General features: G+C 46.9%; 2 protein-coding genes across 3 annotated transcripts; one reads left to right on the top strand and one right to left on the bottom strand.

The window, feature by feature from the left end:
* Positions 1 to 17,619: 17,619 nt before the first annotated feature.
* Positions 17,620 to 55,129, top strand: AZIN2 (antizyme inhibitor 2). The gene is made up of 10 exons (XM_061147864.1): positions 17,620 to 17,742; positions 18,360 to 18,537; positions 20,222 to 20,395; positions 31,969 to 32,141; positions 33,128 to 33,262; positions 34,055 to 34,220; positions 36,459 to 36,621; positions 38,066 to 38,178; positions 51,470 to 51,684; positions 54,747 to 55,129. The coding sequence occupies exons 2-10, from the start codon at positions 18,433 to 18,435 to the stop codon at positions 54,883 to 54,885; spliced, it is 1,383 nt and encodes a 460-aa protein (XP_061003847.1). The 5' UTR covers positions 17,620 to 17,742; positions 18,360 to 18,432; the 3' UTR covers positions 54,886 to 55,129.
* A 20,737-nt stretch (positions 55,130 to 75,866) lies between these two features.
* Positions 75,867 to 112,267, bottom strand: TRIM62 (tripartite motif containing 62). Of its 2 annotated transcripts, XM_061148496.1 has the most exons (6): positions 112,182 to 112,267; positions 111,227 to 111,751; positions 96,642 to 96,737; positions 91,371 to 91,627; positions 90,157 to 90,272; positions 75,867 to 78,371 (listed from the first exon to the last, which is right to left on the bottom strand). In XM_061148496.1, exons 2-6 carry the CDS (start codon positions 111,632 to 111,634, stop codon positions 77,821 to 77,823), a joined length of 1,428 nt encoding a protein of 475 aa, XP_061004479.1. In that variant the 5' UTR covers positions 111,635 to 111,751; positions 112,182 to 112,267; the 3' UTR covers positions 75,867 to 77,820. The 2 variants fall into 2 exon arrangements, with proteins under 2 accessions (XP_061004479.1, XP_061004481.1); XM_061148498.1 differs by lacking the exons at positions 111,227 to 111,751; positions 112,182 to 112,267 and adding an exon at positions 106,162 to 107,934.
* Between the last annotated feature and the right edge of the window lie 31,483 nt (positions 112,268 to 143,750).

Consider the following 143,750-nt stretch of genomic DNA (forward strand, 5'->3'; position numbering starts at 1 on the left):
GTCCGAACTTAACCCGGAGGGACAACACATGGCCGGGTCACGTGGCCTGGCTTCTCCCAGAAAAGTAGCTGGGTTCTTGGAGAGGGACTGTCTCAAGAGGGATTGTCTACAGAGTGAGCTTTCCAAGAGACTAAGGAAGAAGTTGCAAGGTTCCTTTTGGCCTTGTCTCAAAAGTCACCTGGGACACCTGTTGTATTCTGTCTCCAAGGTCAGCCCAGATTCAAGGGGAGGGGATGTGACTTGTCCTCTTGATGCAGGAGTGATCAGGTCACATTGCAGAAGACCCAATGGGATGAGACGTACTATGGGGGGAATAGTTGGACATAGCTATCCAGACACAGGGAGCAGAACCAACCCATTGCTCCCTGCTCTGCCCAGGGAGAGAGGGACACACCTCTACCCTGTGAATAGTACCCTGGATCTACTTAAAAGGTGTCTCCTGCCAGGCCCTGTGGGGAGCCAGCAGTCCTTCAAGCTTTGAAGGTGGAATACTTTTTGCTTTTTGATCTCAATTCTTTCTTCTGGTGTTAATCCTACCTTTTTGGATAAACAGAGAAGGTCCTGCCTGGTATCTTTTCCCACCAAGTCACATTACCCTTTCTCTGCCAGCTGCTGCACTTAGCAGTTTATCTTAATTGATCCTACACTCACCCTACTAGCTATCACCCATTTTACTGACAAGGGAGTCTTCTAGCCAAAGTCACATAGCTGGAAGGTGATAGAGGAGGGACTCAGTACCCTGACCCCTAAGTCCATGCTCCAGGGGCCCTGAGATTCCAAAAAGCCTACTGGATGTTGGAAGCTTAGCTCTGGTCTTCCTCAAGGCTCTGCCAAGGGTGAGGCAAGTGTGCAGTGTGAGAGGGAGGGGCTGAACGGAGGTCCTCAGAGAGGCCTGGCTTCCAACCTTTGCCTGAGTGTTGGGGCTAGTTGGCAGGTGCACTGTTTGGGTGAAAAGGGAGGAAACAAGAGGAGGAGAATCGGGATTGACCATCTTATTGAGTCTGTCCTCAACCAGCGAGATTTTCAGTGACCCGAGGGGACAGCCCTGGACTCAGGCCCTTCTGTGTTTGTTGGCCTGGAAGTCCCCTCTCTATCCTAGAACCTCTGGCTGGAGAGCTCTTTGAGCTCCCGAGGCCTGGGGATTCTGAGTCTTGGAGTGATTTCTGGCACCAGTGGACAGGTCTCCCACCAGTGTCCAGCCTGCCTGCCCCACCGCTTGGTTCCCTGTTGACCCCTACATCCCATCACACCCCACTTCCAAGTTCCCAGCACTTACTGCCTGGTCAGGCACTGAGCTCATCTCATTCGTGTCCGACTCTATGTGACCCTGTGGGCTATAGCTGGCCAGGTCCTCTGTCCATGGGGATTCTCCAGGCAAGAATACTGGAGTGGGCTGCCATGCCCTCCTCCACGGGATCTTCCCGACTCAGGGATTGAACACACATCTCCTGTGGCTCCTGCCTAGGTGGCAGATTCTTTGCCACGGGGCCACCAGAGAAGCCCTGAGCTCATAGTGGGGACCGTTAAATAAATGAGATACAGGGACTTCCCTGGTGGTCCAGTGGTTAAGATTCTGCTTCCACTGCAAGGGGTGAGGGTTCAATCCCTGGTCAGAGAACTGAGATCTTGTATGCCACATGCTGCTGCTAAAAAAAGAGAGAGAGAAAGAGAGAGATAGCCTCTGTCCTCAAGCAGGTCACAGTTCAATAGGAGGAGAAACATGCAGAATTAACTGCCAGTTGTCAGGTGTCAACTGAAAAAAGCACAACCTAAAAGTTGAGAATTATGATTTATTCAGTGGACATCCTGAGGACTAAGGCCTCTCAGATAGCTCTGAGGGATTGTTCTAAAAAGCTAAGGGAGGAGACAGGATATATCGGGTTGCAAAAAAAATCCCCCAGGTAGTCAGAATATAAAATAATTAATGTTAATTAAAGAAAAAACTAATAAATTTAGCACTTTCTTCTGCATGGGAAGATGCAAGAGTCTGGGCTCCTTGAAATCATTCTTTTGATATGCGTCTTAACTATCTAGGGCCAGGATCCTCCTGTTTATCTCCATCCTGAATGCCCTCAGGGTACACAGTTGGGGCGGCTGCAGTGGCCAATGGCACGATGGCCTCAACATCCTTTGTTTACTGAAATGGCAGGTGACATTCTTTGTCCTCACGCTTCACAGGGCACACTGAAGAAGGGTGAGACTCACACTGAGGTGAGAGTGCCTCACTCAACAGTAAAAAGGAATGAACCACTGATACACACAACCATGGGGATGGATCACAATCATAATTCAGAATGCAAGAAGCCAGACACAAAGGAGTACAGGCGGTCCAAATCCATGATTATGACGTTCTAGATCAGGCACAACTGTGGATCAGGTATAGATAGAAATAAGATCAGCGGTTGCTTGGGGGAGGGAGGATCGACCCTGACGAGGCGTGAGGTGATGGCTGTTCTGAGGAACGTTCTGAGGATGCAGGGCATTGTGAGGGGGTGGACACATTCTAAACCTTGACAGGAGTGTGAGCTTCAGGAGAACATTTGATTGTTAAAACTCATCGAACTAGGCTTGGGCTCCCTTGGTGGTCCAGTGGTTAAGAATCTACCTGCCAATACAGGGGACACGGGTTCGATCCCTGGTCCGGGAAGATCGCACATGCTGCGGGGCAACTAAGCCCATTCACCACAGCTACTGGGCCTGAGCTCTAGAGCTGCCGCAAGAGAAGCCCACACACCACAATGAAGAGTAGCTCCCCTTCCCTGCAACAAGAGTAAGCCCAGTGAAGACCCAGCACAGCCAAAAATAAATCACACTGAGGGTAAAATATGTATTAAAAATCTGATCAAACTGTATAGCTAAGATCTATGAATTTCATTATATGGAAATTATACCTGTGATGGGCAGCTTTCAAAATAGCCCCCAGGGAGCCCTGCCTCCTCATGTAATCCCTGCCTGCACATTGTATCAGGTTAGTCTATGTGGTGACCTAGAATATGGCAGAAATGATGGCATGTCACTTTTGAGATTAGGTTATAAAAGATGCTAAGATTCTGTCCTGTACTTTCTCTCTTTTATTTTGCTTATTCTGCCCAGTGTTAGACATCCCTAGGGAGAAATGCACAAGGCGAAGAACCCAAGCTTCCTGGCTGTGTGACTGAGCTTCCAGTAAGAGGATCCTTCCTCCTTGGTTAAAGCTCTCATTTGTCTGCAGCCTTGCCTGACCGCAAACTCATGAAAGACCCTGAGCCAGGCCACCCAGCTAAGCTGCCTCCTGATTGCTGAGCCTCAGAAACGGTGTGAAAGCATATATGTTTGCTGTTTGAAGCCATTATGTTTTAAGAGTTATTTTGTTTTGCAGATGTAAATGACAAATACAATAGTTCAACAAACTAAACATGTGGGGAAAACATCTTCTAAGGGCTCCTGGTCCAGAGAGCTTTCCCAGGGACCTTCAAGTGTTTTCTGTGGCTCAGACTTCTGGGCTCCACCTCCACGGTGGGGAAATGAGGGGCCTGAGCTCGGTCTAGACATCAGGAACTGGTGTCTCCAGAATAGCCACAGCCTCCACCCATGTCCACCACAGGAGCCGACTGCACACAGCACCCAGGCCCACACCTGCAGAGCAGAGAGGAATCCAGAAATGCGCCCCACCGAACCTCACCTATGTGCACCTGCAGGGATCCACTTGGGGCTCAGAAGCTAACAGCAGCTACTATTTTTAGAACACTTTCTATGTGTCAGGTGATGTGCAGAGCTGTGTGCATCTTTTAATTTACTCTTCTCAACAACCTTCTGCAGGAGATATTACTAAACCTGTTTCACAGCGGAGAGAATTGAGGTTCAGAACACTCAAGCAAATTGCCGGGGTCAGAGAGCTACTTCAGTGTGGCAGCTTTAGATTTAAATTCTGCCATGTTTAGGTCCCAAACTGGGGGACTAGAAAACAGAAGTTCCTGACCTGAAAATACTTTTATCATCCATTCCCTGTAAGAAGAAGAGACACAGGCTTCCATCAGAGAAAAGGGCACCATCTCAACCTAGATTTCCCAGGGCAGTGATGTAAAGAGATTGCAGAGGATATCTAAGTCACCAAGAGACTCATAGATGGAGTCACGAAGGAGGGAATGTGGACCCAGAGAGGAAAGTGACTTTTCCAAGGGTTCCTGCCTAGTGCTCTTTGCACAGAACTGCCCTGTCCCTGACACACAAGAGGGGAATGGTTGCCATGTGGGGGAATAATACTGGGATACAGGGTAGCTTTGGGGTGGATGAAGGAGAGAAAAAGGGGAGCCGAGGTAATAGCAAAATGGAGATCTCAGTTTTGTCTTGGGTCATCCCCACCTTGGCTAGGGGATACATAAATCAGCATCACAGTTTGTCCCATGGAGAGCTTGGGGACCTCAGAGGACATCACAGAAAAGCTCCAAGAACAGAGCCAGCCCCGTGGCGCCACCTGATGAAAAGCACTGTGCCATCATTGCTGTGACTCCGAGCTGCCTTGTTCATTCATTCGATAAATATTTATTGACTATCTGCTTTGTGCTAAGTACTGTTTTAGGAGCTTAGGATATTTCAGTGAACACAAGAGACTTGCCTTTATGAAGCTTAAAGTATATAGACTTAATATATAAATTCTAAGATTCTGGAAAGTGAAAGGTGCCGTAAAAGAGGAAGAAGTATGAAGGGGGAAGAGGACCAAGAATGACAACAGTGTGTGTAGAGGGTGGGTTGAAATCTTTAAAAGGGTCGTTGAGTCTCCCTTAAAAAGGCTTCATTTGAACTTTCAAAGACTTAAAGGAGGTGAGGGTGTATTACATCCGGAGTGAGACATTTGTGTATCTCGAGGGAACACTCTCCAGGTGAAATACAACCTGATGTATTTGGGGTGAAGGGGAATTATGTCTACAACTTACTCTCAGACAATTTAGAGAAAATAAGTTATATGGACATACAATAGAAATAGACATACAATATATATGTGTGAATTCACATAAATAAATATACTTGTATAGAGAGAAAAAGAATGACAAAACTGTTACAATGTTAATATTTGGGGAATCTGGATGAAGGGGGGCACCCTTTTCATTTTCAGGAGTTTTCTGTAAGAAATTCCAAAGTAAATATTTTTTAATAGATTTATATTATTAAAAGAAAAGCATTCCAGGCAGAGGGAGCAGCTTGTGTAAATACCCTAAGATGAGAGCATGCCTGGACTTGTGAAGGAGACACTCAGGGTGCCAGCAAAGAAAATACAGATGGTCTCTTACTTATGATGGTTCAACTTACAATGTTTCAGCTTCACAATGGTGTGAAAGCGATACACATTCAGTAGAAACCATACTTGGAATTTTGAATTTTGATCTTTCCCCAGGCTGGTGATATGCAGTACAATACTGTTTTGTGATGCTGGGCAGTGGCAACCGCAGCTCCGGGTCAGCCATGTGGTCACAAGGGTAAATCACACGTACACTTACAACCATTCTGCACCCACACAGCCATTCTGATTTTCACTTTCAGTGCAGTACTCAATAAATTACGTGACGTATTAAGCACTTGATTATAAAATAGGCTTTGCGTTGGATGATTTTGCCCAACTGCAGACTAATGTCAGTGCTCTGAGCACGTTTAAGTTAGTCTGGGCTGAGTCACGATGTTTGGTAGGCTGGATGTATTAAATGCATTTTCAGCTCATGATATATTCAACTTACAATGAGTTTATTGGAATGTAACCCCATCCTAAGTTGAGGACGATATGTAAAGGGAATTCATCAGTGTTTATTACCTGCCTAGCATGCATCCCCCTTCTTCAGGTAACAACACTCCTTTGGGGAGCTACCCCTGCCCCACTTTCCTTCCACATTCATCCCATCTCCCAGCTCGGGGGAGGGAGGTGGCTAGAAATGAAGGTCCAGCCAATCAGATACATGCACATAAAGCAACAGGCCCTAGGAGACACGGTCCTGGGGTCCAGGGCTGGCAGATGGCGTAATAGCCTGCCCGAGGAGAAAGCCAGCCTCACCAAAGGCCCAGCTGAGACTTCAAGCAAAGTTTGGGTCTCAACTTTTATTCCTTGGTGGCTTAGATACAGGAGGCAACAAATTCTCTTTTTGCTTGGGCCACTTTGAGTCGGAATTTTTCTTACAGAAAAATGTGTTGAGTGCTCCAAAGTGTTAGTGTCAGCCTCTCTTAGGAAGGGGCACTGAGGCAGAGACCTGAAGGATGAGCAGCAGGTGGATGGATGAAGAGTCAGGGAAACTGGTCCAGGAAGAGGGACTGGCAAATATGAAGGCCTCAGGAAAGGGAAGGGCGGAGCAGGAGATGCAGGAAGGCCTGGATGGTGGTGGCAGGGAGAGCGAGGAACCTGGAACTGGGTCCCTGATGCAGGACTTCACAGGCTTTGCTAAGGATCTGGGACTTTCTCCCAAGAGCCATGGGAAGTCACTGCAGCGTTTAAAATGGGGATTGACAATTTACATTTGTTTGTATTTTGATAAGAACATTCAAGCGGCAGGGTGGGACTAGATTGGCAGAGGTAAGAGTAACGTAGCGGAATCTCTTCGAAAATTACTGCGGACCTGCAGGCTAGATATGATGACAGCTTAGAGGAAGATTGTGGCTATATAGGGGCTTCCCAAGTGGTGCAAGTGGTAAAGAACCCACTTGCCAATGCAGGAGACCCGGGTTCAATCCCTGTGTTGGGAATATCCCCTGGAGAAGGGCATGGCAGCCCATACCAGTATTCTTGCCTGTAGAATCCTATGGACAGAGGAGCCTGGCGGGCTATAGTTCATGGGATTGCCAAGAATCAGACACGACTGGAGTGACTTAGCACACACGCATGCAGGTGGCTATATAGAGATCGGATTGATTTTGTACCGCTAGTCCTCAAAGATGGTCCCCATGAACCGTGCCTCCCAATAGTCATGTTTTGTGCAGTCTCATCCCACGTTGAATCTGGGACAGCTCTGTGGCCCACTTTAACTAATAAATGCAGAGGAAGTGATGCCATGCCTCTCAAAGGCGGGAGGTCTGGTGTCTATGCTATGGAGGACTCAGCCACAAGGCATCTGTGAAGGGGTTTACCCAAAGGACGCAAGCCCTCCTGCAGATGTCAGGCAGGGCTGGAAGCCTCAGTGGTGGTTTAGTCACTAAGTTGTGTCCAACTCTTGCGGCCCCATGGACAGAGGAGCCTGGCAGGCTACAGTCCATGGGATTCCATGGGATTCTCCAGGCAAGAATACTGGAGTGGGTTGCCATTTCCTTCTCCAGGGGATCTTCCCAACCCAGGAATCGAACCTGGGTTTCCTGAATTGTAGGCGGATTCTTTACCAACTGAGCTACAAGGGAAGCCTCAGAGACAGAGGCAAATCCTTACTCTCTGGCTCCCTCTGGAGAGGATTTCACTGACCCTGGCTTTGACTTATTACTTAACCACAGTCTCTGTGTCTCTGATTGGTCAGTTAACTGGAGGTATATGGATGCTCTGTGATTTTATTGGCCGTGGGGCAGGGGAGCAGGAACGCTGAGGTACAGACATGGCTACCTGTCTATTCTGGGGGTGAGGGAGCAGTTTTCAAGGGGAGACCATGTCACTACAGCAATTTAGGAAGAGGCCCAACTTGGGTCAGGCTTCCAAGACTCAGTACTCAGCACATCGGCGCTGCCCCTATGCAATCCCATGGGGTTGGAATGAAATGCCATCACCCATCCACACACCCCCTCACACTGCACTGACTCTCTTCCTGAACCTCTGACCCCTGCTGGGTGTTCCTTGGTTTAGGTCCCAAAAGTTCCTGTGGAGCTGCTTCTCCCACCCCGTCCCAGCAGTGTCGCTCTGACACAGTTCTAGCTTTTCTCCTCTAGTCCCCTGGACCCCCCAGCTCAGGGTAATAATACTGACAGCTACTACTTACAGTGCATATACTAACGTACATGTCAGGCACTAGGCGAGAACTTTATTACAAATAATTGTATTTATTTAGGTTGCACTGGGTCTTCATTGCTACAAGAGAACTTTCTCGAGTTTTGGTGAGCAGGGGCCACTCTTGTTTGTGGTGTGCAGGATTCTCATTGCAGTGGCTTCTCTCGTCATGGAGCACAGGCCCTAGGCTCACGGGCTTCAGTAGTTGCACTTGGGCTCAGTAGTTGCGACTCACGGGCTTAGTTGCTCCTTGGCATGTGGAAACTTCCCAGACTAGGGATTGAACCTGTGTACCTGCATTGGTAGGCAGATTCTTATCCACTGTGCCACCAGGGAAGCCCTAGGCAAGAGTTTTTTGTAAGTTCATGAATTTCTGACATGAAATCTAGGAAGTAGTTATTCTTATGCCCATTTTACAGATGGATAAATTAGGCTGGGGCAAAAACCTACCTGGGCCAGCTGAACAGCTAGACAGTTTCTAAGTAATAAGAGAGCAAAATTCGCGGGTATATAAGTTTTGCTCCATTTCCTGGGTGTACACTCACTGGCTGTGTGACCTTGGCTGGTGTCTCAGATGGTAAAGAATCTGCCTGCAAGGCAGGAGACCTGGGTTCAACCTCAGGAAGATCCCCTGGAGAAGGGAATGGCAATCCACTCCAGTATTCTTGCCTGGAGAATTCCATGGACAGAGGATCCTGGCAGGCTACAGAGTTGTACATGACTGAGCGACTAACACTTTAACTTTCAAAGTGAGGCTCACACACAATAAATAACTTTGCCAAGGTCACACAGCCAGTGAGTGTGGCCCCAGGAAACAGAGCGAAGCTTATATACACACAAAGTTTACTCTCTTGTTACTTAGAAACTGTACAGCTGTTTGGCTAGCCCATGTAGGTTTTTGGCACACTCTACTCCCCTACCAGAGAAGGGATAGAGGTAAGAGTCTGATGAGATTTTTCAAGGGTACATAGTTTTGACCCCTCTGCCTGCTGTTATTTCAAGTTCATTTAGGGCAGGGGTTCTCAAAGTCTGGTTCTTAGGCTGGGAGCCTCTGCATCACCTGGGAAATTGTCAGAATGCATATTCTCAGGCCCACATCAGGCTAACTGAATCAGAAACTCTAGGGTGGGCCCCAGAAATCTGTCATTTAGCAAGACTTCCAGGTGCTTCTGATACACACTCATTTGCAAACCATTGAAGAATCAACATCCTTTCCATTCTTCTCCCAGGGGGCTCTGGCGACAGCAGCTGACCAAAGCGAAAATTTTCATCTGAGTATTTTTTATTTTTAATTCGGTTGTTGTTGTTGCTTTCTCATCACATTTGTTAGAAATGACTCAGGGCTGGCTTGAGAGAGAGTGTGTGAATTCCTTAATTATTGCACACTATTATTATTATTATTCACATTTGTGTTCAGCCAAAAAGAAAGGGAAAATAAACGTAAAGAAATCCAAAGGACCAAATTCAGCATCTTAGCATCCTGTCTGTGTAGGGAAGGGCTGTGACTATAATCCCACATTCAGTCCACACACTCAAGCTTTGCCTCCTTGGTGCCCAGTCCCAGGCTGGGCTCTGAGACACACATTGGGTCTCTGTCCTGCCTGACTCTGTGTTAGGGGCACAGACAACTCACTAGCTAGAATTTGGGGGTTCCAAGACAGGGTTCAGAGTCTGCTCCAACACAACTCTGGGCTGCACCATTTCAAGTTCCTTACCAGCACATAGCCCTGAGTTTTGGTCAGGTTCTGCCACTTACCAATTGTGTGATCTTGGGCAAATCACCTGGCCTCTCTGGGCTTCAGGTTCCTCCACCGAGAAATGAGAGTAATAATTTCCACCTTGCTGGCTTGTTGTGAGGATGGAGGAAATGTATGCAGCATAGTGGGGCCATTCATGAGCTGTGTGGCCAGGAGCAGGTTTGTTAGCCTCTCAAGCTTGTTTTCTGCCCTGCTATACCCATAGCATGAATTTACAACAAAGCTGCAGGATAGTAGTTACTAGTAGTAAATTGTTAGTAGAATGTTAGCTCAGTTCAGTTCAGTTCATTCAGTCATGTCCGACTCTTTGCGACCCCATGGACTGCAGCACACCAGGCCTCCCTGTCCATCACCAACTCCCGGAGCTTACTCAAACTCATGTCCATCGAGTCGGTGATACCATCCAACCATCTCATCCTCTGTCATCCCCTTCTCCTCTCACCTTCAATCTTTCCCAGCATCAGGGTCTTATCCAATGAGTTGGTACTTTGCATCAGATAGCCAAAGTACTGGAGTTTCAGCTTCAGCATCAGTCCTTTCAATGAATATTCAGCACTGATTTCCTCTAGGACTGACCGGTTGGATCTCCTTGCTGTCCAAGTGACTCTCAAGAGTCTTCTCCAACACCACAGTTCAAAAGCATCAATTCTTCAGCACTTAGCTTTCTTTATAGTCCAACTCTCATATCCATATATGACTACTGGAAAAACCATAGCCTTGACTAGACGGACCTTTGTTGGCAAAATAATATCTCTGTTTTTAATATGCTATCTAGGTTGATCATAGCTTTTCTTCCAAGGAGCAAGTGTCTTTTAATTTCATGGCTGTAGTCATCATCTGCAGTGATTTTGGAGCCCCCAAAATTAAACTCTCTCTGTTTCCATTGTTTCCCCATCTATTTGCCATGAAGTGATGGAACTAGGTGCCATGATCTTTGTTTTCTGAATGTTGAGCTTTAAGCCAACTTTTTCACTCTCATCAAGAGGCGTTTTAGTTCTTCTTCACTTTCTGCCATAAGTGTGGTGTCATCTGCATATCTGAGGTTATTGATACTTCTCCTGGCAATCTTGATTCCAGCTTGTGCTTCATCCAGCCTGGCATTTCATGTGATGTACTCTGCATTTAAGTTAAATAAGCAGGGTGACAATATACAGCCTTGACATACTCCTTTCCTGATTTGGAACCAGTCTGTTGTTCCATGTCCAGTTTTAACTGTTGCTTCTTGACCTGCATACAGATTTCTCAGGAGGCAGGTCAAGTGGTCTGGTATTCCCATCTCTTGAAGAATTTTCCACAGTTTGTTGTGATCCACACAGTCAAAGGCTTTGGCATAGTCAATAAAGCAGAAGTAGATGTTTTTCTGGAACTCTTTTGCTTTTCCGATGATCCAACGGATGTTGGCAATTTGATCTCTGGTTCTTCTGCCTTTTCTAACTACAGCTTGAACATCTGGAAGTTCACAGTTCATGTACTGTTGAAGCCTGGCTTGGAGAATTTTGAGCATTACTTTGCTAGTGTATGAGATGAGTGCAATTGTGCAGTGGTTTGAGCATTCTTTGCCATTGCCTTTCTTTGGGATTGGAATGAAAACTGACCTTTTCCAGTCCTGTGGCCACTGCTGAGATTTCCAAATTTGCTGGCATATTGAGTGTAGCACATTCACAGCATCATCTTTTAGGATTTGAAATAGCTCAACTAGAATTCCATCACCTCCACTAGCTTTGTTCATAGTGATGCTTCCTAAGGCCCACTTGACTTCTCATTCCAGGATGTCTGGCTCTAGGTGAGTGATCACACCATCGTGGTTATCTGGGTCATGAAGATCTTTTTTGTATAGTTCTTCTGTGTATTCTTGCCACCTCTTCTTAACATCTTCTGCTTCTGTTAGGTCCACACCATTTCTGTCCTTTATTGTGCCCATCTTTGCATGAAATATTCCCTTGGTATCTCTAATTTTCTTGAAGAGATCTCTAGTCTTTCCCATTCTGTTGTTTTCCTCTATTTCTTTGCATTGATCCCTGAGGAAGGCTTTCTTATCTTTCCTTGCTATTCTTGGGAACTCTGCATTCAAATGGGTATATCTTTCCTTTTCTCCTTTGCCTTTTGCTTCTCTTCTTTCCTCAGCTATCTGTAAGGCCTTGTCAGACAACCATTTTGCCTTTTTGCATTTCTTTTTCTTGGGGATGGTCTTGGTCAGAGCCTTTTGTACAATGTCATGAACCTCCGTCCATAGTTCTTCAGGCACTCTGTCTATCAGATCTAATCCCTTGAATCTATTTGTCACTTCCACATTATAATCGTAAGGGATTCGATTTAGGTCATATCTGAATGATTTAGTGATATTCCCTACTTTCTTCAATTTAAGTCTGAATTAGGCAATAAGGAGTTCATGATCTGAGCCACAGTCAACCCCTGGTCTTGTTTTTGCTGACGGTATAGAGCTTCTCCACCTCTGGCTGCAAAGAATATAATCAATCTGATTTCAGTGTTGGCCATCTGGTGATGTCCATGTGTAGAGTCTTCTCTTGTGTTGTTGGAAGAGGATGTTTGCTATGACCAGTGTGTTCTCTTGGCAAAACTCTGTTAGCCTTTGACCTGCTTTATTTTGTACTCCAAGGCCAAATTTGCCTGTTACTCTAGGTAGCTCTTCACTTCCTACTTTTGCATTTCAGTTCCCTATAATGGAGCTACTATTATTATTATTGGAGCACAGTAGATGGTCAATAAATGGTGGTTACTGTTAGTTTCTGTCTTTTTAAAATAGTATTTTCTTTATTTATTTACTTGGCAGTGTCAGGTCTTAGCTGTAGTACAAGGGCTTGGTTGCCTCATGGCTTTAGGGTCTTAGTTCCTCAAACCTATATCCCCTACATTTGGAAGGTGGATTCTTAATTACTGGACTACCAGGGAAGTCCTGTTACTTTCCATCTTAATGTGAAGACATCTTTGACCTAACAATGCCTGTGGCTGCTTTCAGCTTTTGGCTTCTGGTTACTTAAGGGTCTCCATCTCACTAATGCCTTTGGGGAGTTTGCAGTGCTAACCTGGGGTTGGTGCCTTTTCTGCCAATTCATCTTGTGTCTGATTCTGAGTTCCAGCCTCTCTGAGGTCTCCTGTTGTTTGCCCTTGGCTTGGTCTCAGAATCCTTTGTTTTCAGCATTCATGCCCCATTCCTGGGGTCCATCTCACAGACATCATATCAGTCAGGCCAGAATTAAGTCTCAGCTCTGTACTCACCAGATAACAGATTTAATCACAATTTTCTCATCTGTAATATGGGACTAATAATGTCCATCTTTCAGGGTTGTCTAAAGATTAAATGTGACCATGTATTCAGCAAGGAGTCTGTCATACAATTGGTGCTCAATATATGTTTATTTACTTCCCTGTCAGTTTTCCCTGTAAATCCCATAGTTATTCTGAGCTGGTGTATCTGTAAAAGGAGGAAATAACCTTTCCTACTTGTGGCAGAGATTGCCAGTCTCCACCCAATATCCAGTCTCCCTTTCTTCTTTACTATTTTGCCTTTAATGGGGGTGGGAGGAAGCAACAATGTACCCAACTAAAAACTATACCTTCCTGCCTCCTTTGCAGCTAGGTGGCACCCTGTATCTATATTTTGCCAACAATATTAAAAGAAATATTGGGAGTGCTGGTATGGTTTGAATTGTGTCCCCACAAAAGATAAGTTAAAGTTCTAATCCTCAGGATCACAGAATATGACTCCATTTTCAAATAAGGTCTTTACACAGGTAATCCAGTTTTAATGAGGTCATTTGGGTGGGCCCTAATCTAATATGACTGGAGTCCTTACTAAAAGGGATAATTTGGTCACAGAGATTGACATGTACACAGGGAAGATGATATGAAGACACAGGGAGATGAAAACCATGTGACCTGAGTGATGTACCTACAAGCCAAGGAATGCTAACGATTGATAGTGGACACCAGAAGCTATTAATAGAAGGGGCAAGGAAGGATTCTTCCTTAGAATTAGCAGAGAGAGCATGGTGCTGCCAACAGTTTGATTTTGGAATTCTAGCCTCCAGAACTGTGACACAATAAATATCTGTTGTTTTAAGCCACCCAGAGTTTGGTACTTTGTTATGGCAACCCTTGGAAAATTAGCATATGTAGAATTTGGGGATGGCTGCTTCCTCCTGCCTGGAATGTGCAGGGTTGGTGTTTAAAATATTTAACAATCAATATAAAGATGGGCACTGATCGACCAGAAAGGACACTGGCCATGAACAATTTGGTTACACTCATGTGTACTGGTTAAATAGGAGTCATACAAATGTGGCTGGAGCTCTTGCAGCCATTTTGAACCATGAGGTTAGAAGCCAGGCAGAACTGAAGGAAAGGAGGCACTTTCATTCCTGATGACCTTGTGGAGCTTCCATACCAGATTTGGACTGCCTACCTCTAGTATTATATTAGATGCATAGTAGAGTAAACCTGTTTGTTTATGGTTCTGCATTGTTTACTGCATTTGACATTTCTGTTTTCCTCAGCCAAACCTAAATTTATCTGATATCAAATCCCATAAAGTACTGGGAAGCCCAAATAAAGTGATGGACAGTAAAGTATTTTACAAACTCTTCAGTTCTATGCACACATAAGGCATTTTTTATTATTGAGTGTTTGTGAATACAATAATGATTGATTTAAGAACAGGTTGAAATTGACTTATACAATGATCAAAGTCTCTTTGTCCTGCTTCAGCCATATGTTTTTGAGGGCTCTGCATAGTATGCATTAATAACTAGTCTCCCACTAGGAGACTAGTGGGAGAAGAACCACCAGATTTAAGCCTGGATGCCAGCAGGATGACAGGCTGACATTTCTTGAGCTGGGGCTCGAATGTTCAGCCACTGGTTGGCAGTTAAGCATGAAGGTTAAGGGTCAGGTCAGATGGGTTTAAGCCTAGGCTCCACCCTGACTTGCTGTGTGGCCCCGAGTAAGTTACTGACTTCTCTGAATCTCAGATTCTTTATCTGTAAAATGGCGACAATTACAGCCCTATGACATAGGGTTGTCATGGGGATTCAGTGACATCATACACCCAGTAAGGTAAAAGATAAAGTCACAGTTTATTTGTATCCAGTTCAGGAGACGGTTTTTCTGCTCTGACTACCAACCCTTAACAGATTTCAAATGGACAGATTGGATTATGGTTTGTTTCTTTTTATCTTTATTGGTTCATTCAGTTAGCACATTGAATGTGTCTATTATGTGCTTACTATATACCAGGTGATGAAAAGAGCTAGTGAGGCAAACTTAGACCATGGCATCATAAAGCCAGCTCAACAATGATTTTTTAAAAAGTAGAGTCAGTTCGTTTGGGTGCCCCTCCCTCCTCTTACTGTCATCTTTTCTTGTGGGCTCATTTTGAGGTTTCTGCCATGGCCATCCTGATCTGTTCCTTCCGAGTCAGTAGATGCTTATTCTTAGGAGGACTTCAGTCACTAATTCATACTACAGTGCAAGTGGCTACAGATCTCTCAAAGAATGGGTCTGCCAAATGACCCCTCTGGTAAAAGTGACTGCTTTCTGAAAGGCTGCTCCTAGTATAGAAAGCATGAGTGTTCCAGGCAGAAAGACCCACAGAAATCATTCAGTCTGAACTCTCTTCAGTTCACAGGGGGAAATCAAACCAGGCAGATGTGACCCTGGTCTCAGCAGGACGGTCCAACCAAGGACATCCATCAGTTATGCAGCCAGGATAGGTGGGGAGCAGAAAATGGTTCTTCCAGACTTCAAGGTTCTATACCATCTGTGTGCTAAGGATGCTTTGATTAGGTTGTGCAGGGTGCCCTAGGGAGATACTGATGTAGAACAAGGGGTGCCTCTGGATTTCAGACATGCAAGCAACCTAAAAATCCACTGATGGAGGAATAGATAAAGAAGATATATACAATAGAGTATTACTCAACCATTAAAAAGAATGAAATAATACCATTTGCAGCAACATGTATGGACTGAGAGATTGTTATACTGAGTGAAGTAAATCAGAGAAGGAGAAATGTCAAATGACATCCCTTATATGTGGAATCTAAAAAGAAATGATATGTGAACTTAGTTATAAAACAGAAAGAGACTCACAGACTTCGAGTATGAACTTATGGTTGCCAGGGTAAAAAAAACGGGGAAGGAGTAGTTAGAGAGTTTGGGACAGACATGTACAAACTGCTATATTTAAAATGCATAACCATCAAGGACCTCCTGTGTAGCACATGGAACTCTTGCTCAATGCTATGTGGCAGCCTGGATGGGAAGGGAGTTTGGGGGAGAATGGATACATGTATAGGTAAGCCTGAGCCCCTGTACTGTTCACCTAAAATCATCACAACATTGTTTGTTAATTGAATATATCCCAATACAAAAAAAAAGTTCATGTATATAAAAAAGGAAGTGCCTCTGACTTTCAAGAAGCCTATAGCCTAAAAACGGGATGTGAGCACATATGTTAGGCCAAAAGCTCTTTGGCCACACTGATTTGACATGCTGCCTTCACTGTGTACCAAATTCTCCAACATGTACAAGACTGTTCTAAACTCTATTCTGTTCCATCACTGCCTTTTCCTTCACCAGCACCACGCTGTTTTAAAGACCATAGCTTTATAAAATATTTCGCTATCTTGTAGAAGACATCCTCTTCTTTTTTCAAGAATGTCTTGGCTGTTCTAGCACAATTACAGCTTCAAATGAATGTTTCAGTTCGATTTTGAGCAGCACAGATATTGAATCTTCCTCAGCACTCTTGTTTATATGCCAGGTGCTGGGCACGCTAAGGAGGCAGGCACTCAGTTCCTGCCCTTGGGAGCTCTCAAACCAACCGGGAAGTGTAACCAAATAAGCAGTGTAAAACAACAACAGGAATCTCATGCTATGGATAATAAAAGCGGTAAAAGCAAGGAGTCCACCCAGATGTAAGTGCTGTGAGTTCCATTGCTTCTCCAAGCTAGGAAAGTCTTGGTAGGCTCAACGGGGGAGGTGACATACTGGACTTTGATGGATGTGCAGGAGCAGGAGTTCATTAGATATAAAAGAAGAAACTCTTTTGAGAAAGTCAGAGAATGCTTCTTGGAGAGGGGGACACATTTTAGTTGAGAAGTGAGTAGGAGTTTGCCCGATTCAGAAGATGGGATGAAGGGAGGGATTGCCCTGAGCTGGGAAAATGACAAGAAGCATCACTGAAGACATTTCATCTGGGTTTTGAGTTGGAGGATGCTGGACGAGACAAATGAAAACGACTTGATGAGAAAAGTAATACAAGGAGATGACATTTGACCTGGGCTTCCAGGGACGAGTGGGCAGTTCACCAGATCAGAGAGGAGAGGCACCGTCAGAAAAGGCTTCTCAGAGCGAATAGTAAATCTCCTGGCTTTCTGCCCATTCTCTAAGACCCAAGATCCAGGAGTTAACGGTCCCATTTAGTAGACGCTCAGGATTCTGAGCTGGCGGTCCTGCAGTGCCGATTTACCAGGATAGGGGAGTCGCGGTGGGGTCTCCGCGGGACTGAGGCTCAGGTTTGCGGAGCTGGCTAGCAGAGTTGAAGGCTTTATGTCGGAGTCGACCAATGGGATGGCGGCACCCAGTTGCCAGGGCTACGGAGGGGGGCGGCCGAGTGGAGGCGGGGCTTGTGTGCCAGGGGCGGGGTCTGGGCGGGGCTTATATAAGTGGGTGGCGGGTGGAAGGCGGGGCGTGGGGGGGGGTCGGTGGCTGCTAGGCGGGCGGGGCGCAGGCCGCGGGGCCCGAGCCGGGGGGAGCGAGCGAGCGGAGGCGCCGAGGATCCGATTCACTCGCTGGGGAGACCTATGGGCCGAAGCCGTGTAAATGCGTTTTAAGGCGAGTGCGGGGAGACCCTCGGGGAGCCTCGGGAGCGGGAGCTCTCGGCTCCGATGCTGACCTGCTCCCTGGCTACTCTTACCTCCTCTCAGCAGGGGCCTCGGCTCCGCAACTGCCACTCCTGCTCGGGGTGTTGCACAAGTTTCGAGGTCACCGGCGACCCCCCCTAGCAGCGCGCCTGGCTCTGGCCCCCGCGAAGGAGCACGGGGCTTGGTAAGGGGGTTTTGTGGGGGCGGGACCTCGGCTCTGCACTCAGGAAGGCTCACCAGGACAGAACCTCAGCCCGCGGCCCCCACCCACCATGTGGAGCTCCCATGCACGCTTAGAATCCTAGCACGTCAGGACCAGTCTGCCCCTCGACTTTACAAACGGTGAAACTAGACTCTGAGAGGGGGTCGGGCGTATCCAGGGTCGGAGAGCTGAGACTCCTTGGTGGGGCCACCTGCAGCCACTTTAAGTGGGCATGGTCACGATGGGAGGGATGGGCTCCAGGGGAGCCCCTGGAAACTTCTCCCCTCGGTTGCCCTGCCCTTTCCCTCTCATTCTTTTCCTTTTAACCAAAACCCTAATTTCAGAACTGGAAAGGATCGCCAAAGCAATTCATCCATTTTACAGATGGGGAAACCGAGGCTCGGAGAGGCAATGACATCTAGGCATATAATACCTTGTCCCAGGCCAGAAGTCCTGATCGTCCTCCCTTGCCCAGTGAGCCTAAGCTCCCCAGGCTTGTGCTGGGGGCAGGGTGTGACAGGACTGGGTGCCCTGGCTTGGGGAGGTGAGGGGCGCAGCTGAGGCCAGTCCCCCAGCCTCCCCTCACTCTCCTCCTGCAGTGTGTTGCATACTTTCTAAGGCGGCCGGAGGCAGCGACAACTCCATCCAGCCCATCGGGTCCTCCTCCTCGGCATGGCTGGCTACCTGAGAGAAACGGACTTTGTGATGGTGGAGGAGGGTTTCAGCGCCGGAGACCTGCTGGAGGAGCTCACTCTGGGGGCCTCACAGGTCACCACGGTGAGGGTCTGGGGCTGGGGGCGGGACCTCTATTCTCACAGCTGCCCTCTAGGGCCCTCATCTGGTTCTTTCACTCATTTGGTATTCAATCCTTGCTGTTTGCAAGAGAATAGCTCATTTTATCTGCAAATTCCTGGTCCTTGCCCCAATCCTGCCCCTCGTATGTCCTCCACTTTCATGAAACACTACCATCATCTCCCCAGCCCTCTAAGTCAGAAACCTGGGAATCCTCACTTCCTCTCTCACACCTGGGCACCACCAAGTTCTGTAAATTCAGCCTCCTTAAATTACCCTTCAGTGTGCAGGAGACATAAGAGAGGAGGGTTAAATCCCTGGGTCAGGAAGATCCCCTGGAGGAGGGCATGGCAACCCATTCCAGTATTCTTGCCTGGAGAATCCCCACGGACAGAGGAGCCTGGCAGGCTACAGTCTGTGGGGTCGCCGAGTCAGATACAACTGAAGGGACTTGGCACGCACACACGTGCTCTTCTGGAACCTCACTTTGTAGTTTAGGCCTCTTCTATCCATAACCCCCCTAATCTTTTCCCTGCCTCGTCCCACCCTCTCCAACGTTATCACAGCCCTGCTCAAAATCTAAATTCTTTGGCAGTTTCCCACTGCCTACAGGATCCAAGTCAGAACCCCTCTGCCTTCATAGCCCCATTTCTGTTTTTTCCCAGGGTATATATTGTGCTCCATCTGAACTGAACTACTCTGCTCATATTCCCCGATGATTCCATGTGCTCCATTATCACTGTTGTCCAGGCTGTTCTTTCTGCCTGGAACACCCTTCTCCCAGCCTCTCTGCCTCTTACCTATTTCTGCTCTTTACTTATCACTCATCTGTATCACCTCTTCCTGATTGCCCCAGGCAGGTTTTGTACTTCTCCCTCTGCATTTTGGAGAAACTCCTGCTTAGCATTTCCTGAATGGGCTTGTAATTGCTTGCACGGTTAGTTCTTGTCCAGACCCAAGCCCCTTCACGGCTGGAGCCCTGTCTGTTCATCTTTGTACCTTATTTAGCATATTTGCATAAACATGCTTGATCAGATGCCAAGTGGGCATCCGTAAAAAGGTGTTTCGTAAAAGGGAAACTGAGGCGCAGGAGAGGTTTAAATAATGTGGTCTCACCCATGGCCTCATACACATCCAGCCCTCAGCAGACAGTTATCCACAGGCTTGGGCTGCAGTGACAGTGGAAGTACCTCAAGGCTTCACTGAATGCCTAAACGGGAAAGCCAGTGGCTGGAGGCCATAGCTTTGGTCTTCAAGGAATTGATCTGGAGGAGACAGATGTATATATATACCCAGTTCTGATACTTTGGCAACATGTGCAAAATGCAGTGCTAGCATCAAAGGCAGAGTTGCCTTATTGGTTTCGGGGCAGGTGGCATTTCAGCTGAAACTTGAAGGTAGATCAAGAATTTGCCAGACTCCTACGGGGGAAGGGTATTCTACCTGGAGGCGTGGTGACAATAAAGGCTGGGAGGTGGAAAATGATGGAAGACAGAGCTGGAGTTTGAGCTGCTGTGAGGGGAGGGACTGGAGCTGGATCACAGAACCTCGAACATCCTGTAGGCTTGGGGAGCCCCAGAAAATTTTAGACCGGGGTACTTGGGGGGAACGTGGCATGCACTAGCAGGGAGCTGAGTGGGGTCTCATCTTCACCCCTCTTCTTGTACAGGAAGAGGTCGCTGCCTTCTTCGTGGCCGACTTGGGTGCCGTGGTGAGGAAGCACTTCTGCTTTCTGAAGTGCCTGCCTCGAGTCCGATCCTTTTACGCTGTCAAGTGCAACAGCAGCCCGGGCGTGCTGAAGGTCCTGGCCGAGCTGGGGCTGGGCTTCAGCTGTGCCAACAAGGTGAGCCTCCCATCCCTGACCTGCACACTGACTTACTGAATGTGCACACCTGGCCCGATTGCAGCTGACGCAGTCAGGTGGACCAGGGGAAGCAGGGGTGACCTGTGATTGGCCCCTGTCCTCTGGGCGGGGCCACCCACTTGGGAGGAGTTTAAGGGATGAGGGAAGAATTGCCTGCCTTGAAGTTCTGCATTGGAACTACATGTGTCCCTGGGCAGGTGGGTCACCTTTTTAATGGAGATTTTCAAACTTCTTGGCATAGAGCTGTATGTGATATTCTTCTAATTAAGACATAACAAAACAAAAACACTTTTTATCATTGGTTTTATTTTTTTCTTTTATAATATTAAGGTGTGACTATTTTTTTTTAACTAATCCTCTTAGAGTTTTGTTATTGTTGCCAGTTCTGCTGCCTTTCTGATTTGATTAATGCTATCCTTTTGCTCTCTTTAGATTTGTTTATTTACTGTTTTTTGTTTATTTACTGTTTATTTACTATTCATTTCACTCCTGCAATGCGCTAGACACTCTGCTAGGTAGGGCTGGCAATACAGTTCAGTTCAGTTCAGTCATTCAGTTGTGTCCGACTGTTTGCGACCCCATGGACTGCAGCACGCCAGGCCTCCCTGTCTATCACCAACTCCCGGAGTTTACTCAAATGCATGTTTATTGAGTCGGTGATGCCATCCAACCATCTCATCCTCTGTCATCCCCTTCTCCTCCTGCCCGCAATCTTTCCCAGCATCAGGGTCTTTTCAAATGAGTCAGCTCTTCCCATCAGGTGGCCAAACTATTGGAGATTCAGCTTCAACATCAGTCCTTCCAATGAACACCCAGGACTGATCTCCTTTAGGATGGACTGGTTGGATCTTGTTACAGTCCAAGGGACTCTCAAGAGTCTTCTCCAACACCACAGTTCAAAAGCATCAATTCTTCGGTGCTCAGCTTTCTTTATAGTCCAACTCTCACATCCATACATGACCACTGGAAAAACCGTAGCCTTGACTAGACGGATCTTTGTTGACAAAATAATTCTCTGTTTTTTAATATGCTGTCTAGGTTGGTCATAATTTTCCTTCCAAGGAGTAAGCGTCTTTTAATTTCATGGCTGCAGTCACCATCTGCAGTGATTTTGGAGCCCCCAAAAATAAAGTCAGCCACTGTTTCCTCATCTATTTGCCATGAATTGATGGGACCAGATGCCATGATCTTAGTTTTTTGAATGTTGAGCTTTAAGCCAACTTTTCACTCTCCTCTTTCACTTTCATCAAGAGGCTCTTTAGTTCTTCACTTTCTGCCATAAGGGTGGTGGTATCTGCATGTCTGAGGTTATTGATATTTCTCCTGGCAATCTTGATTCCAACTTGTGATTCATCCAGCTCAGTGTTTCTCCTGATGTACTCTGCATATAAGTTAAATAAATAGGGCGACAATATACAGCCTTGACGTACTCCTTTCCCTATTTAGAACCAGTCTGTTGTTCCCATGTCCAGTTCTATCTGTTGCTTCCTGACCTCATTACACGTTTCTCAAGAGGCAGGTCAGGTGGTCTGGTATTCCCATCTCTTGAAGAATTTTCCACAATTTGTTGTGATCCACACAGTCAAAGGCTTTGGCATAGTCAATAAAGCAGAAATAGATATTTTTCTGAAACTCTCTTGCTTTTTCGATGATCCAATGGATGTTGGCAATTTGATATCTTGTTCCTCTGCCTTTTCTAAAACCAGCTTGAACACCTGGAAGTTCACGGTTCACGTATTGCTAAAGCATGGCTTAGAGAATTTTGAGCCTTACTTTACTAGTGTGTGAGATAAGTGCAATTGTGCAGTAGTTTGAGAATTCTTTGGCATTGCCTTTCTTTGGGATTGAAATGAAAACTGACCTTTTCCAGTCCTGTGGCCACTGTTGACTTTTTCAAATTTGCTGACATATTGAGTGCAACAGTTTCACAGCATCATCTTTTAGGATTTGAAATAGCTCAACTGGAGTTCCATCACCTCCACTGGCTTTGTTCATAGTGATGCTTCCTAAGGTTCACTTGACTTAGCATTCCAGGATGTCTGGCTCTAGGTGAGTGATCACACCATCGTGATTATCTGGGTCGTGAAGATCTTTTTTGTATAGTTCTTCTGTGTATTCTTGCCACCTCTTCTTAATATCTTCTGCTTCTGTTAGGTCCATACCTTTTCTGTCCTTTATTGAGCATAGAAGCAAGGTCCAATAGAAGCAAGGTCTGATGCTGTAAAGAGCAATATTGCATAGGAACCTGGAATGTTAGGTCCATGAATCAAGGCAAATTGGAAGTGGTCAAACAGGAGATGGCAAGAGTGAATGTTGACATTCTAGGAATCGGTGAACTAAAAGGGACTAGAATGGGTGAATTTAACTCAGATGACCATTTTATCTACTATTGTGGACAGGAATCCCTTAGAAGAAATGAAGTGGCCATCATAGTCAACAAAAGAGTCTAAAATTCACTACTTGGATGCAATCTCAAAAACGACCAGATCTCTGTTCATTTCCAAGGCAAACCATTCAATATCACGGTAATCCAAGTCTATGCCCCCAGCAGTAACGCTGAAGAAGTTGAAGTTGAACATTTCTATGAAGACCTACAAAACCTTCTAGAACTAACACCCAAAAAAGATGTCCTTTTCATTATAGGGGACTGGAATGCAAAAGTAGGAAGTCAAAGAAACACCTGGAGTAACAGGCAAATTTGGCCTTGGAGTACAGAATGAAGCAGGGCAAAGGCTAAGAGAGTTTTGCCAAGAGAATGCACTGATCATAGCAAACACCGTCTTCCAACAACACAAGAGAAGACTGTACACATGGATATCACCAGATGGCCAACACTGAAATCAGATTGATTATATTCTTTGCAGCTAAAGATGGAGAAGCTCTACACAGTCAGCAAAAACAAGACTGGGAGCTGACTGTGGCTCAGATCATGAATTCCTTATTGCCTAATTCAGACTTAAATTGAAGAAAGTGGGGAAAACCACTAGGCCATTCAGGCATGACCTAAATCAAATCCCTTATGATTATACAGTGGAAGTGAGAAATAGATTTAAGGGACTAGATCTGATAGACAGAGTGCCTGATGAACTATGGACAGAGGTTCATGACATTGTACAGGAGACAGGGATCAAGGCCATCCCCAAGAAAAAGAAATGCAAAAAAGCAAAATGGCTGTCTGAGGAGGCCTTACAAATAGCTGTGAAAGGAAGAGAAGTGAAAAGCAAAGGAGAAAAGGAAAGATATACCAATTTGAATGCAGAGTTCCAAAGAATAGCAAGGAGAGATAAGAAAGCCTTCCTCAGCTGGCAATACAGTATTGAGTAAAACAGACTCTGTTGTCATTGAGTAGAATGCACAGCTTATCCATCTTCATTCTGTTCTCACTTGATAAAGTCTTTTAGCTATTGTTTCCTGTGAGAAATAGTTTCCTCCGAGACATAGACAGTTTGACATAGTTATGCATTCAGCAAGTGTTTACTGAGCACCTACTGTGGGGTCAAGTACTTTTCTCAGTGGGACTTAGCAAGTGACCAAAACAAAAAAAGATTCTTCCTTCATGGGACTTGCTTTCTAAAGAACAAGCAAACAATGAAAATCTGTGGTACTTTAGGTAGTAAATGCTATGGAGAAAATTAAGGTGGAAAAGGGAAGTAGGGAAGAGACATGGTTGTTGGGAGACAGGGTTGTACGTTCAGAAACTTTGGCCAAGGAAGGCTTCACTGAGACCTGAACACTGTTCTGAAGAAAGCAAAGGAGCAATCCAGGTGAATAACTAGGGGAAGAGCATTCCAGGCAAAAGGACCAGCAAGTGCAAAGGCCCTGAGGTGAGAGCAAGCCTGGTGGGCATTGGTTTGTGATATTGTTATTACTGTTATTTTTTTTAATGGTTAGTAATGATTGTTTTGAGAGGGAACCCCTTTTAAATCCTGATCAGCAGTATGGCTGGGTGTTGTAAGGATTCTAGAAAGGAATCCTGGAGGAGACAGAGAGTTTGCCTGGGCGGTGTGCAGGGATTGAGGGATTCCAAGTGGAAGAAAGGTGCGCACCAATGGTAGGGGTTGGAATGAGCATGTCACCTTTATCAGAGATACACATTAGTGTCCTTAGTGGTCGATGAGTCTCTCTTTTGTCACCCATGAAGCCCCTTTGCATCAGCTCTTATTTTGTACACCTAGTTTCATGCATGCCCTACATAAGACCCGGTGAGGTATCTGAGGGGGAGATTGACATTTTGCAGTTGAGGAAATTGGGGCCAGCTGCACCAAACTTGCTGATGGCAGAGCCAGGACTTGCCCTTTGCAGCTCTTGGAGTCTCTGCTCTGACCGAGGCGGAAGGGGACCCTTTTCCAGCCTGCTTGGTCTAGAGGTGAAGAACAAGACCAAACCTCACTGACTAGACTCCTCTGCTTCTGGAAACCTAGAGGTGGGCCCTGTGCTGGCCTTCAAAGAGCAGAACTGTGGGGTATTAGGGCTTAGAAGTCAATGGGGAACGTTAAAAGCATCTACTGTTTGCTGAGGGCATCTGTTGTGCCAGGCTCTTTGCCAAGCACTTTCTGTACATGATCTCATTTGATTCTCGAAACAACTCTGTAAAGTAATTATTATCACGGCGATTCTGACAACAGTCCCATGAGGAAGCAGTTAGCATATAAGGAAAGGAGGCCCAGAGGTTTGAGGGATGCACAGGGAAGGGCCACTTGAGAATGGCGAGGGACTCTCTGACTTTATGTCTGCTGTCTTCATGAAGGTTCTTGGGGAGGCAATGGCAGAGATGGGACCCCTCCTGGGTAGGTGGGATCACCTAGCCCTTGGGTGCTTTTACTCCGAGATGGTGCAGCTTTTCTTGGAAGGCTGAGGCTGCCCTCTTCTGGTAGGCTAGAGCTGGTGGCCACCCTTACAGCCTCATGCTTTGGTGCTTCACAAGTGGCTCAGTGGTAAGGAATCCACCTGCAAATGCAGGAGACGTAGGAGACATGAGTTCAGTCTCTGGGTTGGGAAGACTGTTTGGAGAAGGAAATGGCAACCTACTCCAGTATTCCTGTCTGGGAAATCCCACAGACACAGGAGCCTGGTAGGCTACAGTCCTTGGAGTCGCAAAGAATTGCATGTGACTAAGCACGCACGCACATGCATGGCCAAGGGACAGGCGTGTGCTGGGGCTTTGTGTACAGATATGCCCCAGACAGGCTCCAGGGTCAAGGGCACCAACCATTCCTTATGTGGGGCTTTGGTCCACCCACCCACCTTCTCAAGGACCTTATGTCATCTCTCCTGCCCCATTCCTTGCCCTCTCTTGTTGTCTTCCTCAGCATCCTCCCATCTTAAAAAGCCTTCTCTGGACACCACATTTCCCCCCTAGTCCAACCCCTTGCTCTCTCCTGAAAACCAAACTGAATTCTCTACACTCATCTGTACTCACTTTTCTCTTTCCCTTAGCACCCACTCCTTAAGCCACTGCTTTCTGACCTCCACTCATCTTTCCAAGGAATTTCCTCTTACCAATGTCCCCACTGATCTGCAGGATCCAGTGAGCCCTTTATACTAAACACTAACTTTGAATTATTCAAAGAATCTATTGATTTATCTGCAAAAGAAAAGTAGAACATCGGCTTTATATCTCCGGAGATAATCAACATTCTGAGTTTGAGTTTGGTGGCTATATTCTAAAAATACTTACAAATATGATCCATAGAAAATATACAAAGTATGCTGTGATTTTGTAACAAAATATAAAATATTCGTCTGGTAGGCACTGTGCCTCAGTGGCTTTAAAACTCAGCAGATTTTGGAGATCTCTGTTGATGCATTGAGACCGTGTAGGGCACATTCCTTGATCCTCCTGTTGTTTTTTTTTTTTTTTTGCTCTCACCATGAAAAAAGATTTTGTTTGTTTTGTATTGTTTTTTGGAGTGTGTGTATGTGTGTGTGTGCGGAGAAAACTTTTAACATGAGATTTGTCCTCACAAATCTTTACGTGTATAAGTAACTCAGATGGTGAAGGACAGGGAAGCCTGGCGTGCTGCAGTCCATGGGATCGCAAAGAGGTGGACACAACTGAGCGACTGAACAACAAGAAATTGTTAACTGTAGTCACTCTGTTGTGCAGTAGATCTCTAGAACTTAGTCACCTGGCAGAACTGACACTATACCCATTGAATAGTAACTCCCCATTTGAAACACATTCTTTTTTTTTTTAGTTTTTAGAATTTATTTATAATTGAAGTATATTTAAATTGAAATATTGTATTAATTACTGCTATACAATAAAGTAACTCAGTTATACATATATATGTTCTTTTTCATATTTTTTCCCATTATGATTTATCACAGGATATTGAATATAGTTCCCTGTGCTGTACAGTAGGACTTTGTTGTTTATCTGTTTTCTATATACCAGTTTGCATCTGCTGATCCCAAACTCCCAATTCAACCCTCTCCCACACCCCATCCCCTTGGCAACCACCAGTTTCCTCTCTATGTCCCTGATTCTATTTCTGTTTCTTAGATAGGTTCATTTGTGTCATATTTTAGATTCCACATGTAAGTGACATCGTATTTGTCTTTCTCTTTCTGACTTACTTCACTTAGTATAATTTCTAGTTGTATCTATTGAAATATAGTCTTTTTAAAAACACAGGCATAACTAGAGATATTGTGGGTTAGGTTCCAGTAAGGATCACAATAAAATGAGTCACATAAATATTTTGGTTTCCCAGTGCATATAAAAGCTATGGTTATACTATATTGTAGTCTATTAAAAGTGCAGTAGCACTATGTCTTAAAAAAACATACCTTAAGTAAAATGCACATACCTTAAGTCAAAAATATTTTATTTCTAAAAAATGCTAACTATCATCTGAGCCTTCAGTAAGTTGTAATCTTTTTGCTGGTGGACAGTCTTGCTTCAATGTTGATGGCTGGTGGTTGATCAGAGTGGTGGTTGCTGAAGTTTGGGGTGGATGTTTCTTAAGGGATGGCTCTACCTTTCACTTGAACACCTAGAGGTTGTTGTAGGATTATTAATTGGCCTAATTTCAGTATGGTTGGGTTGTTATGTCTCAGGGAATAGGGAGGCCCAAAAAGAGGGAGAGAGAGTTGGGGAACGGCTAGTGGGTGGAGCCATCAGAACACACAACATTTATCCATTAGTTCATCATCTCATATGGGCATGGTTCATGGCACCCCAAAACAATAGCAATAGTCACATCAAGGATCATTGATCACACATCACCATAACAGATACAGTAACACTGAAAATGTCTGAAATATCCAGAGAATTACCAAAATGTGAGACGTGAAGTCAGCAAACACTGTTGGAAAAATGGTGCCAGTAGACTTGCTTCATGCAAGGTTGCCACAAACTGTCAATTTTAGAGACAAACTGCAATATCTGTGAAGCACGGCAAAGTGAAGTCTCCTGTGCTCTTGGTTTTAAAGACATCAGAAGCAAATCTGATTCAAGTGGAGGCAGCTATGAGCCTCTCCACTCTCTGGGAGGCCTCTCCTCCCAGTGGAGGGGTCTCCTGCCCAAATGTGAACTGTAAGACAGGGTTACCTTGGCAGGAATGGCATAGTAACCTCTGCATTGTTCTGCCTCTTCTGGAGATGCTGTCTCCTCCCCTCTCTGCCAGTCCTGTGCCAGCTCATTCCCCTTTCTAGCTGGAATTGTTCCTCTGGATTCCAGCTCAAGCTCCCTTCTCTTATAAACTCTCCATCTTCCTAGGGGATTTCATCTCCTTCCATGGCTTCAAATATCCCCAAGATGCTACCACCTCCCCAGTTTTTTTTTTTAATTAACTTTTTGGCTGCCCTGGGTCTTCGTTGCTTTTGCAGGCTTTTTCTATTTATGGGGAGCAGGGGCTACTCTTCGTTGTGGTGCTTCTCTGCAGTGACCTCTCGTTGTAGAACACGGGCTCAATAGCTGTGGCACATGGGCCCGGTTGCGCTGTAGCACGTGGGATCCTCCCGGACCAGGGATCAAACCCTTGTTCCCTGCCTTGGCAGGCGGACTCCTAGTTGATACTACAGGATGCCTGGAGCCCAGCGTGTTCGAAGATTGTGCACTCACAATCTTCCCTTCAAGAGGGGCCCCTAGGTCTGCTGGGTGCGAAGTCCCCCTCAGACATCTTACCCCACGTCCCCACGTGCCATCCATCAGCAAGCTTGCCAGCCCTGCCTCCAGACCACACCCTCCCCCCTTTTCTAGCACAGCCTGTCATGTCTCCTGGGGAGGTCCTTCCAGGCCCTCCCTTGGTCTGTTTTCACATAGTGGCTAGAGTGACATGCACTTAGGCCTTGCCTTCAAAATGCACATCTGACCATGTCCTTTTCCCTCTTGAGACCCCCTCAAACTGTCTCCCACAACCCAACCTGCAGTGTCAAATATAAATCCACATCAGCCTTCTTGGTCTCCCCATTGGCTCTGCCTGCCTCCCTCCAACCTCATCCTCCCGCACTGGTCACCCTGCCCAGACCACACCAACATTCTCTGTTCCTCCATCAGGCTGAGCACAGTCTTACCTCAACCTCCACACAGGCCACTTCCTTTACCAGAAATATTCTTTCCTTCCCTTCCATCGTGGCCGACTCCTCCTGCAGGGCTCAGCTTAAATTTTTTTTGTGTGTGTTTGGGGTGTACAGCAAAGTGGTTCAGTTATATATATATGTGTATATGTATATATATTTTAAAAATTCTTTTCCATTATAGTTTATTACAACATATTGAATATAGTTCCCTGTGCTCTATGGTAAATACTTGTTTACCTATTTTGTATATGGATGTGTGCATCTGTCAATCACATACTTCCAATTTATTCCTCCCCTACCTTCCCCTTTGATAGCCATGTGTTTATTTTCTATGTCTGAGTCTGTTTTGTAAATAAGTTCACTTGTGTCATATTTTAGATTCCACATATAAGTGATATCATATGGTATTTTTCTTTCTCTAACTTATTCACTTACTGTGATAATCTGTAGGTCCATCCACATTACTGCAAATGGCAGGATTTCATTTCTTATAGCTGAGTAATATTCCATTGTGTATATCTACCACATCTTCCTTATCTCTTCATCTGTTATGGGACACTTAGGTTGCTTCCATGCCTTGACTATTATAAACAGGGCTGCAATGAACATTGTGGTGCACGCATCTTTTCGAATTACCGCTTTCATCTTTTCTGGATGTATGCCCAGGAGTGGGGTTACTGGATCATATATGTGGCAGCTCTATTTTTAGTTTTTTTAAGGAACCTCCATACTATTTTCCATAGTGACTATTACCAATTTACGTTCCCACCAGCAGGGTAGGAGGGTTCCCTTTTCCCCATACTTTCTCCTCAGCTTAAATTTCTGACCCTCAGAAAGCTTCCTGTCACACCTCTCACCCAGGTCTCTGCATCCCACATTCTCTAGTACCCCATACTTTTTCTCCATGGCTCCTGTCTATTTGTAATCCTATCATTATTCAGTGTTCATTCGTTCCTCCCCTTCTCTCCCATCTGTCCGAAAGCTCCACAGTCAGAGACCCTGTCTGCTTTACTCAGAGCTTTGCTTTCTTTAGCACCTGTCACAGAGCCTGGTGACTCGATGCTCAAGAATCACTTGAGGGCAGCATCGGAGTGTCTTCTCCGCTGAAGCGCTGTGGTTGAGAGCTGGTGTGCTAAAGTCACACAGTCCTGGGTTACAATTTTACCTGTGCCGCTTGCAAGCCGTGTGACTTTGAATAAGTCACTTGCGGCCTCTCAGAGCCTCTGCTCCCTGTCTCATAAGATTATTATGAGGAAGACGTGAGAATGTCTATAAAATATTTAATGCAATGACTGGCATGTGGTAATCCGTCAGTGAGTGACAATGGTTATTATTTAAATAACTATAATCAAAGCTCAACCACAGGTCCCCAAAAGTGCTACCCTTGCTGCTTCCTCTCACTTCATGGGTGAAGCCAGGAGCACCAGAACCACATTTTCATATCTGCGGAGATGCAAGGTCTTTGGAAGCAAGCTCTGATGATAGCAGTTTCAGCTCTGGAGGGGGACCTTTGTTTCTCCCTCTGCTACTCGCTGGCTGTGGCATCCAGACAAGTGGGCTCCTTTGAACTCAATTTCGTCCTCTGTAAGATGTGGCCATAAATATTTCATAGGATAGTTACAGACATCACATGAGATAATGCACATAAATACCTCATGCTGAGAGGTTGCTACATTAAAATTACACACAGTCTTATTACAAACTCAGGATGGCTAAAGACGGCCTTGTGTCTCTACTATGTTTCAAAACTGCTTCCTTGTTAATCATGGAGAGTCAGGTTTGAGTTTGAAAGTTGGTTCTGCCTCCTACTTGCTGTGTGGCCTCTCTGAGCATATTTTTTTCTCTGTAGAATGGCAGGGTATTGTAAGGAGGAAATAAGAGTGAATCTAAAACAAGGGTTGACAAATTATGGATGGTGGGTTTTGCAGAGTTGACCTGGCCCACGGCCATGTTCATTCATTTATACTTTATTTGTGGCTGCTTGGTGTTACAAAGGCAGTTTAGCTTTGCAGAAACTACTGGCTCAGAAAACATAAAATATTTACTCTCTGGCCTTTTATGGGAAAAGTTTGCCAAGGCCTACGTAAAGCCTGTCATTTGGTGCCTCCTTGTGGTGGGTGCTCCATGCCCATGGTTACTTTCATCGCCAACACCGTCATCGTTGTCTGTATCATTAATGCAGCACTAATCAGGTGAAGCACTGTTCTGGAAAGGTGAGGAGGGAGAGGCCTTGCTGGAGCACCCAGCACAGTGCCACACACAGGGCCGGCCTTTGGATGTGGGATGACCTGTGCCAAGAAAACTCTTGAGCTGAAAGACTTTCTAATACATCAAATGATATTCTCTATCCATTTAAATCTGCCAGGAAAATATGTCAGAAGTCTGTTTTCAGGGCCACCATGAATCTGTACATTGCCTTTGTGGGAATTAAAAAATATTTCTTGAAGACACTTATAAATAAATATACTAATTTTGTCAGAGTAAGATGCTTCACCATTAGGAAGTTGTAATAAACATACCAATATACTGTGCAGTCTCTGAATGGAGCTTCCTGGCTGGTGCAGTGGTTAAGAATCTGCCTACTAATGCAGGAGATTCAGGAGACATGGGTTCAATCCCTGGCTTGGGAAGATCCCCTGGAATAGGAAATGGCAACCCACTCCAGTATTCTTGCTGGGAAAATTCCATGGATAGCAGAGCCTGGTGAGCTACAGTCCATGGGGTTACAAACAGTTGGATACAACAGAGCGACTGAATACGCATGCACGATTCTCTGAATGTGGGGCCCCACCCTCCCTAGGATTGTGCAGTGCATCCCCTGCACAGCTGTACGCGGCAGCCCTTCTTGTCAATGGGGAGTCAGTGTGAGTTTTGATTGTTGTATATCTGTTGTCTAAAAGTGAGGCCCACTTCTTATGGACCTCCTTAGGCATAGCTATGACTTTGCCCCTCATCTGTGCTTCCTTGGCCTCCATGGGCCCAGCAGGCTCGGGCGCTTCCTCACCACCACCTTTGGGACCCCACAGGCAGAGATGGAGTTGGTCCAGCATATTGGTGTCCCCGCCAGTAAGATCATCTATGCCAATCCCTGTAAGCAAATTGCACACATCAAGTATGCTGCCAAGCACGGGGTCCGGCTGCTGAGCTTTGACAATGAGATGGAGCTGGCAAAGGTGGTAAAAAGCCACCCCAGGGCCAGGTAAGCTGAGAACCACTCAGGTGGGAGGCTGGGCTGTAGGTGAGGGTGGGGGGAGTAGGCGAAATAGGGCTGGGGCTGAGGACCCTGCCCTGGAGCCGGCCATAGCCACAGGAGGTTGGGGCGGGCACTCCTGGGCTGGACCCAGGATGCCAGAGCCTGACTAGGGTGGAGGTAGAAATGATGGGTTACTGCAGTCCAGGCAAAGCCCCTGGTACTGCGGGGTCAGAGCCATGGCAGAGGGAGCAGTGGTCAGGAAAGTTACATGGACGAGGTGGCATTTGAGGTGAGCCTTGAGGGGTGACTGGCATCTGGAGTGGGCCTAAACAGTGCATCAGAGGAGCAAGCACAAGGAGGCCGGAAGCAGCACAGGGCGTTCGCAGGATAAGCAGAAATTGACATGGCAGGATCATACCATGTGCGGCCAGGGGTGAAGGAGAAGTCTGTGATGCTGGTCACAGGGCAGGGACCCCAGGGCATGTGGGCTTTGGAAGGGGTCAGGGCTGGACATCTTTTTCAGGCTGTGCCCCTCACCTGGTCACTGGACACACTGAGGGGGGGCGGGCAAGAGGGCTGCCACTCGGGTTCACCCAAAGCAGCTTCCATTTTGACTATTTCACATATTGAGGATACAGGCGTTCTCAATAAGACTGTTTAAAAAAAAAATGGTCCCCTCCACCCCACCATACAAGAGAAGTTGGAAAAGCCTGGCTGATTGGGAGGAAGTAGGGCTGCCCAGGGGGAAACTGGTGAGGTTGGGACCAGGGCAGGGGTCCCATGGAAGGGTCCGGGGACATTGAGGGAGTGGACTGGACAGGACTCAGAGGTTGACTGGCTGTGCAGGGGGAGGAAGGGGGCTGGGGGCCTATGGGACTGGATAGTTCTGAGCCATGAGGGTTCATCCCCCTTGACTAGAGAAGACGTGGTTAGGGTGGGGGAAGCGGGCTCCCGCCCCCCGCCGAGGTGCCGCACCATATCTCCCTCCTCAGGATGGTTCTCTGCGTTGCCACTGAGGACTCCCACTCTCTGAGCCGCCTGAGCCTCAGGTTCGGAGCGTCGCTGAAGTCCTGCCGACACCTGCTTGAGAATGCCAAGAGGGACCATGTGGAGGTGGTAGGTGTGAGGTGAGTGCCGGAAGCCCGCCATCCCCCACCATGCCCACTGCCTCCTGCTGCTTTCCCAGGACTTACTCAATTCTGTGTGAGGCCTCCCCCAGGGCCCCCAAGGCAGGCCTGTCCCTGGGTTCTGGAATTCTGCCATTTGAGAGTTTCCTCCCTTTGGAAAGAAGGTTTGGAGTGTCCCACCACCCCAACCTCATAGTCTGCAGAAGGTCCTGTCCCAGCAGGTTCCAGGAGGGATCTGGCTTTGCAGGAACTGTCCCCAGCCTGAAGCCAAAGGTCATCCTGGCACACCTTGGCTCTACCGCTTTTCTGGTGGGGATGTGGAAGAAGCCAGAACTATGACCGGATGATATAGTTTTCCCAAGCTCTGGATTTAGGATGGCCAGGCGCTGTGCTAAATGCTCCATAGACATTGTCCCACAATTATGGGACCTTATCCCCACTTTATAGATGGGGAAACTGAAGCATGGCCGGCCACATTGCTGAGTGAAATGTACATTAGTTCCGGCTGACTCTGGGGCCCTAGCCCTCCTCCCAGGAAGGCTCAGCCCCCAGAGGCAGCGTGGAGGGACGGAAGGGGCACCAAGTGCCAAAGGTCCTTGGATTTAGTCTCTTGTCCACTCTTCACTTGCCACATGGCCCTTGGCACCCACTCAACCTTTTAGGCCCACAGTCACTGCATCTGGAAAATGGGCACAGCATCCGGTATGCTTGGGCAAGGCTGCTGCTGGCTGAGGCTGAAGTGGTGGTACCTGGGGTCCTGTGTGTAAGCAGAGACTCTTCCTCCCTCCCCAGTTTTCACATTGGCAGTGGCTGTCCTGACCCTCAGGCCTACGCTCAGTCCATTGCGGACGCCCGGCTTGTGTTCGAAATGGGCGCTGAGCTGGGCCACAGGATGCACATCCTGGACCTCGGTGGCGGCTTCCCTGGAGTGGAGGGCGCCAAAGTGAGATTCGAAGAGGTCAGTGGGGTCACAAGGGTTGCGCTGGGCTGGGTGGGGGTTGGGGGGAGGGTTACAGTGGTCCTGGGAAGCCCACTTTGAGTGGGTCCCCTGTACTATGCGCTGTGTTTGGTGCTTTGCCTGGATTATCTCATTATTAACCCTGTGTTACAGCTGAGCAAACTGAGGCTCATAGAAGCTGCTTCACTTCCTGAGTCCACGGCAGGGCCGGCTGCACACCCAGCTCTGCCCGGACTCTGAACATGCACATATTTGAGGCTTAACCGGGCCATGTCTGCATAAGTCGTAAGGCTCTCTGAGGGTCTGGGTGTGCCCTATTCACCCTCCTATGGGATGATGAGAAATCAAGTCGGGCAAGGGAAGGAAAAGACAACATTCTGTCCACTTCTAGTCCATCTGTCTCCTTCCCATCTGCAAGATTCAGTTCAGTTCAGTCGCTCAGTCATGTCCGACTCTTTGCGACCCCATGGACTGCAGCATGCCAGGCCTCCCTGTCCATCACCAACTCCCGGAGTTTAATCAAACTCAGGTCCATTGAGTCGGTGATGCCATCCAACCATCTCATCCTCTGTCATCCCCTTCTTCTGCCTTCAGTCTTTCCCAGCATCAGGGTCTTTTCAAATGAGTCAGTTCTTCGCATCAAGTGGCCAAAGTATTGGAGTTTCAGCTTCAGCATCTGTCCTTCCAATGAATATTCAGGACTGATTTCGTTTAGGATGGACTGGTTGGATCTCCTTGCAGTCCAAGGGACTCTCAAGAGTCTTCTCCAACACCACAGTTCAAAAGCATCAATTCTTCGGTGCTCAGTTTTCTTTATAGTCCAACTCTCACATCCATACAAGGCTACTGGAAAAACCATAGCCTTGACTAAACAGACCTTTGTTGGCAAAGTAATGTCTCTGCTCTTTAACATGCTGTCTAGGTTGGTCATAACTTTTCTTCCAAGGAGTAAGCGTCTTTTAATTTCATGGCTGCAGTCATCATCTGCAGTGATTTGGGGGCCCAAAAAAACAAAGTCTGTCACTGTTTCCACTGTTTCCCCATCTATTTGCCATGAAGTGTTGGGACTGGATGCCAAGATTAAATCAGGAAAAATGTGTCATTGCAACCCCCACTGAAACCACTAGGGGTCGCTTTTCCTTAGTAAGTGCCTGGTTCTGGAATATTCACATCTCGGAACTGAATTTAAGAAAATAATCTGTGATGGACACTAAGGATTAGCTTCAAAAATGAGCATTGCAACATTCTTCATAACAGAAGTTCAGTGGACTTCCCCAGTCCAATGAACACTCAGGGATTGGCTAAATTACAGTACATTCTTTCTTTTTATGTAAAATATTTTTACTTTTATAAAGATATAATTTTTTATAAAAATGTTTTTATAAAAATATTTTATCATACGGCAGTGATACCAGTGTATTTTCTGGGTAAATGCAAATGAGATTTATTAAAATATTTTTATTTTTAAATCTTTCTCTTTAATTACTTAAAAAAAGTTATTTATTGTTTTAACTGAAGGATAATTGCTTTATAGAAGTTTGTTTTCTGCCAAACATCAACATGAATCAGCCATAGGTATACATATGTTCCCTCCCTTTTGAACCTCCCACCTCTCTAGATTGTCACAGAGCCCCTGTTTGAGGTCCCTGAGTAAATTACAGTATATTCTTATGTGAAAAAAATTTACATAGATTTACATACATGGAGAGATCATTTAGTTTATTGAGTAAAGCAGGTTATAAAAACCTGTATACTTATAGCCCTATTATGTTTATAATAAAACATCAGGTTTTCAGGTTTGTATAAAAAGGAATTAAAGGAGTGATTTCAATAGGTTAGCACTGAAGAGGTTTATCTGGGGTTAGAATTAAGGGTGACCTTGATCTTTTGTTTCCTTCTCCATCTTGTCTATAAAAATGTTTAGCATACTGGTTACTCAGGAAAGAAAGATCTGCATCATGGATTCTGTCATCTGAGTACCAACTGTTAGATTAAAAATTCGTCTTTCCATTGTGGGGGGCATTGAAGGGTGATTTTCAAGGATAAGGGTCTTGACCCTGCTCCGTCTCTGCCTGCCTGCCTTGGCCAGCTGTCTGTGGTTACCAACTGGGGTCTTAGCAGCTGCCAAGTTCTGCTTCCTGAAATCAAAGCTGCTTTCAAGAAGTAAGACTTGGAGCTGTAGCTAGTCTCCAGCATAAACCCCACATTTCAAACATATAATTGTCTCTCCACCCTCAGATTGCTTCTGTAATCAACTCAGCCTTGGACCTGTACTTCCCGGAGGGCTGCGGTGTGGACATCCTTGCCAAGCTGGGGCGCTACTACGTGACCTCGGCCTTCACCTTGGCAGTCAGCATCATCGCCAAGAAGGAGGTTCTTCTGGATCAGCCAGGTAGAGAGGGTAGGTGCCAGGTGTGCAGTGGAGGCTCGTTCCTCTCTAAAGCCAAGGATGCTGGTTGGCTGAGCTGGATCTGATTTTAGGGGGTGGGGAAGTCTGGAGACTGGGTCCTTCTTTAGGGAAATTTACAGTCATGTCTCCTCACCCCCAAGACACTCTTTTAGCATCTTTTTTTTTCCTCCATGCATATTTATATTTTATGAAGACTGAGATAAAAACAACCTTGGGGAGAATAGATACTTTATTAAACCTATTGTATATGGGTTTCCTATGTGGCGCAGTGGTAAAGAACCTGCCTGCCAATGCAGGAGACCCAAGAGACACAGGTTCGATCCCTGGGTCAGGAAGATTCCCTGGAGAAGGAAATGGCAACCCACTGCAGTATTCTTGCCTGGAAAATTCCATGGAGCCAGGTGGGCTACAGTGCATGGGGTTGCAAAGAGTTGGACATGACTGAGCACACATTTTATAGTACAGATGAGGAAATTGAGAGCCAGAGAGAATACAAGTGAATTGCTTAAGAGCTAGTAAGTGGTAAAGCCTGCATTTAACCCCATGTTTGTCTTCTTTCCAGAGTCCTGGCTCTTATTCACCCTATTGCTTCTCACAACATAGTGAAAACAATTGACAACAACTTATATTGATCTAAGCCCATTTTGCAGATGACAGAATGTAGGCATGAAGAGGTTGAGTCACTCACCCAAGGTCACACAGCTGAGAAGGGGGCAGTGCCAGGGTTCAAGTCCAGGCTAGGCTGACTCATGGACAGAGGAGTTTGGCAGGCTACAGTCTGTGGGGTTGCAAAGAGCTGGACATGACTGAAGCGACTAACACTTTCAGGCTGACTCAAGGCTTCTCTGTCCACACTGCCAACATCAGTGCTCCTCCCTGACCTTCTGGATAGATCAGTCCTCCCATCAGCCTCTTGAGTAAGAGGTCTGACTCTGATCTTAGAGCTTTTTTCTCTGTTCTGGGACCCCCACCCTGAAGGTCTGGGTGCTTTTCCCAGAGATGGTGGTGGGCTCCAGGTGGAAGGTCCTCTGTGTGTGTATGTGTGCATAGGGATGGAATTCTTCTGGCCTCCTTTCCAAATCTGGGATTATACTCTCTAGTCCAGCCTGGAGACCCGACTTCTCATTCCAGCTCATGCATTGCCCCATTGTGTGCTTCTGAGCTGGTGACTCAATCTCTTGGGGTCCTGAGTTCTGGTGGGCTGCTCTTCAGCCTTTGCTGGGGCATCAAGGGGCTCAGATGCAAGCCTGGAGTGTGTCCTAGGCAGTGTTGCTCAGCTATAAGGTGTTTCCAACCCAGCCATGAACACAGGAGGAGGCAGGAGCGGCCCCATAGCTGAGGAGGGGGAAGCCCTGCTGTCTTCTTGCTGAGCCCACCGTTGTCCTACCCCCTCACATGCTGCTTGTGCCCCCCCCCATCCCTCCCCTCCCTGCAGAGGAAACCGGTTCCGCCCCCAAGACCATCATGTACCATCTCAGTGAGGGCGTGTATGGAATCTTCAACTCAGTCCTGTTTGACAATACCTGCCCTGTCCCCATCCTGCAGAAGGTGAGCCTGCCCTGCTGGGCCTGTTTTCAATTGTGTGGGTGCATTTAAATAACATTTTTTTTTGGTGTGTGTTGTTATCTAATTTTGAAAAAGTAAAACATATTTGTTGGAGAAAACAGACGCTAAGAATGAAGAAGCTTATTACCCCTAATTCCACCACATAGAGATAGACCCCTTGAATATTTAGATTTCAGTCTTTTAAAAAATGTGTTATACTTTTCCCCCATAAAGTTGGGATCATATTCATTTGTAACCTGATTTTTTTCCTCTTCATATGGGGTGTGACTCTTTCCATGCCATTCACGAATCTTTAACAACGCGCTTCTTGATGACCATGTAATATTTTAGGCCATCTAACTCTAGCAGCTGTCTGTTTGGTTCCCTGTTTTTGAGCTTCCTGAGTCTATCTTGACATCCATCTCTGATCACTGCTCGTGGGCTGGGTCTTCATTGTGCTGCGTGGGTTTCGTTTCCCCATAGCATGTGGGATCTTAGTTCCCTGACCAGGGATCGAACATGCATCCCCTGTGTTGCAAGGCAGATTCTTAACCACTGGATCACCAGGGAAGTCTCTCAAAATTCATTTTATTGAGTTTTTCCATGTTAACAAGGGAACAGGAATAGACAGAACGTTCCTCCTAGCCTGCCGAATCCAGCCCAGGGCCTTTGGCAGCTTTAGTGGGCTTCGTTACGAGGGGAAAGAAAATCAGACACACTTGTGTTTTCACAGGCCTTTGTGTGGTCCTGCTTCAGGAAGGAAGCTTAAGTGCCTAACCAGCACCTAGACCACCGTGAGCTTTCACTATGTGCTGTTGTTTTTCTTTCCATCTTTTTTTCCCCCCCAGAGTCAACCAGATGTGGGCTCCTCTTTGTAGCTCTTCCTGCCTGTCCTCTACTGCAGGCAGAGGGAGCTTCCCTCCTCCAGGCGCACCCCCCCCCCCCCCCCCCCCCAGCAACTGGATGCGTCCTCATTCCGTAGCTGCATCGTTGTCTGACTGAGCCTCCCCGATGATGAAGTGCTCAAGAATTCAGTTTTCTACAGTGATGCACTAGCGTTGCTTGCATTCCTGTGGTCTCCCACATCCTACCGCACAGGGGAAGGACCGGCCTAGGCCAGCCAAGCCCCAGGTTACACAGCAGGCAGCAGTCGCTTCCTAGTCCCCTTCCCAGTCCCAGCCCCTTCTTCCTCTTGCAGACCATCCCTGACCCACTCCCCGTTCCCTTCATCAGCTCCTCCGAGGAGCAGGGCTGTGGTCCCAGCCCAGCACCACACCTGCCCCAGGAGCCTGGTGGATCAGTCTCCAGCTGGTATTCCTGGCTTGGGCACCAGGATGTTCCTAACTCCTTCAGTGGTCTGTGCTGCTCCTCCTCTGGGGGGTGCCCAGGTTCCTTCTTCGGGCTGTCAGCCACTTAGGAGACTATACCTAGGGTGGGGCCCGCAGTGTGGCCATGGAGACAGTGTGTAGACGACAGCACACATAGTAAATGAGCTACGGTTGTGCTAGGAGTGTGTCGGCAGGGCCCAGCCTGGCCAGGGTATCTGCACTTTCCTCCCCAAGGAAGGTGCCCCTCACTAGCTAGGATAGCAGCTTTGTACCCTGTTCTTCATGCCCATGGACTTTGATTTTGGACCTCAGGTAGAAAAAGTCATATTAAACATAATCCTTGCTTCAGGGTATTTTTCTCATCATTGGAATATGTATGGCCTTTTTTGTTTGTTTGTTTAATTCAACAAATATTTGAGCAACTTCCATGTGCACTGAGGTCTCCGGAAGGTAGTAGGTGAGGAAGGATTGCTTGTGCCTTGGAAATACAATCTTGCTGAGAAGAAACATGTGTGTGATACACACACATACACACAGAGAAGTACACAGACTACAATGTTATGAGAAAAGTACAAAAAGTACAGAACAAATGTTACTGCATTTTTTTCAGAAATATTTTAGTACTTAACATCTAAAATATAAGGACTTAGGAAACACAGTATCATCATCAAACTAAAAACTAAGCAATTCCGTAGTATCCCTTGTCACCTCATGAGTGTTCAGATATTCCCTTATAAATGGTTTTTATAGTTGATTTTACAGGTGAGAAAACTGAGGCATAGGGAGGTGAAGGAACTTATTCAAAGTCACACAGTTAATAAATGGCAGCGTTTTAAACTGTAGACCCTTGGGGTAGGGTTCATGTCTTATTCATCTTTGATTATCTGTCTGTTGCTAAAGACCAAACTCTGAACTACTTTCCTATAAAATGATTGTCTCCTTGTAAAATCACTGCCTCCTTGTAAAATGTCTTCATTAGCATTTGGGCATTGCTAATTTTTTGTTATTCTTATTCATGCTTCTTTGAGTATCCTCTGTCAAAAAAATATTCTTTGTTAGTCTCTTTGTATAGCTGGCTCAACGTACCTGCTTAAAGTATATTCCCTTTTAAAAACCATTTTCTTATGGTGAGTCTCTGGAATAGGGTTACTGAGTAAGAAGGTTTAAGCATTTTTATTCCTCTTGATATGTATTGTTAGATTGTTTTCCTCCACGCTTGGACTGATATGTATTATTACCAGTAGTGCTATTTCACAGTAAGCTCACCAGCATTACATGCTGTGACCTTTTTCTTGTTGGCTAATTTACCTGAAATGGTATACCTCAGTCTTTCATTTTTGTTTCTTTGACAAGTATAAAGCCTTCTTTCATAGATATTTCAACCCGCTCTCATATGTCTTAACTAAGTGTTCTGCAATTAATAGTAAGGATATTTATCTCTTTCTGCCTGCTCTGCGGGTTATAGATTTACCATAGGTTTATGGTGTGTGTGTAAATATATATATATATTTACATATATACATAGAATAAATACATAGAAAATTTACTGGAGAAAATTTAGCACAAAAAGTAATAATCCACTAATCCCACTATTCAGAGATGACTATTGTTAAATTTTACTTTCATTTCTTTAAGTGTCATAGTGCACATTGTTTTAGCTTAAAAAAAACATATTATGAGACATGGTTTTCTTTTTTATATTAATTCAAATTTCATTATTTGCTCAATATGGGAAATATTTAAATCATAGAATTGAGGAAAATCAACTTTGTTTTATGTAAACTATAAAAGGCCAACCAAAGCCAAATCATGTTTGCTAAAGTGAATACTTTCAAATTAGAAGCCAGTATATAACCTTTGTCTCCCAGAGAAGCCCTGGATGTATAATAACTTAGTAACTTTGTCTTTTATTAACAACTTAGTAACTCTGTCTTCTATAACAATGTTTGGGCATATTAATTTTATCTTTTTAAAATGCTATTTTAAAAGCAACAATGGAGGTAAAAAAATATCCTTTACTTTTGAAAGTATTTTTAGCATGGTTTTGTTTAGTCACTAAGTTGTGTCTGACTCTTTTTCGACCCCACGGACATAGCCCACCAGGCTTCTCTGTCCAAGGGCTTCTCCAGGCAAGAGTCCTGGAGTGGGTTGCCATTACCTTCTCCAGGACATGATTTTCTTTACTGATATGGTAGGTAGGCTTGTTAAACATTTTAAATATTCACTGAGTGGTCTAAAATGACACATGTAGGGTGTAAAGATTCAGTTCAATAAATGTGTGTTAATACTTCATAAATGCAAGGTATAGTTAGGTGTGGGGAGGGTTCCAGAGGGGGCAAGTACCATGGGAGTTTTATGAGAATCTTTGGAAGCAAAATTCAGGGTACAAACTCTGATCACCCCACTCTGTACAGAGACACCTTGTTGCCAAGATCAAGTTCTCTCACTTGTCATTGTATTTTATTCTAATTATTTATGGTTTAAAAAGTAGGATTCCATCTGGAATACATTGCAGTAGTACTTTTTCAGGTCTGGATCTGGTTAGTTCTTGTCTTAAAAATTCTTAAGTAATGATTTCTAATCCTATTTTATTTCTGCTTTGCCATACTATCCATTACTTTTATTTTTCAATGATCTCTAGTTTTTATCCTGTTCTTTGGACAACAGCTTTGTGCTATGTTTAGAAACCTGGTAGGGGGTGCCTTCTATTTCCAGCAATGTGGTAGACTAGATACTCTGAACAGCCTCCCCACTGACAAAGAAGACTGTGTCCTGACGTACAAGATAGCAGGGAATCTTCAGAGGTCAATACACAAGTGAAAGCAGGAATTTCCATTTCACTTAGTGTAAAGGTCAGTCAACCCACCAGTCTGAGGGATCCTTTTTAAGTGTAAGTCAAAACATGTCTCTTTTCTACCTGAAACTCTGCTTGGGCCCCTGTCTCACTCTGAATTAAAGCCAGAGCCCTTCCAGGATCTCCCAAGGCCCTTTGAGACCTGACCCTGTAACCTCTCACACCACCTCCCTCACCCCCGTCCCCTTGCTCATCCTGCTCTAATCACTCCAGCTCCTTGCAGCTCCCTGAACTCACCAGGCATATTCCTGCCTCTGCACCATTGCACCAGCGTTCCCCTCTGACCGGATCACTTCTCTTCTAGGTACCACCCTGGTTCTCTCCTCACCTCCTTTAGGTCTTTGCTGACAAGTCATCTCCTTACACCCTGACACCTTATACCTTATTTAATGTTATACCTGTACCCCTCACCTAATCTGTTTTTAAATTACATTATAACATAGTATATAATTTACCTCTTTGTTTTCCTCCCTCCTGCTAGACTATAAACCCTCCGAGGACAAGGATCTTTGTCTATTTTGTTCACTAGTGTGTCCCAAGCATGTACAATAGTGACTGTTCCAATATGTTAAGTGAATTAATCCAGAGAGAAAACCTAACTCTGAAACTGGCCTCTCTGGGGGTGTATGTGGAATCCTTTTAGCACTCATCTTCAGTTTTGATAGCTATGAGTGTTCCTAGGGACTAACCAAGATAGAGAATCTGATAAGATCCCTCATATAAAGCTGGGAACCCTAAAAAAGTACATCATCATTAGTATGAGAATACTAGGAAAAGCCCTCACAGAGGAGAACAAAGAAAATGTGTCTATTTTGATCTTGTTAGTGGTTGGAAGAGAGCAAAAAACTGAGAATTTGAAGGCACAGCCAGTCTTTTCTTGGGTTTGTTGCCCAAATTCATATTAACTGTGTGATCTGGAAGCCAGAAGCCTAGAATTTATCTTGCAGAAGCAAACACAAACTCTCTCTTGAGGAATTTCAAGTTAGGCTTTTAATAATTTTCACAGATAAAGTTTCAAGCACATGAGCTCACAATAAAAAAATCACAAAACACAAAGAAACAAGTCACCATGAGAGGTAGCCAGCATAAGCCAATAGAGAGCAGATTTAAACCTGCAATTACTTCATGTACTGGAATTATCAGATGCTAAAAATTGAAGAAAGTAGGGAAAACCACTAGACTATTCAGATATGGCCTAAATCAAATCCCTTACATTTATACAGTGGAAGTGACAAATAGATTCAAGGGATTAAATCTGACAGAGTTCCAGAAGAATTATGGACGTAGGTTTGTGACATTGTGCAGGAGGCAGTGATCAAGACCATCCCCAAGAGAAAGAAATGCAAAAAAGCAAAATGTTTGTCTGAGGAGGCCTTACAAATAGCTGTGAAAAGAAGAGAAGGGAAAGGCAAAGGAGAAAAGGAAAGATATACCCATATGAATGCAGAGTTCCAAAGAATAGCAAGGAGAGGTAAGAAAGCCTTCCTCAGTGATCAATGCAAAGAAATAGAGGAAAACAATAGAATGGGAATGACTAGAGATCTCTTCAAGGAAATTAGAGATACCAAGGGAATATTTCATGCAAAGACAGCAACAATAAAGGACAGAAATGGTATGGACCTAACAGAAGCAGAAGATATTAAGAAGAGGTGGCAAGAATACACAGAAGAACTGTACAAAAAAGATCTTCACGACCCAGATAACCACGATGGTGTGATCACTCACCTAGAACCAGACATCCTGGAATGTGAAGTCAAGTGGGCCTTAGGAAGCATCACTATGAACAAAGCTAGTGGAGGTGATGGAATTCTAGTTGAGCTATTTCAAATCCTAAAAGATGATGTTGTGAATGTGCTGCACTCAATATGCCAGCAAATTTGGAAAACTCAGCAGTGGCCACAGGACTGGAAAAGGTCAGTTTTCATTTCAATCCCAAAGAAAGGCAATGCCAAAGAATGCTCAAACTACTGCACAATTGCACTCATCTCATACACTAGCAAAGTAATGCTCAAAATTCTCCAAGCCAGGCTTCAACAGTACATGAACTGTGAACTTCCAGATATTCAAGCTGTAGTTAGAAAAGGCAGAGGAACCCGAGATCAAATTGCCAACATCCGTTGGATCATTGAAAAAGCAAGAGAGTGCCAGAAAAACGTCTACTTCTGCTTTATTGACTATGCCAAAGCCTTTGACTGTGTGGATCACAACAAACTGTGGAAAATTCTTCAAGAGATGGGAATACCAGATCACCTGACCTGCCTCCTGAGAAATCTGTATGCAGGTCAGGAAGCAACAGTTAGAACTGGACATGGAACAACAGACTGGTTCCAAATAGGGAATGGAGTATGTCAAGGCTATCTATTGACACCCTGCTTATTTAACTTATATGCAGAGTACATCATGAGAAATGCTGGACTGGTGAAGCAGAAGCTAGAATCAAGATTGCTGGGAGAAATATTGATAACCTCAGATATGCGATGACACCACCCTTATGGCAGAAAGCAAGGAAGAACCTCTTGATGAAAGTGAAAGAAGAGAGTGAAAAAGTTGGCTTAAAGCTCAACATTCAGAAAACTAAGATCATGGCATCTGGTCCCATCACTTCATGGCAAATAGATGGGGAAACAATGGGAACAGTGACAGACTTTATTTCTTTGGGCTCCAAAATCACTGCAGATGGTGACCACAGCCATGAAATTAAAAGACACTTGCTCCTTGGAAGAAAAGTTATGACCAACCTAGGCAGCATATTAAAAAGCAGAGACATTACTTTGCCAACAAAGGTCCATCTAGTCAAGGCTATGGTTTTTCTAGTAGTCATGTATCGATGTGAGAGTTGGACTATAAAGAAAACTGAGTGCCGAAGAATTGATGCTTTTGAACTGTGGTGTTGGAGAAGACTCTTGAGAGTCCCTTGGACAGCATGGAGATCCAACCAGTCCATCCTAAAGAAAATCAGTCCTGAATATTCATTGGAAGGACTGATGCTGAAGCTGAATCTCCAATACTTTGGCCACCTGATGAGAAGAGCTGACTCATTTGAAAAGACCCTGATGTTGGGAAAGATTGAAGGTGGGAGGATAAGGGGATGACAGAGGATGAGATGGTTGGATGGCATCACTGACTCGATGGACATGAGTTTGAGTAAGCTCCTGGAGTTGGTGATGGACAGGGAAGCCTGGCATGCTGCAGTCCATGGGGTTGCAAGGAGTTGGACATGACTAAGCAACTGAGCTGAACTGAAAAATAAAAATATTTACCATGTTTAAAGAAATAAGAAATTGAAAATAGATAAATTGAAAATAACTTCTGCTTACCAAAAAGTAAGCATATATAAAAACATGATCTAACAGATTTTTAAAAGGACTAAATAGAATTTCTAGAAATTAAATATATGAACATTGAAATTATACACAGGGTAAGCAAGATATTGGGGCTTCCCAGGTGGCTCAGTGGTAAAGAATCCACCTGCCAATTCAAGAGATGTGGGTTTGATCCCTGGGTCAGGAAGATCCCCCAGAGAAGAAAATGCAACCTACTCCAGTATTCTTGCCTGGGACATTCTATGGACAGAAGAGCCTGGTGGACTATAGTCCATGCAAAAGAGCCAGACATGACTTAACAACTAAACAACAACAAAGTAAGATATTAAAGACAGTTGAAGAGAGAGGATATGGGAAAATAAAGAAGGAATGGGAACAGAGCTGAAGGAACTTTGCAAATGTAGCAGAAAGAGACAAATAGAAAAGGAGAAAGGCAAAGAAAGTGGTAGATAGAGTGAGAGGGCATAATGTCTAATCATAGTTTCAGAAAGAGATTGTATCAGGATACAGAAACAAGACAGGCAGTTTGAACAGGGAAAATTCAATATAAAGAATTGCTAACTTTAAAGATGCCTAATTATTGAAAAGACTAAAAGCACTTACTACATCTGGTAAGGGAGAGTGAAAAATGAAGCACTTTAGAGGAGGGCTCCTCCCTGCAAGTCTGAGATTGAAACCTTTGAGGAAAGGCTATGATATGCAGCCTTCCAGTGGCAAGGAAACTTTCAGAGGGTTGCCACCACAGATGAATTGCAGAAGTAGTCTGCTGTGGAGTGGAGAGAAGCTTGTGGGACTGTGCAGGCCAAAGTTGAACTGAGGGCCACCGAGGTGAACGCAACCACACCCTCAAACCCTGAACGAAAGGTGGCTACATGGAAAACAGCAGGCTGAAAGGGAGACAGTCCCTTCTTCCTGATCTGCCCTTGCAGTGTTTTTCCAGCAACTTATATTGACAAAGCCTAACAGAGCTATCTGGGCTTCCCTGGTTGCTCAGTGATGAAGAACCTGCCTGCCGATTCAGGAGATGTGGGTTTGATTCCTGGGTCAGGAAGATTCCCTGGAAAAGGAAATGGCAACCCATTCCAGTATTCTTGCCTGAGAAATTCCATGGACAGAGTGGCCTGGTGAATTACAGTCCATGGGGTTGCAAAAGAGTCAGACATGACTTAGCAATATCAACAACATAAAGCTGGCTGGTAAGGAAGAAATGTCTCACTCTAGTATACAAAGCAGGGTGAAGAAGGGTAGATTTGGAACTGAGGCAAAATAAATAAAGTTAAAAATGAATAGCTGGCAGAGGGTTAATGAGAGGAACATTTATTCTCAGATTCAGGAAATCCAACAAATTCCAAGTATGTTGCCTAAAAATAAATCCATACCTCAACAACGTATTAGTGAAACTGAATACCAAAGACAGAAGATCATAAAACTAGTGAGAGAAATGAGACAGATAAAAGAATACCTGTAGAAGAATATTAATTAGACTTATAGCTTATTTTCCCCCCATAACAATGGAAGGCAGAAGATAGTGAAATAGCAGCTTCGATCTATCAACCCACACTGGATAGCAATAGAATTTAATTTGGGAGGTAGAGTGACCAAGTTCGTATTCTAAGGTTTTGAATTTCTTGTGTGTGTGTGCTGAGTTGCTTTAGTTATGTCCGACTCTGTGCGACGCTATGGACTGTAGCCCGCCAGGCTCCTCTGTCCATGGGGTTCTTCAGGCAGGAATACTGGAGTGGGTTGCCATTCCATCTTCCAAAGGATCTTCCTAACCCAGGGATCGAACCCACATCTCTTAAGTCTCCTGCCTTGGCAGGCGTGTTCTTTACCACTAGCACCACCTGAGAAGCCCTTCAGTTGCTTGAGCAGAAGGTAAAGATGTTGACTGATTTTAGACTACCTTAGGTATACATATTACAAAGTAAATATCTGGAATAACCACTAAAATAGTAGAAGTTTATTGAAACAGTTTGGTTTGGAGAGTGGCATAAAAACATAGACCAGCAAATTTTAGAGCACACACAAAAAAACCCACCTATATCTGGAAACTTGATTTTGACAAGGCTTGCAAAGCACATCATTGGGAATTGCTTAATATATGATGCTAGGTCATCTGGTTGTTTGTATGCAAAAAATGAAATTGGATCCCTATATCTGTGGTTTTTAATTAGTAGTAGCTATTTGTTTCTTAAATTGGAGGAAATTCTCTTTTTTGCTTTACTAAGTTTTTCCAGCTAGGAGAAGGTAGAGTCCTTGTATTTTATCTCTCCTTTCAAGGTTTTATTATTTTCATGGGTTAAGTATTATAGTGGCCCAAATACATCCCTGAGTTTAGTAACTTAATGCTTTCATTACTGTGTGAGTGGAGATGGTCCCCCATGTGTTTAAGCTGAGACATCAGCTTACATGTAAAAACTCACTAATCTCTAGTAACTACTCCTCTCCCCTCTGAATTTTCTAGGTGGGCAAGCTTTGTCTGCAGTATAATATTTTATTTCTTTATTTTTCTATAGTATACCTTTTTGTTTCTTTTTCTTCCAGATAATAGCTATTGTCAGCATTTCTCATGCTATGTAAAATAGAAATGACAGAAAAGGTTCAGATTTGGAGTCAGAAGACATGGGTCTGGGTCTTGGCTCTGCCATCTAGTAGCTGAGTAACATTAGGCAAGTTACTTAACCTCTCTGGGCCCTGTTTCTATAGTTTCTTCATCTGGAAAATGAGGGGGCTTAATTTTAATAACTAAGGTTGCTTCTAGTTCTGAAATGAAGCCATTTTAGTATATCTCCATTAAGTTAGAGTTGGCTCCTTATTTTAAATAGTTTCTCTTTATTGTGGAGTTTAATTTTGTCTGTAGTTTCAATCAAGAAGGGGTGCTATAGGCTATTGAATGCCATGTTGACATATATTGGGAAAATTAAATTTGAATTGTAGATCTATATTTTCCATGTTACGATGAAGCCAGTGATCACCTTGTTCATTGTCCCTGCCTTCCATTTAAATCATCTGACCATTGAAAGTGATTTTTTGAGTAAGAGTATGAATTTGATTAGCTAGGGTTTCATTTTGGATTTTTGCCTGTATGTTCACAAGTGAGATTTTGATCATAGGCTTTTGTTATGTTTCTTCTTTTTCCTTTTTGTGTGCCGCCCTTGTTCATCCTGTTTTTTTTTTTTTTTCTTTTAAAATATTTTTGTACACTTTATGCAGTATAGGAGCTAACTTATGTATGCTTTAAATGTTGGGGAATTATTTAGGGATTCCATCAGAGCCATGTGCCATTTTAAATGTTTCGTGTGTTTCTTCTGTGGATCTGCTCTTGTATCGGGCCTTTTTGAGGAAAGCTGCCATCCGGGTGCAGCTAGGAGGGCCCTTGTCTGGGACCCCCAGGAGCTGTGCCACTCACTCCCTCCAGAACCTGGAGCAGCTCACTTCTTCTGAGTTTTCTCATCTGTAAAATGGGAATTGCAACTGCCTCCCAGATGAAGTGTGAAGTAGTGGTGGGTGTGCTTTTAAAGTAGGACCCTCTGGCTACTCTCTCAGAGGGGGACCCTAGTAGCTGATTGGGTTTCTTGTATTTTTACAGGTGCTTGTCCATTTCCGCTCAGTTTTCCGACTCAAAAACAGAACTGAGAGTTAAAAGCCTGCCCGCGCATGCTTTTCGAACATTTATTTTGCTGGTTCCTTTTTTGTTTCCTTTTTTGAAAAAAAGGTTGTAAATGGTAATTGCCTTATTTCCTGTGAAATTTTAAAATCTTTCCTTTCTACCCATTTTAAATTTATACCACTAATAAGTGAGAGAAATCTGATTATAACTCAAGGGTGCCTATTTTTTTTTTCCATTTTATTGTGGAAGAAGCTTTGAAACCTATTTTCTTAGGGATTTCTTAAGGATCCTCATGGATACATTTATGTAGCTTTTCCCCTCACACGTCTTTAAAAGTCAGCTTATTGTTTTTTAACAGTTGGAACTAAGGGAAATAATTCAGAGCAACTGAGATGAATTTTACTCATTAATAAGAAGCTTGTGAACAAGAGTGTTAAGTTGTATGAACAAGGATGTATTGATTTGTCTCCTTTTTCTAGCATGTGAGGTTCCTGAGCACAGGAACTTTTTTTTGTGTGTTCACTGTTGCATCCCAGGCTCTTAGATCAGAGCCTGGCACATAGTAGGTGCTTAATAAGTATCTGTTGAATGAATGAATGAATATAGGATAGTTCTCACGTTTGAGTTTAGTAACATGTGCGTGTCTTTATTAATGAAACCAATGGCTTATGCAGTAACTTCTTGTCACACACGAGTATTATTTCTGCTCATGGCATTTGTGGCTCTTCCTGCTCCTGGCTGAGGTACCGAAACACCTTTCCTCCTCCTTCTGTTGGTCTTCTCTTCTTGACTCCTCCCAGGCTCTTGGATAGCTTCTATTTGTACCTTCTTTTTCTTTTTTTTCCTTTCCCATCACTCATGTATTCCCTGTTCATTTATTTATTCATTCATTCACTTAAGTTGTCTTCACAAAAGCACCTACTGTATGCCAGACTGCTAGGCTTGGAGGAGATGGGGGTAAACAAGACTCTCGTGATCTCTGGACTCAACCGAATTTATGGTCTGATGGGAAGATGGGCCTGAGGAGATACACTTCTTAAATATCTAATTATAAATGATAGGAAATGCTATGAAGGCAAAGCTTGCAGAGCCTTAGTAAAGGCTTCCAGGAGGAAACTGAGATCTAAAGGAAAATTAGGAGTTGGTAGGTTTAGGACCTCAGGGAATAGCATGGGGATGGCTTGGGGAGCCAGGGGTGAGGGGAGGGAGGGGACAGAAGCAGGGTTTACCCGGGGAGTCACAGCTCCACAACTCTAGTCACAACCTGCAGCATCCCTACACTGTGACAAATGGCCCTGATATTTTGGTTGTTCTCAGATGGTCTGTGCTACAGATTTTTCTGGATTTGGAAGTCACTTAAGAAAAAAGTAAAAATGTCATGTCATTGTTAGTTGTGTCTTTGGGTAAGTCACTTAACCTCTTAGAACCTCAGTTTCTCTGAAATGGGAGTAATTCTGTTGACTCTGTGAGGTCCTCTGTGACCTCTGCCAGGTCACCCTGTGACCGTCTGTGGGAGGCCGGTCCTTGTCACCAGACTCAGTGCTGCGGGAGCCTGAGGGAGGGCCTAACTCACTGGTGTCCTTCTGGCTCCAGTTACTGGGCCAGGCCTGGAAGCAGGGGATCATGACGGCCTGCACAGAAGGAGCCGCAGGGCTGGGCCCAGAGGACAGTCTCTATCTGAGGGAGGGGAAAGGGCTGCAGAGGTGGGGAAACACCCAGGGTCTGCAAAGTGGCAGATACTCCAGTGAAGACTGAAGCCAGAAGCTGCGGCAACACCAACAATTAGCAAAGATGGTGCTAACTTACTGGGCCCTCACCGTGTGGTTTACACACGTCTGGTCTACATGCTCTTCCTATACTCATGTATCCTTTCACTGACCCTGGCAGGTAGGTAACTGCTATTGTTCCCATTTTACAAATAAGCAAACTGATGGATTACATATCTTGCCCAAGGTCACACAGCTAGCAAGTGTTGGAGCCTGCATTTAAAACCAGGCACTGTGACTTCTGAGTGTAGGAGGCAATGAATGCAGAGAAGTGGGAGGGCCTTAAATGCAGGCTAGGAGGTCCAGCTGGTCTTGATCCTGTGTGCTCTGGGAGCCGTGCAGGCTTTGGAGGGAGGGAGTGCTCAGACTGTGCACGTTTCCCTGGGAAAGCTGACTGTCCCTCTCTCCTGCAGAAACCATCCACGGACCAGCCCCTGTACTGCAGCAGCCTGTGGGGCCCGGCGGCCGATGGCTGTGACTGCGTAGCTGAGGGCCTGTGGCTGCCGCAACTACACGTAGGGGACTGGCTGGTCTTTGAGAACATGGGCGCCTACACCGTGGGCATGGGTTCCCTCCTTAGGGGTGCCCAGACCTGCCGCATCACCTATGCCATGTCCCGGGTGGCCTGGTAAGGGGGCCCTGCTGGGAAATGGAGTGGGGATTGGAGAAGGGGGCGGGCTGGACAGAAGCCACATGGGGAGCCCCAGGTTTGGGGCCCTGCCCCTGTGTAATCCAATGGGACAAGTGATCCTTGGCTACTGATTTCAAGTGAGGCCTGTGCTAGGCACCAGGCTGTGACCTTTAACGAGGCCGAGTTTCCCTTGGGGAGCTCAGAGCCCTGGAGGGACACAGAAGCAGACAGGTGGGCCCGAGAATACAGTGCTCCGGGGAGGACCCGGGTTTTGGAAGCTTAGATCCCCACCCTCACCTCCCTGAGGCCCAGATCGACCTTCCTGAGGAAAGAAGGATGAACTCAAAGCCTGGTGGGAGTTAAGTGGCTGGAAGGGCAGGAAGGGGGTTCTGTTCCAAGGTCCCCCATGGAAGAAGGACCTTCCATGGCGGGGGACATGGTCCGATTTGGATTTTAGAAGGAACTGGGGGCGAACATGCCTTCAAGAAACATGAGGTTGGTCGGGGCTGGAGAGGGAGCAGGGCTGGACACGGGAAGGGCCATGAAGGCTAGCTAAGAGCTTCCAGAAGCAGCCAGCGAGGACTGATTGGAAGCCTGGGGGTGACATGGTCCGATTTGGATTTTAGAAAGATCACTCTAGCTACTGGGTGGATGAAGGGAATACAAAGGCAGGTGTAGAAAGAGCTGACCAGTCGGGTGGCTACTCACTGAGCATGTCCGCGCCAGACCAGCATTGGGACCCAGTAAGACAAGACTGAAAGAAAGGCCTGGGCCTTTCTGTCAGGCTCTACACTAGGCATCATATGATGATTTTCTTTTACTCAAACACAAAACACTATGGAATTGGTGTTGACACAAACAGAGGCTACTTGCTTGAGGTCACACAGCTGCTCAGCAGTGGAGATCCCCCCCTTATGGGGCTGGGGAGACGGCTGCAGAGAGCAGGAGCCATTGGGAGGGGCTTTTATGCCAGGTCCTGGAGGATGAGTGAAGCCTGTGCCCCCAGGGACATGCTGGGGCTTCAGCTCCCCCCACCCCAGGAGCAATGGTCCCAAACGGCAGGCCTGACTGGGCATGGAATCAGAGTCACCTGTAGTCCATCCAGTCAGCAAACCTGCCGCTCCTACTCTCTGCACGGGATAGGCTGATGCTGCCATTTTGAAATCACGGGTGTTTTGACAAGGCCAAAAAAAAAAAACCCCACAAAACACCAAATGTAAAAAACAATAATCAAAATAGGCTTCCTTATTTATCCTGGCTCCATCGTCAGCAAACACAGGTGGATGAAGTTGCACGGAGTCAGGTACACACATTACTAGGAACATAAAATTCTGATGTATTGAAATGGCCACGTCAAAAAATTCCCCATATCAAAGGGGCCTCATGGGCATGTCCTTCTTTAGAATCTGGCTCTGTGCTGGCTCCTGGAGGGTAAAAGAGCATCTGAGAACATGGTAAGCCAGGGGTTGGACCTGCACACACACACACACACACACACACACACACAGATACACACACCAGCAGAGTACAGAGGTCACAAAGGAGGGAGGGTCGGCCAGTGAGCTGGGGCGGAGGCACTGCCTGATGGGTGAGGGAGGAGTTGGCCAGGCACCGGAGGGCCAGGCAAGCTGACAGGAGGGTGGCCTGGGCTGAGAGGGGCAGGGGCTTCAGAGTCCAGTTCATCCAGAGTTTTAAGTGGTTTTGTCCAGCTGCAGTGGCATGAAGGGAAGATTTGGTCAAGAAGGACCTTGGAGGCCTAGGTTGGCCTTGATCTTGAAGGCAGTGGGGAGCCAGTAAGGGATTCTAAGAAACTTATCTTTCAAAACCCATTTAGATAAGGAAACAGAGGTTCAGACAGAGGGCGCTTGGCCTAGAGTACCTCCCACCTGGAAGGGAATGGCCTGACTGGACTGACTACTGATTTGCTGCTGAATTGTACACATCGGCAAAGGGGGAGGTGGGGGACTGGAATAGGCTGGAAGTATGAAAGGAGGGGAGGGAAGATGTAGATGGAAGAGGGAGGGTCCTGGGAAGCAGATCCTGGCAGAAGTAAGCAACAGGCTGTCATGCTGCCCCAACCCCGGCCTCTTGATACTGAACCCAGTGCTCTTTCCCTGTCCTCCATCCAGCGTCCACCCCTCCCCACCAAGTGTGCGTTTACTTGCTCTCAGGGGCACTAGCCAATGAGTAACTCAGGTACATCCCCTGCCCCGCTGTAGCTGGAGGATTGTCAGGGAAGCAGATATTGAACGCTCATTGTTATCAAGGAGTACACTGCGCTGTGGGACTCAACTAAGGGTTGATGATGCAGGCAGAGACTGGATGTGCATAGGATGTGCCTGGGATGGGATACGAGCCCAAAGACGGCTGCATCTTTGTGCGTGGTGGGAGAGGCTGGCAGGGGCCAGATCCTGTGTGGTCTGAGAGTGGAGGGGAACTGCTGGCAACTCAGAAGGGATTTGCTTTTTGGAAAGATGAACCTGGGTCGGACTTGTCTGAAAGACTGTACTTTCCTGGCTAGAGATGGTGGTGTCAGTGGGAATGGAGAGAAGTGGGTGCCTTTGGGGATGGTCAGGAATGTGGGTGTGGGAACAAGATCCCCAACTTGTGGCCAGAACAGGAGCTGTTTATTAATGTGAGGATGTAGGAGAAATGGTTTGTAGGATTTTTGAGGGAAGGACAGATTTTTATTTTTTAAGTACTAAGCCTGGGATATGAAGAATGTGGGCTTTGAAGTGAGTGTTGGGTTGAGTCCTAGTTCTGCCTCCTTCTGGGGATGTGACCTTGGGAAGGTAACTTCTAAGTTGGTTTGCTTGGAGTAAAATGGGAACGATAAAGTCATCCTTACAGGGTTTTGGGAGGATACAGTTAGACTGTAAGTGAAGTGCCTGGCACAATAATGGGCACATCAGTGAATGTGGGTTCCTTTCCCTTGTGGGTTAGGCTCTGGGGAGAAGACAGCAGTGGGGGAAGAGGGGGCCCCAGTGCAGGAGCCATGGGTAGTTCTTGGCCTATTGGCCCCATGCCAGCTGCCTCAAGTGACCCCCTCTCCCTTGCAGGGAAGCCCTACAAGGGCAGCTGCTGCCTGCAGAACAGGACGAGGATGCCGAGGGCATGTGCAAGCCTCTGTCCTGTGGCTGGGAGATCACGGACACCTTGTGCATGGGCCCCGTCTTCACCCCGGCGAGCATCATGTGAGCGGGCCCCGTTCCTCCCCGGAGAACCCCAGCGGGGCCCCAGAGATGCCTCTGGGAGAGGTGGGGAAAGTGGCAAGCAGAGGCACCCTCTGGCCAGGACTCTGGTGCTCGCTCTGCCACCCCCCACACTCCACCTGTAGTGTTTCTGCCCTGTAAATAGGACCAGTCTTACACTCGCTGTAGTTCAAGTATGCAACATAAATCCTGTCCCTTCCAGCTGTGTCTGCCTCCTCTGCAGCGCAAGGGGCCTGGTCAGCCAGGTGTGGGCGTGTTCTTGGGGGTCTCCCTTGGTCTCCTTCTCACCTTTGTAAATATGAAGCAAATAAAATATTTAGGTTTTTTAATACTCCAGTGCAATCGGCAGTTCAGTTCACAAAGCAGCCTGGGTTAGGCCAGGGCTGAGACCTCCCCATCCTACACTGATAACCTCATGCTGCACTGTGGGCCTCCCCTACTGGCGCCCAGCTTCTCTGATTCACCTCTCTTGTCTCCCCAAGTTCCACACTGGCATCATGAGGAAGGCAGAGCGGTCAGGGGTTGCGGTGGGGGTCAGGGTTGCCTCCCTGTAGCACTGGAGCTGCAGCTCATGGCTGAGGAGGTGTCTGTGGGTGTCCCCAATACCCAGCTTAAATCCTGGCCTAAAGTGGGGGCAATCGAATATTTGACACAGCTTTTGGGAGTTCCTACCAAAGATGAAGAGCGAAGAGGTGGGTACTTGGGAGGTTCTAAGGAGATCCCCTACCCATCCTCTCCTTGCAGGTCAGCAAGGCAATCAGAGCAATACAAATACATGGCTGGTTTTGCTTATTCAGGCAGTGACTGTTAGCACGTGGTTGGCCATAGACTACTGCCACATCTGGTGTCAAAGGCCCTGAGGCCCGCGTCTCCTCAGCTTGGCAGTTCTCATCGGGACTTCACATTGTTAGGGTCATAAAGCTATGCACGTGGGGTGTGTGAGCTGCTTAGCAAAGGCGTTCAGATTTTAGAGTTCCCCCAGCTGTTAATGGGTGACCCTAGAGATTTTTCTTTTGCAATTAAAAAAGATATAATTTATATTCCCTAAAACTCACCCTTTCAAAGTGTAGAATTCAGTGGTTTTTAGTATATTCACAGAGTTTGTGCAACCATCACTACTATCTAATTCTAGAACATGTCCATTACCTCAAAAAGAAACTGCGTATTCGCACTCACTCCCCATTCTCCCTTTCCCCCAGCCCCTGGTACCCACTTATCTATTTTCCACCTCTGTGGATTTGCCTGGTCTAGATACTCTGAGTTGCAGTTGTTTTTATATTCTCACTTGAGCTTCTTCCTGGGTAGGCCTGGTACAATGTGTGCGTTTTTTCCCCCTACACCACCAAACAATTCTCTGACAACACCTGGGTGTCCTACAACTCCACTCAATTCTGACACTACCTACTTACAGTAGAGATAGAATCAGATCCCACAGGTTAAGGGCTCAGTCCTACAAATCTGAACAACAAAGCAAGGAGTCTGAACTTAATTCTGCAGGCAGTAGGGAGCCCTATATGCCTCTGGAGCAGAAGCATGGTAAGACCTTTGAGAGGATAAATGGAAGCTTATTCAAAAGGGGCAGAGGGAGACCTGGTGGGAGCATCCACTTCTTCACCCCCAGCCTGTTTAAGGCAGGTCCAGCCAGGGGGTACAAAAGACACAAGTTGTCACCTCTGTCCACCCCTGCTCAGGAGGAAGATAGTGACTCTCTGGGTGTCACCCCCGCCCCCCACCAGTTTAGGAAACCCACCTGCCCAAGCCAGCTCATCAAAGGGACCATAGGGAAGGCAGCAGGATGGGAGTTTCCAGTCAACCCTTTGTTCCATTTTAAACCCTCTTCCTGGCACCTAGCTGATGAGTAGCTAAGCCTGTGTAAACTTAACCTGCAAAATTATTCGATGTAGGCTTCTAACAGTCAGAGGGATCTTTTTGAAATATGAATCCAATCTTGTCAATCCGCTGCTGAAAACTCTCTGGTGGCTTCCCACTGTGATGCCCCAATAAAAGTTAAATTGCCTGAGATTTCCTACCACTTTCCAACTTCATCTCCTGCTGCTCTTTTCTCACCAAGCACTGGCCTGTTTGGCCTCTTTTCAGTTCCTCACGTTTATCGGAATTCTTTTCTGCTTCCAGGCCTTTGCCCTTGCTGTTCCCTCTGCCTAAAATGCATTTCTTCCAGCTCTCCGGGGCTGACTCATTCCCATCTTAAAGAGCTCATCAGGAAGACCTTTCTGTACACCCTATTCAAAGTGCCCCTCCCATCTAATTATGTGTGTGTGTGGGGGTGTCACATTTTACAGAAAGTAGATTCTAAAGGTAACATTTAAGGCAAGAAACATAGTCAAAGTTGCTGCTGAAAATCCCTGAGAAAGCTATCCTATTGGAAGCAGTTCATTATTTCTCTGTCTTCCTCTAACATGCCAGGCGCATTTCCTTATAACCCCAAATAGCTCTATGATATCTCTCCCTCACACCTTCAGATCTTTGCTCAGATGCCACCTTCTCAGTGAGGCCTTCCTGACCATTGTTAAAACTGTAACACTCCCACTCCCACCCTACTGTCCCATGATCCCTTCCATAGCCTCACCTCCTCCCACCCCACATAGCTCATCATCTGACATACATTTAATTAGAATTAAGCTCTTAATTCTAAAATTTCAAAAAGGCAGAGGAGCCAGAGATCAAATTGCCAACATCTTTTGGATCATCAAAAAAGGCAAGAGAGTGCCAGAAAAACATCTACTTCTGCTTTATTGACTATGCCAAAGCCTTTGACTGTGTGGATCACAACAAACTGTGGAAAATTCTTCAAGAGATGGGAATACCAGATCACCTGACCTGCCTCCTGAGAAATCTGTATGCAGGTCAGGAAGCAACAGTTAGAACTGGACATGGAACAACAGACTGGTTCCAAATCGGGAATGGAGGATGTCAAGGCTGTATATTGTCAACCTGCTTATTTAACTTATATGCAAAGTACATCACGAGAAATGCTGGATGAAGCACAAGCTGGAAAATCAAGATTGCAGGGAGAAATAATCAATAACCTCAGATATGCAGATGACACCACACTTAGAGCAGAAAGCAAAGAACTAAAGAGCCTCTTGATGAAAGTGAAAGAGGAGAGTGAGAAAGTTGGCTTAAAGCTCAACATTCAGAAAACTAAGATCATGGCATCTGGTCCCATCAGTTCATGGCAAATAGATGGGGGAAACAATGGAAACAGTAACAGACTTTATTTTTGGGGGCTCCAAAATCACTGCAGATGGTAACTGCAGTCATGAAATTAAAAGACGCTTGCTCCTTGGAGGAAAAGTTATGACCAACCTAGACAGCATATTCCTTTGACTGTGTGGATCACAATAAACTGTGGAAAATTCTGAAGGAGATGGGAATATCAGACCACTTGACCTGCCTCTTGAGAAACCTGTATGCAGTCAGGAAACAACAGTTAGAACTGGACATGGAATAACAGACTGGTTTCAAATAGGAAAAGGAGTACATCAAGGCTGTATATTGTCACCCTGCTTATTTAACTTATATGCAGAGTACATCATGAGAAACGCTGGGCTGGAAGAAGCACAAGCTGGAATCAAGATTGCTGGGAGAAATATCAATAACCTCAGATATGCAGATGACACCACCCTTATGGCAGAAAGTGAAGAGGAACTAAAAAGCCTCTGGATGAAAGTGAAAGAGGAGAGTGGAAAAGTTGGCTTAAAGCTTAACATTCAGAAAACTTAAGATCATGGCATCTGGTTCCATCACTTCATGGCAAATAGATGGGGAGACAGTGGAAACAGTGTCAGACTATTTTTTTGGGCTCCAAAATCACTGCAGATGGTGACTGCAGCCATGAAATTAAAAGACGCTTACTCCTTGGAAGGAAAGTTATGACCAACCTAGATAACATATTAAAAAGCAGAGACATTACTTTGCCAACAAAGGTCCATCTGGTCAAGGCTATGGTTTTTCCAGTGGTCATGTATGGATGTGAGAGTTGGACTGTGAAGAAAGCTGAGTGCCAAAAAATTGATGCTTTTGAACTGTGGTGTTGGAGGAGACTCTTGAGAGTCCCTTGGACTGCAAGGAGATCCAACCAGTCCATCCTAAAGGAAATCAGTCCCGAATATTCATTGGAAGGACTGATGCTGAAGCTGAAGTGCCAATACTTTGGCCACCTGATGCAAAGAACCAACTCATTGGAAAAGACCCTGATGCTGGGAAGGACTGAAGACAGGAGGATAAGGGGATAACAGAGGATGAGATGGTTGGATGGCATCACCTACTCGATGGACATGAGTTTGAGCAAGCTCTGGGAGTTGGTGGACCAAGAAGCCTGGCGTGCTGCAGTCCATGGGGTCACAAAGAGTTGGACGCGACTGAGCGGCTGAACTGAAGCTATTAAAATAGGGCAGAGATACGTTTATTTTTGTTGCCATTTTTCTAGCACCTAAAACACTACCCTACACACGAATGTCCAACATATAAGTTGAACAAATCTTTCAAGTTTCAGCTTGGATATATCCCTTTTCTTTTACTCTATACGTGTGAATTGCATCTCTGCACTTTCACTGCTCTGTATTCACCCATATAAAAGAACTGTTGATCACAGTGCATTGTAATTTTTCTTGTCTTCCTGCAAACCTGTTAATTCCACAAAGAGAGGGAATGTTTTTCCTACTTGCCAATGTCATCTGGCGCCTGAGTCTGTGTTGGACACCAAGTTAGTGCTTATTGTCTTTTGAATAAACTAATCTTGGAGGATGGGGTGGCGGGGATTTATCCCTGAACCTCGAGGCAGGAATATCCAGGCCCTTCTCCTCAGCTCCTGAACAGCAGTCTAGATCCCGCTAAGGGCAGACCACTAACTGGAAAAGACTAGGGGCCCTGCAGGCTTCCAGGATTACTACCCAGGAGGAGCGCGGGGCCACATACCAGTGAATCTTAGGTGGGGAGGGATACAAGATATCTCAATAGCTCTTTCTGCTCTTCCACTCGACTGGGTGACCTTGGGGTAGGATTACCATGTAAAATATAGGACGCCCAGTTAAAGCTGAATTCAGAAAAACGACGGCTACTTTTTCAGTAAACGTATGACCCATGTACTAACACTGCTGTTTATCTGAACTTCACCTTTAACTGGGCGTCCTGCATTTTAGCTGCTCAATCCAGCAACCCGATCCTGCAAATCACTGTCTCTGGGTTCGTTTTCCCCATCTGAGCAATGGGTGTATTCCAGAGGCACTTGCCTCAGGGGACTTCTCAGGTGGAGCAAACCACCCCGAGGACGTCCCTCCGCTCCGAGGAGTCGCGTGGGAAGCGCGCTGGTCCTGGGAGAGGTTCTCGCCGGAATATGAACAAATCCCTGCCTCTAGAAGCTCACTTTTCTCATCTGAGTCTCGGGAGTCTATCCGGAGCGGAAACGATGCCTTTAAACACCGCCTAAACTACCCATGCTCGCTCGGCTCCCAGCCGCTGGACCTACCCGTCCCATCCCAAGTCCCCGCAGACGCGGATTTCCGGCGTCGTGACGTCACTTTCGTGTCAGAGAGCTCTCTCAGGTTTCGCGCCCCCGCGCTCTGGCGCCCCCTGCCGGAGTGGAGGAGGACTTTACCAAACAGCGAGAAGACAGCCGAGTCCATTGGTTGAAGGAAAAGACAGAGCTCGCAGCCTCCACGAATGGAAAATCGAACCTTTGCCGAGGGAGGGCCCCTACCGGTAAGGGGTCCTCCCGGGACACAGGAGGCAGGCGAGGGTGCGAGCGGGCCCCTGCTCGGCTAGAAAGGCCTGTAGTAACACCGGAAGTGGGCTTCTGCCCACCAGCTACTTCCACTTGGCCTTGCAAAATAGGAGTATCCATGAGTAACGGGACGTGAGAGCTTTATCGATCTTGGGAGGCTTGTCCTCAGTGTCCTCCCCACTCATCCATTTCTCTCCCTAGAGGAGATGCCTGATGAATTCACGCAGAAAATCACGGGCTTTGAATGAATTTCTGACTTGCAGGCCAATGTGTTTTACGTTTCAAAACGATGCTGTGTGCCCTGCTCTGCCCTACCCCTTCACCCTCATCTTTTTCACTTAACCCGCGCAAGCCTGTGGCGTGGACATTATAACAGGAACTCCAATTCCTCAGTGCCTGTGTTGAAATCCTGGACTCCTGTGCATCTGTAAAATGAAATAATACACCTATCTCATACCCTAATTCTGAGGATTAAATAAGTTAGCATGTTTAAAATACTCAGAGCAGCAGCTGATCCGTGGTCACCATAGGAACCACTTAGGTGACCTCCATTTGTAAAATAGGATATGGAGACTTTGAAATGAAGTAACTTGTCTAGAATAGAGAGTGTTAATTACTAGTGGAGGTAGGTAGGGAAGCAGCTCTGCCCACTCTGGAGAAACTTTCAATCATACTCACCCAACCCTCTTCCTGTGGAATCCTATGGGGACCATAATTGTCTTTAGAGAACCATAGGTATTTATTGAGTAAGACCCTATACCAAATGACTGCTCTCTGGGCATTTAAATAACACCAGTCAAGATGGTGAGGTTCTATAATTTGTTCTATACACCTCTGTTGAAGATGGGCTTCCCTGGTAGTTCAGATGGCAAAGAATCTACCCACAATGCAGGAGACCCGGGTTTGATCCCCAAGTCGGGACGATTCCTTGGAGACAGGAATGGCAACCCACTCCAGTATTCTTGTCTGGAGAATTCCATGGACAGACCATGGGGTGGCAAAGAGTCGGACACGACTGAGCAACTAACACTTTTCACTGTTGTACATCTCCATTGAAGATGGCGAGGCTGCAAGATCCACTCCTGCTAAATCTCACTGATATAAAAGTCAGCAGAAATGAACTTCTGAATGTGTTGAATCTGAGATCCTGTGAGAGATCCAAATGGAAATAATTATAACTTGGTGTGGTAAGTTGTGTGTTAGTGGAAAACAGAGGGTTGCAAGCGTGATCTGATTAGTGATAGATGAAACTGCCTGCTAGAGTTAGGGTGGACCTGGCAGAAGCAGTGGATGGAAGCAGAAACCTTGATGGAAAAGTAGGAGTTGACCAGGTAGAAAAGCCTGAGAAGGCTGAGGGAAGTTTTCCAAACCAGGGAAAATGGTGTGGAAAGGGATAGTGGTGCAATAATTCAGTGCACTTTCTTAGGAACTGGAGCACAGGATAGAAGATGAGAATGAAATAGCGATTGAGGCATATTATGAAGGGCAGTGCGGTAGTGTTGGCAAGTTAACAGAAGTTTCTGAGAAAGGGAGAGAAGAAATCAGCTTTGCAATTTAGGTGGCTCACTAGAGGCAGTGAAGAGGTTGTGGTATGCAGTCTCCAAGATGTCCCCAGTGATCTCAAACCTCAGTATTCACACCCTGATATGATTCTCTCTCCTTGAGTATGGACTGGGCTTGTTGATTCTGTTCTAATGAATAGACTATGTTAGAAGTGATGGGTTACCACTTCTGAGATTAAATTATAAAAAAAAAAACTTGTAGCTTCTGTTTTTGGTACCCTCTTTTGCTCACTTGCTCTTGAGGAAGACATTTTCCATGTTACAAGCTGTCCTGTCCTATGGAGAGGTTTAGGTGTCCAGAAATGGATGTCTCTGTCCAATAACAAAGACTTGAGGGCTTCTAATAGTCATGAGTGGGCTTGAAGGTGGATCCTCCTCCAGGTGAGCATTGGCATGACTGTAGCCCTGGTCAACACTTGCTGGCAGTCATGTGAGAGACCCTGAGCCAGAGGCACCCCCTAAGCCATGCCCAGATTCCTGACCCACAGAAACTTCGAGATAATAAATATTTGTGGCTTTAAGTTTTAACAAATATTTAAGGTAATTTTAATGCAGGAGTAGATAACTAGATAATAGACAGGGATTGGAAGCAAAGAGAAAGCAGGCTGATTAGGAGGGGACACTTGTTCTAGGCCAGGGAAGAGATAATGAGAATCTGGATTGGAGCATTGGCTGTAGGGGTGGATGGATTTGAGATAGGTCTCAAATAAACAAAAGATATTTGGCAATGAAGTTGGATGTGGGAATGAGGGAGAAGGTGGAGGAGAAAATAACACTGGTGTTTTGTAACATGGGGGATGGTATTAGCTAGAGTTGCCAGCATGCAAGCCTCTGGGGAAAAGTTTAAAAAGTAGCTCCTTGAGATTTCTGGCAACAAGAAGATAGATCAACAAGCAGACTCTTGGACAAAGAGAACAGCCACTGTGGTCTGGGGGAAAGGTATTGTGGAAAAAAACAGAATCAAAGGATTAAGAACTGGAAAGAGCTCTTTTGCCTGAATTAGATTTATTTGTCAAAATGTGTGGTGTACTATTCTCCCCTTCTTCTGCTCATTCATTCAGCAAGTATATGTTAAGTGTCTTCTCTGTGGCAGGCATTGTCCCAGGCACTGGGGACATAAATGTGAGCACAAAAGTCTTTGCCTTCATGGCATTCATACCTTCCTTGCGGGAAGACAAACAATAAGAATTTTGGCTTCTGCCTCTTAACTCTCTTCGACGTTATTTCTGTCTTAATCTTTGACAATTTCAATATACACAGAGATGATCCTTCTGACATTGTTCTCTCAGTTTCTTGCTTCAGAGATCTTGTCCTAGACCTTGCCATGAATTTAACACTCTAAACAATACCTCATGTCTTTCCAGTTATTCTCCTCTCTCCTATTCTGACTCCATCAATCTTCAGTGTCAGGAACTGATATTAATCTTGTATTTTGCATTTTCTCCCTCCCTGTTAATGTCCTCTCTTCTGGTTATATCAGTCAGGCTCGGCTATGTGGTGCTGCAGTAACAAAACAATCCCAATGTTTCAGGTTTATATTTAAGGCTTACATTTTAAGCTTTAATACAATGAAGAAAGATTTATTTCCTGCTCACACAACTTGAACATTGTGGGTCAAGAGAGGGCTCTGCTTTTCATAGTCAGAAACCCAGGCTGATGGAAAAGCCACCATTTCAAATAATGTTGGTCACTATGTGACAGGAAAAAGAACTCTGGAGGGTCTTGTTGGCAATTAAATGCTCCATCTGGAGAAGGAAATGGAAACCCACTCCGGTGTTCTTGCCTGGAGAATCCCAGGGACAGGAGAGCCTGGTGGGCTGCCATCTATGGGGTCTCACAGAGTTGGACATGACTGAAGCGACTTAGCAGCAGCAGCAGAATCTGTAATCTAATTGGCCAGAACTCGTCACATGGTCATACCTGCCTCAAATGGGCAGAAAAATGCATTTCTTCCCAAAGTCCAGAAGCAAGAGGTGGGGTTGGAGAACTGGAATTTTTATGAATATCTCTTAAAGATTCCCATGCCAGCTTAAATTCCATGGTTATTTTTATCATCATTCCCTTGCATTCACCCACTACTTCCTTGCCTCTTTTATTTGTTGTATGTATACTCTCTAAGCAAAACCACAACCCTGGTTAAATATAACTTTCCTCCTTCACCCATGCAGCAGAAAGCTCTTCTTAGAGTTTCTGGAAACTTCCTAGGACAGGGCTTCCAGTTTATCTTAGATTGGGCCAATATTCCTGTCTTTCAAATTTCAGGATCAATGGTTAGGTGTGGGCAAGAGCATTCAGAGGAGATTTCGTTGAGGGAGGAAAGACACATCTGTTGATTCATCTCCTGTTGTGGACCACTTTGCAGTCATAACTACTGGGGACTATGCCTTAAATATCATAGATTTGCCTCTTTGGTTGCCAGAGAGAATAGGGGAAGATATGTGAGATGAAGTGATGGGAAGGAGATACACAAAGTGTGCAGGTGGGAAATAGATGTCATGTGCAGGGTTAGCAGTGAAGATGAGGTGCATCACTTATGCCTCCTTAGCCTCCCTTGAGGTGAACTGCATCTTAATATTTCAGCTGCTGCCACCAAAGTCTATCATCAACATCTTTACCTCTCATTCTCTCTTCAGCTCCTCCTAACTGATTTCCCTAACTTGAGCTTCAATTCCTTTCCTGTCCATTCTATAAGTGGAAGTTAAAGTTACATATATATTTTATCATGTTACTTCTAGATTTGAATCTCTTCAGGGGATGCCCACTGCTTTCAGAATGAGGCCAGGACTTCTTAGCAGGTCCTTCATCACCTTGAATATCTTAATCTATGCTATCCATTATGCAGGCGACCAGCCTCCTGTGGTTATGGAGCATTCAAAATGTGGCCAGTCTTATTTGAGATATGCTATATGTGTAAAATACACCCCATATTTCAAAGACATGGTTCAAAGAGAAGAATGTAAAACATCTCATTAGCAATTTAAAAATATTGACTAGATACTGAAATGATAAATAATATTTATCTATATTGGGTGAAATGAAACACATTGTTAATATTGATTTCACTAACTTCTTTTCAATTTTTAAAATGTGGCTACTAGAAAATACAAAATTACATATGTGGGTCATATTATACCTACATTGGACCATGCTGACTGTATACCCCACCAGCTTCATCTCTCTTCACTGTTAATTTTAGCTAAACTTTTTTCTTTAAAAGTAACAAACTGATTCTGAAAGAAATGAAAATTAAAAGTTTGGGGAATTGATTGCAAGGACTTTCAGAATCAAAAGGATTATTGATGAATGGGTCTTCGAAAGGAGCAGGGTAGCTCCAGGGGCCTCAGCAGCAGAGGTTCACAGGCATGAATATAACTCAGCTCCATTTCTGGGTGTCACATTCCACAATTGAAATTCCTGGGAAGAGAGAATCTGATTAGGTCAGTTTAAATCAGGTGTGTCTACCTCTGGATCAATCCACAGTGACTAAGAGAAGAAGAACGCGCTGTGAGATGCTTATTGTAGAGTTCTCACCCTCAACCCTACCGCCACTATGTTCCTAAGAGGCAGTATAAGCTCTCTAACTTCTAGGAATCAGCAATATTTCTCTTTCAAGGATGAGATAGTAAATGTTTTAAGCTTTGTGAGCCAAAGAGTCTCTGTGACAACGATTCCACTCTGCTGTGTAAAGCGAAAGCAGTCAGAGACAATACGTAAGTGAATGGACTTGACTATGTCTCAATAAAACTGCATTCATAAAACTAGTTTGCCATCACCTTTCACTGTACTTTCTGTTCTCTCTGCCTCTACTATCCTTTCCCACCTTCCTTCCAGCAACTTCCCATCAGCCTTCAAGTCTCAGTTTAGATGCCAGTTCTTGGAAACTTTCCCTGACCCTCCCTCCTGCTCTAGCTCGTTGTTGGTCTCTTCTTTACGCTCCGCTAGACTCTGTACCCTATCCAAGCACTTCTCACACTGTTATCATTGTTCTGTAACAGCCACTAGATTCTAGTCTGGGTCTCATTTGTTGTTATAAACCCAGCACCTGGCATGCCTGGCACATGTTACACACCTGGGTACCACTGGATGAATGTAAGACGCTGTGAACCTGTGGCTGGCAGACAATCAGAATAGACATCCCGAGATCTTAGGGCAGTGGTGAGAATTCTGGGCTTTTGTATTAAGCTGCGTGAGACCCAGTTTCCTCACTTTGTTGCTCCTCTGAATCCCAGGTCTCAGGTGGTAGACAAGGAGTCTCCTGGCAATTTCCGTGCCATCCAAGCCTTGCCTGCTAGGGGCCATAGGGCTATGTTCCCCTCTAAGAACCATAGAATAAGCTGAAACACCATGACCTCGGGAAAGCACTGGCAGTGTGAGTGTTTAGAGATATGAGAAGTGGAAAGATTGAAGGACTGCAAGCCTTGGATACTGTGATAAGCCACGCCACAACTGGGGTGAAACCAGGAGCGTTCTCATTCAGTCCCGGGAGGAGGACTTTCTGCTCCTTGGTCAGGTTCCCTGTGGAGGCCCCACCAGGCCTCCCCAGGGCATCCCTGGGAGGTAGGGGGGCAGTGTGTGGCCAAGGGTAACCTTGGTCTCATAGTCACCCAGAGCCACAGTTACAGGGGATGCAGAATGGGCTTCCTTGACCTGCAGGGTTGATGATTACACCCAACAGAACCTGGACAAACGTACAGGAGACTGTGAGCCCACACATGTGGCTGTGGCCTCTGCAAGGCTCTATCCAGCTCAGCACATCATCCCTTATGCCTCAAGACAATAAGGAGACTTTCTTCTCTTACGGGAGACAAAGAATAAAACTGATCTAGAACACCCCTGTGCTGAAGGTGCTTAAGTGGCTTACCTGGGCCCCTCATGTGGATGGCAGGCGGGGGTGGGGGACTCGAGACAACCGGCGGCAAGTTTTCCATATGATGAAGCTGACGATTAGCAGAGTGGATGAGGAGAGCAGGGTTGGGATGATGATCACTGCAGCCTGCAGGCCACCCACGTCTGGGGACAAAGGGACAGAGGCATCAGGGCAGGGGTAGTGGAGTGCTCCCCAAGGGCAGGCTGTGCCCTGGCCCTCAGTAGCTGGGGCCCACATAATATTGGGGCCCAGGTCTGAAGGAGGACTGGTACAGAGCAATCACAGGCTTGGAGGCAGAGACTGAGTGACCTTGGATAAGCAGGCAGTAGTTCATTTCCCCCAGTGTTTGGCACTTGGTGCTAGGCACATGTTTGCAGACTAAAAGGGAGGGGAGTGGTACTATAACACAAGGTGCTTTACATACCATGTCTTAGCCCACTAGCAAGCTGCTATCTCCATTTGCCAGATGAAGAAGCTGAGATGCAGAGGCTGCCTCTTTGGCTCACATTCAATGCTTTAACCACATGATCTCATTTCCGGCCTCCTATCCCTAGCACATGCTGTTACCTCTGCCTGGAACACTGTCCCCAGCTCTCACTCATGCTGGAGGTCTCAACTTCCATGGTACCTCCTCCAGTGGCCCTTCTGATTTTCTCCCCTCTTGTCCAAGCCCAGCCCTCTGCACATGTGCTGTGACTGTCTGGTCACTATCACCTCTTTGATGGAGACCTGAGATAAACCGGTCCTTGCTCATCTCAGCGCCAGCACATAGTAGCCGCTCAATAAGGGTTTGTCAGGTAAGTGACTGAATGGCAGAGTGAGGGGCTGGAGAGCACAGTGGGGCTGTCTAAGAGGAGAGTGGGGAAGGGGCTCCTCTGGCCCAGCCCTCCCCCACCCACAGGTAATGTCACCTTTTCTCCTTTGGGACCTGCCCAAAGTCAACACTTCCCGGAACTGAGCCAGAGGAGGGTAGAACCAAGCTGGGCTGAACAAACATAACCTTTTCTACCTGACTGCTCCAATTAGTTCTGGGCATTTGACTCCAGTCCAAGGGCTGTTTCTGGCTCAGCAGCTTCCCTCTTTGAAAGCTAGCCAGGGAAACATAGGAGGTGAGGGTGGGCTGGGAGGCAGAAAGTCTGGCTTCACCTAGCTCTGCCATGAACACACTGTACGGCCTTGAGGAACTCACCTCCTCTCTCTGGCCTCAGTTTCCCCAACTGTAGCAAGGGAAGAATGATCTCCGCATACATATCACGGTGCTATGTGGATGGGATGATAATAAGGAACGTAGGTTTGGGGGTCCCACAGCCCTGGGTTCATATCTGAGCTTTACCATTTAATGTGGAAAATCATTTTAACTATTTGGGCTTAGTGTTCTCATCTGTGAAATGGGGATAAAAGTGGGTAACTCCTCTTAGGCTTGTTGTGAGGATTAAATAAGTTGACAGCTAATAATACGCATTATGTTACTGATCCCTCACAAACAAGGTCTGGTGCAGAATTAAATTTATCCAATCACAAGGTCTTTAGGGGCTTGGAGGGAAAAGAGAGCATTTGGGAAAACATGGGTTTGAATTGGGTTACAGAATTTCAGAGCGGGGAATTTGCCTTAGGAACCACGTGGTACGTTGGAGAGGAGACTGAGGCCCCCCAACCACCGCCCCACCTCCCGCCCAAAAAGAGGATAAGAGTCTGGTCCAGGATCACACTTAATTCCTTACTATTCGGCTGGTAAATTCCTGGGGCAGAGCATGCGCTTGGGCTGGGAAGTTGGCTATTTGCTTTGGGAACCAGAGAACTTTGAAGTGGCTCAGCTCCTTCCCCCACCCTCCCCCCCAACCCTCATCTGCCCCTGTTACTCCCCCAGTCCCAGCAGTACGAGGAAAAGCTGGCTGAAGAGCTGGCTGAAGTACAAGGACAAGTGGCAGTCCGCCCCTCCCCTTCCACTTGATTCCAGCCTCCCTACTCCACCTCAAGGTTGAGATTGCCCAAGTCCCCCACCCTCCAGGACTCAAGGAGCCCAGGGTCCAAGACAGCAGCGGAGGAAGGGACAGCTGTCTACTTACTGCAGCGGTGGGCGGCGGTGGAGATGTTACAGGGGGGCCCTGAGCCCATCTGTGGGGTGTTGGGACCTTCTCCCAGGAGGGGTGGAGGCGGCAGGTGTTCAAGGCCTTCCCAGGCCTTCCCTTCCTGAAAGTAGGGGGCAGGCCAAGGTTAAACCCTGGTGCAACAGGCTCTGGCTCACTGCTGCAGCAGGCTCCCTACTCAGAAGGGGAGTCAGGAAAAAGGCTACTAGGGGGACTTCAAGGTCAAGCAACCTTATTGTATTAAACTGATGCTGTAGAAGACTATTCAACAATATGGAAAAATGCACACAATCTATTAAGTGGAGAAAAAAAATAAACTAGCGAACAACAGGAGAGTGTGTTCCAATTTTTGTAAACAAACACATGTAGTCACATGGGGAAAAACCTGTAAACCTAATCACCTAGACATGAGCCGTGGTTATCTCTGAAAAATGGCTAACAGGAAATATGTACTCTGTGTGTCTTGACTATTTCACAATTTTTCTACAATGAACATGTTATAAGAAAAAACATTTACTTAGGAAAGCAAGACATTTAAAATGAGCAAGGAACTTCCCTCATGGTCCAGCGGTGAACAATCTATCTGCCAATGAAGGGGCCATGGGTTTGATCCCTGGGCTGGGAAGATCCCACATGCCACAGGGCAACTAAGTCTATGCTCCACAACGAGAAAATTCACCATAATGAGAAGCTGGTGCACGGCAACTAGGGAGTAACTCTGCTCACCACAACTAGAGATAGCCCAAGCACAGCAACGAAGACCCAGCACAGCCAGAGATAAATGAACAAATAAAATTTAAAAATAGAATAAAGTGAAGAAGACTTTTGACCAACAAATTGCAGGAATTTGCAGAACTCAGGGTCGCAAAGAGTCAGACATGATGCATCCATGCACAGAACTCATAGGAAATTAAAAATGAACATATTTTTATAAAGGAAAAAGCTATCTTTATGTATAAACAAGAATGCCTGGAAGAACCTGCAACAAACTGTAAACAGGTGTTGACTCCTGGGAGCAGAATGAGGGGACTTTCTGTTTTAATAGGCTTATGTCTATTGTAATCTTTTTGCAAAAAGCAGAAGTTATTTTATAATGGGGAAAAAAAGAAAAGACAATCAAGCAATGTTCCTAGTCTTTGCCGGCTCTTCCTGGTTCTCTCTGGGCAGAGCCTGGCTGGGGGTGTGTCAGTATGCTTGTCCTGGGCATCTTTAGGGAGGGTTAGGGTGGAACCATCCCTGGTCTCTATGCTCCCTTCCAACTTGGACATTAACCACGATTCCAGCTTGGACACTAACCAGCTCCAGCCAGCAAAGAGTTTCTTTCTTTCTTTTTTTCATAAATTCTGTTTTTGGATGTGGATCATTTTTAAAGTCTTTATTGAATTTGTCACAATATTGCTTCTGTTTTGTGTTGTTTCATTTCTTGACTTTGAGGCATATGGGATCTTAGCTCCCAGACCAGGAACTGAACCTGCACCCGCTGGATTGGAAGGCAAAGTCTTAACCCCTGGAGCACCAGGGAATTCCCCAGCAAACATTTTCTGTGACCCTATCTTCACCCATGACCCCAGGGAACATGATCCCTGCTTCACGATGCTCATGGTCTAGTGGTAGTGGGAGACCCAAAGTGCTTCAAGGGTGCAGAACATTGAGTTCCACTGGACCTGAATGATCAGGACAGCTTCACCTTGAATGGGACGTGAAGGATGAGTAAGATTTCAACAGGAAGAAAAAGAAGGGCAAGGATATTCTAGGAGGTAGATGGGCATTACAAAAGCGGAAGTGTTAAGGACCAAAATCTGCTCCACACTGTTCACTTGAGACCCCAATATTATTATTTTTTAAATATTTGTTTATTTATTTGGCTGCCCTGGGTTTTAGTTGTGGCTCATGGAATCTTCGATCTTCATTGCGGCATGTGGGATCTGGTTCCCTGATCAGGGCTTGAACCCAGGCCTCCTGCATTTGAGAACAGAGTCTTAGCCACTGAATCACAAGGGAAGTCCTGATCCTAATATTCTGTGTGCTCTGATGCTAATATTATACACATCATCATTTGTTTCCTCTACCAGGAGAGCCTCAAAACAGAAAGGCAATATTGTGTCACCATTAGCCTGTTGGGTGCTGGTGAGGGAGGGCTGAAGGCTGGGTCAAGAGTAGGACTTGGATTGGTTCAGTACATGAGAGCCATGGTCATTTCTGGTCAGATCTGTGCCCACACAGTAACTGCTGCTGTACTGCTGCCTATGTGGAGGTCTCCTCTGCCTTCCTATTCCCACTATTATCTTGGTGTGGTGTCTGGAATCCCACCACTAGCTGTTCTTTAAGAGGTTTCTTTATGCATGTGCATGGGTCAGGGAAGGAGTCATCGAAAACCACAAGTCAGTTACTCCAAGGAACACAGGAGGGTAAGTCTTGATGGAGGAATAAAAGGGGTGGAGGAGGGCATTCCAGAAGTATGACACAGGGAGACCCCTAAAGAAGAGGGAAGGTGAAGCAGGTAGAGACTGTTGAACAAATTCCATGAGGCTGCCTCAAGCTAGAACCTTAGAACGGGAGGTTGCCCCATAGCCCAGGGCCACCCTTCTTTTCCACTGAACAAACGAAAAGTGGACATCAGTAAGGTGGCTATGCCGGGAGTTGTCCAGGGTCACTGGTGAGTCAGACTTCAGTGGGGGTCCACTCCAGATTTAGCAGGTTTGTCTAGATCTCAGCCCACAGCCCACACCTGTGAGATGCATACACGTCCAGCTGGTCTCTGCTTTTTCCTGGGACTTCCTGGGGCCCTTATCTGCTTCTCCTTCCTCCCAGGGGCAGGAAAAGAGCTGCTGAACCTGGGACCCCATTCCTGATTTGTATATCTGGCAGCTTAGTCATCGAGGGACTTCACCTGGGGTTTGCAGTGAGCACAGGAAGCAGGCCCCGGGGCTCCATCTACAGGGAGGGAGGGGGCAAAAGTCCCTTCTTTAGGAGAAAAATCCCAAATTCCCGTGGAATCAGGGGACCTCCTTGGGCCATCACTCCCAGTACCCTCTCTTACCTGCGACTCCCAGTGTCTCCAGCAGTTGCCCAGGTGGCTTTGTCCCTGCTGTGGCTGTTACTAGCTCTGGACTCTGTTGCCAGTAAGGGAGGTACCAGGTGTGGGTAGGTACCGACTGACTCTGCCCTGGAGGAGGGGCCGCTGGGGTCCAGGCCAATTCTCCGTTCTCTTCCGGGAGGAGGATGGAGAAAGGTAACCAGCTCTTGGTGCCTGGAGCTGCAGGGGCCCAGGCCACTCCCCTTCTCCTCTGGCTCTGACTCCAAGTTCCCAGGGGGTAGGAGGAGGCATCAGAATCCACAGGGGGGAGACTAAAAGTTGCGTGTGAGTCTGGAGACCTGGGTCTGGGCCTGCTCTGTCTCATGGACTGGCGACTTCCCATCCTGGTCTCAGTCTTCTTACCTGTGAAATGATGGAGTTGAGGCCAGTGGTCTCTTAGCAGCCATCCTGGAGTCTATGTTGCTGACTAGCATGCTCAACTGGGCTGTCTCCACCCAGAGAGGACTTCCTGACTCTGCTTGTTCCTCTTCCTCACCTGGGTTCCCCAGCTTGGCTCTGTCATGTGCTATATGACCTTGAACTAGAAACAAACCCTCTCTGGGCCTCTGGATTGGGCTGAAGGAGCCCCTAGGTGCCTTGAGCATTCAGGCTTGATCATATTGCAGCCCACGGTTTGGGGGAGCTCACCAGGGCCTGGGCCTTGTGCCTCTGGCTCTAGCCTCCTGAAAGGCCCTCCCTTGACACGACATCAGAGTAGGAAGCCCCCTGGTCCTCGGGTCCAAAGTGGACACTCTTCCCCTACTTCAGTGAATTCCTAGGGTGAATGGGGAGCATTTTGTAACAGTCAGAAATATGATAGAACTGTCAACATTTTGAAAGAAGATGGAAGACTGTTCTATACTCTATCTAGGGTAAACAAAAATCCACATAATTTAAACCAGATAGAAAAGAAAAACAAAGGAAAATGAGCATATTTCAAAATAAAAGTACCCATCTTTTGCTATTTTTTAGAGGCTACACCTCCTAAATGCGTCTTTACTTTTCTCTCTCTCTCCTTCTCCCTCCCTCCTTCTCTCATTCCCTTTCCTTCTCATTTCTCCTCTGCTTCCCAGCACTCCTTTTTCCCCAGAGGCACTGGCTAGAATTACAGATGTCCCAGAATAAGGAGAAATTACCATTCCCTGGGGGGAATGAAGATTCAGCACCTTGGTCAGCACATGGCCCCTCCCCCAACCTCATCCCACTCCTTTCCGTCTGCATTTAAGCCTGTGACAGAGTCCTTTGCAACTTACGTTCTGGTGGAGCATGTGGGGAGAGTGAATAGAGCCAAGACTCAGACAGGCGGGGATGAAGCCAGGAACGCTGCCCAGGTGTGAGCAGTCAGCCTCCTGGGATGACCTCTCTGGCAGGAGGGAAGGCCCATCCCCAGACTCCCTGAGCTGAGACTGTGCTGCCAGGAGACCTTATCTCTGTTGTTTTCTATTCCTGCTGCCACCCCAGAGAGAAAGACTCAGAGCTGATGGCCTTGTTAGGTGCTGAGTAGGCCAAGCCCTGGGACCAACATAAGACTTGCAGGATCCTGGGCCATCAGAACCACTGCCTTGGCAATCAGTTAGCTAGAATCTGAACCCCTCCTTGATAGAAATTGGGAAACAGGGGTCTAGAAAGGGAGAGAGACCCGCTCCGGGTCACATAGTGCCTTCACGAGTCCACCTCTGATCTGGCAGGTACATAAGGTGGAGTCTATAGGTGAAACTTAACTCACAATTGCATAATTCAATGGTGTGGAGTCTGGGTTAAGGTCCCGCCTTGAATCCCAGGGGGATCACAATCCTAGTGGCTGCTGCCTGTCACTGAAGCTGTTCTCAAAGTTGAGAAACATTTCCAGGGAGGCCAGTGAAGAGCTGGGCTTTAACCTTGGACAGGCCTGAGTCTGATTTCCAGCTTTACTGAGTACTGGCTGTGGGTCCCCTGGGAAGTAGTGTTTCCCTGCTCAAATACTGAGATAATGATACTGACTTCATGGGCTTATTTCAGTGTTAGATAAGGTGCAAAAAGTCCCACTGCTTCGCTTGCTGACCATGAACATGGTTGTGAGTGGGGTTTTTGTCATTCTATCAATTCTTTCCTGCCCTGGGGAAGATCCTTGCTGATCCCTGCTTCCACCCCAAGGCTGGACTGCCTTTGTCTCCCCTCTTCACTTATCTGTATTAAACGTGGGGTTCCTGGTGTTATACTGACAACCGCAAATTCTTTCATTCAGGAAGTCTCTGGACACTTTATACCTCTTGGAGGTCCCGTGATTTCCCAGAGTCCCCAGTTGGGTGTTCAGATTAGATCCCTACACTCCCAGACACTCAGAAACCAGGCATGAAGATGGGGCAGCAAGCAGCCTTTCTGGGACAAGGTGCTGAGCCTGAGTGGGGGAAGGGGAAAGGAGGACCGTGGACAGGGTACTCCTCCTCCAGGGGACAGATGCCCTGAGCAAAATAGAGGAGTGTGGCTTGGGAGGAGTCACAGCGATCTGAAAGTATGGGGCGAGGGGGTGATGGGGTTCTCTAGTCCCAGGTTCACTCCCTACAGCTTCTCTGTAAACTGGGGCGCTGTCAACCATTCAGACACCTTTCCTTCTGCACTCTCCAACAGCCCCTCCTCCTTCTCACTCATGTCCATCTTCCAAGAACCGCAAACAAGTAGTGACTTGGGTAGTTCCCTCTCTCTTTCCTCCCCGCCTCCAGGTATAGGTGAAGATCCAAACCTGGCGCCTTAGAGAGCACCTGATCTAACCTCCCTCATTCTGTAGGTGAGGAGTTGGAGGAAAGGACCCTCAGGGTACAAAACAAGTCAGCACAGAACTAAGACTAGGCCCAGGAGTCCTGCTTCCAAGGCTACTGTGCTGCACCGCACAACTATAGGGGGTCTCAGCGGCCTTTCTCCTTAGTGTACACACCTGTGTGTCCACATGCCGGGCCTTGACTCCTGGCCAGGTGGAGGTGGGATGGACCTCCTTTGACATAGAGAACCTGAGGAACTGCCTGGCCTGGGTGGTCCCACGCCCCCTCACAAGGCACAAGAAGACTCCTTAGGAGCAGAGCCAGCCCAGAGGTTGAGAAAACCCACCCAGTTCTAGGCACTGACTCTGGGAGGCAGCAGGAGTGACAGGCAGGCCCTCCCTAAATGCACGGCACTTTGCAGCTTATAACAAATCATATGAGATTGGTGTGATTATCCCCACTTTCCAGGTGAGAAAACTGAGGTCCAGAGAAGTTAATTCATTTTTCTAGAGGCACACAGTGACAAAGCCTGGATTTAAGCCTGGGTCTGTGGGATTCTAGGGCCCAGTCTCTTGCCACTGTCTCATGAGCTCCTCTCTGCTTCCAGGGCTACCACCATGCCCTCCTCCAGGCCAAGACTGACAGTCTTCCCTGACTGGTAAGTTGTGATGTGAGTGCCTTGGGCTCAATTCTAAATCCACTTGGTGCAGGATGTGGGACTGTAGGCAAGTCATGTCCTCTCTATGAACCTCATTTCCCCCCTCTGTAAAATGGGCCTGGTGCTACTCAGCAGGGTTGTTTTGTGGATTAGCCATGTTGATTTATGTATGCTGCCTGGGCCAGGATAGATGGGGCTCTGTGTGTGCCAAAATGAATGGCACTGACCACTCACAGCCTGTAACTTTAATTTAATACAAATTCATCATAACTCACAAAATGGGTAACATTTAAAGTAAAAATACTGCTGGGGGTGGCCCAGATTCTGGTAGCTGAATGAGTGAGGTGAGACTGAGGATTCCTCCTGCCCAAGGGAGGACCCCATGGGCAGCAGTTGTGAGGTGGGAGCCCCCTAGGTTCAGCTAGTCTGGCTCCTTCGAGATGGGTATGATCAAAGACCCCAAGTTCAGAATCTAGGCCCCAGAACTAGAAAGGAAAGCCTAGGGTGGGAGGCTTTCAGTTTGGTTCTGCAGGCTCACTCTAGGGGTGCCTGTCCTGGACAGGGACACAGCCTTGGAGCAGGACACTTAGAGGCTCTGCTGTCTCAAAGCCAAGGCCTAGAGGTGGATTCCAAGAGCAAAAACTGAAAGTGAGCTTGTTCAACACACATTCTCACTTTCTTGTATTGTGCCATTTTGTATGGATGAGGCTGGAAAGAAGAAAAGTACATTTCCCAGACTCCCTTGCAGCCAAGGTTCTGGATCTGATTTATGTTTCGCCAAACAGAATCCCTTGTAGAGATTTGGATCTGGAAACCGAATTGCCTGGAGAGAGGCAGCCTTCAAGGACATCATTTACTGGCATGGACAGTAGCAGAGATTGCACAGTTCTGCAGCCAGCGGCTTCTGATGCAGTGGCTGCCTGCTGATGGGAGCAGCGTTCCTGGTCACAGCAGACGTGATGAATTTGGCGGCTGGGAGCTGTTCCTGGAAATTCAGCAGAGTCGGCTCCTCCAGCCCTTGCAGTGATTTTGCAAAGCCACTAGGGACCTGGTAATAAATCTTTGTCTAATTAAAAAAAGCTAAAGCAGCTCATGTTTTCTGCAATAGTATCCCAACTGAGACAGAGGCCAAGATTGATGGGGGGGCCTAGCCAACAGCCCACCCCAGTGCTCAGGGCCTAAACAACTGCTCTCCCCAGCCTCGCTACACCCTCACCAGGTCAAGAGGCCTGGTTGGACCTTAGTTCAGAGCAGCTGGGGACCTCCACCATCCAGTGATGCTTGTCCGACATGAGCCTTGGGGTATGCCATTCTCTTGCCTTAAGACCCGTGGGCTTAGCTGGCTGAAACATGTGGCCTCAATTACTGGGTGCCTTCCACAGGCCACAGCATCATTTTTGTTGTTGTTTAGTCACTAAGTCATGTCTGACTCTTTTGCGACTGTAGCCCACCAGGCTCCTCTGTCCATAGGATTCTCCAGGCAAGAATATTGGAGTGGGTTGCCATTTCCTTCTCCAGGGGAATCTTCCCAACCCAGGGATCAAACCCACATCTCCTGCATTGCAGGTGGATTCTTTACCACTGAGCCACCAGGGAAGCCCAATATCATTTTTACCCACAGATAAATGGGAAAATCAGGAACTATAAAACTCTTGGTACAGGGGTGGAAGGAGAGGGGGGTTCTCAGGCGACTTTGGGACTAGCTACCACCTGTGTCCACCATGGGTTGTGATCAAGGACAAAAAGGCCCATCACTAGCTTGGTCAGGGGCAAGTCTCAGGCCTGGGAGCATAAGAGGGTTCTCTCTGCAGTTGCCAACTGCTGGCAACACTCTGACACATCCTGAGGTCAGGGCACTGGGGCGGGAAGGAGACACAGGGATGTAGTCCCCTGCCCGCCAGAGGAGGATGAGGGGTTAGGCGGGGGCTGCCACGAGGAGAAACTGCGTCTGGTTCTTGGACCACAACTGCATCCCCATCAAGGTCAGAGCTACAGAACATCAGTGCTGGAAGAGATTTTCAGAGTCACGGAGCACAACCTCCATTTCACAGATGGGGAAACGAGGCTGAAGGGTAAACAACAGGCCTGAGATCTCAGGGGTGGCCCCCTGGGTTGGAGTCCAGGCTTCCCGTCTGTGGGGCAGGGCTCTTGCTGGTGACCAAGCCCAGACGCCCACGGTCGCCCTCCACCGCACTAGATGCGGACGGTGTTGATCCGCAACGGCTGCACGTTCTTGCCATTAGCGTGGCTCTGCCCGGGGCTGAAGTAGGAGCAGAGCTTGCCCGGGAACTTCTCGCGGAAGGTGTAGAGCCAAGACATGTCGTCGGCGTTGTAGAAGATGAGCAGGCCTTGATCGTAGTCCAGGAAGACGCCCACCTTGTCGAGCTTGTCGCGGACGTTGAGCCGCGTCCAGGGCTCCGTGCAGGCGCTGTACTGGTTGCCGTCGTGCATGACGATGCAGTAGAAGCCGCGGCTGGGCTGGATTTGGATGCTGCCCTTGCGGCTCGCGGCCTCGTGCGCCAGCCCGATCACCCACTGGGTCTTCTCCGCCACCACCACCTCCCAGTAGTGGACGCCGCTACTGAAGGCCTCCGAACCCAGCACCGACACCTCCACGTCGAAGCGCTTGGGCGAGTCCTGCAGCGGCTGTGGGTGCAGGTTGCCATAGGCCACGATGGTGCAGTCGTCGGACAGAATCAGGCGCTGGTGGGCGGTGCCCGGGTCCAGGGTCAGGGCGGCTGGCACTGCGGGGATGGGGGAGGAAGAGAAGATGAGTGGAGAGAAGGCTGTGGACCCACTCTATGGTGCCTCCCTGAGGCCAGGTTCTGGTCGGCCCCCAGGAGGCTGTGTGATACTGAATACATCACAGCTTCTTCCTTTGTAAAACGGGAATGTGACAGTTAAGAGCCTTTTGGATTGAAACTCGGTTGTAGGGGACAAGAGCTATGGCAGCTTGTTCACTGATGATTTCCCAGGGGCAAGGCTCACAGTGGGTACTCTGCAAAAATTTGCTGAGTAAATTTGAATGAGGTCCAGAATTGGATGATTTCAGAGCTGGGAGGGAGCTTAAAGATTCTTCAGGTGCTGGATAATCACCCTATGGGGTAATCTGGAAACTTGTGCGGGTGTTTGACTTGTCTCAATAGGTAGGATCCAGGCATGCTAAATGCCCTGAATGAAATGTGCAGGGTGGTCCCATGTCCCCCACCAATAAGTTTCAGATGCTCCCCCAGACATTCATGTGGATTTAAAAATCTTTACAATGACCCAGAACTACAGTTTAACTCCATTTTACACATAAATATGAAATAATTTTTGTACAGTTTTTTTTTTTTTGTACAGTTTTAATATATTCTGAATATATTGAAATGCAGCTACCCTATAAACTGGGGGAAGACCGAATTTGTTTTGTCTGGAACTTCACTAAAAATTGTTTGCTTTTTTTTTTAAAGTACATCGCTAAGAAGAACACCACTGACCAAGATAGCCGACCTATTTTGAGTGCATTTGAGGCAGAATGGTGTTTTACCTATGGTGTGAGCACCTGACTCATTCATTATGTTTTCTGGGGTGGTTGTGAGTGAGCAAATACATATTGACATATACAATATTTTATTATAAATACATTCCTTTTTTTTCCTTTATATGTATCATAGATTATATACATATATATGGGTGCATATATACTTGAAATTGTGAGAAGGTCATACTAATTTTGAGTCATGACAAATTATTTGTTATGAAAAGTATATGACGGGTCTGAAAAAGTTGAAAACCACTGATTCTAGGCCAATTCTCCCATTTGACAGATGGGGAAACTGAGACCCAGAGAGGAGACTTGACTAGTCTCAGGTCACAAACAAACACTGGCAGAGCCAGGACTAATCAAGACCAGGTGCAATCCAGCCCCAGCCTTCTCTTCCTGCCTACCTCTCACTCACCACCTCCCATTTCAGTCAGGCCCAAGCCTTCACCCAGACCTTTTCCTCCTCCACCTCACCTCTGCTTCTTGTAATCATCCCCATGGGGCTCAATTCCAGTGCCCATCCTCAGGGAAGCCTTCCTGGTTGCTTCCTCTGAAATTTCTCAACTTTGTTTGTGCCTCTCTCCCGACACCTGGGAGAGTCCTCTGTGTCCATAACTTGTCATGTACACCAGGAGGGCAAGGACTATGTGCTCTCCGACTAGGTTCTCCCTGGTGTGCCCCGTGCCCAGCATCTACATATTGACATATACAATCTCCCCCACAGCCTGGTGTGGGGAAGGTTTCCAGAAAGGCTCACCAAATCAAACTGACCCCACTTGTGTTGGTCTTTGGGCAGGCTGGGGCACAGAGCTCTGAGGTGGCCACATTGACTTCACAGGCTTGGCTCTCAAAGTCTCATGAACTCTTGTCAAGGACTCTGTTTACTCTTGCCCCCCGAAGGAGTTGATACCTAGCTAGAAGAAGGAACCAAGAATTCGCTCCTGTTAGCCTAGATGAACATTTCCATGGCAGAGCAAGACAGGGGAGAAAAGAAGAAGGAATTCTGTCACTAGTTCCTTGGAGCAAAGGAGGGACTCCTCCATCTGACTCTCTGGTGCTTTCCTTGTCTGGTGGAGCGGGGCCGTGACGATGCTTGACTTGAGCATCACCTCCAAATTCAGCCACCTCTGCTGGCAGCGTGTATGCAGAGAAATAAAATTCCTCAGTGATGGCCATCATCTCTAACAGGGAGTGACAGCCAGTCCCCCAACTGTGCTCCTGTTCTCAGACGACTAACAAAGCTGACCATTGACTTAGAGCAAGCTCCTTCCCTGAGCTCTGTCAGGAATAAATTTAGTCTTGAGTTTTACACCCTCCTTTCCTATTCTTAGAAGCCAGAGGGCTGTATGGAAACAATTAGCCCTGTGAATAGAGAGGTCAAAGGAAACATAATTCTCTATCCAGAGACACAGACGAGGGGAGCCATGAGAAGGACACCGAGTCAGCGGAGAAACGTTTCTCCCTGTCCTCTGGTCACAGCGCAGCCTGTCAGACCAGAAGGCTCCCGCCACACGGAATGTGGGTGTTCCCACCATGGGGTCAAGAGGTAGGAGGTGGAGGGGGTGTCGGAGGTATGTGTGTGTGTGGGAGCTCGGGAGAGAAGAAAAATCTAATCAGATACACATGGGGCCACTCCTCTGGCTGTGGAATGTGGGTCATACTCAGGTGTTCGTGGCAGAGGGGCAAGAGAGACAGGAAATGGGCACAATGCCAAGGTGTGGGCAGCTGTCGTGAGTGCCCCGGGGGAAACTAGGCCTTATATCGGAGGTGCCAGCATAATCTGAGGAGACCAGCGACAGGCAGAACCCAGGATCGGAGAAGGACGGGGCTAGGGAAGGGGCGAGAGACTAGCACCCTGGAGGGCTCAGCTTCATACTCACGTCTAAGTAGGGCAACGTGGGCACTTCCAGTGCCACTGATGAGTGCGGAGGGCACTCTAGCAGGCAGCCAAGTGGGTTTTCAGTGGTTCTGAGACTGGGCCGACAGGGATAAGCTATAGGATGGAGGAAATCTGTACTGAACTGAGTGCTAACTCCTGGGGGTGGACCCGCGGGACGGGGTCTGCTGTTCATTGGTCATTTCCGGCAGTAGAGGCGGGGCTGGGGGCGGGACCTGATCCACAGTGAGCAGGGCCCAACAGCCCAACAGCCCAAACGCTCAGGGCAGGGCCTGGCATCCTTGTTAGGCCGAGGGTGTGACCTGATTCTTAACAGGCTCTTGCACCCTAAAACCTGGGCTGAGGTTCACCTCCTTATAAACAGAGGTCCTGTCTTCTGTCCTCCCTTCTGTGCTCCCAGAGACTATGACTGGCAGGAGTAATTGCCTTTAGACCAGAGAGTACCCAGCCGGGGACACGACAAATACCTTTCCCTCAAAGATCCGTTTAGTCAAGGCTATGGTTTTTCCAGTAGTCATGTATGGATGTGAGAGTTGGACTATAAAGAAAGCTGAGTGCTGAAGAATTGATGCTTTTGAACTGTGGTGTTGGAGAAGACTCTTGAGAGTCCCTTGGACTGCAAGGAGATCCAACCAGTCCATCCTAAAGGAGATCAGTCCTCAGTGTTCACTGGAATGACTGATGTTGAAGCTGAAACTCCAATACTTTGGCCACCTGATGGGAAGAGCTGACTCATTTGAAAAGACCCTGATGCTGGGAAAGATTGAGGGCAGGAGGAGAAGGGGATGACAGAGGATGAGATGGTTGGATGGCATCACCGATTCAGTGGACATGAGTTTGGGTAAACTCTGGGGGTTGGTGATGGACAGGGAGGCCTGGTGTGCTGCAGTCAATGGGGTCGCCAAGAGTTGGACACGGCTGAGTGACTGAACCGACCTGAACTCTGAGAAGTCAGTCCCCGTATGGGGACTGGCAAACCCTCCACCCATCCTTTATTTTCAGGACAGGTGCCAGACTCTCCTGAGAATGAACAAATCCTGACCCTTGGGGTTCAACATTTTAAAGGTCAAAGCTCTTTTCTAGGCCCTGGGACACTGTTTTACACAAACAGAAAGCAGGAGTCAAGACAGCCCATCTGGCCTCCAGGTGTGTTCTCCATCCATTTAAGCATCTCTGAAAACTAACCAAACTGATCACATGGACCACAGCCTTGTCTAACTCAATGAAACTATGAGCCATGATGTGTAGGGCCACCTAAGATGGACTGACAAAACGTGGTCACTGGAGAAGGGAATGGCAAACCACTTCAGTATTCTTGCCTTGAGAACCCCATGAACAGTATGAAAAGGCAAAAAGATAGGACACTGAAAGATGAACTCCCCAGGTTGGTAGGTGCCCAATATGCTACTGAAGATCAGTGGAGAAATAACTCCAGAAAGAATGAAGAGATGGAGCCAAAGCAAAAACAACACCCAGTTGTGGATGTGACTGATGATGGAAGTAAAGTCCGATGCTGTAAAGAGCAATATTGCATAGGAACCTGGTATGTTAGATCCATGAATCAAGGTAAATTGGAAGAGGTCAAACAGGAGATGGCAAGGGTGAACACTGACTTTCTAGGAATCAGTGAACTAAAATGGACTGGAATGGGCAAATTTAGTTCAGTTGACCATTATACCTACTATTGTGGGCAAGAATCCCTTAGAAGAAAGGAGTAGCCCTCATAGTCAACAAAAGAGTCAGAAATGCAGTACTTGGATGCAATCTCAAAAACAACAGAATGATCTCTGTTCATTTTCAAGGCAAACCATTCAATATCACAGTAATCCCAGTCTATGCCCCAACCACTAATCCTGAAGAAGCTGAAATTGAATAGTTCTATGAGGACCTACAAGACCTGCTAGAACTAACACCCAAAAAAGATGTCTTTTTCATCATAGGGGACTGGAATGCAAAAGTAGGAAGTCAAGAGATACCTGGAGTAACAGGCAAGTTCGGCCTTGGAGTACAAAATGAAGCAGGGCAAAGGCTAACAGAGTTTTTCCAAGAGAATGCACTAGTCATAGCAAACACCCTCTTCCAACAACACAAGAGGAGACTCTACACATGGACATCACCAGATGATCAATACTGAAATCAAACTGATTATATTTGTAGCCGAAGATGGAGGAACTCTATACAGGCAGCCAAAACAAGACCGGGAACTGACTGGCTCAGATCATGAACTCTTTACTGCAAAATTCAGACTTAAATTGAAGAAAGTAGGGAAAACCACTAGACCATTCAGGTATGACCTAAATCAGATCCCTTATGATTTATACAGTGGAAGGGACAGATAGATTCAAGGGATTAGATCTGATAGACAGAGTGCCTGAAGAACTATGGATGGAGGTTTGTGACATTGTACAGGAGGCAGTGATCAAGACCATCCCCAAGAAAAAGAAATGCAAAAAGGCAAAGTGGTTGTCTGAAGAGGCCTTACAAATAGTTGAGAAAAGAAGAGACATGAAAGGCAAAGGAGAAAAGGGAAGATATACCCATCTCAATGCAGAGTTCTAAAGAACAGCAAGGAGAGACAAGAAAGCCTTCCTAAGTGATCAATGCAAAGAAACAGAGGAAAACCACAGGATGGGAAAGACTAGAGATCTCTTCAAGAAAATTAGAGATACCAAGGGAACATTTCATGCAAAGACGGACATAATAAAGGGCAGAAGATGTACGGACCTAACAAAAGCAGAAGGTATTAAGAAAAGGTGGCAAGAATACACAGAAGAACTATACAAAAAGGATCTTCATGACTCGGATAACCACGATGGTGTGATCACTCACCTAGAGCCAGACATCCTGGAGTGCAAAGTCAAGTGGGCCTTAGGAAGTATCACTACGAACAAAGCTAGTGGAGATGATGGAATTCCAGTTGAGCTATGTCAAATTCTATAAGATGATGCTGTTAAAGTGCTGCACTCAATGTGCCAGCAAATTTGGAAAACTCAGCAGTGGCCACAGGACTGGAAAAGGTCAGTTTTCATTCCAATCCCAAAGAAAGGCAATGCTAAAGAATGCTCAAACTACTGCACAATTGCACTCATCTCACACACTAGTAAAGTAATGCTCCAAAGTCTCCAAGCCAGGCTTCAACAGTACGTGAACTGAGAACTTCCAGATGTTCAAGCTTCATTTAGAAAAGCTCCAATACTTTGGCCACCTGATGCGAAGAACTGACTCATTTGAAAAGACCCTGATGCTGGGAAAGATTGAAGGCAGGAGGAGAAGGGGACGACAGAGGATGAGATGGTTGGATGGCATTACTGACTCGGACAGAAGTTTGAGCAAGCTCTGGGAGTTGGTGATGGACAGGGATGCCTGGCGTGCTGCAGTCCATGGGGTTGCAAAGACTGAGCGACTGACCTGAACTGAGACCTCAAGGTCAAGAGGCATTCAGGAAGGATCATGGACTGCAGGGGGGCCCAGGATCTGTCTCTTGGTCACTATCAACCACATACCACAGCGACCCAAGCAGCAGAGAAACTCCAAAGTCCAGCAGCTCCAAAGACTGGGTAGCAAGTCATTTGTGCCTCCTTGTTCTCAAGGACAGCAACTTTGAGGCCTGATAGGGCAAGAAATACCATCGGTTCTTTTCTCTACTCAGGCCTTTAAAAAGTCTGATTCCTCCTGCCTACTCAGACCATCAGCTGCACCCAGTGGGGCATTAAAAAAAAAACCTTTCACATCCTCTAGCTCATGAGACCACCACAGCAGCCCCAGCAGCACAAATTACTGTACCCATTTCTCAGAAGAGGAAACTGAAGTTCCAAGGAGATTTCTCTGAATTAGGTGGCTTGCTTAATTTGCCACTTGGGGTGGATGTGAAACAGGAATTCGAGCTAAGGTCTTTTCACTCTTGTTCTTTCCTTTATGTGGCCCCAGAAAGCCTGTTCAGCAAGACTGAGGAAATATCTGATGATTCGTGATAATCGTAAGAAATAGATATCACGCATTTACTAAGTCCCAGGATTATTATCACAAATAAATAATCTTATTTAATTCTCCTACCTACCCTGGGTGATAAATCACACCTTCCGCCATCTGTTTCACAGATGAGGAAACAGGCTCAGACAGGGTGGAGATCTGCCCTGGGTCACACAGCTTGACAGTGAATATGCGGGAACCCAAAATGATTGGATTCAGATAAGCAGGGGTGGGGAGAGAGAGCAGCCCAGAAAGGGAGGTGGCAGGAGCAAAGGAAGCAGCGTCTGGTGTCCCCTGGACAATGGCCACTTGTCCTGGGTGGGGAGGAAGTTGGTGCCCGGGAGATGGGGCAGTCAGGCCAGACAGTTGGAGGAGGGTTTCCAGTGTCAGCTGAGGGGTGGGGCAAGGGTGTGGGTGGAGGTGGAGAGTCGAGGTTCCAGAGCAGGGGAGTGACAGGTGCTAAATAAAATTCTCTGGTGACCTAGTAGGAAGCCTGAACTGGAAGGCGGGTAGGCAGGAAGCTGCTAGAATCCAGGGCTAGGTCCCTGGGGGCGCCTGCCCCTCCCATCTAGACATAAAGGGCCTTGGTTTTGGCAGAAGAGCCAGAGTGACTTCACAGGCCCTACAGACAAAGGAAGAGGCCCGGCTAACCAGGTCACTGTTCTCTGAACCCCCAGGGGCTGCTATCCTCGGCAGGATGTTCAGAGCACATGCTGGGGCTCCCTCCGCCCCTTTCCTACAGGCTGCTTTCTCTGGGGAAGTCATTCTTAACTGGGGTGGATCTGCCTCACAGGGGACATTGGACAATGAATGAGATATATTTGGTTGTCATATCTGGGTGTGTATGTGTGTGTAGCATCTACTTGGGTAGAGACCAGGGATGCTGTTGAACATCCTACCATGGACAGGACAGCTCCCAAGACAAGGAATTATCCAGCCCCAAATGTCAATAGTTCTGAGGCTGAGAAAGCCTGCCCTGGGGCAATCAGCAAATTCCCACATCCGTTTGCTCTCTTGTGGGGGAGTCAAGAAGGGAACACTAGTATTCCTATAATAGAGGAGGAAACAGAGTCTTGGAGGGAGGAAGGGACTTGTCCGGGGATGTGCAGCAAGTTCCTTCATTCAACAAATAATCACTGAGCACCTACTTAATACCAGGCTATTCTAGTAACAGAACTGAGACCAGGACTCATTCATTTCTTTATTCAATCATCCACAAACATTTACTGCACTGGCTGCTGGGGATGTAGAGTGATGAATCAGACTCAGCCCTTGACCTCTCAGAGCTCACAGTCTAGCGAGAGAGACAGCCATGCAGACATTAATAAGACAGCAAGACCAGGAAAGCCCAGGGCTACTTGGAGAAATCCAAGAAGGCATTTCAGAGGAAGTGTTTATAAACTAAGATGTGAAAGAGAGTAGGAGTTAGTTCTCAAAGACTGAGGTTTGTGTCGAGGGTTTTCTCACTTGTGCAAAAGTAAGAAAAGTGTGCAGGAGAGGGAATATGGCTCATGTAAGACCTGAAGATGGTTCCGTGTGTCTGGGTGTGATATAGAGGGAGAAGGAGAGACTGGCAGGGCCCAGATCTCACAGTGCCTTGATATATAAGGTTTAACTGCCTGGATTGCTTTGCTGAGCTGTGATGGGGGTGAGGCAGGTGGCAGCTGAGATAAATCAGCTCCTGAGACCATCTGCCTGACGGGCTTCCCTGGGTCAGGGGAGGGGTCAGGACCCTTGGCCGGGCTTCTTGCTTCCTTGAGTTATGCCGCTTCACCCATGTGTGGCCCTCATGCTGCTGGGTCCCACTATGAAGGTCCCTCCAAGGCTGGGAGCACACAGAGATCCCCCCCACCCCTACCCCAGGAGGTTAGTCCAGAGCCCTACCCAGTCAGCTGGAAAATGGGCCCTTCCCCCAACTACTGCCTGCTTTGTCAATGAGGGCACAGATCCAGACTAAAGGGTACTAGGAGGTATCCCTTCATCTTTGTGAAAGTGGTCATGATGCATCAGAGGCAGCCTTCAGTCACCTAGAGGGGAGCCCCATCCCTGTCCAGCACTCACACCCTCAGTGATTGTCCTCAGTCCTTCTCCATTTGTACTTGGAGGCCAATCATGAGCATCCTGGGATGCTTCTTTGTGTATATCGTTCTCAATGCCAGGGATTGTCTGGGGTCACCTCTAGGCCGCATCCTCCCCGAGTGGGAAAGCCTTCAGTTTTCAGTGCTCAGTGCAAACACCATCTGCTCAGTGTTCCCCTGGCTCCTTCCCTGACCCACCCAGAGCTTCCTGTTGCCTCTTGGGCTCCCATGGCCCCATGTAAGTCCCTCATCATGGCCGTTTTCCCATGGACTGTTAGGGTCTGTTGTCCCATCTGTCTCTCCTGAATGTGCCTCAAAGGACTTTCAATGTTTGTAGACTGAACGAATGAATCCAGACAGGTGCAAAGAGCTCTGACTGCTGTGTGACCTGGGAAAATCAGTGAGCCTCTCTGAGCCTCAGCCTCCCCAGCAGCCTTCCTGGGTTGGTGGTATGAGGCCAGAGAATGCGTGGTAGGCTTAGTAGGGAAGGGCACACCCTTTGGGTCTGATGGTTCTGGTTCAAATCTTGGTTGCACCATTTACCAGGTTATGACCATGACCAGTTCCTAACAGTTGTGTGCCTCAGTTTCCTCATCTAAAATATAGTAATAGTGTCTACCTCTTAGGGACTAGTCCCCTCTACAACCTCGTCTCCTCTCTATAGGACATTGCATCTGACTCAACACATAGGCTCCCTGCTGCCAATAGGTTCGACTCTGATGCCCTGGTGGGTTGTGTAATGTTGAAGGTGTTGATCTCAGAGCCCCAGGGTCTACTGACTCTACTAGAAATCCATTTCAGACTTCCTCCCCTCTCAGCCAACCTCCCGTGACCTTCTTTAGTCCATTCTCATCCCAGCGGATGACCTTGCTTCCTACCTTACTGGGAAAGTCAAAGCTATCAGAACAGAATTCCCACGAGCTCCCACCACCTGCCCCTCTGCTTCGGCGCTCATGTATTCTCCCTTCTCTGGGCTCCCAGCAGAGGCTGGGGTGGACCCTACACCCGACGGCACTCCAGCAACTCTCTCTCATTCATCCTCAGTTCTACCTTTTTCTATTGCATCTTTTCTGTGCCCCCCCTCCCCCCACATGCTGTGCTTAGTCGCTCAGTCATGTCTGAGTCTTTTCAACCCCGTGGACTGTAGCCCGCCAGGCTCCTCTGTCCATGGGGATTCTCCAGGCAAGAATACTGGAGTGGGTTGCCATGCCCTCCTCCAGGGGATCTTCCCAACCCAGGAATTAAACCAGGGTCTGCTGCTTTGCAGGTGGATTCTTTACCAGCTGAGCCACCAGGGAAGCCCTCCCACCCCCAAACATGCTATCATTTCTTCTATCTTAAACAAACAGCTGCTGCCACATTCTCTCTCCTTCCCATAAATAAAACTCTTTGAAAGCGCTGTCTCCACTTCCTCTCCCATTCTCTCTTGGATGGCCTCCAATCAGGATTTGCCTCCATCGCTCCACCAGAGCGGCTCCTGTCAAGGCCATCAAGACCAAGAGAACAGTCAGTGCTGATCTTCCCACACTTGGTGTTGCAGCCTGGCCACCACCAGCCACTCCCCCTCCTCGAAACACTTTCTCCACTTGGCCTCCAGGATGGACCAGGTCTCCCTCCTATTCTCTGGCTGTTCCTTCTCAGTTTTCTTGACTAGGTCCCCTTCCTGTCCTTGGCTTCTAGGAGGGCCCCAGGGCTCCAACTGTTAGCATGGTCCTCTCTCTTTTCTTTCTACCCTCAACTCACCTCCTAGGTGATCTCATCCTGGCTCATTCGGTACCGTCCACATGTGGACACCACTGGCCCAGACCCTCCTCCTTGGCCTGGACACCCTTGGCCCAGACCGCATATGTGTCATTTCCACTGCCTTCTCCACATCTGCACTGAGACATCTGATTGGCATCACGAGCCTCACATGCTTACAACTCCATCTTCCCAGTCACCTCAGCCAAAATCGTTATAGTCTTCCTTATCGGTTTTCTCTTTCTCACATCTGAGATCCAATGCATTAGAAAATCCTGTTGGCTCTCTGTTCAATATGGATCCTAAATCCAGTCACGTCTTGCCATGTGCAGTGTTATCACCCTGCTTCAGGCCAGCATCACCTCTCACCTGGATTACTGCAATAGTCTCCTAACCTCTACCCCTTACTCCTGCAGTCTATTGTCAACTCAGCAGCCAGAGGCATCCTTTAAAAACTTAAAAGCTCATCTTACTTCATGTTACCGTCCCAAACCCTCAAGGACTCCCATCTCACTCAGCATAAAATTGAAAGTTTTCACCTGGGCCCACAGGCCCTCATGGTCCGCTACTGCTAGCTCCACTGTCCTTCTCACTTGTTCCACTCCAGCCACACTGGTCTCCTTACTCTGCCCTGAACATGCCCGGCATGCTCCTGCCTCAGAACCTTTGCACTCGCTAGTCCCACTGCCAGGAGCACTCTTCCCAGGGTATCTACATGGCTCACTCTTCGTCCTTCAGGTCTTTACTCCCTCCTTCTCCGGGAGGTCTTCTGACTGAATCCCCTACCAAACGTTTTTTCCTGCCTCAACATCTGCTAGCCCCCTTCCTTATCTTTTATCACTATCTAATAAACTATGTGTTTTACTTATTTAATTTTATTTTCTTTCTCTCTCACACCCTAGGATGTAACTGAGATGCACGAGGGTAGGAAGTTTTGCCTGTTTCGTTCACTGCTTTATCTTCAGTACCTAGAACAGTGCCTGGTGTGAGGTAGGTGATCTCTTCTGTACTCATAGAGTGAATGAGTGAACAGCTCACAGCCTCAGTCTCTTCATCTAGAGAATGGGCACACTAGTAGAACCAACCTCCTGGAGTTGTATCAATATAAAGATTCCCTGGGTTGAGTTACTGCAGGTGCCCAGCACAGGCCCCGGAACATAGTAGGTGCTCATTAAGGCACCCTTCCCATCCCTCTGCCCTGCCCCCATGCTGTGTGTGTAGAGCAGGGGGCTGGACTGGGCAGTGGCCCATCTAGCTCCGACCTGTGATGATCCTTGCCTCTTCCTGGGCCCTCTGGTGAGTGGCAGGAAGGGCCTTACCTGGGTGGATGTCTTGAAACAGGGACTTCCAGATGGTGTACTGCAGGGGGCCTGTGTACTTGGAGGTTGGGAAATCTTCATAGGTTAGGTTGGTCTCGTGGATTTTCCCTTTGAGCCTGGAAAGGGAGCAAGAGAGCAGACCACATTGGGGGCTAGATTCCTGTCCCAGCACCTTCAGGGTCGCTGGCATAGGGCGAGGCCATGAGTGGGAAGTCTGCCATACCCAGACTCAAGTGCTTGCTTCTACCACTTCCTAATTCTCTAGCTATCACCGTCAGTTTCTTTATCTTTAAAATGGGTACTATGATAACACCTGCCTCCTAGGCTTGTGAGCACTGTGCGGCTTAATGCATGTAAAACACTTAGCACGGTGTGTGCCTCATGGTCAACACAATACATGACATCAGCTATCAGTACTGGTCATTGAAAGTAAAAGTCAAGGTCACTCAGTCGTGTCCAACTCTTTGCGACTCCATAGACTATATAGTCCATGGAATTCTCCAGTGGGTGGCCTTTTCCTTCTGTAGGGGATCTTCCCAACCCAGGGATCGAACCCAGATCTCCCGCATTGCAGGCGGATTCTTTACCAGCTGAGCCACAAGGGAAAACCAACAATTAAGTGTTATTATTATTTTATTTATTTGTTATTTTGGGGTGGCCATGCTACGCAGCATGCAGGATCTTAGTTCCCCAGCCAGGGATCGAATCTATGACCCCTGAAGTGGGAGTGTGGAGTTTTCACCACTGGACCACCAGGGAAGTCCCAAGTATTATTATTAAAGGTAGCCATGGAACCAGAGAGACCTGGGCTTGAATCCTGGCTCCCCCATGTACTAGATGAAGGGCTTTGGCCAGTTGCTCCAGTTTCTCTGTGCCTCAGTTTCTACATGTGTGAAATAGGTATGACAGTAGTAACGACCTCCAAGGGGCTAGTTGGGTTATAAAAAAAAAAAGATATTATAATAAATAGTATAAAATGTATATTTATAACATAAATCACACAAAATAAGTAATATCCCATAGGATTATAAATATTATGTATAAAATAGCGTGCGTACACAAAGCCTTCACCCCAGGCTATGGCACAGAGCAGATGTCCTGTGTGTTTGATGGAGATCTGAATGAATGATTTCTCTGCTAACCACCCCTCCGTCCTACAGGGCCTGGGGAGGAGTGACCCATCTGGAGAAGACGCTGGGGCAGCAGGCACTCACCGTTCGGACAGCGAGGCCATGCCGGCCAGGAAGGTGTGCCGGTCGGTTTCGGCCAGCCGCTCTTGCAGGATCTGCGCCCCCTCCTGCACCTTGCGCAGCTGCTGGCTGTAGCGCTGGACTTTCTGCTCGATGTCGGTCAGCGTGCGAGCTGTGTCCGCCTCCAGCTCCTCCAGCATGGCCTTCTGCCGCTCCCGCAGCAGCCGGTGCAGCCGCTCGAACGCCTCCCCGATGGTGGTCCGCAGGCTTTTGGTGGAAGACTGTGGACACAGTCATTGGGGGTTAGTCAGGGAGAATGGATGGGGTGATCCTTGTGTGAGAGGAGGAGACCGAGGGTCTTGGCACTCAGAGAGGAAAGGGCGGGAAAGGTATGTTCAGTGAGGAAATGGCAAAAAGCATGGTGGCAGAAGAGAGCTGGCCTGATCAAGGACAACAAATAGTCTCCGTTAGGAAACAAATGAAGTGGTCCACGCGAGACAATGAGGCTTGAGCTAGAGGAGCAGCAGATGGACATGGCTTGAAAGGCATCTGTAGGGGGAGCCTCGGTGGCCCTGGTGACCAACTGGCTGGCTGTAGGGGTAAAGGAGAGACAGGTGTGAGGATGATGTCTGGATTTCTGGCTTGGGGACGGGAGGGATGAGGAAGTGGGCCGGAGATGTGGCTGGATGGGCAGGGAGCAGATGCTGAGCTCAGTCTAGGAGACAGTGAAATTTTTATTTTTTTAAAAACATCACTCATGCAGCCTAAGCAAAGATGCCAAGGAGATCACAGATGTCAGAGAGCTTTATAAATGGCAATGTACTGGGCAAAGTTTCAGGGTCACTCACCCTGTCCCAGAACCCCCAGACCCTCTTGCTAGGGAACAAGAGTTGTGGGTTAAAGCCATTGTCACAGAAAGACAAGCATGGACTTGATTGATTCTCTCTGTCCCCAAGGGTACTGCCAGGCCCAGGAAGGGATTGAGTGGTAAAAGGCATAGCTTTGGTGCCCAAGGGCACTGGGTCTCCCGCTGTGGCAACTTTAGTTGCCTGATATCTCTGAACCTTGGTTTTCTTATCTGGGAAGAGGGTTACACAATGACACTGCAGGGCTACAGTAAGTGAGGGGAGATTCACAAAGCGCATGACATTGTTTGAGGTGCAGCCCCAGAGCCTGGTTATTTAAACACTGGAACAGGCACATCCCAGAAGTCTTCGTTGAGAGATGGCTGCTGAGCTGGGGCCTGAAGGGTGAGCAGGATGTCGGTTGGGGGTGGAGGCGGGGAACGGGCAGAGGGGACAGCAAGAGGCAAGATGACACAGGGTACAAAAGTGCTGCTCAGCGGCAGCAGCGTGTGGGGCCTGCCTCTGCAATTTGACTTTGTGGGATTCTGACTGGGAGTTCACAGAGTCAGAGACCCCGCTGTGTTCAGTGCCCAGGGCTCTGTGGGAAGCTCCACAAAGGCTCAATTAGGGCCTGTTCCCTCCCGGTCGTGGCTGTGGGCCGGCAGGAAGAGCTGCTGGCAGTGGGCCAGCCTCTCTGCGCATGCCCACCCAGCTTGCCAGGCAGACAAAGAGGGTGGTGAAGGGAGAGGCTGGGGATGAAGGGCCAGGCTGCCTGTGGCCCCTTGGAGCCCCCTCACCCAGGGAAGGCAAGGTTCCTGCAGCAGCAGGTCATGGTGGGCAAGATGGGGCATGCCCGCCCTGGACCATCTGCTGCTGCCTCCAAAGAACCCTAAATCTCATGGCCAGCCCTTCTGGCTCCTCCTCGGCCAGTCCGCAGCAGCATTTGGCCCAAGGGCCAGCCTCTACTAATCGAGAATTCTGGTTTACCTCCCACCTCTGTGGCTGCTCCCTCCCTGCCATCCCTGTTCCTGAGGACTCATCCAGTCCTGGCTCCTTTTGTTCATATATGACATGCCCTCCCTCATCTTCAACTCCCACTGCTCTGAGTCTGCTTTCCAGATCCATCCATCTTGAAGGCCTTACATGTCTCCTGAGTGCCACATCCATCTTTCCACCTGCCTCCTCCACACATGCCCATGGGTTCCACCAACTCACTGGTTTAACGTGTCAACTACACCTAATCTTTGCCAACAAACTTGCTGCCAGAGTGATCCTTCTAAAGTGCAAACTGGGTCACAGTCAGTCTTGTGTTCAGGAACATCTCTTGGCGCCTTGATGACTAGTACAGCACTAAATTCCTTAGTCTGGAATTCAAAGTCCTCCCTCTAATCTCACTTACCACTCTAGCGCCATTGCACTGTAAGTCTACCGACCTAGAGTGGACCCCTCCCCCAGCAAATGCTTTATTCAACTGGCAAACTCCTACTCATCCTGTAAGACCCAGACCAAAAGCTCCCTTCTCTGGGATACCTTCCCTAAATTTTGCAGCCAGTTAAACAGACTAAATGTTCCCACAGCATTTTGTAAATATTCTTAATATGCTGCCGCATGTTTTATGTGGCTTCCCAGCTAGTGAACGAACCCCTCCTGGGTAGGAATGACATCTTTCTTAACCCTGCACTCCTTGTGCCCATCCCAGGGCCTGGCACAAGGTTGATGGTCAGAACCTGCTTGAATGGTGAAGGAGGGAAGGGTCTGGCCCAAGACTGATCTGCAGAGGTGGGTGCAGACTCCATCATCTTTCTTGGTCGGGGCCCAGTGTCTCCAACACAAGAGGAGGGAAAGAAACTGGGAGAGGGCAGCTCAGAAGTGAAACATCAGAGTGACAGCCGCCCCAGGAGCCCTAAGTATGTCCCTGATGGGTTCTCTAGGCCTCCCCGGCTTGCAGACCACAGAGCCAGAGATCTTGCTGAGGACAACCCAGCATGAGGCTGGGATATGCCCTATGATCTGACAGAATTAGACAGTAAGCTCTCAATTAGCTACTTACTAGCCATGGGGCCTCAGGCATGTCCCGCAATCTCTCTATGCCTCAGTCTCCTTGCTATTAAAATGGAGACAACAATTCCTACTTCAAAAGGTGTGTTTTTTTTCTCACTCATTTGTTCTACAACTATTTATCATTGTGGCAGCAGGCATAATTGAAGGCACAATTGTGGAAGGAGGAGATTGAAGGCAGGAGAAGGGGACGACAGAGGATGAGATGGTCGGATGGCATCACTGACTCAATGGACATGAGTTTGAGCAAACTCCAGGAGCTGGTGATGGACAGAGAAGCCTGGCGTGTCGCAGTCCATAGGGTTTCAAAGAGTCGGACACGAATGAGTGACTGAACTGAACTGATTTATTGTGTGCTAGACAGTGTATAGGTTCTGGGGAATCCTGTGGTCATGGAGGTGACGTTCTGTGCAGTTCAGCAGGACAATGGGTGGGGAACACAATTCCCAGCACAGAGAAAGATTCAGCTAAACTGGTGTGCCCCATTTACTCTAGTTTTTTCTAGGACAGAGCCAGGCCCACCCCACCCCCAATCCCTTCAGTGCCTCGACTGGGAAAGCAGCCCCCACCTCAGCCCACCACATCCCTGGGAACACACTGGGGCTTGGAGGAGCTGGGGCTGTTTCAGAAAAATACCCTGCCAAGAATGCGTCACTCGGTCAGGGCCGACCAAGGAAAACATTGGGCCCAGGGAGGGAGATCAGACAGGCCCTCAAGCCGGGCCACTAGAGGGGCAGGCGCCACAAGAAAGCCGAGCCGAGTCAGGCACCAGGTGAAATATGACCTCCAAAGCATCCATAGGCATTTCTTGTATAAACACCCCAGTCCAGACAGGAAGCAGGGCTGGGGGAACTGGAGGGGAAGGTGGCCCCACAGGACCCCCCAGAGGTAGACAGATGGACAGGAAGGCAGGGGAGGAAGAGGTCAGTGGAGAAAAACAATGGGGGGGGGGGTGGTGGTTGGAGAGAAGAACAGAATGCTGGAAAAAACAGATTATAATATTCCCCTCTCACCCAAACAGAGGCTTCTATTTTCTTCTCTTCACCTGAGAGGTACCGGATCCCCATGCAGGTGGGGAAACTGAGGCTGTGAGAAGCAAAGATGCCAGAGTTCTGGGTCTGTTTCTCATCTGTTGTCCACTAAGGGTCCTGCCTGGAGGCACTCCAGAATGTTCTCTGAAGAAATGTCTGTCATGACCTCCCTGAGACCCCACAGTGGGTTGGCAGCCAAGCTGGGGCACAAGTCTGGATCTCCAATGGCCTCTCCAGTGACCTCTGGAGGCCCAGAACATTCCTAAGGCTCGGCTCCAGCTGCTGCTGGCAGCGGCATCTCTGCAAATGGAGTGCTATGCTGTGAGTGCTAAGTCACTTCAGTCGTGTCCGACTCTGTGCGACTCCATGGACTGTAGCCTGCCACACTCCTCTGTCCATGGGGTTCTCCAGGCAAGGACACTGCAGTGGGTTGCCACGCCCTCCTCCAAGGGATCTTCCTGACCCAGGGATTGAACTCACATCTCTTTTGTCTCCTGCACTGGCAGGCAGGTTCTTTACCACTGAGCTACCAGGACAGTGAAATCACCCAAGAGCTTAGCAGCCAGAAGGACAGCGGACAGCAAAGCAAGCCTTGCTCAGTTAGAGAGATATCTGTGGAGGACTTGGAAGGAGCCCCTTGGAAGTGTGCTAGGATCCAGAATAGCATGGCTGGACAGAGCCTGGCAGAGTCCCTGCTGCACAGATGGGAAAATTAAGAGTGCAGAAAAGTATGCAGTTTACCAAAAGACACACAGCATGGAGTGCCTGGATCAGAACCCACAGCCTTCCTCTCAGGTCAAGGAAAAACACTTTTCTTTTCAGACCATCGTATTCAAAGCCTGCAGGGTTTGCCCCTACTCTTTATATCTTCATGGTTCGAGTTTCAGACAGGAGATTATACCAGGGCTGAGCCACAGATCATCAGGAGGACTTGAAGGGAACACTCTCTCCAAGAGATTGGAGGGATTGCTAACTTAAAATGGGTGTGTTTAATAACAGGAGAGGAAAAAGAGACTAGGTACCTTCTTCCAGTCCCATAGGACATCAGGCTTTTCCTAGAGGGTCCCTGATCCCATCTCAAATTTCACCCAAAGCAGGGAGCGAGGATCCTATCCTTAACCCCGGGCACCAGCCCAAATCCTTTCTTTCCGTGAAGTGGGAGAAGGTCCCTGCCCCTTTACCTTTGCAGAAGCCCGAGCCTCCGCCCTCCCACACTCTTCTCAACTGGAACCTGGGCCCTCGAAACCCCACCCCCGCAGCAGGCTCGAGTCCCCGCCCTTGAAGTGCCCAACTGGCCCCGCCTCCACGAAGCCCCGCCCCCACCTTCGCCAGCCCCGCCCCCACCTCCAGGCCGGGCTCACCTTGGTCTCTGCCAGCTGTCGCTTGAGCAGCTGCAGCGCTTCCGTGTGCTCCCGCTCACTGTCCTGAAGGGCCTGAAGCTGCTCCTTCAGCTCCCTCTGGAACACAGACAAGACAGGAATCGCGGAGCAGGCCAGAGCCAGCCCGGTATTTCCTGGTAACGGTGATGCAGAGCCCAGGCCTGACTGCTGCCGGCGCTGGAAGCTATCCTGGCCCCGTGCCTCCCCTGCCCCAGCACCCTCCTCCTGTCACAGTTCAACAACCACGAAGTCCTGTAGAGTCTGTCTCCCAAGTATCTCCAGAGTCTGTTCCCATCTTTCATCTGAAGTTTTGCAACAGCCTCCACTCAGGCCATCCTAGGAGCTTCTGGTCCCCCAGTCTCCAATCCACCTCCACATACTTTCTGACCCCCTGATGGTCAAGACTCCTTGCTTAGAATGCTCTGGCAGGAACCAAGTCCATACCACTGTCCAGGGCTGTGACTAACTCCCCACATCCTCTGAGCACTTCCAGTGGGCTAGGCACTATTCTCAGACCTTAGCTTGTATGGGGTCATCTAATCCTCTCAGTAACCCTGAAGCAGGCATTGTTATTATCTCCATTTTCCAATGGAGAAACTGGTACAGATAGGCCAAAAAACTGGCCCCCAAACTTACAGCTAAGAATGGAAGGGTAGTGCCAGAATTGGAACTCAGGAAGCCTAGTTCTGGAGACCATGATCATGACACCAGGTGTCAATTTTCTTCAGTAATGAACAACAACAAAAATCCATGATAGACAACATGTCAAAATTTTAAAGGACAGGATCATTATGACTAATTTTTCCTTTGCCTCTGGTTCCAATATGGCTCAGTAAGTCATGGCTAGTCATCTTGTCTCTATTTACAAATCTGATATTTTGTTCATCATGCAGTTTTTTGGACATTAATTTTGATTTTTAAAAATTTCATTACGAATTATTCCTCTTGATTACTGAGTTTGGGGGCACCTGCTTCAGCTTTGTGCCTGAAGCAAGTGTCTAAGTGCCCTCATGCCCGTCCCACGGCTGTCTCCACCATCCTTCCCCCATCACTCTCAGCCAGCCAAAGCGGTCTTCTTCCTGTTCCTCACTCTGGGCTTGCTTCAACCCTGTGCCTGCACTTGCTGCTTCCTCTGCCTGGTGCACTTCACTCTCAGGTATCCTCCCCTGATTCCCCTGTAGCATTAACATAACAACTCAGATGCTGCCTCCTCTGAGAGGTCTTGCCTCACCAGCCCATGCACAGTAGTATTCCTTCCATCCTCCATCACATCCTATTTTGTGGTCTCCATGATCTTGCTTATTTATCTGACAGTGTGTTTACTGTTCCTCTTCTCCACTGGAATGTGAGTTTTAGGAAGGCAAGAATCTTGACTGACATGTTCATTGTTCTATCCTCAGCACTTAGAATAGTGCCCAGCACACAGTAGGGCCTCAATAATTATTTGTCAAATGAATGAATGGGGCACAGAGATGGATGGCTCCCAGTTCATGTGTGTGCTAAGTTGCTTCAGTCATGTCCTACTCTGTGTGAACCTATGCACTGCAGCCTGCCAGGCTCCTCTGTCCATGGGATTCTCCAGGCAAGAATACTAAAGTGGGTTGCCATGCCCTCCTCCAGGGGATCTTCCTGACCCAAGGATCGAACTTGTGTCTCTTATGTCTACCTGCATTGACAGGTGTGTTCTTTACCACTAGCACCACTTGGGAAGCCCTGGCTTCCAGTACTTCTGGACATTTAGTCCATGGTATCACAGCTGGTTGTTCTCCTGGCTGTCCTTCATCCATCCCCATGCAGGGCAGGCCTACCCTACCATTTTCTATCTCCCCTGCACCCAACAATGGCCTGGCATTGAAATGGGGCTCAAAGAAATTTTCTCTGGGAGTGAATCTCCATGGAAACAGCCTCTGGCCCCGGCTCTCTAGTCAGCCTGAGGTGTGAGTGGTGCCAGGGAGCTGACTTACCTGCTCACCCCCACCTCCTGTTCTCCTGTCTCATCAGAGCAGGGGGAGCCCTTGAAAACATCTAATCCAACTAATTTTACAGGCTAGATAGCAACGTGAGAAAATGGTCACAATGACATGCTAAGGGAAGCATGTAGAAAACAAAATGATCTGTGCTTACTATCCCTTATTCACTCAACAAATATTTATTGAGCAATTATGATGTACCAGGCAGTGTGAGGCACTGGGGACACAGCAGAGAACCAGACAGACATAGTCCCTACTGATAGGGATCTTCCAGTCTAGTGGGGAAGACAGATAATATTGTTGTTTAGTTACTAAGTCATGTCTGACTCTTTTGTGACCCCATGGACTGTAGCCCTCCAAGCTCCTCTGTCCATGGGCTTTCCCAGGCAGGAATACTGAAGTGGGTTGCCATTTCCTTCTCTAGGGGATCTTCCCAACCCAGGAATTGAACCTGCATCTCCTGCATTGGTAGGCAGATTCTTTACCACTGAGCCACCAGGGAAACCTTCAGATAGTTATCCATTATGGTCTATGCCATGGACAGAGGAGCCTAGCGGGCTATGGTCCATAGGGTCACAAACAGTCAGACATGACTGAAGCAGCTTAGCATGCATACATGGTCTATGCTCTAAAGCCGCGTAGGATGGGTGATGAATTTAGTAGGGAAAATAAAGCCGCGTAGGATGGGTGATGAATTTAGTAGGGTGTCAGAGAAGGCTTCCCTGTGGAGGGCACACCTCAGATGACAAGTGAAGGATGAAGAGGACCCAGCCTTGAAAATACAAGTTAGATAGAAAACTCAGAATAGCTAGTTTTATGGGAGAAGAGAGCTTGCACAGACATAATAACTGGAACTCCAGTACCATCTCAGGCCATAAGGCAACCAGAAAGATGGATACGACAGGCCAAAACCAGTGAAACAGAAGGAAGAAGCAGCCTGGGTCCCTGATGGGGTAGCCACCCCATCACTGCACTCAGGGATGTGCTAGGAAGCTTGCCCTCTGGAAAAAAGATAAATAGACTCAGTTTATAGTGCTGGCCAATTTCCATGGTGTAAAGACTCCCTCAAAGCCAATTTCAAGCTCTCCATGTGAGGTCATCAGATGCAGAGCTGAGACAAAATTTGCAGTTAGTTCTCAGGAACCAGAGCAAGTTGGCCCTGGCACACCATTGCCTGGGCTCCTTTTCTATAGACCTGTTTTATGTGGAAGAGAAATACACCCTCATCTAATTTCAGTTACTTTGGGCAACTCTCTATTACTAACAGTTGGAAGTCATTCCTCATAGATTCTCATGCATCTGAGCCACTGGAATAGATAGATCACATTCACCTAAGAATACAGAATGACTGCTCCCCCCTGACGGCCTCGGGTCTGTCCAGCTTTGGACAGTCTGCTTGAGATGCAGAGTTTGAGGAGATGAACCAAATGCTACAACTCTCTCCCTTGGTTGCCCTCATAGACCCAACCACTCAGGCAGTTCTTCAGATTCTCTGAGAAAACTGCCCTGGAGGCCACGTTCTTCACATTGCTCAGGGCACCCCAGGGACATGGCCAAATTCCTCCCTGCTTTCAGGGTCAGGGAATAACAGGATCCCGGGAGCAATGGAACACTCATTCGTCCGTTCCGCAAACATGTGCTGAATGAGGCCTCCTTGGGCCCCACATGCTGCTGTGTCAACGACAGGGAGAAGGATGGGGGTGAGTCCCAACCCATAATGCTTCAGGAGGTATGTAGATGGACTGGGTGGGTCGGGGGGAGACAGGGACAGAGACATTTACATCACAGTGAAAGCTGGAATAGTGGTATGGGACCCCAAAACTGCCCTTCCTCTCATGTTCCCCATTTCTGTGCAGGGCACACCCCCTATACCTGCTGCCACCCAAGCCAGAAATCTAGGAGTCACCCTTGACACGGCCCAGCCACCAATCCAATCAGTCATCGGGCTAGCCCTGGAATTTGTCCTCTCCTCTCTATACCCACTGCCCCGGTTCAGTTTTTATCACTTCTTTTCTGGACCATGGCTCCAGGCTCCTCCCTGCCTCACAGAGCAGCTGAGATGACGGTTCTCCAGGATGGATGTGTTCCTGCATCTCCTCCCCCAGGTCCCTCTGCAGGATTTCCACATTGTCTGGGAAGAAGAGGGCTTCCCAGGTGGCTCAGTCGTAAAGAATCCATCTGCCAATGCAGGAGCTGCAGGAGACACCAGTTCAATCCCTGGGTCAGGAAGGTCTCCTGGAGTAGGAAATGGCAACCCCCTCCAGTATTCTTGCCTGCAAAATTCCATGGACAGAGGAGCCTGGCGGGCTATTGTCCGTGGAGTTTTAAAGAGTTGGACATGGCTGAGTGACTGAGCACACACATATGCTGGGGAAAAGGGCACCAAGTCTGAATGTGGCATTCAAGACCCTTCAGTATTGGCCCCAGATTTCTTCTCCAGCCTTTTCTCTTCATCCAGACCTAACGTTCAATGCAGTAACTGCTAGTCACACGTGGCTATTTAAATTCAAATGAAATAAAATTGAAATTCAGTTCCTCAGCTGTACTGAGTTGAACCATAAAGAAGGCTGAAAACCAAAGAATTGATGCTTTTGAACTGTGGTGCTGGAGAAGACTCTTGAGAGTCCCTTGGACTGCAAGGAAATCAAATCAGTCAATCCTAAAGGAAAGCAACCTTGAATATTCATTGGAAGGACTGATGCTGATGCTCCAATCCTTTGGCCACCTGATGGGAAGAGCCAACTCATTGGAAAAGACCCTGATGCTGGGCAAGATTGAAGGCAGGAGGAGAAGGGGATGACAGAAGATGAGATGGTTGAATGGCATCACTAACTCAATGGACATGAGTTTGAGCAAGCTCCGGGAGTTGGTGATGGACAGGGAAGCCTTGTGTGCTGCAGTCCATGAAGTTGCAAAGAGTTGGACATGGCTGAGCAACTGAACAACAGCTGTACTAGGGTGAACATTTCAAGTGCTCAACAGCCACAGGTGACGGGTGGCTACAGTATCAGAGGGTGCAGATGCAGGACACTTCCATTATTCCAGAAAGTTCTACTGGACAGTGCTGCTCTAGATGCATGAAGCAACTTGCAGTGCCCTCCACCAGGCCTTTATACATGCTGTTCCCTCTGTCTGGAAGGCTCAGCTACATGGTTTTTCTCTACTTGTTAGACTAGTGCTTATCTCGGAAGACCTAGATCAGACCTCACCTCCACTGAGAATCCATATCTCAGCTCCATTCTGTCCAGACAATCCCCTGTGAGCAGAGCCTTCCCTCACGCTATCTGGCACATGCTGCATCTTAACAGCAAGGTTACCTGTCAGTCTTCCCCATGAGGTATAGGCTCTTAGGCCAGGGACTGAAAGATTTTCACACCCTCAGTACCTAGGAGAGGGCCAGGCACAGAGTTTACATCCTGAATCTGCCCTGGAGAAAGGCTGGGCTGGGTCAGGGCTCACCTCTGAAAGGGTGGGCGGAGTCCCCAGGCCGGCAGCTCTCAGGTGGGCTACAGATCCCGAGGGAACAGCTAAGTTAGGAAAAACAAAACGCAGAACCCACAGAGCAGGACTAGGAGGCAGCCTGGGCTCTGTTACTCACCCTGTCTTCCCTCCTTCTAGGCCTGGGATCAGACCTGACCCCCTGGGTTAGAAGACTGGCTTTGTCATCCATTAGCTGTGTGATCTTGGGCAGGGACCCTAACCTCTCGGGGCCCCAGTCCCTCATCTGAGAAATGGGGAAAACAATATCTCCTAGGGTTGGAAGGGTGAAATGAGATAATGGTAAGAAGTGTTTAGCCTTACAGTGGAGGGACTGGGTGCTTGGGAGACAGGGGGCCACCATGTCCCATGTGAGGTTCCTGGGTCACTTCTCCATGTCCCTGTGGTTTGCTGTGTCAGGCCCCTCCTTTCCTCCTCACATGGCCAGAATGGAAAGGGGCCCCAGGGACCATCTAGTCCAGCCATCTGGATTTCTAGAACAGGGAACTGAAGTCCAAGAAAAAGGGACTGAGTGGCCCATGGCCACACAGCTTGACAGAGAACCAACTGGGAAATCTCCTCCCAGCAGATGTCAGACAGGAAACAGGAAGCTGTTGATAAACTCCTAAGTGATAGAGCTAACTGTGAGGAAGGACACTGACCCTCCCGGAGGCTCAGAACCGGGTCTGGAGGTGGTTCGGTTTAGGTTTGAATTTCACAGGCAGCGTGTCACTTAATTCTCACAACAACCTCATGAGATTAGTGCCTTTGACACCCCAGTCTCTCAGAGGGGGAAACAGAGTCTCAGAGAGGTCAGGCAGTATGCCAAAGGTGACAGAGCTTGTAAGAATCAGGAGTGGGGATCCGAGTGACTCCAAAATCCATGTTGGAAACTACTCGGTCCCTCTGTCAGCAATACAGTAATCACGTCTGGGCACTCACAGTCAGGCTTTGGGCCAGCCACTCCAGGGGGCTGGGGGGCTGCAGACAGCCCTTGCCCTTGAGAGTTTGCAGTTAGTAGGAGAGGCAGAAATAGAAACAGGTAGACTGCAAGGGAGAACAGGATAAACGTGGAGGGAACACCTAGGAACCCAGCAGTGTTGGTGACTCCCTCCCACCCCAGTTGCCAAATCTATCAAGTACAGCTAATGACAGTGCCGGCTCTGTGGTTGTTGTGAGGATTAGGTGACTTAATGCAGGACCTGTCCAGAGGCCCAGGAAGTGCTCAGTCACTCGTAGTTGTCATTAACATCACAATAATTATAATTGTATGTGAAATAGGCAGTTTCTTAGAGAGGGTATATTTCTGACGTAAAGATCTGGGAAGATGGATGGATGGCTGGGCAGGGTCCCTTCTAGTCTCCAGGGTGGGGCCAGAGCATTCCAGGTGGAGAGAACTGGTTGGGTAGAGGCACTCCTGGTGTGTGCAGGAAGTGAGGGGCAGTTGGGGGTGGCTGGAGCCAGGTATGTGGGTGGAGTCCCCAGCTGGAAAGGCCAGTGGGGCCGGCTGGGATGAGGGCAGCAGTGGGGTGGGGCGGAGTTGGCCTTGGAGGTCAGCCTGGGGGAGCTGGACTCTGCAGGCCCCATCGACGCTGGGGCAGAACAGGAATGGGGGTGGGGAGATGCCCTCCCGAGGGCAGAGCTGCTGGAGAGGGGGCAGAGTCAGGGCTAGTGCTGACGTAAGCACACAATTATGCAAATATGTCAGCGGAGAGACTCTGGGGCTCCTGCGTGCACAGAGAGGCCAGGCCTGGGGCAGCAGCTGAGGGGGAGGACAGACAGCTAGGGCTCACAGGCCCCCAAGGCCAGACCTCCCTGACTGCAAGGCCGTCCCTCCTCCAGCCCAGAGGATAAAGCTGCTGCCAGAAGCCATCTCCACCGGCTTCAGGGACCCTCTCACCCCTGTCACCGTTCTGCCCGGTGGTAACAGCATGAACTTGGGTGTCAGAAAAACCTGGGCTCAAATCCTGGCTGCATGCCCTTGGGTCGATCACGTCTTCCCCTCTCAGAGCCTTATCTATAAAATGAGGACCAGAGCCACTTGGCGGGGGACGTGATGAGGATAAAATGAGACCCTTGAAAGGGCCCAGCGTGGCGTGGCTCACTATAGGTACTCAAAACCCCTTGTGCTCAAGACTCCTCCTCTCCTCCGCACCCAGTACTGCCTTCTCTTCCCTCCTCTGGCCCAAAGCTGCCCCAGATCTTCACATAGGCAAACTGAACTTGCCTCTTCTCTCCCTTCCCCCAGATCCCTCTTCTACTTGCAGACCCCTGATGCTCCTGTTTCTTCTGTCAGCCCGAACCCTGATGCAGCTTCTCGGCCTCTGAGCCTGCGCTGTCCACTTTGAGCCTCACGGTCTCTGGCAGGGCAGCACCGTGTGACTGTGCCCCCTCCTCCAGGCTGCCTACCAGGCGCACCCACATGCCGCCCCTTAAGGCACACTGCCCAGGCCAACCTTGCCTACTCTAGTCTGTTCCTAGTTCCCCCACATCTCCAGGATCAAGTCTACTCTCCTTGGGTAGGGGTGGTGCATTCAAGCCCCTTTCCCACCCTTCCCCCTCCAGTCACAATGAACCACCGGCTCACCTTCATGCCTGTCCCTGGCTGACTCAGATCATCATCTGAGTCCAAGTTCTGGCTTCAGCAACATGTACTGGTTGCATGACCTTAGGCACAACCTCTGAGCCTCAGTTTCCTCATATGAAAAATGGGGCAATGAGACCTATCTCCTAGGGCTGCTGTGAGAGTGAAATGAGAATAGGTGTCTGCCCCTGGCACTCTGCACATGGGACCACGGGTGTTGTTTTTCCCTCTGTAACGTCTCCTCTCTCTGCTCTCAAGACCCAGTTGTCAGCTGGGGAACCTGGTCAGTCCTCAGTTGTGGCCTCAGGAGCCTAGGACATGACCCTGCAGCTTATGGGCCTGTCTCCCAAGAACCACAGCAGGGCCAAGCTTGTCTTGCTCTCTCCTGGGCCCAGGACCTGGCCCTCAGTGAGCCAGCAGAGGAGTATCAACTGAGTAAGGTACTGACTAAATCTCTGAATCCCAGAAGGACACCATCTCCACATCCTGACAACCACCCCCCGTGTTCAAACAGAATTCAAGGTCCAGAAAGTAAATGACGCTGTGAAAACAGCACTGGGCTGAGATTCCAGGGAGCTGGGCTCTGGACCAAACTTGGGCAAGTCAGTTTCCCCATTTGCACAGTGGGGAGAGGATGGAAGCGGATGGTTTCTGAGGCCTCATTTGGATGTTCCCTGAGGCAGTTAGGGTGGTGTTGGTGAGGGGGAAGAATTCTGAGTCAGACAGACCAGAGTCTGACCCAGCTATGCCTCCTACTTGCAGCATGATCTTGGGCAAGTTACTGAGCCTCTCAGCCTCATCGTCTTGATCTGTGAAATGGGGCTGATCCTAGTCCTACTTGGGGAGTGGGGAAAAGAGAAAGGGCTTCTGTGAGGATTCAAGGCCCGTAACAGCACCTGGCACATAACAATGGTCCAATACACTCTGGCTCATGTTTTATAGGGCTGTTATTGTTTCTGTTGTCACTTCCTACCAGATCCTTTCCTCTCTAGAAAATAAACGTCCTGGGGTCCCCAGCTTCCATTCTCAGTTTCAGCCCCGTGACCTGTGCTCAGCCAAGGTGTTCTGGATGAACTGGGCTTTTCCTGGTTGCCCACACACACCTGTGAAGAGGGAAGTAGAGATGCCAACTGCGGCCGTGGGTCTGACTCACTGGCAGCCTTGCCCCCCTGAAGCCTGCTTTGTGCACACAAGTCCTGCCCTCTCCTGCAAAAAGTAACAGCAGAGGCCACTTTCCCTGGACACAGACAGCCCGGCTGTCCATAGTAGCAAATAAAGCACCTTCACACCAGTTGTCTCTGGATAGGCAGCAACTCGCTCTCCCTCTTTATGTTTTGTTCTGATTTCCACTTCCCAGGTTGGGAGAGGGTGCAGAGAAGGCAGCACCTTCTGCTCAGCTGGAAGAAGCCAGCATCAGGATTTGAATTCAGTCCTCAGCTCTGTTCTTTCAGGGGTCTCTGGAGCCCCATGCCCAACTCCTCAGGGCTCCCATCCAAGGCTGATCCACTGTTGTCTCCCTTGGCATGAAGGAGGCCTTGGGAAAGGCTCCAGCGGTCACATGAGACCTGGAGGGGGTGGCTGGGACTGCATCCAATCCCTTGCCTGGAGGTTAGGAAGCTGAGATGGCCAGAGAGCCGGATGCTGTGCCTGAGGAAGATGACATTCAGCACCTGCCCTTGGAGCATCAGCTGGCACAAGCAGACGGTGTCCGCAGCCTGACCCTGTACACTTAAACTACAAAGACAGGCAGGGTGTGGGGGAGACAGCCACCCGGCCTTGAGAGGCAGCTCAGAGGCTATGCATGGTCCACTCAGCCAGGCTTCAAATACTGTCCCTGCTGTTTACCAGCTGGGTGACCAAACAAGTCACTGAATTCCTCTGAGCCTCTGTTTCCTTATACGTAAAAAGAGTAAATTACAGTACCCACTTGACAGGGTGTTATGAAAAACATTAGATGAAAAAAAAAATTAAATGAGTCAGTACATGAAAAGTGCTTAGCACATTCTTGGGCAGTGGACTAGAACTCAGTAATACTGACTGAGAAGCCCCAAACCCTTCTGAGATGGTGGCTCCTTCCCTCCACTTTGCGCTGTGGTCCAGTGCTCAGCAGTGAAAAAAAAGGGAAGGCATACACACACACACACACACTGTTTACATGACAAAATTTCTGTAGAACTGTAAACAAATCTTTAAGTAAAATCCTATTTTTCCATGGAGTGGGACTATGGGGGGATTTTAACTTTTACACTATATAGCTCTGTTTATTATGTTAATTTTATACTCAGAAAAAATAAAGATATTTAAAAATTGCTACTGCTAACTGTGTGCCAAGCACAGTGTCAGGCACTTTTGATACGACCTCCCTAACCCTTTCGACATCCTTCCCATGATGGTCATATTATCCTCATGTTAGCAGGTGGAGGCTTAGAGAAGTGAAGTGATCTGATCAAGGACACACAGCTTATCGGCAATGATGCCAGGATCTGACCCCAGTATCGGAATCTGGGGTACAAAGCCATTCTACTTGGTAGGTCAGGGAAACCTTCACAGAGGAGGGCTATTTGAGCTGAGCCTGGAAAGCTGAGTAGGACTTCTCCAGGCTTGGGTTCTCAGCCTGGTGTGATTTTGACCCTAGGGGATATTTGATGAAGCCTGAAGGCATTTTTGGCTGTCAGAGCTTGGGGTGGGTCATGCTACTAGTATCCAGTGGGTAGAGGCCAGGGATGCTACTAAACAGCCCACAGTGCACAGGATTGCCTTGCATAACATAGACTTGTGTGTGTGAGTGCTCAGTCACTCAGTAGTGTCCAGCTCTTTGAGATACCATGGACTGTAGTCTGCCAGGCTCCTCTGTCCATGGGATCTCCCAGCAAGAATACAGGGGTGTGTTGCCATTTCCTTCTTCAGGGGATCTTCCTGACCCAGGAATCCAACTTGCATCTCCTGCATCATCCTATATCGGCAGGCAGATTTTTACTATTGTGCCACCTGGGAAGCACTGCATAACATAGACTTATCTGGCCCCAAATGTTAATAGTGCCAAGTATGATGTAACATACTAGAACTGTCATTTATTGAGTGCTTACTATGTGTCAAGTGCAGTACCAACTTCTGGCCAATGTCATCTTATTGAATTCAATCCCATCATTCCCATGCTGTGAAGGAGGTTCCTGAGGCTCAGAGATGATAAGGAACATTCCTAAGGTCACACAGCCAGAAATGGTACTGCAGACTTGGAGCTGCCAGAGTACAAAGCCAGAGCCCTTTACCTCTCTGCTCTGCGGAGTCTAGGATTTATAATAAATGAAAATAGCTCCAGGCTAACTGTTAGGAGGAGGGGAGGTGTGAGGAGACTCCCGCTGAGCCAGGAGTAGCCTCCTCTGGCCTCAAGGCCTTGGGAAAGGGGAGGATCCTCTCCTCCCTGCTCTGCCATTTCCCCATCTGTCAAAGGAAGTTTGTACCAGATGATCTCCAAGGCCCTGCTGGCTCGGAGTCTGTTATTCTCCAGGAGAGGGGCCCAGCCCAGGCCTCAGAAGCCCTGGGGACAAGCCACCAGCTGCTGGGAGAGGAGGGGGTGTGACAGACAAGCCCAGTCTCATTTCCAGTGCATAAATAGCTAATGAGCCCCACTTCCCCATGAACAGAGCCGGAGTCATGGGGAGTGGCTTGAGCCTCACCCAGCAGCTTACTTCTCCACGGGGGAGGATGTTTCTCTGCCACTTTCTTGCCAAGCCCAAAGGAGGTACCAAAACAAGACCTCCTTCTCAGGTGAGAGGCAGCTCTGGGCAGTCGCCCAGCTGGGCACTTGAGGTCTCATATGTAAAAGGAGAAAGGATGGGAGTGCGTGCTGACCCAGCCTCTAACCTGTGCCAGGCATCTCAATAGCAGATTCATTTCAGGTCAGCCTCATGAAAATCCTGGTAGGAAAGAATCATTCTAATGCCAGTTTACAGGCGAGAGCCTGGAGGCGTCCGTGAAGAGATGTGCTGATTAGACAGACAGGGCTGAAGGAAGGTTTGGAACCTAAATGTGACCGACCCCAGGACAGTACACTAAAGGGTGAGTGAGTAGCAGTCTTATTTTTCTTTTCATCCAAGAATGACAGTGTTCCAATAAACGTTTGGAGAAAATATATGTTCACTTTCTCCTGCCTGACCCAGGTCATGGAACAGACAACAAACCCCTACAACACCATAATTTGGATTTGCTGGTTTGCAGACACGGGATTCAAATGTTGGAAGGGAGTTCTCCCTAGCTAGAAAGTCAGACAGGGAGAGGTGGGGCTGAGCGGCAGGGACAGGATTTGGCTGGGGTCAGGCTGAGCTTTCTAGGCTGGCCCTCTCACTGTCTGGCAGTGTGACTTTGGGTATGTCGCATCACCTCTCTGGACCTGTCTGCACATCTACATAATGAAGAGGATGGACAGATGGTTTCAGACAGAGTCCCTCCAAACTCTTACTACCTGCACCCAGTCCTGTCCAAGCTTCTCTCCTTCTCCCTGTTTATGTGACTTCATAGACGGGGAGACAGAGACACCAGAGCCTGGCACAAGGGGCTCTGAGAGTAGAGGGCCAATGCCATCCTTGTGCCAGCTCCCAGAGCCCCCAGCCCTTGCTCTCCATCCCCAAACAGCCAAACTGAAAGGGAGTCAGAGGTGGTTTGGGGATTAAAGGAACAAGGAGCAGATGAGGTGAACACAGGGTCATTTCTGCTAGGACCAGGGTATCTGCTGATGCAGGCTGGCTCACAGAGACTCATGTATAAGGGGGGTGACCCTCTACAACAGGGAAAATAGTCATTTAGCTCCTGCTTAAGGAGTCAAAAACCTTCTGCTTCCAAAGGCTCTACAGTCTGGGCCAACTTAGGTCAGGGCTGGTCATTCATTCAACCTTTACTGATATGCGCTGTGGGCCAGGCCTTGGGCCAGGCTTTAGGTCCACAGATATGATGACTAAGAGACTGTCCCTTCTCTTGGGGACTGTGTGCTAGTCTGGTATCCTGAGGCCAAAGACACAAGGTTTGCTAGATTTAAATAGTTTAGCTTGAGAAAAAGATTCCAGGCTCACAAAAGCTTGGGAATCATTTTATTAAATGCAGCAAGATGGGTTTCTTTGCTACAAGATTTCTCTAAGCCTTTAATATGCAAATGTACACTGAGAATTCTCCAAGGAGGGTATAGAGAATGTACTTTATTTCCTAATTATAGCTAATCTTGGAGCACTATTTTAATATTTATTTTTATTTATTTATTTGGCTATGCCGGGTCTTAGTTATGGGATGTGGGATCTTTAGTTGCAGCGTGTGGGCTCTAGTTCCCTGACCAGGGATCAACCCCAGGCCCCTGCCTTGGAAGTGTGGAGTCTTAGCCATTGGTCATCAGAGAAGTTCCTGGAACACTATTTTTTTAAAATATTATACTTATTAACAAAGACTGCAGTGCTAATGCTATTGCTTTGGAGTTTAGAGAAGGCTTACACAGAGAGGGCATTTGAGCAGAGCTTTGAGAGTTGAACAGGAGTTGGTCAGTGAGGATGTGAAGGCTGCAGGGAGATCAGGTACAGTCCTAGGCTGACTATGATCAGGCTACCCTGCATGTACTGTTTCACATAGTCCTCAAGATCCTGATGTGGGCGACAGAGCTAAAGAGGTCACTAAAAGTCCCTGGAAACTCCTAGAGGTCCACTCGCTCTCTTTTCTTGAATCACCTCACCTCAGGGTCTTATTACCCAAATCTTGAGTCTGTAAGTACTATCCTCACTCTCAATTAACCTCTACTGTGATTTCAACTCAGAATGATTTTTTACAGTATCTGAATTAGATCCCAGTCTTAGACCCTCACACACCTTGCCCTAGCCCCTGGCACCCAAATCCACTCTCTCAGCAGTTTGCTGACCCTCATTTAGACCCTCTCTTAGATTTAACCCTGACCTGCCCAGTGATCTAGCCCAAGTACTGATCCCCAGGTCCTGATGCATACCTGATTGAATCCCCAAGGTCTTCGTGCCCCAAAGCCTGCAGCTCAGCTACAATGTCTAGTCCAGACTCATCCTCAGACGGCGGCCCCACCCCCTGTCCAGTCACGACTTTGTTCCCATCCCCCACCTGTGTCTTTGTCCCCAACTCAATCCTGAACCATTCTTACGTGGGCAATGTCTCCAGGTCCTACTCTAGGACCTCCCATAGTGGCCCTGCCTTTGCCCAGCTCTGATTCGGCCCCGTCCCTAACCTTGCCCCAGCCAGTACAGCTCTGATCCTATCTGTCCCCGCCGTCCCACTCCATTGGTGCTCTCTCCCCCGGCCATGGACCCACCGCCGGCTTCAGTGCTGAGACCCAGCCTGGCGAACTCAGCTCAAGGTCCCACCCTCAACACCGCCTCCTCGCCGCGGCCCCGCCCCGTCCTAATGCTGATAGGGCCCTGACCCTGCCGGAGGCCCCGCCCTATGGCAATTCTGACTGGGCCCTGCCCGCGCGGTCCAGCCCTGACCCCGCCCCCGGCCCCGCCCCGCCCCGCCCCCAGGCCGAGCGAGCAGCTCACCTGCAACTCCTCGAAGGCATCATCGATGCCGGTGACCTGGTGCTGCTCGTGTAGCGCGGGTTCATCGCAAAAGAAGCAGAGCAGTGCGCGGTCCGTGAGGCAAAAGAGCTTGACCTTGTCGTGTGCCTGGCAGGGTCGCGCGGCCCGGCGCGCGTTGAGGATGGCGTCCAGGGGGAAGGCGCTGTAGCGCTCCACGATGTTGGCCAGCTTGAGGCTGGGCGCGAGCGCGGGCTCCGCAAACGTGCGCCGGCACTCGGGGCAGTCGCGGGCGCCCTGCGCCTCCTGCCTCACCCAGTGCTCGGTGATGCAGCGGCGGCAGAAGTAGTGCTCGCAGCCCAGGCTCACCGGGTCCTGGTAGATGCTCAGACAGATGGAGCAAAGCAGCTCGTCCTTGAGACTGCATGCCATGGCGGCAGGGGCGGTGGAGAGGGTTCCCCCCGAGATGCAGGGGGCAGCGGGGAGAGCGCGGCGCTGTCGGGGGCAGCCTGGGAATGGGTGCCAGGAGCAGGCCCGGAGAAGCAGGAGCTACAAGAGAAGGAAGAGGTGTTATCCGGGAGCGGGGTAATGCGAGTAAGAGGTCCGGGGTAGAGACTATCCGAGAAGCGAGCCCTGGAAGGTGGTCTTGAGGTAGTGGGTGACCCGGAGCGATGGGTGCTGGAGGGAGGGGGCCGTGGGTGTCTGAGGGAGGGTGCTCCTAGCAAGCAGCGTCTAGGGAAGGGGGCAGTCCCGAGGGATGGGTGCTGGGAGAAGAGGATCAGGGAGGGGGGCGGAGGCCTTGGGGGGCTGTAATACCAGGATGGGTGCGGTGGGGGGAGGGGGAGAAGCTGGGGATGGGGAATTCTCGAGGAGGGGGAAGAGCCGTCCCTCGTCTGTGCCTGGCAGAGGAGAGGAGGGGTGTGAGCAAGCTCAGCTGCTCGATCCCGGCCCCAAGACCAGTCCCCGCGCGGCCTCTTACCCGGCTCAGAGGCCACTGCTTCGGTCCCAGCGCAGCCTCTCAACCCGGAACCAGCCGAGCCAAAGCTGCCGGCGGCCTCGGCTCCCTCCCCGCCCCCGCGGGCGGGGACCCAGTGACTCCGCCCTCGCGGCGGGCGGGGGAGAGGAGGGGCAGGGCCCGGACTCCAGCCTGCGAAACCCCTCCCCGCCCCCACCATTCTCCAGCTCCCAGGGGTGCGAAAGCCAGCTCTTCCTTCAGGGTCTACACTTGGAACAACATCCAGGTCTCGCTTGGCGTCCCTGCGGCGGAGGTGGGGGTGGGGGTGGGGGGCAGGAGAAGTGGGCCCGCTAATTTGAGAGGATAAGGAGTATAGGATCTTTTTGGATCATCAATGTGAAGATTGGTGAAAAATAATATTTTGTATTAAAACAAACACAGATATGTTGTTTAATCTGCGTAGAATACAACTTTTGCGTAAAATATAAAGATAAAACTCGAGAAATACCCTGCTTGCTTAGAGCAAGTTCAAGACCCTCACACTTCTAAGCCCTGGAGTCCCATTTCCTCTTCACTTTCTTAAGCAGTGCTAGTGGCAGAAGTTGGAAAGTCCTGGCCCTGACTAATATCTGACCCGAGGAGTTGTCTCCACTCAGCAAGCATTTCTGGAGTGCTATAGTATGAGTGCTGTATTGTGAAGAGGGAGAAAGAGTAATAGGAGACCTGGTCTGCATGCCAGATGGAGAGGGGATAAGGGATTTCTAGGTAGAGGGGGCAGCATCTGCAGGAGCATGGAGGTGTGAAAGGGAAGGGAAATTTTGGGGAAGTGTGAGTGATTCTCTACTGTTGGGGTTGGGTGGAAAAGGGGCTAGAGTGTGGTGGAGGGCGTTGAGCGTCTTACTGAAGGATTTCCTGAAAGCATTGAGCTTTCAAGCAGGGGACTGACCTGGTCTGAGGTGGGTTTCAGGAAGTCAAGGAGATGCTTATTATCCCATTGGCAAGATGAAAGCGGACTCTCTGATTTGCCCACATATGTGCAGTGCTCTGTGGACAGTGAAGGTGTGTAGCTCAGTAATAGTAGCAAAGATGTGGATTTCAAGAGGAGAGACTGGGCAGCAGTAGATTAATGTCATCGTGCCTGCAGGTGATGAGACCTGAACTGGCGCCATGACAGTGGGTAAGGAGAGAAAGACAGGGTACTGAAGGTATAGACACTCTGAAATTTTGTAATGGATTGAACATGGAGTGAGAAAGAAGGAGGCATGAAGGTGGCTCCCCCGTTTCTGGCTCCTCCAGTAACGTCTTCACTGGCGTTACACTTTATCAAAGCACTTTAAGAAAACTTTAAGAAAAACTTTAAGAAAAAGCTTGACATTTACCCCTCTGCTATTTATGTGTCCTCCATCACATCCTTACCTGGTTTCATGTCTCCATCATTGCCAGAAATAAGTTGGTAGCTCATGTAACAACTATTCATGGATTTTTCCTTGCAGTCAGAGCCCTGATTTTGTTCAGGTGCACCCCCACTTCCCCATGTGACCAAGGGTTGGCTGACCCCAGTCCAGTTCTAGGAATAAGTTCTGTTCAGTCCAAATCCATCATGATGGTTACATTCCTCTTGCCAGTGATGGCTTAGGTTTGGACATATGATGCAGGTCTGGCCTTAAATACCAGAGGGGAATCTTGTAGCAAGGAGATAGCTTCTGCAAAGGGTCTCTTCCCTATCAAAACCAGTCTGCCCCTTTTTCTGGATGTACTTGTATGTGTTTGGTGGTGATAGTTGGAATTGCTCCCAGTCCAAGGATGGAGCCAATACATGACAGAGGCAGGGAGAACCCTGGGGAAGAGGAGCTGGTACACTGATGGAGAGTCTAGACTTTTGGATATATGAGACGGTCCATCTTATTGCTTAAGCAGGTTTAATAGCACTGTGCTTTCTCTTGGCAAACAAAAGAATCCCAAGTGATACACTGATATGTACCCTCATTTTTTTTACAAAGAGGGCAGGGTCTAAATTATTGAAGCATTTGAAATGAAAAAAGGCTTGATGATGGATGAAGCAGTGGGCTTCATTTATTCAACATGTAATCTGTCCTCCTCTTCTATAGCAATATAGTAGCTAGAGAAAGGATGAGTCTGCTAGGTACCACATTTTCCAGCTGCTCTTGCAGCTGAGTGTGGTTTTGTGACTAAATCCTTTGTAATAAAATATAATAGAAATAGTCCTAAGGCATGTGCTCTTCTGTGTTACATTTCCTCTTCCCTCATGGTGTCTCAGATGGTAAAGAATCTGCCTGCAATGCAGGAGACCTGGGTTCGATCCCTGGGTCAGGAAGATCCCCCAGAGAAGGAAATGGCAACCCACTCCAGTATTCTTGTCTGGAGAACCCCATGGACAGAGGAGACTGGTGGGCTCCATGGGGTTGCAAAGAGTCAGACATGACTGAATAACTAACACTTTGACTTTTCATGTTGAAACGCAGACATGTAAGGAACCCAGCTTCAGTAATGCTTCAATGAGGCTGACAGAGCAAAGATGAGGAAGGAACCTGGGTTCCTGAGTGACTGCATAGAGTGGGCCATCCACCAATGTGGACTAGAGAGTGAGAAATAAACTTCCACTTTCTAGAAGCCTTTGTTTTTGGGACTCTGTTGTAGCAGCTTAGTCTACCCCATGCTACCCTATAGCTGTTTTTAGAAGAGGCTTTGATACTATTTTATGCTATTGTCTAAATCTTTTCAATAGCTAAGTTCCTCTTAATCTAGCACCAGTCTCTTCTAAAGAGTATAGAACATGGTTTTCTCTGGCTGAAAGTCGCAGTCTCTTAGACCCATCACAATTCTTTCCAGCTTTCAATCTTTTTGCCCTTCGAGTTGTTGTTCTTCTGAATTTACCCCCATTTCCACTAAGATACTGGGCACTACACTCCTGCAGACTGTTAGTTATATTTGCTTGGCAAGTCATTGCTCTTTCTGGATATGTTTCTCCAACCTGATGTGGCTGAGAGGTCAACCAAGACTTTGTGATCCTGACTGCAGGGTATGCCACCCACTTCTATTCATACTCTAAAGAATAATATCAGGAGTTAAAATTTTTTTTCATGCTATCCAAGAGATGTTGTTGAGTGATTAAAAAAAGGGGGAGGGGAGAAGGAGACCCCATAAACACAGATACATGGACATGGGCACATGCAGTCCTACGCATGCTCACAGGCATTATTTATATAGCAAAAATCTGTAGACTGCTATAGCAATCCGAACTGTGTTTACATGTAGGCTAGGGTGAGGGGGACTTTAATTATGACACTGTATATCTCTGTTTGCTTGTTGTTTAATTTTATAATCAGAAGAAAAGATTTGCAATACAGTAGAGATTGGCATAACATTGTAAATCAACTATACTTCAATAAAAAAAAGACAGTTGATTCTCATCTTCATGGCTTCTATATTTGCAAATTCTCCTGCCCCTCAAATTTACTTGTAACCCCCACCCCCTGGTCAACACTTGAGATGTTTTCATTGTCATTTGTGGACACATACCGGCCCAGGGTAGCAAACATTTAGATTGTCTGATACACAACAGAGGTGGAACCAGTCTTCTTGTGTCAGCTCTCATACTATCAACTTTTCATGATCTTTTCAGTGCCACTTTTTTTTTTTTCTCACTTCTGGGTTGTTTTGTTGGTGATTTTGCTGTTTTAGAATAACTCCCAAGCATGGCACTAAAGTGCTGTCCCGTGTTCTCAAGTGCACCAAGGCTGCGATGGGCCTTGGGGGTTGGAGGCAGTTGGGGGAGTGTGTTTGATAAGCTTCATTCAGGCATAAGTTATAGTGCTGCTGGCCATGAGTTCAACATTAGTGAATCAACAATATATATTAAATAAGGCATTTTTAAACAGAAGCACACTTAAAACAAGGTTATGTATTGATTGGTTGACAAAAATGTGGTCAGAGGCTCCCAGGAACCTGCCTCTGTGTTTCCTCAAGGGGCAATGATTCAACATTCCCTATTTCAGTCTCTGCAGCGACTTAGTGGAACATAACTATGTGAATGTCAAGAGTCACTTGTACTTAAAGTTGTGTCTAACAGCAGTCATCAATAGGAGGTACCAAACTCCATGCCCCTTTCCCTCCAGGTAACATTGGCTTGTGGACTTCCTCAGTGGCTCAGTGGTAAAGAATCCGCCTGCAAAGTGATAGATGAGGGTTTGATCCCTGGATTGAGAAGATCTCCTGGAGGAGGAAATGGCAACCCACTCCAGTATTCTTGCTGGAAAAACTCCCAGAGGAGACTGGTGGGCTGTAGTCCACGGGGTTGGACACGACTGAGCCCCGGAGCTCAGAGAATGTGTAGCACACCAAGCAACATTGGCTCAGGTCTGTCAAAGGGGGAGCGGCGAGAGAATGAACGTGAACTGGGCCACTTCTGTGTGTCAGGTGCTTGGTGTCCATGACTTTTATTTAATCCTTGCAACAGCCCTCCAGACTTGTCCTTTTTCTCCCCCTTTGCAGATGAGAAAACTGCAGCTCAAAGGGGAGATGTGACTTGCCTCAAACCAAAGCAAGTAAAAGGCACAGACTTTTCTACTCCCCCAGATAATGGAGAGAAGACTCCACAGTTGTGCATCTTGGAACTGGGTCACATCTGGTCCCATAGCTCTATCCGATGGTCTTTATAAGCTATCTGGCTAGCCTCCCTTTCTCTTCCCTTCCCCACCACACCAAACCTTTGCCTGTTTCCTCAAGTCCCATAGACATGCCCCTGCTTCTTTCTCAGTGGGGGACCTTGCATCCCATACTAGGAAAAAAGTCCCTCCAGGAGCCTTCTTAGCATCCACTCCCCTTCAGCCTATATCCATCCTTTGTGCAGTGAAGCTGAGTGTAAAATAAATAAATGGAATGAAGTCAGTGCATTTATAACTTGATTTATCCTCAGCTCCTTTCCTCTAGTCTGAGGATGAAGTTGCCTTAATTCCTCCACCTAGGCCTGGGTTGGATCCTCTCAGGCCTCCTCTGGGATCTGACTCCTTCAGTTCTCTGCTTCTCCACCCTGTATTTTCATTTCTTGCCTTGGTGTTGACTACTTACTCTCAGCCTATAAACAGGCTGGAGTTTCTCTTAAAACAGCCCTCTCTCCACTTCCCCCATCTTGAGCGACCACCTCATTTCTTCTTGCCTTTCTCTAGCGCAGCCTCTTGGAAGAATTGTCTGCCCACCCTCCCCTGCCATTCATCAGCCATGGCAGCCTGGCCCTGCTCCCCACCATTCCCCCGAACTCACTAATAACCTCCTAATTGCCAATTAAAGATAGCTGCTAATATATAGCTGCTGCGGCAGAGAAACAAAACACAGAGACAAATTAAGAGAAACTTTGAAATATTCATGATTGCACCACCCAGAAAGAACTATTGTTAATACTTGGCTTATATCCTCATAGGCATTTATCACACATAAACACGCACATACACATGCATACACACACACACACACACGAGGAAGAAGGGAAGAGGGACGGGGAGAGGGAGATTTTTTTAAATTAAGGTAATTCTTAAGAGAGAGATTTTTTTAAAAATAGAAATGAGTTCATTCTCTAAATCATTTCTTCTCTTGAGCCACATGTGTCTTTAGCATAGGGCCTTCCAGGAGCTGACTTTGAGAAAACAGTTTATTTGGGAGGTGTTTTTAAGTAACACTACGGAGAAGTGGGAAAGTGATACAGGGAACAGGAGGAAGCCCCCTATGGCTGTACTATTAAGCCAGCTAGCACAGAGGGCAAGTGACAATTTCTCCCGCAGGGAAGCCTCTAGGAAGTGGGAAAAAATATGCCTCACAGTAATCCCACCCCAAGGACGAGGGAGCTGGGCATTTATACACCATCTAAGTGTTGAGGCTACTCCCCAGTACTTGTGACCTGTGATGTATATAGTCAGCTTCCTGCAGTTCTGGGGAGAAGATCCCTCAGCCACAGTACACATGCTGGCCCACTGAGGGGGCTGAAGGATAAGGACACGGCAACAATAGTATCTGTGACGGCCCTCCTTCTTACACACCCTCAGATCAACTAGCACCCCACTTCAAGTTTCACGTCCTGCCCCTGCTTCTTCAAGATGGTGACCAGTCTTTTTTTTTTTTTAAGACAATAGGAGGATTAGTGAAACAAGCCAAAATGCCACTGCTGTTGTTGGTCCTGAGATAAAGTGATGCTCATCAGCTTCCTTCTCTACCACCCATTTTGTTTTTATTTTTTTCTACCACCCATTTAAAAGAAATGTATTTGGCTATGTCAGGTCTTAGCTGTAGCACACAGGCTCTTCATTGTGGTATACAGACTCTCTAGATGTGGCACACAGGCTCAGTTGCTCCACAGCATGTGGGATCTTACAGCTTGTGGGATCTTAGTTCCTCCACCAGGGATTGAATCTGCATCCCCTGCATTGCAAGAAGGATTCTTAACCACTGGACCTCCAGGGAAGTCCGTCTGCCACTCATTCTAGATGCCTCTCACCTGAGTCAGCTGGGGTCACTTACTCCTGCCAGTTCAGTAACTCCTTTCTTTGCCTGCACTTCTCCTGACATGAGAAGCTCAAAGTTGCCAGGAGGCATACATAATTTTAGATTCAGTAAAAATCATTATGGTGGCTTCTGGTAGGAGTGTTCTCTTACCCTCTAGGAAATAGGATCTCTAGTCTAGCAGAGCCTAAGGGTTTGGGGATAGGAAGCATAAATTTACCCAAAGGGGCACCAGGAATAAAGGTGAGAAGGGCCACTTCCATGGTTCCCAGAGCTGTATAGCTACTGATCAGGAATACAGCATGTATTTATGTAACGGCTATTGGCTGAAGGTATAGACCAAGGACAGCATCTTGACCCTATCTTCTAGCTGATGCCTTAGTTATACTTTCAAGTGATTATCCCAATATTTTCTCAAGATGGTAGCTTCTGGTTGATATGGTATATAGTAGGACCAGTGGTTAATATGGTCATGCCCACTTCCTCCATGGTCATGTTATTGTGGGACCCCATCATGATAAATTAGACACTCTGGGAACCTTCAGATAGTAATGCTAGCCAAGAGATTATGAACAGAGAAGACAAACCTGCATCAATCCCAAGAAGTCATGGACAAATCATGGCCCCTCTGGGATTGATTACATGGAGACTTCCAGGGCGCCATGTGCCCTCCTTCAGGGGTGGTACCCTATCAAGTACGTCCGTCTTCACTCTGATAGACTGAGCACGGGTAGTAGTACCTAGACTGGCTTTGGTGAGAGGGAGCCCATGCCTTTGGGCCATGCATGGCTTCCATTCTTGCTGCCATGGCTATTTGGTTCACTGGCCGATTGTGTATGCTCTGAGGTTAGAGGATGGCTCATTTCTGTGCGGTGAACTGTGCTCTCTACCTGCCTATTCCCTGCCTCCTCTGCAATGGGCACTGTCCAGTAGACACTGAAAGGAGCCTGAGATCCATACATTCTGTAATTTCTCTCTGAGGTCAATCCACAAGCTGCTTCTCCAGATTTCCATAACTCCAAGTTTTCAGTCTCGCCCTTTGCAGGCTCCTGATTAACCAACCAAGCCATCACCACTGCCCAGGACTGACCTTTATGTGCAGGCCACCTCCACTTTTGAACCAAGTTTAGAACTCCAAGGTCTATCAGCGATCCCTCAGATCCCTGTGGGTCAGGGGCCCTTGGGAGACCTTCCATCCACTTTGCCTCTGATGGTTAAGTGCTGCCACCTGGCCTCTGCTGTTCTTTTTTTTTTTTTTTTTCTGCTGTTCTGGAATCCCACTGTCACACCATTAATATAAACACTACAGAGTCCAGGTGCATAGCATCCTCCCGTACCATCCTCAGCTTAGAAAGGACAGCCACCACTGAGCTGCTCCAGGGGGCCAGTGTCCCCTTCATAAGCTCATTTCCAGTGAGTATCAGTGAAAGCAGCTTATTGGGAACATCTCAGCTAGAGGGTCCTCTTGTTTTAGGTAATGCTTTTCTTCTAGGGAGTCTGCTTCTCTGTACCTTTTAACTGCTTCCGCCAGTTCTGGCAGTTCATGTGTTGCTTTATTGCTGATTGTAGCTATTTTTTCTGTCAGGTGTTAAACTATTGCCTAAATGCTACATGTGTGTGCTTGCATAGTTGCTCAGTCATCTCTGACTCTTTGCAACCCCATGGACTGCAATCTGCCAGGCTCCTCTGTCCGTGAAATTTTCCAGGCAAGAATACTGGAGCGGGTTGCCATTTCCTCCTCCAGAGGATCTTCCTGACTCAGGGATTGAACCTGCATCTCCTGCGTCTCCTGCATTGGCAGGCAGATTCTTTACCACTACGCCATAAATGCTATACTCTGTTGTTTAGTACTGGAGCCAGGAGTCAGAAAATCATATGTCAGCATCTCCAGTTGCTCCCCATTATGCCCTGCCAATAAGGAGTGCAGCAGGGTGTTGACAAGGCTAAAGCACGAAGGAGGGACTTGACTTCTTCCTTCTAGCACAGCAGTGCCTTTGCGACCGCTGAATCTAGTTTGCAGTTTTTCCAGCACTCTGTAGGAACAGTTTCCAACACTTTGGTTCCTCTCCTTGGAGGTCTGAGTTTCAGTTTCTTGGAATCCCTCCTCTAAGCTTTTCAATTTTTGTAATTCCACCCTCTTACCTTATTTCATGACCCTTGGACATGGTATCTGCTCTTGTAATTGCTGCCTTTGTGACAATTTAGTGATCACTTTTTTTTACCTTTCCAGTTATCTAGTTAATATCACTATACCTACTTAATACTTTATGTGTATGCAATGTGCTAAGTCACTTCAGTTGCCTCTGACTGACCCTATGGGCTGTGGCCTGCCAGCCTAGATTGGCCTCTATCCATACTAGATTTTATTAAAATAGAGTTGAGGTTTCCGTCTCCTGATTGAACCCAGGTCATTAATTTTTTCAAGTTTCAAGGAGCCATCCTAGCTCCATGCGCCTTTGCCAGGATGACAGATCCAGAGACCCAGGAAAGTACTTTCATCTCAACAAACTTCTGTAATCCAGCGCCACATTCCATTCTGCTCCTGACTCAACACCCTCAAAATCCATTCCCAGACTGCTGTTGCTACTTATTAGTCAGATAACAATGCTAATTACTTATTAGCATTTTTGTTGGTTTGTTTTTGGTAAAAGTCTTCAAGCGGAGGTAGTACTTCCTCACTGGTGCTATGCTAGGACTGGACCTTAGTGATTAGCCCAGAAGTGACAAGAGGAAGTACTAGCAGGCCTCTGAGAGGGCAAGTATCCTTCTTGCAACATACCTGCCTTAGGAGAGGCCTCTGCCTGGTCTCTAGGCAAGAAGAGGGAGCCTCTTACCCTCCAACAAAGGGGAGTGGGACACTTCTGCCACTCTAATCATTGGGTCCTGGTCCTGGCTTTCCCTCCAGCTGAGGAGATTAGTAGATCATTAAATGCTGTCATAAAAGTCTTCTGGTTCTCGCGCTATGCCCTAGATTGTTAGTTGGCTAGTTAGTTACAGCCTATCATTTTCTTCTTTTCATCACATCAATGGTATTTAACCAACGAATTCCACAAGTTCTTTTAATTACATTGCCTCCATATCTCTCAAATGTTAGAGAGGCTATATAAACCATCACACCCCCTTACACTTGTATCCGAGTCCCCCATTCACCACAGATGAGAGTCCTTATAACAGGAGTTGGTCACCTGTTATAGTGAAGGTGACCAACTTCAAGGCACGTCAAGGACTTCCAACAATGGGGTCCTGTTGCCCCTGACTGGCAGGTGACCCAACTCTAGAATTCCATCCTAAGGATCTGATTCCTAATACCACTCCTGGTACAGACTGTCCAGATTTGACAAGGATTTGAGTTCAGTTCACTTATTTGGGAAGTGTCGGTTGTATTGGGAGAGAAGTGAGAGGTGATGAAGGAAAGGAAGACAACCAGTTACCACAGCTGGTAATCAAAGCTTCATCCAGCAGGGAAACTCTAGGAAATGGTACAAAACATGTTCTTCAGAAATAACCCATGTGAGGGGTAAGGCAGGTGGGTTTTTTAAAAATATATTTATTTATTTGACCGTGCCAGGCCTTAGTTGCAGCATGTGGGATCTTTAGTTGTGGCATGTGGGATCTAGTTCCCTGATGAGTGATGGAACCCAGGCCCCCTGCATTCAGAATTCAGAGTCTTAGCCACTGAACCACCAGGGAAGTCCCACGAGGTGTTTTATATACCAACTCTGAGCATCACTGGTTACGGACAGATGCTAGGAAAGGTCCAAGGGATACACATGTGGAACTGACAGCGTCTACATCTATCTGATTATTTGGTTAAAATGCAGATTCCTGATTGGGGGGAAACTAGGAAGCACATGCAAGACTTCTCTACAACTTCCTGAGACTCTATAATTATTTCAAAATTAAAAGTTAAAAAAATAGATAGGGTGACTAGAGAAACCAGTTACATGCAATTAACTGACTACATATACTCACTGTGTATTTTGGGGTTTGATTTCAGTAAGTATGGGGTACTCTGGTGAAGAAGTCCCTTTCACCTCCTACTGTAAATAAATAGAAATTATTGATAAAATATAATAAATGTATTTTCAAATACATAGCTGAGATAAAAAGCTGTAGGCAGAAAAGAGTCACCTGGGAATAATTGTAATCATAACTTGCTATAGTGTGGGTGTGAGGGTTAAGTTTGTATTAATAATATAATGGTGGTGGTGTCGGTGATAGGGAAAAACCAAGAAATTGAAAGAAAATTTGTCATGGAGGTTAAGCGAATGAAGTTTCTTGTGAAACTACCCAAAGTACTCCTCTGCAATGTAGGGCACATAGGATTTCTTTAGAATCAACTCCTCCTAGTAAAACATTACAAAGTATAAGAAGAGAAAGACTTCTAGGACTAGTTCCCTATTTCTAATCAGTCATTGCTTGGAGACTGTCAAGAAAGAGTATGTCTCAACTCAAAAGCCCAGGCAGGTCGTAAAGATACTAATAGTCCCAGGTTGTCAGCTAACTGCACCCCTTGTGGTTGAATGGGGTGAATTTTTCTTTTTAATGAAGGGAGCTCTGAATGGTGCACATGCTCAAAACAGAAAGGTCTGAAAGATATGAATAGAAGTATGTTTAAAGAGATAAAATTAGGAATAGAAGGCATACAGCTTTTTTTAAATAAAAAAGAACCAAATAGAGATAGTAGAAATAAACTATTGAAAACTCATTCATGTTTTGAAAAGTAGACTAGACATTAGGCTGGAGAGAGAATTAGTAAACTTGAATTGGCCTGAAGACATCACCCAGGCTGTAGCACAAAGCAACACAAAGAGATGAAATTATGACAGCTAGCAGAGAATATCGGCCGAGTGCAGGGCTCTGAAACCCCACACCTGGGGTTAAATTTCAACTCTGTTTCTAGTTACAAGACCTTGCATGCTAAGTCGCTTCAGTCGTATCCGACTCTTTGTGACCCTGTGGGCTATAACCCGCCAGGCTCCTCTGTCCAAGGGATTCTCCAGGCAAGAATACTGGAGTGGGTTGCCATGCCCTCCTCCAACCTAGGGGTCGAACCTTTGTCTCTTATGTCTCCTGCATTTGCAGCTGGGTTCTTTACCACGAGAGCCACGTGGGAAGCCCAGTTATAAGGCCTTAGGCATATTTTTAAACCTCCTTGTGTCTCAGTTTTCTCAAAGGCAGAATGAAGACATACTAGTACCTGTTTGTTGTGTATGCACTCAGTCGTGTCCGACTCTTTGTGACCCTATGGACTGTAGCCCACCAGGTTCCTCTGTCCATAGGATTCTCCAGGCAAGCATACTGGGTTGTGGGTTGCCATTTCCTCCTCCATGGGATCTTCTCAACCCAGGCGTTGAACCCAGGTCCCCTGCACTGCAGGCAGATTTCTTTACTGCCGAGCCGCCCGGGAAGCCCTCATGGTATTACCATTAGGATTAAATGAGTTTATGGTTCTTATCACTGAGTTATAGTTCTTATAGCACATAGTAAGTACTCAGTAAACATTATCTAATATTACAGAGAAAAGGAAAATATGAAAGATAAATTAAAAGTCATGGTGGAGAAAGCAAGAAGTTCCAACACTTATCTAATCAGCCCCAGATGGAGACAATAGGGAAGAAGCAACATTTCAAGAAATGATAATGAGAATTTTCTATACATGAAGAAAAATGAGCCCCTAAAATGAAAACACTGAGTTCTGAGTAGTTTTTAAAATATCATTCCCAGAGATGTTGTAAAGAAACTGGAAAATAATGAAGATAAAGAGGGAAATCTGAAAAACTGCTAGAGAGGAAGGAGGTTATCCATAAATGAATGATTTCTTCCTGAAGCCATTTTCTCATCAGCAACAATAGATGCCAGTGGAATAAAACTTCAGAGTGAACAGAAAAACAATTAGGATCCTACATTCAGCTAACTAGCATTTAAATGTGAGTGTAAAGTAAAGAAATTTTCAGAGATTCACAGACCGAGAGACAAGGGAATCTTGTCTTAGACTTTGCTCCAAGAATTTACAAAGGATGAACTTCAGAAAGAAGAAAATTAAACGCAGTTGGAAAGACTTCTCTTCCAGTCGAGATAGAATAACAAGAACTAGACTTACCTTCCTGCTTGGAACAACTAAGAAAAGCTAGACAAGATGTATGAAGTGGTGGTTCTCAAGGCATCAGACAGGAGGCTACCAGGGGCAGTGATTTCTGAGAGATAGGAAACTAACAAACTGAGCCCTGTAGTTGCCCCAGCTTACTGCCTAGAGAAAGTTTCCAGGCCACAGTGCCGGGAGAGGGATCTCAGACAGACTCTAGAGGACTTCCTGAGATCAGGAGACAGAGCCCTGAGATAAGGGAGTCCAGGGAGGCCAAAGAAGCTAGATTTTACAGGACAAAGTACCAGCTAGGGGAGAGATGCCCAGTACTGAGTATTGATCAGTGTACATATATGAGGACATGACCCACAACAGGGAAAAGGACCTCCCAGAAGGATTTGAGGAAAAAATTCTCAGAGTTCACATATAGCTAGTAATAAGGCCATTTCCACCAACTAGAGAGGAAAATATTGTAATTCTTTGGAATCTGAGTAGCGAAATAAAAATAACATTACCACAGTAATCAGCTAAATACTACACTGATTCTGTCCAAAAAGTTTAAAAGCAAAGCTTTTGAAAGGGTCAAATTATTCCCTAGTAGCCTAACCAGATGTTCAAGCTGGATTTAGAAAAGGCAGAGGAACCAAAGATCAAATTGCCAACATCTGTTGGATCATTGAAAAAGCAAGAGAGTTCCAGAAAAACATCTACTTCTGCTTTATTCAATATGCCAAAGCCTTTGACTATGTGGATCACAACAAACTGTGGAAAATTCTTCAAGAGATGGGAATACCAGACCACCTGACCTACCTCCTGAGAAATCTGTATCAGGTCAAGAAGCAACAGTTAGAACTGGATACGGAGCAACAGACTGGTTCCAAATCAGGAAAGGAGTACGTCAAGGCTGTATATTGTCACCCTGCTTATTTAACTTATATGCAGAGTACATCATGAGAAATGCTGGGCTGGAGGGAAGCACAAGCTGGAATCAAGACTGCTGGGAGACGTATCAATAACCTCAGATATGCAGAGGACACCACCCTTGTGGGAGAAAGTGAAGAAGAACTGAAGAGCCTCTTGATGAAAGTGAAAGAGGAGAGTGAAAAAGTTGGCTTAAAACTCAACATTCAGAAAACTAAAATCATGGCATCTGGTCCCATCACTTCATGGCAAATAGATGGGCAAACAATGGAAACAGTGACAGACTTTATTTTCTTGGGCTCCAAAATCACTGCAGATGGTGATTGTAGGCATGAAATTAAAAGACGCTTGCTCCTTGGAAGAAAAGCTATGACCAACCTAGACAGCATATTAAAAAGCAGAGATGTTACTTAGCCAACAAAGGTCTGTCTAGTCAAAGCTATGGTTTTTCCAGTAGTCATGTATGGATGTGAGAGTTGGACCATAAAGAAAGCTGAGTGCCGAAGAATTGATGCTTTTGAACTGTGGTGTTGGCGTAGACTCTTGAGAGTCCCTTGGACAGCAAGGAGATCCAATCAGGCCATCCTAAAGGAAATCAGTCCTGAATATTCATTGGAAGGACTGATGCTGAAGCTGAAACTCCAATACTTTGGCCACCTGATGCGAAGTGCTGACTCATTTGAAAAGACCCTGATCCTGGAAAAGATTGAAGGCAAGAGGAGAAGGGGATGACAGAGGATGAGATGGTTGGATGGCATCACTGACTCAATGGACATGAGTTTGAGTAAACTCCAGAGTTGGTGATGGACAGGGAGGCCTGGTGTGCTGCAATCCATGGGGTCACAAAGAGTCAGACATGGCTGAGCGACTGAACTGAACTGAACTGAGCCTAACCATATCCAGAACAAAGCCAAAGAATATTTATAAGAATACAAAAATGATCAAGCACCCAACAAGGTAAAACTCACAATGTCTGGCATCCAATAAGGAAGTACCAGGCATGTGAAGAAGGAGGAAAATACAACTTATCAGGAAGAGAAAAATCAATCAGAACTACCCAGAAATGACACATGATAGAATAGGAGACAAAGACATTAAATCACATATTATAACTGAATTCCATATGTTTAAGAAGCTAGAAGAAAGATTAAGTATGTTAAGTAGAGTCATGGAAGATATAAAAAAGACCCAAATCAAATTTCTAGAGATGAAAATTACAATGTTTAAGTTTAAAAATACCCTGAGTGGAATTAATGACAGTTTTGATACTGCAGAAAAGATTTGTGAATAAAACATACAAAGAAAAAAAAAGATGTAACAAATGAAATGAGCATAAACAAGCTGTGGGATAACTTTAAAGCAGCCTAACATATGTGTATTTGGAGGGAGAGGAGAAGAGGAGGGACCAAAAGCAATTTGAAGAAATGTCTGAAAATTTTCCAAATCTGATGAAAACTATAAATTCACAGATACAAGAAATTCAATAAACCACAAACACAAGAAACATAAAGAAAATCACAAGAGACATATCAAATTGCATAAGACAAGCGATAAAGTGAAAATCTTCATGGCAGTCAGAGTAAGAAGACGCACTGCTGGGACTTCCCTGGCGGTCTGATGGTCGAGAGTCCACCTGCCAATGCAGGGCACATGGGTTTGGCCCTCGATCCGGAAGGATTCCACATGCTTTGGGGCAACAAACCCTGCCAACCGCACCCACTGAAGCCAGAGCGCCTAGAGCCTGCACAGGTGTGCATGCTAAGTCGCTTCAGTGGTGTTCAACTCTTCATGACCTATGGACCTGAACTGTAAGTAGCCTGCCAGGCTCATCTGTCTGTGCAGTTCTCCAGATAAGAATACTGGAGTGGGTTGCCATGCCCTCCTCCAGGGGATCTTCCTGACCCAGGGATTGAAGCTGCATCTCCTGCCTTGGCAGGCAGGTTCTTTATCACTAGTGTTACCTGGGAAGATTGCCAAGAGCTGGTACTCCAGCAACAAAAGAAGCCCCTGCAATGAGAGGCCCCTGAACGACATCTAGAGAGTAGCCCCACTCGCTGTGACTAGAGAAAGCCTGTATGCAGCAATGAAGACCCAGTACAACCAAAAATAATAAATAAATAAAATAATTTTTTTAAAAAGACACATTACATGCAGAAAAACAAAGAATGATGACAGCAGATTTTGTATTGGGAAACAATGCAAGCTAGAAGATAGCGGATCTTCAAAAATACTTAAGGTGCTCTGCCAACCTAAGTTTGATAATTTAGATAAAAACGATAAATTCCTTGAAAGATACAAATGACCAAAGCTCACTCAAGAAAAAAGAGATAACCTGAATAATTTTATAAGTATTAAATAAATTGGGGCTTCTCAGGTGGCTTAGTGGTAAAGAATCTGCCTGCTGGTGCAGGAGATGCAGGTTCCTTGATTCCTTGGGTTGGGAAGATCCCCTGAAGAAGGAAATGGCAACCCACTCCAGTATTCCCGCTTGGACAGAGGAGCCTGGTGGGCTACAGTCCATGGGTTCACAAAGAGTTGGACATGATTCTCCAATTGAGCACATATACACACACAAATAAATTGAATTTATAGTTAAAATCTTTCCACAAAGAAAATTCCAACTCCACATGGCTTCACTGAGGAATTCTTCCAAATGTATAAGGAATAAATAATATTAATCTTACAAAAATCTTCCATAAAATCGAAGAGGAGGTAATACTACCTGATTTATTTTATGAGGCCAGCAAATTGAATTCAACAATATATAAACAGGATACTTCAACACATTATGGTCAAAAGGATAATATGTCCCAGGAATATAGTCAATATAATCCATCATATTAACAGACTGAGAAAGAAAAGCCATGTGATCATCTTAATAAGCAGAAAAAACATTTCACAAAAGTTAAATCCATTCTTGATTAAAACTCTCAATGCTCTAGAAATAATAGGGAAGTTCCTTAACTTGATAAAAGACATTTATGAAAAACCTACAATTTCTATCATATTTCATAGTAAAGGATTGAATGCAAAAAGATTGAATGCTTTCCCCTAGGGTCAGAATCAAAGTAAAGATGTCAGCACTCATCTCTTTTATTGCACGTTATACTAGAGATTCTTGCCAGTGCTACTGGAACAAATAAGTGAGTGAGTTAGGTTTGACAGAAGATTAATATGAAAAAATCCATTTTATTTCTATTTCTTAGAAACTAATAATCAGAAATTAAATTTTAAAACATTATTCATAGTAAAATATATTAAATACTTGGGGATGACTCTGACAAAAATGTGTAAGACCTATACACAATAACAACGCTTTGCTAAGAGAAATTAAAGAAGACCTAAACAAATGGGATGCTATACCATGGTCTTAGATTAGTGGACTCAATATTAAACCAATTCTCCCAAAATTCATCTATAGATTCAACACAATCTTAATTAAAACCCTGGTAGACTTTGTGTGTGTGTGTGTGTGTGTGTGCGTACAAACTGACAAGCTAACTTCAAAATTTATATAAAAACACCGAGGATGTAAAATAGTAAAAACAGTTTTGAAAAAGAATGTGAATGTTGAAGGACTTATTATAAAGCTACAGTAAGCAAGACAGTGTGGTATTGGCTTCAAGATAGACTCTTAGATCTATAGGACAAAATAGAGATTCCAGAAAGAGAGCCACACTTAGTCAATTGATTTTTGAAAATATGTGAAAGCAATTCAATTGAGAAAGGATAATATTTTCAAAAATTAGTATTGGAACAACTAAATATCCATAGGCAAAAAATGAAAACAAAAATAAGTCTTGAATCATGGACTTAAATGTATGCCATAAAACTATATAAAACTTCTGGAAGAAAACAGAAGAAACTCTTTGTCGGCCTTCAGTTAGGCAATGATTTCCTGTACATAGTACTGAAATTTTAAAACATTGGTTACAGCATGCAAGGAAAAATTGATAAACTGGACTTCATCAAAATTAAGAAAAATCTATTCTTTGAAAGACACTGTTACAATAATGAAAAGACAAGCCAGAGACTGGGAGAAAATAACTGCAAATCACATATCTAATCAAGGACTTTTATGCAGAATATAAAGAACTATAAAAACTCAATAAAAAGAAAACACACAGCTTCCCCCCAAATGGGTAAAAGATTTGCACAAACACTTCACCAAAGAATATGTGTGGATGGCCAACAAGCGTATAAAAAGATGTTTGACATCATTAGTCATCATTAAAATGCAAATTAAAACCACAATGATATACTACAGTGCACTTACTGTAACACCTAAGGCCATACAAAGTGCTGGTGAGGATGTGGAGTAACAAAATCTTTCTTAAATTGCTGGAGAAACTGTTCAATGTACAACCAAGTTGGAAAACAGTTAAGCAATTTCTTAAAAAGTTAAAAATAAACCAACCACATAACTCAGCTGTTCTACTCCAAGGTGTTTAAGAGAAATAAAACCATTGTTGCATGACAATTTGTACACACATGTTCATTGCTGCTTTATTTATAATAGCCCAAATTGGAAATAGGGCTTCGTTGGTGGCTCAAATGGTAAAAGAAGCCACCTGCCAATGCAAGAGATGTGGGTTCAACCCTTGGGTTGGGAGGATCCCTTGGAGAAGGAAATAGCAACCCAATATTCTTGCCTGGGAAATCCCATGGACAGAGGAGCCTAGGGGGCGGCAGTCCTTGGAGTAGCAAAAGAGTCAGACGTGACTTAGCAACTAAACAACAACAACAAATTGGAAATAAAGGTCTCAAATCAACAAGTAAATGGATACACAAAATGTGGTATATCCATAAAATGGAGTGCCACTCAGCAACAGAAAGAACACATTATTTATATATGTAGCAACACAGCTGAATCTCAAAATAATTGTGCTGAGTGAAAAGCACAATGAAAGTGAAAGATAGAAAGTGAAAGATAGAAAAGAGTTGTTGTGTATTCACTAAGTCGTGTGCAACTCTTTTACAACTCTATGAACTATAGCCTGCCAGGCTCCTCTGTCCATGAGATTTCCCAGGCAAGAATACTGGAGTGGGTTGCCATTTCCTTCTCCAGGGGATCTTCCCAACCCAACAATTGAGCTCACATCTCCTGCATTGGCAAGCAGATTCCTTACCACTGAGCAAGCCCACTTATTATATGACTCCATTCAAACAAAATTCTAGAAAATGAAACTAATCTATAGTGACAGAAAGCAGATCAGTAGTTGCCTGAGGATGGGGTGGGGCAGGGAGTGGTGGGAAGGAGGGAGAAATTACAAAGAGGCACCAGGAAACTTTTGGGGTGATGTTCATTATCTTGACAGTGGTGATGATTTCACAGGTGGTATATATGTCAAAACTTATCAAAATTGCTCACTTTAAATACGTGCAATTTTTCTGCACCATTTATCATGTGCCAATTAGACTTCAATAAAACCGTTAAAAAAACAATCCCAGAAGAAAAGTGTAGGAAGCGAGAGGTAATGATGAACAAAGAACCTGGCAAATGTGTTGGTGAATCTAAATAAGCCATAATGATAAGAATTATAAAATGGATTGAAAACATCTGATTTTGTATTGGGTGGTAGAAATCAGGCAAGGGATTTTTATTCAGCCCTCTATTTTAACTGTGTATTATGCATGCTTCACTTCCATGGTAGCTAAGAGAACAAAGAAAGGGGATTTTTTTTTAATCAATTTTAAAATGTGAAATAAGAAAAAGGAAGTAAAGAAAAAGCAGGAAGTAGCTCAAGTCACAGGAAAGGAGGTAGGAATAGCTTAATGCACCTCCTTAAAAATTTTTGTGGGAGTCTAGGAAGGCTTCCTGGAAAACGGGACATTTATTTAAGGTGGTTTTAAAGGATAAGCAGAAATATAATACATAGAGGGGGTTGCATTAGCAAATGAACAGGGAGATAAAGAGGCAAGCTAGAGGGACTTCTCTGTCAGTCCAGTGGTTAAGACCCCATGCTTCCAGTGCAGGGGGCACAGTTTGATTCCTGGTCAGAGAACTAAGATCCATCATGCCACACAGTGTAGCCAAAAAAAAGACATGCTAGAGTCAGCACATAGGATGTGACCCCTGGAGGCTGCAAACTGAGGGACTACTCACTAAAGGCCCTGAGTGATGACAGAGGGGGAACCACAGAAAGATTTTCCAATCAGAGGTGTTGTGGTTGGAGGGGTGTTTTTGAAACATCCCTGGAGGGTGATCTGCAGAAGGGAATGGCTACCAACTCTAGTATTCTGACCTGGAGAGTTCCAACGACAGAGGAGTCTGGCAGACTACAGTCCACGGGGTCACAAAGAGTCGGACACAACTGAGCGACTTTCACTTCACTGGTGGGTGGTGTAGAAAATGAACTATTGCGGTAATGCTGGAGGCAGGGAGGGTGGTGAGCCGGTTGAGGGGAGGTTGTGGAAACAGGGAAGAAGCCATCTCTCATTCTCCTACAACTCAGTTTCCTGGTCACCATCAATGACAGGCCTTTTGGTACGAAGATGTCCCCAGGCATCTTATGAGACTGAGTTGGAGAGTATTGTTCCCCCAGCAAATTGCTGGCAGCACCGTAACTGTGGAAATATGCTATTTAAAAGTGACCTAACTTCTGACCTCCAGATCTGCCCTGTGACATGAGAGCAGCCAGCAAAGAGCCCTGGCCTTGGGTCTGAAGGCCTGGGTTCTGGTATCTGAGTCAGCGCTGGCTCACTGTGTAACCTCCACCAAGTCCCTTGCCCTCGCTGAGCACCACCTTTGACCTTCCCATCTTTGACCTTCACAATCAGCCTGTAGATCTGGCTCCAGTTCTGTCTCTCCTTAATATCCCAATCCACTGAGGGTGAGCATGCCCCAACCATGCTGCATTGGGGGGCAACCTAAGTATGCCCCAATCTATGGGGATTAGCATGTCCCAACCCCACTACTGGGCTTCATCTCTTGGGGAAGCAAGACTCTCTGATTTCTTCCTTTCCTAAAATGAAAATAGTGTTACTGTTTTCATGAGTTAATTGTTAAAAGTTTAAGCCATAAGAGAAGTATAGGGGAGAACGTAAAATTCAAGTGCAATCTTAATTTGCAAAGGTAGTCACTATTAAGATTTTGACCACAGTCTTCCAGACTATTCACTCTATTCACACACACACACACACACACACACACGCACATGCACACATGTACACCTGCACACATATACTTCAAACATCCACACACAACTTGATGTGATAAAATCATAGTATTTTAGCTGTTGTAATTATCTTATAATCTAATCTAAAAATCTATTTTTTTCCCACTCAATGGAAAAAATTGTCATGGAATCTATGGAAAAATATTCTGTTATTTACTTTTTTAAAATGTTGATTACATACTCACATAAAAATATACCATGACATTTATGCAATGCATAAATGTGATCAGCATGAACATGGGCAAACCCTAGTCACTTCTTTATTTTTTGTGGCTTCCTATTTTCCTCTATCAAAGAATGGACTATGAACACTATTACAATGAGCATCTTTAAACATACATCCTTTTGCATTTTTAGGAGAAATATTCAGATGTGAAATTATTGGGTTCAAAATGTGAATATTAAAATTTTTATGTATATTGCTCAACTATCCTCCCCAAAGTTAGTACCAGTTCTCACTTTTGCCAACAATATGAGTGCCCACTTCTCAATACCACTCCCCCTTTTTTGGTGGGTAGCAGTTTTTGTAAGCAATGAAACTTACATATAAGGATTGCCTTGGTCAACACCTTTTTTAAACAGAAGGCATTAACCATTTCTAATCTAATAGGTGAACATGTAACTTCATTGTTTTTATTTTCTTTTCTTTGGTTTATTAGTGAGGCTGATCATCTGCTATTTGGAGCTATTTGTATATTTTCTTTTGTGAAATGGTCTGTTTATGTCCTTTATTTTTCTGCTGGGTCTGTTTGTTTCTTATTGCTTCTAAGAGTTCTTTGTATATTAGAGATTTAACCTCAGACCACCTAGTTTTTCAGGGTCCTTCAGTTCAGTTCAGTTCAGTCTCTCAGTCATGTCTGACTCTTTTGGGACCCCATGGACGGCAGCATGCCAAGCTTCCCTGTCCATCGCCAACTCTCAGAGCTTGCTCTAACTCATGTCCATCGAGTCAGTGATGCTATCCAACCATCTCATTCTCTGTCATCCCCTTCTCCTCCTGCCTTCAATCTTTCCCAGCATCAGGGTCTTTTCCAATGGGTCAGTTCTTCAAATCAGGTGGCCAAAGTATTGGAGTTTCAGCTTCAGCATCAGTCCTTCCGATGAATATTCAGGACTTATTTCCTTTAGGATGGACAGGTTGGATCTCCTTGCTGTCCAAGGGACTCTCAAGAGTCTTCTCCAACACCACAATTCAGAAACATCAATTCATTAGTGCTCAACCTTCTTTATGGTCCAACTCCCACATCCATACATGACTACTGGAAAAACCATAGCTCTGACTGGAAAGACCTTTGTCAGCAGAGTAATGTCTCTGCTTTGCAATATGCTGTCTAGGTTGTCTAGGTTGGATATTGTTTTTATTTTCATTTCTTTGGTTTATTAATGAGGTCAATCATCTGCTTATTAGCTATTTGGATATTTTCTTTTGTCAAATGGTCTGTTTATGTCCTTTATCTATTTTTCTGTTGGGTCTGTTTGTTTCTTATTGCTTTTTAAGAGCTCTTTATATATTAGAGATTTAACCTCAGACCACCTGGTTTTTCAGGGTCCTTAGAGTTGGGCAACATGGTCCCCTGCAGTCAGATTCCCAAGAGACTGAAGCAATTCTGCCTCTGGTCAGCGGAGGGCAGCAGTGGGCAAGATTCATTTTCAGGCAGGACACACTCAGGCCTGCCTGGAGCAGGGCACACACACACACACACACACAGACCCTTTCAGAGCTTCTCAGGAAACCAACTGGTCCACTGACACTTCAGGGGCCCCCAACACAGATTTTTCTCCTTAGTCTCTGGAGACAGCTGTGAACATTGAAGAGAATCAGGTTCTAAATAAGACTGGAGGTCAAAATCCAACTCTGTCACCTCCCAGCTATAGGTTGGGCACAACCTTTATGACCTCTTTACTTCTCGGTTTTCTCATCTGTAAAATGGGTCCAATGATACCCTTCCCAGGGTGTGATGAAGGAACTGTGAACAGGGGGACGCTGTAGTCCGGCATGTGCAGGTGCTCAGAGATTACAGCCCAGGCCACCCAGCTCCCTACCCCCTGCACCGCCCCACCCCATAACTCAACTAACTAAACAGAGGGAAGCAGTGGCTCCCGCTGTCATGGCTGTGTTTGCTCCTTCCCAAGCCTGCCCCATGTTCGATCGGTTCGGTGTAAGGAAGATCCCTGGTGAGCTGGCTGTGTGGAGGGAGATTGCAAGAGAGGAGACCAGGGAGGAGGGGAAGAGGTAATACAGATCCACACCAGGCAGTGGGGAAGACTTGTGGGTGGGAGGGACCAGCGAGAGAGGCAAAATAAAAGGCCAGCACTGGCAACCAGTGAGATGCACTGGGCAGAGGAAGGGTGGATGAGGGGTGAGTTCTACCTGAGGGACTGCAGGGCCTGCTGGGGGAGGTGCAGATTGCTCACAGAGAAGAGTTATGCTTGCATTTTGCTGAGTTTGACATGCTAGAGGGACTTCCAGGACCACTCCCCCCACAACCCCCAGCAGTGGGAAATCCTAGCTCTAGCCTGACCTTTCCCCTCCTCCCTGCCTTAACTCCCCACTTCCCCTAGGCCTGCAAAACCTGGGTCCACCCCTGCCAGGAATCAGAGCTGCTCTAGATATAATTCAGGCCAAGAAAGGGGATCATCTCCTTCCCTGCTTTCGCTCCCATCTCTCCCCTCCCCTGGCTCCCCCAGCTCCCTCGAGGTCCCAGGTCTGGGGAGGGGGACAAGAGAGAGACCTTTATTTGACTCAGGGTCCCCTACCACTCCCTTAAGCTAGGAGCAAGACAGGGCCCAAGGGGTCCCCGACTCAGGAGGGGAAACCGGAAAAGTGGGTTTCTGATGGGAACAACTATGGCCTGGAGCTGGGATGAGTCATCAGAGACATCAGGCAGAGAGGGCAGGAGTTGGAGGACAGGGCTGGGCCCAGGACCCTAAGCTGTGGGTTTCTGGGGGAGGAGAGGTGGCCAGGTAAGAGGTAATGAGGTCCTGGGATTCTACAATGCTGGCAGGGTTGGGAAGGGGGGCCTGTTCCATCTGGTCCCAATCTGAGACAGGAATCACAGACTTTTATTCCTTTGTTTCTATTAACGATGATCTTTGCTTTATAGATTGCTTACTGTGTGTCCAGCGTCCTGCTAACCTCTTTACAAATGTTACTTTACTTAATCCTTGCTTGCCTTGTTATCAAGCCCCATTTTACAGAGGAGGTCACAGGAGCTCAGAGAGGTTAAACCATTTGCCCCTGGGTCACAAGTGCAGAGTCAGGGAGTCAGGGCACTGTCCTCTGTTTGACCCCAGAGGCTAAGAACTCGCATCTTCTTCTGCACCACCCTCCTCAGTCATGTTAGACTGTGTGCTGCACCCATCAAGATGAGTGGGTTCCCACCCAGGTCCTGGGCAGCCAGAGTCCTGGGAGCTATCATCAAGGTAAAGATACCCGAACAGTGATCGATACATTCGTCCATCATTAGGTCACTCTAGGCATGGGTTCTCTGATGTCAAAGGGTTCTGAGCACGTTTTTAAAATTTGTGGGCTTTGTGGGAGAGGACGAAGCTGGTTGGTGCTAACTGGGGGAATGTGGTGGGGCCTTTTACAGCTTGGCAGGGCCACGGGCATCTGTGGAGGGTGCTGGGGACTCTTTTGGGCTCCTTAAAGCTGTGCTGTCTGTGGTTCTGGGAAGAAGGGGCAGGGGTGTGTGCCTGTATGGAGGCGGGCAACGTGTGCTCCTTTCCCATCCAGCCTGAGGTAGGCAGTGGGTGGTAGGCGTGGCTTCTAGAATATTATCGACACCTCAGGAATGTATGTGGCTTTAGCAAACTCCAGCCGCAGGCAGAGGAGTGGAGTACAGGACAGGGCCTGTTGTGGTGTGGGTGGGGACCCTCAGAAGGGTCCCCACCAGGCAAGTTTGGTCTGAGGCCAGGTTTGGGGTGGGGCTGATCAGGAAAATTGCACAGAGAGTGTCAGGCATCCCTGCCCACTGCCCCAGGCTGGATTCCCTCCCCAACTGCCAAGCTCTACTCAGCTTCACATCTCCCCACTTGTTTCTCTAAGATCAAACCCAGGGTGGGTGCTACAGCCTCTGTTATGTCCTCATGTATCAAACCATAGAGTACCTGAACTGTACCAGGCATTTCTCTTCAAGATCTTATTTCATCCTCTTAACCTACCCAGTTACATATTTTTAACCATTACTTTATGGATGAGGAAAATCTCAGAGAGGTTAAGTGACTTGTCCGAGGCCACACAGCTACTACTGTAAATGTCAGAGCTTTGTGGAATCCAGGTGTCTGGCTCCAAAGCTGATTCACTTATTTTACTAAGCTAGGGGTTCAGAGGGAATAAGATATGGCTCTTACACTTGAGGGGTGTCCAGCCTCTTCCTAGAGGAATAAACAGATAGATAGGTAATCTCATACAGTGTGAGTGATGGAGCAGAAGAATGCAGTGATAGGAGCACTGGTGATGGGATGACTGCCTTTTTTCCTACTGTAGACAGTTTCCCCGGTGAGAAGGGCATGACTGCAGTCATTCAAGTCTTAAATCATCTCTGAGTAGGAGGAGAAGAGCATAGAAAAATAGAGAGAGAGAGAGAGAGAGAGAGAGAGAGAGAGAGAGAGAGTGTGTGTGTGTGTGTGTGTGTGTGAGTGTGGGTGTGTGTTGTGATGACAGAGTGCCTGGATCTAACTGTTTATGAGGGTATATTTCCTACCAGAGTCAGCCAATGATTTCCTATTTTTGCTTAAGCCAGTTTGATACTTACAACTGAAAGACACCAACTTAATGCCACTTGTAGAGCAAGTAAATGTCTTCAAAATGGAACTCTTGACATTTATCCCCCAAACCTATGCCTTTCCTGCACTTCCCCATCTTGATATAAGGCACAACCATCCACCCCATTACTCAAACCCTTGTCTTCCCACCCCATACCTAACCCAGCACCAAGCCCTGTCAATCCTTCCTCCAACATATACCTCAAGTCCATCTATTTCTCTTTATTTGCACTGCCACCCTAGTCAAGGCCACCATCATCTGTCACTTGGGTCACTGCAAATAGCCTTATCAGTGGTCTCTCTGCTTCAATTCTTATTCTGTCATAAATATTTCTCCACATAGCAACCAGAGAAATCTTTCAAAAATATAAATGGTCTAGTCACTCTCTTGTGTAAAACTTTTCAATAATTTCCCATTGCATTTGGGATGAAACTCATGCTCTTTGCCAGGGCAGCTAATATCTGACACTTATATACTTTGTAATGCCATCATGTCTTCTTTCTACTTCACAAAGCTGCCAACCTCATTTCTGTTTCAGAGAACTTGCATTTACTGCTCACTTTATCTGGAAGAATGTACATCTTCACATGGCTGTTTCTTTCTCATCATTCAGCTTGTACCTCAATATCACCTCTCACAAAGGCCTTCCTTGAGTGCCCTAGCTAGGAAGGCATCCACTTCTCTCTCCAATCCCAAATTTCTCTCCACCATTCAGTTTGCCTCCTTCATGGCACTTTTCATGGTTTGAGATTTTAAGTGAATCACAAATAGACTAGCCAGTGTAAACACTGTAGACCAGCTTCAGGTCAGCTCAATCTCTAATGGCATTAAGGTGATCTGGCTCTAATATTTGTTGAAAGTGAAAGTATATTCTTTCTTGAGGAAGGCAACATAAGCCAGAACTTCATATTATCTCTACATTTTTTAATGCATAATGTCAAATTTTATTAAAATTTCAAGATATACCAAGAAACATGAATTGACCAACAAAATCAAGAGAAAAAAACATCTAATAGAAAGAGACCCAAAGGAGATCCAGTTATTAGCATTATCAGGCTTTTCAAGAACAGTGATTAATATAATCAATAAATTAAATAAAAAGATGGATAATTTCAGCAGAGAAATGAAAAATTATTAAAAATAAATTCTATAACTTAAAAATATAAAAATTGACATTAAGAGCTCAACAAATGGGCTTGACAGCAGATTATACACAATTGAAAAGAGAATTAGTGGGCTAGAAAAAGGCAAAAAGAAAACATCCAGACTAAAGTAAAATGAAAGTCACTCAGTCATGTCTGACTCTTTGCCACCTCATGGATTACACAGTCTATGGAATCCTCCAGGCCAGAATACTGGAGTGGGTAGCCTTTCCTTTCTCCAGGGGATCTTTCCAACCCAGGAATTGAACCCAGATCTCCTGCATTGCAGGCAGATTCTTTACCAGCTGAGCCACAAGGGAAGCCCAAGAATACCAGAGTGGGTAGCTTATCCCTTCTCCCGCAGATCTGCCAAACCCAGCAATCAAACCGGGGTCTCCTGCATTGCAGGCGGGTTCTTTACCAACTGAGCTATCAGGTAAGGAGAGGCTAAAGGATGAAAAAATACAGAAAGAATGCAAAAGATGTATGAAACACAGTGAAAATGTCTAAGTTATGCATAATTAAAATCTCATGAAAGGAAATAAAAAATAGATCAGATGCAATATTCAAAGAAATGATAGTTGAGAATTTCCAAAGCCAAAGTCAAAGGATGCATGAAGCACTCTAGATAGAACTCCAGATACAATTAATACAAAGAAAACTGAATTCAGACACACAATAGCAAAACTTCTGAAAACTAAAGACAGAAAATTTTAAAAACAGTGAGAGGAAAAAATATTGTATCTCAAAAGACTATGCAATAAGACTTATAGCAGAGTTCTACACAGAAAATCCATGGAAGTTGGAAGACAATGGAATGAATGAGAATCTCAAATTGCTGAAAGAAAAAACTGCCAATCTAGAATTCTATATCTGTTATTACTATGACCTCATGTATTCTCCCCTGCACTTGTTTAGTTTCAGTTATACTGGTTTCTTTTTTATATATTAAAGACATGTTCAAAAAATAAATAAATAAATAAATAAAGACATGTTCATACCATAGGTTCTTTATACTGTTTGTTCCCTCTACTTGAGTCATCCTTCCATTAGATATTCATATGGTTATTGCCCTCATCACTTTCAAGTCTTTTTCTCAAAGTCACCATTTCAATGAGGTCAACCTTGAACACCCTATTTAATTTAGTTAATTTATTTTTTAGAATCAAACCCCATATGTGCCAGAGATGCTCAGAGGGCTCAAACAAACCTTGTGCACAGCAGGACCCAGAGACCTCACAGAGACTGAGACAGAACTGTATTTGAGTGTCTCCTGTGGAGGTATGGGTTTGCAGTGTACTGCTGCAGGGACAGGGGCTCTGGGCACAGTAGACCTGGGTATGGCATAAGCCCTCTTGGAGGAGGTTGCCATTAACCCCACCATAGAGCCGCCAGAACTTACACAGGACTGGGAAACATACTCTTGGAGGGCACAAACAAAACCTTGTGTGCACCAGGACCCAGAAGAAAGGAGCAGTGACCCTGCAAGAGACTGAGTCAGACTTGCCCATGAGTATCCAAGAGTCCCTGGTGGAGGCATGGGTCAACGGTGGCCTGCTGCAGGGTTAGGGCCACTGTGTGCAGCAGTGCGTGCATGGGACCTTTTGAAGGAGGTTGCTGTTATCTTCATCACCTCCACCAATGGTTTGGCCTCAGGTCAAATAATAGGGAGGGAACATAGCCCTGCCCATCAACAGAAAATTGTATTAAAGATTTACTGAGCATGGCCCTGCCCATCAGAACAAGACCCAGTTTCCCCCTCAGTCAGTCTCTCCCATCAGAAAGCTTCCACAAGCCTCTTATCCTTCTGCATCAGAGGGCAGATAGAATGAAAACCACAATCACAGGAAACTAACCAAACTGATCACATGGACCACAGCCTTGTCTAACTCAATGAAACCATGAGCCATGATGTGTAGGGCCACCCAAGACCGACGGATCATGGTGGAGAGTTCTGACGAAATGTGGTCTTCTGGAGAAGGGAATGGCAAACTACTTCAGTATTCTTGCCTTGAGAACCCCATGAACAGTATGAAAAGGCAGAAAGATAGGATACTGAAAGATGAACTCCCCAGGTTGGTAGGCACCCAATATGCTACTGGAGATCAGTGGAGAAATAACTCCAGAAAGAATGAAGAGATGGAGCCAAAGCAAAAACAACACCCAGTTGTGGATGTGATTGGTGATGGAAGTAAAGTCCGATGCGTAAAGAGCAATATTGCATAGGAACCTGGAATGTTAGGCCCATGAGTCAAGGCAAATTGGAAGTGGTCAAACAGGAGATGGCAAGAGTGAACACTGGCATTTTAGGAATCAGCGAAATAAAATGGACTGGAATGGGTGAATTTAACTCAGATAACCATTATATCTACTATTGTGGGCAAGAATCCCTTAGAAGAAATGGAGTAGCCATCATAGTCAACAAAAGAGTCAGAAATGCAGTACTTGGATGCAATCTCAAAAACGACAGAATCATCTCTGTTTGTTTCCAAGGCAAACCATTCAATATCACAGTAATCCAAGTCTATGCCTCGACCAGTAATGCTGAAGAAGTTGAAGTTGAATGGTTCTATGAAGATCTGCAAGACCTTCTAGAACTAACACCTGAAAAAGATGTCCTTTTCATTATAGGGCACTGGAATGCAAAAGGTGATTTCTGTCCCCAGCCACTGGAGTCTCCCCAGATAAGCCTCAGACACCTTCGGGACAAACCCTTCCCACCACTGTTGTTGTTCAGTCGCTAAATCATGTCTGACTCGTTGCCACCCTATGGACTGCAGCACACCAGGTTTCCCTGTCCTCCACTATCTCCCGGAGTTTGCTCAAGTTCATGTCCATTGAGTCAGTGATGCTATCTAACCATCTCATCCTCTGTCATCCCCTTCTCCTTTTGTCTTCAAATTTCTCAGCATCAGGGTCGTTTCCAATGAGTCAGCTCTTCTCATTGAAGCTTCAGCTTTAGCATCAGTCCTTCCAATGAACATTCAGGGTTGATTTCCCTTAGGATTGACTAGAAACCCAGAGAACCACCTCCTCCCAGTCCCATCTCCGTTCCATCTGACTCCTTCCAGGTCCCTCATTCAGGTGCCCTGGAGAAGCAGATGGTGGTTGGAATTGGGAGGGCAAGGGTCCTTCTTTTCCTCTCACTCAGTTCTTTTTTTAGGGAGCTTCCCTCACATTATATATGGTTGACAGTTTCACCTGTGAGTTCAAATTCCTATTTTAATACCTAGGACACCTGCCTAGACACCTGTTTGCCCTGACACTAGGAATTAGGAAAAGGAATTGGGTTTGTATAGATTTGCATTTCTTTTACATAAATTTGCTGAGCTTTAGTTACCTCTGTCTCTTGCTCAGACTTCTCTCCTGAGCTCGTGACCTCGAGACCTGACTGCCTGCCAGGCCATTCCCTGTCCGTCATGATGTCCGAGAGGCCCTCAAATCAGTGTGTGCATAGCTAACACATCATCTTCCCTTTAAAACCTGTCCCTTCTCCCATGTTTTCCATCTCTGAAAAAAGAAAACCATCCATCAAGTCACTCAAGCCTGAAACCCTCTAATCATCTTCTCTATACTTACCCTTGGGCCTTCTCACTAGTGCTTCCCCTGATAGCTCAGTTGGTAAAGAATCCACCTGCAGTGCAGGAGACCCTGGCTCAATTCTTGAGTCGGGAAGATCCATCGGAGAAGGGATAGGCTACCCACTCCGGTATTCTTGGGCTTCCCTGGTGGCTCAGCTGGTAAAGAATCTGACTGCAATGCGGAAGACCTGGGTTCAATCCCTGGGTTGGGAAGTCCCCTGGAGAAGGAAAAGGCTACCCACTCCAGTATTCTGGCCTGGAGAATTCCATGGACTGTATAGTCCATTGGGTCGCAGAGTCGGACGCAACTGAGTGACTTTCACTTCACTTCTCATCTAGTATTTGGGGTTTAAACATTTCTCCTCAACTGTTTCTAAAAGCGAGTCCTTCCCTAGCGGCCCTCCACCCCACCTTGGCACTCTCTGTCCCCCTCACCTGGCTTTGCTTTTCTCCATAACACTTAACACCAGCCTCCACAGACCTTGCTTGTTTATTATCTGCTTTCTCACAGTTGAGTGGAAGCTCTGAGAGCTTAGGGTTTTATCTGTCTTGCGCATGCTGGTTCCTAGAACAGCTCCTAGATCACTAGTGGGCTCCTTAATAATTGTCTGTGGAATGAGGGGATGATGCCACCAGCTCCCTCACCCATGTCCAGCCAGCCACAGAGTCATTTCTATTCTCCTGGACCCACCCCTCCTTCACACCCCCTGAGTCAGCACCCTGGTCCTCCCACTTCAACTATCGCAGCTATTACAATGTCCCTCCCTCTGCTTCCTGTCCATCTAGGCCACTTAAAACATTAATTTTGATTATTTTCCCCCAATATAAAAATAATGTAAAAACAAAAATAATGTAAAAATACATGTTGCCCCTGGAAAACTTATCAATGAAAAAAGAGGGGAAAAAACCCACCCACACCCCCCACATTTAGAGACAAGCACTATTTACATTTTGAAGTGTTTTCCTACCAGTCTTTTTGTGTGCATAAGCTACTGCATTTTGTACAAATACCAGTGCTTCTGACAATTCTCCAATGAATGCTCTACTTTGAAGAAATCTATCATCATGGCAGCTAACATTTAAATTTATTATGTAACTTTAAGCATGTCATTTCACCTTTCTATGCCTGTTTCCTCACCCGTAAAATGGGAATGGTATTAATACCTACCTTCTTTGTGGGCTGTGAGGATTAAATCTGAACAGTGAGCCGGGTAAGTGCTCAATAACCATTAGCTATTGTTCTTGTTGCTGTTTCTGATTGCTTCTGCTGGACCAGGCACCTTTCCAGACATGCTACATGCACTGAGCTCATACAGTCCTCACTCTCACCCCATGAAGTGGGTGTGGTTATGTGTGCGTGTGTGTGTATGTCTGCATGTTAGTAGATCAGCCGTGTCTGACTCTTTGG

The sequence above is a fragment of the Dama dama genome, chromosome 8 (genome assembly GCF_033118175.1).
Source record: "Dama dama isolate Ldn47 chromosome 8, ASM3311817v1, whole genome shotgun sequence".
NCBI lineage: Eukaryota > Metazoa > Chordata > Mammalia > Artiodactyla > Cervidae > Dama > Dama dama.

Bases quoted from the DNA above. Each gene is read 5' to 3' on its own strand.
- TRIM62 (XM_061148496.1), bottom strand. From the start codon at position 111,634: ATGGCATGCAGTCTCAAGGACGAGCTGCTTTGCTCCATCTGTCTGAGC. The intron at 91,628-96,641 runs GTGAGCCCGGCC...CTGTGTCCACAG, and splicing joins GACAGCTGGCAGAGACCAAG to TCTTCCACCAAAAGCCTGCG. The intron at 78,372-90,156 runs GTAAGGCCCTTC...CCATCCCCGCAG, and splicing joins GTTTCAAGACATCCACCCAG to TGCCAGCCGCCCTGACCCTG.
- AZIN2 (XM_061147864.1), top strand. From the start codon at position 18,433: ATGGCTGGCTACCTGAGAGAAACGGACTTTGTGATGGTGGAGGAGGGT. The intron at 32,142-33,127 runs GTAAGCTGAGAA...CTCCCTCCTCAG, and splicing joins AAAAGCCACCCCAGGGCCAG to GATGGTTCTCTGCGTTGCCA. The intron at 38,179-51,469 runs GTGAGCCTGCCC...TCTCTCCTGCAG, and splicing joins CTGTCCCCATCCTGCAGAAG to AAACCATCCACGGACCAGCC.